This window comes from Microcebus murinus, chromosome 10 (genome assembly GCF_040939455.1).
Source record: "Microcebus murinus isolate Inina chromosome 10, M.murinus_Inina_mat1.0, whole genome shotgun sequence".
Taxonomy (NCBI): domain Eukaryota; kingdom Metazoa; phylum Chordata; class Mammalia; order Primates; family Cheirogaleidae; genus Microcebus; species Microcebus murinus.
Window position 1 is genome coordinate 82,411,746 of NC_134113.1, and position 121,896 is coordinate 82,533,641.

Below are 121,896 nucleotides of genomic sequence, written 5' to 3' on the forward strand. Positions count from 1 at the left end.
CCCTCTGGCTCACCCAGGCAATTCACCTACCTAACTGTAACTCAATCCAGTTCTTCTCTCCCTCCCCATACCTGATTCAGGTCCTTGAAATTTGCCTCAAACTATTACAATGGCCTCTGTCTCTTCCCCCTCCAAGCCTTCCTTCACTCCACTAGGATGTTCATCTGAAACGTAAATATGATGCCATTCTCTGTCCAATTTTTCAGTGGCTGTCTATGACATACAAGATGACGTCTAAAATTCCCTAATATCCTGAAAGGCCTATGTCCTTTCCCCATATTAGGGAATTTTTAGCCTTGTCTTGCATGTCATAGGTAGTAGTATATTTGCTAAAGTAAATCTCAGAGCAGTTTATTTTCCTGGGATTTTAACATAGAGTTGGACCACAGGAAAATGCTAACCTCATTTTCCTTCAATCGTGTGTCTATTTTTGGAATTGTCACAAAACATAAATGATTTAAACTTTACCTTAACCTGATCCACATTTGAATAGTGAGTCCATGGAATACAAGCGGAATCCTCTGTTCCAGCTCCAGATCTTTCTGGAATTTCCCATATGTAAGTGTGAGTTTCACCTAAATTAGTCAAGTGTAAAGTATCTGGTTATATTGAGGTTATGATTGATATATGTATACACACTAAGCCTTGATACCTTGATATCCAGTGACCCAGCAAGTGAGAATGTCAGGATAATTGGTTTTAAAAAATAGTGGTACTTGAAAGTCTTTTCAGGAATTTTGTTTTAAGAAAACTGTCAGACAGTTTTCTTCACGGGCATCCTGGCTCATGCCTGTAATCCTAGCACCCTGGGAGGGTGGAGGATGGAGGGTCACTTGAGCTCAGGAGTTCCAGACCAGCTTGAGCAAGAGCAAGACCCTTTCTCAACCCAAATAGAAAAAATTAGCCAGGTGTGGTGGCATACACCTGTAGTTTCAGCTACTTGGGAGACTGAGGCAGGAGGATCGCTTGAGCCCAGGAGTTTGAGGTTACCATGAGGTGTGATGACACCACTGCACTCCACCGGGGGGTGACAGAGTGAGACTCTGTCTTAATGAAAAAAAGAAAACTGTAAGGCATACTTTCATGTCATTTGTAGGGTCAATTATGAATTACCTAGCTGTGATGCACATGCCATACCACAAGGCCAGGAGGTGGCAAATCCAATATCACAATTTGAAGGAACTTTGCAATTGATCTTGTCTTCGCTTGACATATGTTTTCCTAATACACTTTTTTCTCTTCAAATACCAAGTGATTTTCCCCTTTCGCTAGCACCTTCCCCATAATCTCTGTGTCTGTGTATCTGGACCATTCTGTGTAATTCCCTCAGCTTTACCACGGCCTGCCTTTCCTCCCCCTTTCTCACCCCATCACCCTCCGTGAGCTCATGATTCCTGGCAAAGAGTCAGCAGACTCTTAATCTCAGGTCACTGACTTGCTCCATTTACCTCCTTTCTGGTCTGTCCCATTCTGTCACTCCATGTATTGTTCTGTCACATACAGGACATAACTATACCCTGAACCTTGGAACTTTGAGGACGGCCAGTTGCTCCACCCTTCTGCCTTGCCACAGCCCCTGCCCTCTTCCCACGTGCTCCTGGCTCTTCTCATTCTGATCTCCGTTTCCGGTCACCTCAGAGCTTCCTGTATGATTGCTCACAATAGGGCGTGACATTTGGCCTTGCCCACTCACCAAGCCTGACCACACTCACTGGCCACTCTATGTCTTTCTTGCCATTACACGTTCATGTGGTCAGACTTTAACTAGCCAGAGTCCAACAAACCTTTACTAGGGAATCAAGCATGACATGGGGGATGGGCTCAGGGAATGTGGGAGACTTTTCCCTTTTCCTCTAACCCTCAATCTGAGCTGTTCCTATGTTCTCACCTTTTTCTAAAGCAGAAAATGTGACTGAAAATATGAAGTGTTGATTTACCACCCGAACACATTATTGTCTTGCCACCTCTACATTTCCTTATTTTTGTAAGCTGCAGAATAACATTTCCCTCTCTTTCCCACACCCCTTCCAAACTTGCTCTTCTGCCCATGGTTGATGACCTAAACCCTGGAATCATCCTGCAGTCTGCAGCAGGCTTCGCTCCTTTCCACCCTCTCCTATTCCTTGGTTTCTCTCAGGCCTCTGCCAGCAGGTAGGACCTCAAGCCAGCTGATCTCCCCTGGCTGTGATGCGAGCTGGGAGGTTCCCTGCCCAGGATCCCAGCCTGAGCTGGGAGCACGGCCTTCCCATGGGAGGAGGGTTGCCCCTCAAGCACATGGGCAATGCGATTGAGACCTGGATGTATAGCATCTGGCCTGTCCCCTGGGCCCTGAAGATCTATCCCTGACCTTTGCCACAGAGAAGAGTGCTGGTCTCGAGTCCCCCATGGGGTGCCCACACTGGATCAATGTCTCTCTGTCTTGGGATTTGCTCAGCTCTGCTGGAGTCACCAGGCAAGCAGCACCTGGGAGAGCTGATGGGTGGAGAGCTCACAGTCCAAGCACCCTTCCTTCTGCTGCAGAGCCCCAAACGGAAAGGTCCCATTCTCTGGAGATGCTTCCAGGTGGTGGCAAAATTTTCTCTCTCAGCAGCCCCTGGTAGGGGAGGGGGAAGCAGAGAATGAAGCAACATGGCGCCTGCCCATGGGCTGTGGTCTGTGGGCTGGGAGGTGCCCCGGGGGAACTGGGAGCCTGGTGCCCTGTCCGCAAGAGGCTCACTGCTCACTGGTGGCAGCCATCTCTGGGCTGATGTCAGCAGGTCCCTCCAGCAGCTCAGCAGCCCACCAGCAGTCTGAGATGCAAGAGAGGGGAAATTAACCACTCTACCTTCCCTTGTCTTGTCGCTCACTGATCTCTAAGCCTCTGAGGTGTAGACCATGCTGATGCCTTTCTCATTCCACATCTGCTCCACAGCTTCTTCCCGTGGAGTCTTCTGTAGCTTTAGGCACACTTCCTTCTGACCCTCATCTGATCTATGTTTGTCTGTCTGTTTTGTTTTTTTTTCCACTTTCATCTAAAATCTGTCTTTCTTGCAGAAACACTCTGGCTGGTGGTTTTTCTCATCCACCATCTTTCCCTGATTCCTCCCCAGTACTATTTTAAATGTAGAAATTAACAAGATTATTTTAGCCTCTAATTCAAATGTAAAAAGCCAAGAATAACAAAAGCAATATTGAGGAAAAATGAGGGAGAAGAAGCCCACTACCATATATTAAATTCTATAAAGCCAAAGTAATTGAGGCAGTGTGGTACTGGCAACCAATCTCCCTTCCTTTCCCTTGCAGATGTCTTCTTCACCCCACTCAGAATTTAACACTATGTACTGGGCTCCTATCCTACCCAGACACCCTTCTCCCCATACTCAGGTTCCAGCATCTTACATCAGAGCTTTGCCCTGCTCTCCCGCACTGGGATGTCTCCCTCACCCAAGTCAGGTTCCAATGCCCATACCAGTATGCCCCCCATGCAGATATCCCCCTTGTTCTCTGTGATGGTTAACCTTATGTGTCAACTTGGCTGGGTCATGGTACCCAGAGTTTTGGTCAAACATTATTCTAGATATTGTGGTGGAGGTATTTTTAAGATGAGATCAATATTTAAATCAGTAGACTTTGAGTAAAAACAATTACCTTCCATATTGAAGGTCTTAATAGAAAAAGACTGAACTTCCTCAAAGGAATTCTGCCAGCAGACTGCTTCTGTCCTCAAAGTACAGAATCAATTTTTCTCTGGGTCTTCAGTTTGCAGGATTACTCTGTGTGTGTGTGTGTGTGTATGTACAGTTGACCCTTGAACAACATGGATTTGAACTGCACAACTTCACTTACCTGTGGATTCTTTTCAGTATAAATTACACCGAGTGTGCCCACCTCTCCTGCCTCCCCTTCCACCTCCTTCACCTCCCCCACCTCTGCCACCCCGGAGACAACAAGGCCAACCTCTCCTCTTCCTCCTCAGCCTACTCAGCATGAAGGTGATGAGGATGAAGACCTTTATGATGATCCAATTCCACTTAATGAATAGCAAATATATTTTCTCTTCATTGTGATTTTATTAATCACATTTTCTTTCTCTAGCTTACTTTATTGTAAGAATACCGTATGTTTGATACATATACAAAATATGTGTTAATCAACTGTTTATGTTATCAGTAAGGCTTCTGGTCAACAGTAGGCTATTAGTAGTTAAGTTTGGGGAAGTTAAAAGTTATATGTGGATTTTTGATTGTATGGGGTTGGCACCCCAACCCCTATGCAATTCAAGGGTAAACTATATCTATATCTCTATCTATCTATATATAGATATGTAGACATATATAAGGTATGATAATAATAGGAGATATATATATATATGGTCTGTTTCTCTGGAGAACCCTAACTAATACACCTCCCTTGGATTCTGACACTCCATTGACCTATCCTTCTTTTATGGATAACACTACTTGGCTCTTGGGATCTTACACTGCACTCAGGTGCTTATAGCTCCCTTTACACAACTACCCCTCCCCCATCTGATATATATACCTACTGCCTAGGCACCATCTAATGGCTCAGATTTGAATTATTCAGGAGGAAAAATGGATAGACAAAGGAAAGGAAAAGAAAGAGAAGGGAAGGAAAGGGAGAAGGGGAAAAACATGATAGAACATTGGACAAATTTTGGAATTTAAATATTATAATGAATGACATATATCTAGTAAATACATATTTCTATGATGTTTCATCCTTAGTTCAATTAAATCTAGACTGGATTAATAAATGATATTATACAATATTATAGCCTTGAACCTTAAGTTGATTTTATATTATCTCCTGCTCTAGGATGAATGGAAACAAAGGGTTTATTTTTATTGACTGTACATTTAAAATGTTTTTCAGCTTTTCAACCACACAAAAGGCACAAGATATTTTGGAAGTTATTTTAAAATTTATGACTCATATATCTAATTTTTAAATTTATGACTCAGGACATTTGTAGATCCAGCAAACATCTATCTGAGCAGATTATGTTTGTATTTTTAAATAATGCATTTATTTTCCTTTTAGTTTTTCCCAATGTTACAGCCTGATTGTATATAAAGATGACTCATACAGAATGTAAATGATAGAAGTGGTTTAAGCAGTACTTCAGCTATCATTTCATTCCTTTTTAAAGAGTCCAGAGCTTTGTTAAAAACAAATGCTATTGAAGTAAAGCCTGGTGGGTGATAAAAATATGAAACCTCTGCAATTGGCCCTAATAAAAAATTAAGCAAATATTATAAAAATTTAAATTAAATTAAAAGAAAATCACAGGATTTTTTTTAGCCCTCAGATGTCTATAATTCCTGTTGAAGTTAATTTTCAAATAAAATCATAATTTAACTTATCTTCATGTATATCAAGCTTGAGAAATTCAGAAGATAAGTTTCACCAACATTTTCGATAACAAAACCACTGCAATAAAAGTTAAGAAAGAGATTCTTTCTATTAATAAAGGTATAAAAGATATACTGTGCTATGTTTCTTAGAATAGGTAATATGAGGGGAAAGATATGTAAGTGTCTTTAATATGAATGGAAAACCTGTCTTTTCATAATTCTATATGTTTATTTAAGGCCTGGGAGAAAACTTGCAGTCAGTGTAGCGTACACCTAATAACTTCTAATAAGTTTACCACACTGGAAATGTTCTTGCAGTTATTCAAAATACTAGATATAAATGCAAAATTACAACTTTTCTTCCACCTTCATTCTTAATGGCATTATTTGCCATATTCATTATTGGTTGTTTGGAGAACTCATATTAATGAAAAGATCATATTAACAGTATGGGAGACATTGCTAGGAGAACATCAACAGAACCCTGAATGCACAGGTTCCAGGGATAAATCTTTGGATAAAAATTCCAGAGTTATTAAAACCAAACCTACAGTTTTAAGAGTTTCTAATCTTAAAAAAAAAACAACTGAGAACATAGAAGAAATTCAACAGAAAATAAAAAGTCTTCTTGCCTAATGACTTGGGCCTATGGAATGAACTGTTTTAGGAAACATATATTTCACAATAGGTATGCTAATAATTGTTTACTGAATAAATAATTTATTAGTTATTAGAGAATCTATTAACTACAATCAGGTGAGGGAAGGGGAGAGCGGTACTCTCAAATAATTCAAATTGGTCTTCGAAATTTATGAAGTTAATTGAAACATATTTTCATCTACATCAAAGGAATAAAAGTGAGACTTCCACTTTCAATCAGAGATGCAGAGAGCAGGAAAGAGTGTCACACCCACACCCTTAAAATAAGAAAAAAGCTACATAAGATGCAAATTATAACTTTTCTTGAAGCCATCAGTGAACTGATGCTATTGGGCAGACAGTTAGCTGGGTATATGGAGAGAAAGAGACTCCTGGAAGTAGAAACAAAATTTGAACATTTATTGACTTGGGGCGGAAGCCATCCAAAGCTGTCCAAGTCAGTAAAACAATACGGATAGAATTTTTAATGAGTTACTAAAGATCAAGTGGGGGTTGGCCTGAGAAAGTGAAGCCCGTGAAGGCTGCAGAGATAAGGGGGTTTGCACCTGTTGCAGCTGATTCCCACAGGAGAAATTAGGAATCTCAGGGAAGATTAGGGAGTTCCACTGGTGCTGGCTGAAGGAGGAGAATAGTAACTACTGCTCAAGCTCGGCTCAAGTCCAATCTCTCCTTTCTCCCCTAAGAAACAAAAGTCTTCTTTCCAGTGGGGAAGAGCAGTAAAAGCTATAGTTTGAGGGTACTGGTGCAAACCCCTGCAGCTGGGAAAGGAAGCCAGAAGGAAAGTTCCATGCCTCAGGGAAAGCCAAGCAGGAGCTCCTATGGTGAAATCACATTTACCTGTGTAATCATCGCCTCAATAGGTTGGTTCTTAGTTTCCAGGCAACAAGCACAGTCTCTTCAGGAAGGGTAGAAGGCACACAAATGGAAAGTGACAATGGCCATTGCCAAATTTCTTATCATTAATTCTCAGTAATTTTGTTTTGGTAAGATCTCCAGAAGTATATATGTTGACATTAACCCTTTGCACTCAAATGTCGAGTGTGACTCGACACGGTCAGCAAAAATTATAGAGATTAAAATTACTCTTTGAATGTATCAATAATTTGAAATATAAAAATTCCAAATAAATAAGTTTGTATGAAAAGAAACTCCAGTTTTTTATTCTACTGACGCACTTTGTAAAATCTGGGGTATTTAAAAAATTAAATCCTGAGTAGAATAAAGGAATTGAGAAAAAAGCAAGCGAGTGCAAAGGGTTAAAACAGAAAGACTTGAAGCTCTGGCTCGACTAATGTAACCTTAACATTTGTATCCCCATATTATGCTGAAATTTAAAAAAAGGGAAAAAAATCCAGAAAGATTAGTATGCTCCCAGTGAATGAACATAAACATTTTTATTCTATTATAGTATGTATTACAGTGTATATTATTATATAATATGTCATATGCCTATTTCTCCATCTCATTTGTGAGTTCCCCAAGTGCAAAGATTTAAATGTTTTTATCCCCTATACTTAACAATTTTCAAAAGATATTTTTATTTTCCTACAATATAGATTTATTTTTTCATTTTAAAATAAAGAAAATCTTCAAGACATCTGAAACAATCACTCCCAATCTCATGATTTTAATGCAGCTATGTTTGCATGTTGTTTTCAGTTCTTATTTATAAAATTCATATTTTGTCTGATTGGCATTTTTGGAATTCACTTATTCACTTAAAATTAATTAATAAAGCACCTGCTATATGTCAGGCACTAAGCTAGATGCTGGGAATAAAATAGATGGGTCTGATGGTTAATTTTAGGTGTTAGCTTGACTGGATTAAGGGATACCTAGAGAGCTGGTAAAGCATTACTGCTGGGTGTGTCTATGAGGGTGTTTCCAGAGGAGATTGGTGTGTGAGTTGGATTGAGTAGAGAAGATCCACCCTCAGTGTGGGTGGGCAGCATCCAATCAGCTAGGGGTCTGGATAGAACAAAAAGACAAAAGGAAAGGCAAATTCTCTCTCTCTCTTCTCCTGGTGCTTGGGCACCCTTTCTTTCTTGCCCTTGGACATCAGAACTCCTGGTTCTCTGGCCTTTGAACTCCAGGACTTGCACCAGTACCCACGACCTCCACCACTTTGCCCTCGCTGGGTTCTCAGCCCTTTGGCCTTGGACTGAGAGTTATAGCATCAGTGCATCAGTTTCCCTGGTTCTGAGGCCTTTGGACTTGGACTGAAACACACTACTGATCATCCCGGGGTTCTTGCTTATGGATAGCTTATCTGGGACTCCTCAGCCTCTATACTCACTTGAGCCCATTCCCCTAATAAATACACTCTCATCTATTCATCCATCCATCTATCTACACATCCTATTGGTTCTGTCTCTGGTAGGTAAAAGTGCATCCAAGTCCTACCTTTCTGGAACTTATGACTAGTGGGAGAGACTGATAGTCATCAAATGATCATAAATAAGTGTAAAATTACCATTTTGATAAATGCTATGGATATAATTTGAAAATTTTTACCAGTGAAGAAATCAGACATACTGAAGAAATGCTGATTAAGCATAGATCTAAATGCTGAGCAGAAGTGAATTAAGTGGAAAAAAGTAGTATTTCAGGAGAAAGCAGCACCATTGTGCGAAAACGAATGGGGTACAAATAATGAGACTCCTATCTATATGTTTATTTTTCTTCATCACAGGAAGGCATCCTTCCAGTTTGCCTTTGCTTAATGCTTCTTTTCCAATTCTGATTTCTTTCTCAAAACTATCAGATTTCTTCAGCTGGTGCTTAGTTTCTCCTCTAAGTCCTTCTTTCACAATTTGCCTCTTTGTCCTTTTCTTCCACATTTTCAGAAATTTTCAAATGAAACTTCTTCATTACTAATTTGATCATTTAGCCATTGTCATATTTTAGCCTTATCCAATGTACATTTTAATTATACTCGTACATTATTTTACTTCCTTGAAAACTTTCCTTATCTTACTTTTCTCTCTATGGAATTTTTGCTTTTTTTCCTGCTATAATTTTTAATTCCTGTTTAATAAATGTTGTTGGATTAAGGATGAACACTTATTCTGGATTCTTGGATTCTTCCTTAGATCAGATAATTTGGCATATTTTTTTAATGTTTTTCTTTCACTACACATATCATATTTATAAATATGTTTATTATAATTTATAACATTTTATAATTTAATTTTATTTATATTCTTCTGCACCTGTCATTTTTCATTTTCACATTTCATTTTGCCTGATCATTAATAGTCAATAAGTGTTAAATATATAAATATTTAAGATGTTGCCTTTATTTTCTTTGTAGTCATTTGAAAAATAGCTTCATAATTTTCTCCTCTATAATTTTTATTGAGACAATATCCCAGTAGAGTTTATGGTGAAGCAAAATGGCACAGTAGGTATCTCCAGCTATCATCCCCTCACAGAAACATTGATTTAAAACTATCCACTATCCATGCATGAAATTACCTTCACAAGAGCTAATGAAACATGATCACTCTAGTGAGGCTCTGAAACCTCTTTGGACCACAAAAATGAGTAAAATCACAGTTGGTTGCTAAGGGGATCTATTCTCTGGACCATGATGCTCCTCCTCCCGAGCCATTACAGTAACCCATGTGAAAAATTTTCCCTGGGCTGGGTGTGGTGGCTCATGCCTCTAATCCTAGCACTCTGGGAGGCTGAGACAAGCAGATTGTTTGAGCTCAGGAGTTCGAGACCAGCCTGAGCAAGAGTGAGACCCTGTCTCTACTAAAAAAATAGAAAGAAATTAGCTGGACAACTAAAAATATATAGAAAAAATTAGCCTGGCATGGTGGTTCATGCCTGTAGTTCAAGCTACTAGGGAGGCTGAGGCAGAAGGATTGCTTGAGCCCAGGAGTTCGAGGTTGCTGTGAGTGAGGCTAATGCCATGGCACTCTAGCCTGGGCAACAGAGTGAGACTCTGTCTCAAAAAAAAATTCCCCTGGACTTACAATTTATATACTGGAATATGTTAGCTCCCCTACCATCCTGGGTCCCTCCATAGGAGACTCACTCCTGCATCAGCCCATAGGAATCACTGCAAGGACTAGTGAAGCTGAACCACTAAAGGCCAGCTAGGGACAAAGAGAGAGGGTGGGGCTAATGGCAGCCAGCATGTGGAACTTGGCAGTGGCTGTCCCTCCTTGCCAGAGGAGACATCACACCAAAGAGGCTGTGTATGGGTGTCATGCTGAAAGAAGAATGGTTCACAGATCCTCCAGAGTTGAGGGCCTCGCTGGCTCACCCACTTGGCTTAAGTGCACTCTGTGGATCTCCCACAGGCCCATCCAGGTTGGGCATTGCATTAGCAGTGGAGCCATCAGGAGACTTGTATCTAACCTGGTCTTAGGACACCCTCTAGTGCTCAAATGGAATGCAACAGAATGCTCAGAATTTCTAAACATGCCTAGTGAAATGGAATGTTCACAAAGAAACCTAGACTGTCCTAATTTATCAATATATAGCCAGAGATTCACATCTCCAAGGAATAAGCATAGTCTAGGAAAGATAGCTCCACCTAATGGACAAAACAATGCACCAATCAATGACTGATTCAAAAGACATGGACTTGAACAATCTGGTAGAAAAAGATTTCAAAATAGCTTTTTAAGGAAAACCCAGTGAATTTCAAGAAATCACAGAGAAACAATTTAGAAATTTATCAGAGAAATTTAACAAAGAAATTAAAATCATTAAAGAAATCAAACAGCAATCCTGGAGCTAAAAATTATGACAAACAAAATAAAAAATGCAATAGGAGACAACAACAGCAGAATCTATTAAGCAGAGGAAAAAAATCAGTGAGCTTGAAGACAGACTGTTTGAAAATATATAGTCAGAGGAGTAAACATTTTTTTTAAATGAGAAAATGAAGAAAATTTTTGGGATCTATAGGACACCATCAAAAGAGCAAATATATGTGCCATTGACATTAAAGAGAGACTAGGGAATGACAAAGAGATAGAAACCTTATTCAAAGAAATAATGACAAAAAACTTTCCAACCCTGAAGAAAGATATAAATATCCAGGCACAGAAAGGTCAAAGGTCACCAATTATATCAACCCAAATAAGACAACTGGAAGACACAACCGAACTCTTAAAAGTCAAAGACAAAAAGAGGATCCTGAAACTAGCAAGAGAAAGGAAGCAAATAACACATAAGAGAATTCCAATATGCCTGGCAGTAGACATCTCAGTGGAAACCCTACAGGCCAGGGAAGAGTGCCATGATACAGGAAAAGGGCTGAAGGGGGGGGGGGATGGAAAACCAAGAATAACGTACCCAGCAAGGCTATCCTTCAGAAATAAAAGAAAGATAAAGACATTCCCAGTCAAACAGAAAATGAGGGAATTTATTGCAAACAGACTTGCCTTACAAGAAATGCTAAAGGGAATTTTTTTTTTTTTTTTTTTTGAGACAGAGTCTCACTTTTGTTGCCCTGGCTAGAGTGAGTGCCATGGCATCAGTCTAGCTCACAGCAACCTCAATCTCCTGGGCTCAAGCGATCCTTCTGCCTCAGCCTCCCAAGTAGCTGGGACTACAGGCATGCACCACCATGCCCGGCTAATTTTTTGTATATATATTTTTAGTTGGTCAATTAATTTGTTTCTATTTTTAGTAGAGACGGGGTCTCGCTCAGGCTGGTTTCGAACTCCCAACCTCAAGTGATCCGCCCGCCTCGGCCTCCCAGAATGCTAGGATTACAGGCTTGAGCCACCGCGCCCAGCCTAAAGGGAATTTTTGTAACTGAAAGAAAAGGATATTAATGAATAACATGAATACATCTGAGGTATATAAAACACAGGTAAAAGTAAATATCCAAACAAATTCAGAATATTCTTACATGGTAATCGGGGAATGTAAACCACTTACATAGTTGGTGGGAAGATTAAAAGACAAAACAAATAAAAATAATAACAGCTACAATGATTTGTTAAAGGATAAACAACATAAAAACATATACACTGACAAAAAAGGACCAACGCAACTATTAAACAGCTAAGAGTTAATTGGAATCTCAGAGAGTGCTGCAGTGACACATGTGATGATTGGGAGTTCAGGAAGGCAGTGTGGAGGCACTGGGCCTCTGTAGCCCTATCTCCCCTACCAGGATGAGATCAGCCCAGAGATATGAATTCTTCCCATTGCAGGGAAAAGGTAAGCAGAAGATTCCCACCAGCCCCCATCATCTCCACAAACACCTACAGTTCTTACGACAAGAGAATCCCACAGTCCTCACAAACCCTGAGGCCAGTTTGGAGAGCTGCTGGGAATTCGCACAGCTGCATTGCTCTGCATTAGGAACACAGATGTGCATTTCCCACCCGCTGTGAGCCAAGCTGCTGCAGCATGGCACCATCTTGAGACCAGAGCTACGTCTGGAGGGCACGCTCCTCTGGGGATCAGTAGCCACTGCACCTCTCCAGCACTGTATTCATCTTCATTATGCCAAGCCCACATGTGTGGCTGAATACACCCTTAGCTGTGTGAAGATTAGGCCCAAAACTCTGGTCCTGCATGGCAGGGAAACAATCACTCACTGCTACAGTTCCAGATGGAGGGACAGTCTGCAAGTCCCACCCAGGGAAAACTTGCCCTTGAGTGGGCCAAACCACTGGAGTATGCCCTCCCCCAAGTGAGAGAGGCCCCTGAGCCTCTGAGCAACTGACATATTCCCAGGGCAATAGAGTGGCTATTGTTCCCACACTCATGACCTGAGAAACAGCCCTGCGGCACCTCTGTACCTCTGACACATGCCTCTGGCTTACCCAGTGGCTCTGTATCCCCAGTCAGGGCCTGAGAAACAATCCTAGGAACACCCCCAGGAAAGCCAAGCATCCAAAAGCCCACATCCCTAGCCTGAGAAACAGCCCCCACAGACTGCTCTCAGCAGCTATGCTCCTGAGCTGGCCAAGCAGCCTTGCACCTGTGTCCTAGACCTGAGAAACAGCCCCATGGGCTACCACCCATGGTAGGCATGGCCCCAGGCTGGCCAAGAAGCTGTGCACCCACGTCCCAGGCCCGAGAAACAGCCACATGGGCTGCCTTATTTGGGACCCCCTCTACTGAATAGCCCTATACTTGTTTCCCAGGCCTACAAAACAACCCTGTCAGCCACACCCTGCAGAAACACCCCAGGCCAGCCAAACAGGTATGCAGCTGTGGCATGGGCCTAAGAAATAGCACTGAGCCCATCCCTAGGAAACAGCCCCCCCAAGCCAGCGGAGCAGCTGTATACCTACTTCCTAGACCTGAGAAGTAGCCTTGTGGGCCACCCCCTGCACACATACCCCGAGACCAGCCTCACAGCGTCACACTCACATCTTGGGCCTGAGAAGCAGCCCTGTGGGCTGCCCCTGGCAGACAAGCTGCCAGACCAGCTAAGCAGCTGTACCCCTATTTCCTCAGTCACAGGAACAGCTCCATAGATGACCCTAGCAGCCATGCACCCAGGCCAGCTGAGAAACTGTCTGACTGAGGCCTGGGCCTGAGAAACACCCCTGTGGTCTGTCCCAAGCAAACACAACCCTAGGCCAACTGAGCAACTATGCAGCTATGTCCCAAGTCTGAGAAACAACCCCAAGAGTCACCCCAAGCAGACATGCCTCCAGACCAGCTGAGCAGCCATGCACCCACATACCAAGTCTGAGAAGCAGCCCTATAATTGGCACCTGACAGAAAGCATGGATGGGTGGAAAGAATGGGAGCAGAGTGAATGAAAGGACAGGCGAAAACACCTACCTGAAGCTGCTTATTTGCTGTGTGCAAAGGTGAGCTGAAATATTTGAATATTTGTTTTCATTCACTCTATTTCTTGTGATGCTTATAAAGATGTGAAACATCTTTTTGTGTACCAACACTAAACAAACAAAAAAGATGTAATAATATGATAGCTGATACATTATCTGGCGTAGGTTTTACTTCTCCCAGAGAATAGGCAGACAGAATGAAGTCAAATCTTTTAAACGAGTATTGCTCTCTCAAGTCAAAGTCAGTTTTTCTTAACCCATTTCCATAGGTCCAATGGAAACTCAGTGCAATGTGCAATATCTTTTCTGACAATCACAGCTTGGAAATATTTGAATATCTTCAGCAGTTTTTAATGGGAAATTGGAAGAAGATGCATTAGCATTGCTAGTCAAACACAATTTCAGATTATAAATTTAAAATTCTGTGAAATATATGATTTAACATGAATAACAGATATCATAATAGCATAAATCCTCCATCAGGCTAGATTTCAGGCCTGAGTAATATGGTCCAAATTGGTTTTTAAAAAAAAGACATCAAGCTTTTCTCCTTATAAGCTATTAATCTCTCTTGTCCATTTTTTTTTTTTTTAACCTCTACCCATACTCTAGTCACTGGGCTTATTAAAAGTTACAATTAATCTGAGCAAATGCTTTTTCTCTATTACACACTAATGACGCCTTTTGCTTTAAATTTGTATGGATCATATATTCTAATCTTGGCACAAATTCCTAACTTTACCCTAACAATGAGCACTCCCGTTCCTTTTTATTTACAAGTTGTTTTATTATAAATTCATAGGCTTATTCATTGTTCCATTATAAGTAAAGAATGTGGGAATTCTCAATGAAAAGAGCAGGAGCTACTCAAAATAATGTCTTATTGAATCAATATAAGGTTGGTTGGAAACACAGCAACAGAAGTGGTTTTCTTTCCGCCTTAAGTACATGTTTCACTGTCTGCTCCAGCAGAGAGAACAAAATATCCATTGTTATTTAAGGATTCCAAGTTTGCTTCATCTGTGACATTTTTTTCATTTTCTGGTGGCTTGGTATCTTTTCCTTCATATTTTTTCTTCATGGCAAAAATGAATATAACAAATAAAATAAGTGCTGGGAATCTTAAGATTATACTCATTCCAAAATATAATTTTCTGTGAAAAGAGAAATAAAGAGTAGATTATTATTTTAAATTGTGTGGAACTTAACAATGTTTCTCTATAGTATATAGACTTTAAAGGAAAAATAATTGAAATTATACACAGAAATAGCTAGAAGACAGCGATTCTAGTGATCCTTTTCATTGGGACATCAGAATATTTTTATTATTTTGAAAATATTATGAAGCCACAGAAACTAAACTCCAACTGTCTCTTGTCTTCCTTGTGCAGGGAGGAAAATGCACAACTTTAGCCCCTTAAGCCATCTTGTCCCACCTAAGAGGAAGAGGGAGAAACTGAGAAACATGGTTAAAGTTCACAGTCCAGAGGTACAGGCTCACTAAAAGATTGACACCTAATCATAGGACTATAGAATACTACCTCTCCTCCAGCACTCTGCACCACACTACTAAAAGCTTGTTTATAGCAGTTCCTTTTAGCTAATGCATCGTGTCTGGTTGTCAAGAAAAAGCTATAAGTCATACTAAAAGGCAGAAAACACAGTTTGAAGAGAATGATTAAGCCATAAAACCAGGTACAGATATTTCAGGAATGTTAAAATTATAAAATGGGAATTTAAAACAACTATGATTAATATGCTAAGGGCTACAATTGATAAAGTAGATAGCATACAAGAACAGTTGGGCATTGTAAGCATAATAAGATAAAAATTCTAAAAATCAAAGAGAAATGCTAGAGATCAAAAACTGTAACAGAAATGAAGAATGCCTTTGATGGGCTTATAGGTACATAGGACATAGCCAAGGGAAGAAAGAATCTCTAAGTTTCAGGATATCATGACAGAAGCCCTCAAAACTGAAAAGCAAAGAAAAATGCACTGAAAAACAAAACAAAATATCCCAAAACTTTGGGACAACTACACAAGTGTGTGTCATGGAAATACTAGAAAGGGAAGAAAGAGAGAAAGAAACAACAACCAAAAATATTTGAAAAATTATAACTGAAAATTTTCTTTAAATGAATGTCAGACACTAAACCACAGATTTAAGGAGCATAAATGCCAGAAAAATTACACTTAGGTGTGCTATTTTCAAACTACAGAATAACAAAGATAAAGAAAACATCCTAAAAGAAACAAGAAGGAACAATAAAATTTACCTATAAAAGAACAAAAGATTACATCAGACTTTTCTTCAGAAACCATGTAAGCAATAAGAGAGTAGAGTGAAATATTTAAAGTGTTGAGAGAAAAAAACACCAACCTAAAATTCCATACCCTGTGAAATTATCTTTCAAAGTGAAATAGAAATAAAGACATTCTCAGAGAAACAAAAATTGAGGGAATGTTTTGTCAATTGACCTGCCTTGAAAGAAATATTAAAAAGAAGTTCTTTAGAGAGAAAGAAAATGATATTGGTCAGAAACTTGAATATACATTAAAAAAAGGAAGAGCATCAGCAAAGAAATAAGTAAAGGAAAACTAAAAACCTTTTTTATTCTAAGTTTTGATCTAACAGATAACAGTTTGTTCAAAATAATAATGACAACAATGTGATTATATATAATACATATGCTTATACATATGTTTGTATATGCTTATGTATAAGTGAAATGAATGACAGCAATGATATAAGAGATAGGAAGGAAGAATTAGGGTTACTTTGCCATTATAAGGTACCCACACTATGTGTGAAGTGATATAGTGCAATTTGAAAGTGAACTTGGATTATTTGTAAGTGTATATTGCAAACTCTAGGGCAATCACTAAAATTTTTCTTAAAAAAAAGTACAACTAATAAGCCAAGAAAGGAGAGGAAATGTAATCATATAAAATACTCAAATAAAACCACAACAGGGAGAAAAAGAGTAGAAGACAAAAATAGGATCAAAGAACAACCATAAAAAATAGAAAATAGTAACAAATATGCTCAATATTAATCCAACTATATTAGTAGTCACTTCTAATGTCAATGATCAAAGAGTACCAATTAAAAGAACAAGATTAATAAAGGATTGAAAAAGATAGAATCAAACCGTATGTAGTCTATAAAAAACCTATATAAATGAAAAGTAATTGGATTAAGAAAGGTATACCATGCCAATACTAATCGAAAGTAGGAGTGGCTATATTAATTTCAAACAGATTAGACTTCAAAGCAAGGAAAGTTATCAGGGATTTAAAAGGGCCTTACATAATAATAAAGGAGTCCCTTCTCTTATTATTCTTTAAAAAGACATAACAATTCTTAACATGTAAGCACCTAATAATAGAGTGTCAAAATACATAAGGAAAAAATAATGGAACTTCTAAGAGAACTACACTTAAGTCCTCACTTAATATATATTTTTAAATGTTCTTTTTTTTTTTATTATTCAGGATATTAGGGAGGTACAAACATTTTGGTTACATGTAATGCATTTGACTCACCCAAGCCAGAGCTACAAGTGTGTCCCTCCCCCATACGGTGCATTCTGCTTCCATTAGTTGTGAGTTTACCACCCCCCACACCCCCCATCTGACTGGCACCCAATGAGTATCACTACCATGTGAACACCTTAGTTTGGTCAGTTAGTACCAATTTGAGGGTAAGTGTATGTGTTGCATGTTTTCCCATCTTTGTGATACTTCACTTTGAAGGAAGGGCTCAATCTCTATCCAGGATAATATAAGAGCTGCTAGAGCACCATTGTTTTTTGTAGTTGAATAGTATCCCATGGTATGCATACAGTACATTTTATTAATCCAGTCATGTATTAATGGGCACTTGGGTTGTTTCCACATCTTTGCAATTGTGAATTGTGCTGCTTAAACATTTGAGTGCAGATGTCTTTATTATAGAGTGTCTTTTTTGCCTTTGGATAGATGCCTAGTAGTGGGATTGCTGGATCAAATGGTATTTTTATTTTTAGTTCTTTGAGGTATCTCCAAATTACTTTCCACAGGAGTTGTACTAATTTGCAGTCCCATCAGCAGTGTAAGAGTGTTTCAATCTCTACACATTCACGTCAGCATTTTTTGTTTTGGGACTTTTTGATAAGGGCCATTCTCACTGGAGTTAGGTGATATCTCATTGTAGTTTTGATTTGCATTACTCTAATGATTAGAGATGTTGAGCACTTTTTTATATGTTTGCTAGCCACTATTCTGTCTTCTTTTGAAAAGTTTCGGTTAATGTCTTTTGCCCATTTATTGATGGGGTTGTTTGATTTTTTTCTTGTTGATTTTCTTAAGTTCTATATAGATTCTAGTTAGCCCTTTATCAGATGTGTAGAAAGAAAATATTTTCTCCCATTCTGTAGCTTGTCTATTTGCTCTACTGATAGTTTCCTTGACTGTGAAGAAGCTTTTTAATTTGATTAGGTCCCATTTGTTCGTTTGTTTATTTATTTATTGCTGGTGTGATTGCTTTGGATGTCTTCTTCATAAATTATTTGCATAGGCAGATGTCTAAAAGAGTCTTCCTGATATTTTCTTCCAGAATTCTTAAGGTTTCATGCCTTAGGTTTAAGTCTGTTATCCATGGTGAGCTGATTTTTGTGAGAGGTGAGAGGTAGGGATCTAGTTTCAATCTTCTGCATGTAGATATCCAGTTTTGCCATCACCACTTATTGAATAGAAATTCTTTTGCCCAATGTATATTTTTGTCTGCTTTGTCAAAGATTAGATGACAATATGAGGTTGGTTTTATATCTGGGATCTCCATCCTATTCCAAAGGTCTATGTCTCTGTTCTTATGTTAGTACAATGCCATTTTGGTTGCTATAGCCTTGTAGTAAAGTTTGAAGTCTGACAGACTGATGCCTGTCAATTTGTTCTTTTTGCTTAAGATTGCTTTGGCTATATGAGGTCTTCTCTGGTTCCAGACAAAGCATAGAAATATTTTTTCTAAATCTGTAAATATTGATGGTGGTATTTTGATAGGGATTGCATTAATTCTGTAGATCACTTTAGGTAGTATAGACATTTTAACACTATTGATTCTACCAATCCATGAGCATGGTAGGAATTTCCATCTGTTTATCCTTTCTGTAATTTCTTTTCTCAGTGTTTCGTAGTTCTCCCTATATATGTCTCTTCCCACCTTTGTTAGATATATTCCTAAGTATTTAATTTTCCTTGATGCTATTGGGAAAGGTGTTGCATCTTTGATTTGATTTTTAGTGTGTCTGTTATTGGCGTACATAAATGTCACTGATTTGTGTGCATTAATTTTGTATCCTGAGACTTTACTGAATTCATTTATCAATTCCAGGGGGCTCTTGGTTGAATCCTTGGGATTTTCTCAATATAATAGCATATCATCAGCAAAGAGTGAGAGTTTGACCTCTTTTGCTCCCATTCAGACACCCTTAATTCCCCTCTCTTATCTGATTGCTCTGGCAAGGACTTCCAGCACTATGTTGAATAGAGATGGGAATAGTGGGCAACCTTGACTGGTTCCTGTTCTAAGTAGGAATGCTTTCAATTTTTTCCCATGCAATATGATATTGGCTGTGGTTTTTATTATATGTGGCCTTCATAATTTTAAGGAATGTCCCATTATACCTATTTTGTTAAATGTTTTTATAATACAAGTGTGCTGGATTTTGTCAAATGCTTATTCTGTGTGTATTGAGAGAATCATATGGTCTTTGTTCTTGTTTTTATTTATATGGTGAATTGCATTTATAGATTTGAGTATGGTGAACCAACCTTGCATTTCTGGGATAAAGCCCACCTGGTCATGATGAATTATTTTTTTGATGTGCTGTTGGATTTGGATTGCTACAATTTTGTTGAGGATTTTTGCATCTATATTTATGAGGGATATTAGTCTGTAGTTTTGTTTTGTTTTGTTTTTTTCCTGGCTTTGGTAGCAAGGTGATATTGGCTTTGTAAAATGAGTTGGGGAGGATACTATCCTTCTCAATGTTTTGGAATAATTTCTGCAGTACACATATGCATTCTTTTTGTAGGTTTGGTAAAATTCAGGTGTGAACCCATCTGGTTTGGTTTTTTTTGGAAGATTTTTTTATTGCTGCTCCAATTTCTACACTCAGTATTCTTCTGTTCAGGAATTCTATTTCTTCCTGATTGAGCTTAGGGAGGCTGTGTGTTTCCAAGAATTTGTCCATTTTCTCTCCATTTTGTAGTTTTGGAGCTACATTCTAGTATTTTATAAAAATACTAGATTTTTATAGTATTCAAAGATAATGCTTTGTCTATAGTGACCTCTCCTTTTTAATTTATGATTGAGTTCATTAAAGTCCTTTCCTTTCTAGTTCTCATCAATCTAGCAAGAGGGCTATTAATTTTGTTCATCTTTTACAAACCCAACTTTTGCTTTTATTGATCTTCTGCATAGTTCCTTTGTTCTCAATTTCATTTAGTTCTTCTCTGATCTTAGTTATTTCTTTTCTTCTGCTAGGATTAGAATTAGTTGCTCTTCCTTTTCCAGTTCCTTGAGATAGTTTATTAGTTTGTTGATTGGTGAGTTTTCTGTCTTTTGGATGTGAGCATTTAATGCTATTAGTTTTCCTCTCAGGAAAGCTTTTGTTGTATCCCACAGACTTTTATAACTTGTGTCCCTGTTATTGTTTGGTACAAAGATTCTTTTGATTTCCATCTGGATCTCCTCTTTGACCCACTAGCTGTTCAGCAATAGATTGTTTAATTTCCGTGATTTTGTAAAGTGGTGAGTGTTTCTGTTGGAATTGATCTCTAATTTTATACCACTATGGTCTGAGAAGATACATGGCATAATTTCTATTTTTTTAAATTTGTTGAGGTCTTATTTGTGCCTAGGCTGTAATTGATTTTGGAGAAAGTTCCATGAGCTGATAAGAAGAATGTATATTCGGTTTTATTTGGGTGCAATGTTCTGTAGATAGTCTGCCACACCCATTTGTTCTAGAGCTCTGTTTAAGTCCATTGTTTCTATGCTTATTTTCTGTTTAGAGGATCTGTCCAATTCAGTCAGTGGGGTGTTGAAATCCCCAGCTACTATGGCATTACTGTTTATCATGCTATTTAGATCAAAGAAGGTTTGCTTTATGTATCTGGGTGCTGCTGTGCTGGGTGCATAGATATTAAGAATTGTAGGCCGGGCGCTGTGGCTCACGCCTGTAATCCTAGCTCTTGGGAGGCCGAGGCGGGCGGATTGCTCAAGGTCAGGAGTTCAAAACCAGCCTGAGCAAGAGCTGGTTTTGAACTACTATAAATAGAAAGAAATTAATTGGCCAACTGATATATATATAAAAAATTAGCTGGGCATGGTGGCGCATGCCTGTAGTCCCAGCTACTCGGGAGGCTGAGGCAGAAGGATCACTCAAGCCCAGGAGTTTGAGGTTGCTGTGAGCTAGGCTGACGCCACGGCACTCACTCTAGCCTGGACAACAAAGTGAGACTCTGTCTCAAAAAAAAAAAAAAAAAAAAAAAAAAAAAGAATTGTTAAGTCTTCTTTTTAGAGTTTTCCTTTCACCATTATATAGTGATCATCTTTGTCATTTTATTACCGTTTTAAAGTTCATGTTGTCTGAAATAAGAATCACTACTCCACTCTCTTTTGGCTTCCATTAGCCTGGAAGTTTGCTTTCCAACCTTTGACCTTGAGTCTGAAAGCATCTTTGTGGGCTAGGTGCATTTCCTGGAGACAGCAGATACTTGACTTATAATTTTTTATCCATTCAGCCAGTCTGTCTCTTCAGAGGACAATTCAAGCCATTCACAGTTATTGAGAGAATTGATATTTGGGGTATATTTTGGTTCATATTATTCAGTAAATTCTTATTGTTTTGTGTTACTTCTAGAGCCATTGTGGATCCAGGTTCTGGACTTTTGATTTTACTTTGGTGAGTGTATATTACACTCTTCAGTGTAATAGTGCATGTCTGAGTACTTCCTGTAGTGCAGGTCTGGTCTTCCCAAATTCTATTAGTGATTGTCTAGGACAGTCTTTATTTCTCCCTCAAAGGTAAAGTTTAGTTTTGCTGGGTAAAGAATTCTAGTTTGGCCATTATTCTGTTTTAGAAGATTGAGGATGGGTCCCCAATCCCTTCTAGCTTGTAGGGTTTCAGTTGAGAATTCTGAAGTTCGTCTGATAGGTTTTTCCATTTCAGATTATCTGCTATTTTCATTTTACAGCTTGAAGGATTGCCTCTTTCATGTTTACTTTAGTCAGTCTAATAATTATGTGACGTGCTGATTGCCTTTTCATGTTGAGTCTCTCAGGAGTTCTGTGTGCTTCTTGTATCTGGATATCTATATTTCTGGCCAGGCCTGGCATATTTTTCTGCAGTATTCTAAGAAATAGATTTTTCAGCCCTTGTGTATTTTCTTCTCTCTTTGGGATACCTATAATTCTTATATTTAGTTTCTTTACATAATCCCACATTTCTAATATGTTTTGTTCTTGTTTCTCGTTTCTGTGTTTTTTTTTTTCCTTTATCTGATTTGTTTAGCATATAGGCATTATCTTTAAGCTCTGAGATTCTTTCTTTTGCATGATCCATTCTATTCTTAAGGCTTTCCACTGTGCTTCGAAGTTCCTTGAAATCCTCTTTCATTTCCAGAATTTGTGTTTGGTTCTTTTGTAATATTTTGATTTCTTTAGAGAATTTTTCATTCATTTCCTGTATTGTTCCTATGGCTTCTTTGTGTTGGGTTTCTATTTTCTCTTCAATTCCATTGAGTTTTCTTACAATCCATATTCAGAATTCTTCCTCCATCATTTTAATCATTTTATTTAAATTAGCATCTGTTTTTTCAGGGTCTAATGATTTCTTTTAGTGGTGACTTTCTCTCTGATCTTTCATGTTTCCTGTGTTCTTTCACTGGTTCTTTCTCATCAGGCTACTTGGTCAAGAACTGGTAGTACTAGTACTGGGTTGTGCTCCTAACTTCAAGCCCTAAGGGACGTTCCCTGATAGTGGTAGGAAGAGGCACACTGGCCTTATATTGACTTACAGGTATTTTAACAAGTTGGGTTACCTCTGACCTGCTATCTTCACCTCTTACCAATGGAGATTAGTGAATTTGGTCCCTCAGCTTAAGTTCCCAGGTGGTGGATTGCACTTGCATGTATGACTCTGCTGCCCTCTAATAGCTTGAGATTGAGGAGAGCACTGTGCTAAGATATGGGGTTACCTCCTCTGTCATTGGTTGTAGATTGCATGGAGGAACCAGTTATTGAGATAGTCTGATGCCTCTATGTTAGTCTCTGGTCTCCCGGATGTGCAATACAAATGCCCCGATCTTTAGGAAGAGTCTTGCCAGTCCCAAGGGTTACTTGGACTGTATTTCCCCTTAAAATAAGGGCAAGACAGATCTCAGCTGATGCCTGCAGGCGTGTGTGTGTGTGTGTATGTGTGTGCGTGCTTCAGTGTTGCTTGACCTGCAGCTAGGGGGAGCCACTAATATGTTATTCAGGGCTCTTTCATCATGCTTGGGAGGCTGCTCCTGCTGGGAGGGGTCAATTGGTGAAATTGTTAAGGTCTCTGACCAGGATTTTTCTTTCCATCTACAGACCCCACTTTTGCAGCCACCTGGATGTGGAGAGCAAGCCCTAGTGTTATGTTCTTATTAGATGGCCTAAGCTGGTCCTGTGAGATGAATCAATGGGCTGTCAATTATAGTACATTATGCAGGTCTCAGAGATTCACACCAGTTGCACAGGGAAAGTAGCTTTTCTCACTTCTCCCCACCTTCAAGGCAGAGCCTGCCATGTCCAGAGCAAAAGTCACTGGGCTAGAGGAGGGATGTAGCCAGACCACCAAGCGCACCAGTATCTGGACATCCCACTGATGGGTGCATCCCACTGCTGGGGAACTAGAGTTGGGGGTAAGCACTCAAGTTTGCCCACTGACACAGGCCCTGCTAGCCAAATCAAAAGGTTGCAGATGTCCTGCAGATTCACGCCAGCTGCACAGAGCAAATGGCTTATCTTGCTTCTCCCACCTCCAAGGGCAGAGTCACCGCACCTGGCACAAGAGTCCCCAAACTGGTGGAGGGGTGCTGCCCAAAACCATAGTACATGGCAGCATCCAGGTTATGAATCCCCAAAATGGTGGCTTCCCACCTGCTGAGAGTTAGCACAGGGGGTGACTGCTCAAGGGTTGGCAGATGCCAGTTCAGCTGGCTGGATCAACAGGACACCCGCTGTCTCTTGTGTGTCACAGTCCTACAATCTCACACCTGTCCTACAAAAATTCTTGCTCTTTCTGCCCTGCCCTGAGCCGGCTCAATCTTCAGCAGTTTCCAGGGGCAGAGCCCCCTTTTCAGTGTTCACCACCTTTGTTCTGGCCCCGCTAACCGCCAGAGTCCAGGTGCCTGTCTCCAAATCCCTCCTCTCCCAGTAGGGGGACGTGATCACTCAGACCAGTCCCTCCCCCACCCAGTGGAGTCCTAGCATAGAGCACCAGAGAGTTCAAGATGTTTCCCGCTATTGTCCCCTCTCCACACAGCCTGCTGTCTGGTGCCACAACTCTGCCACTGACTTCCAGCATGTCCCTGTCTGAGTGGGTGTGGAGGTCAGTGGGGGAGCTGAGTGTCCTCCTGTGGGTCATATCCCACTGCGCTCATTGGCAGGGGGGCGGGGGCCATCCCATGTTCTATTCTCTACTGTTTATCTCACCTTCTCCAGACTTTGTGATTGTATCTCCCATGTGACTTTTCCCTACCCTGCATTGCATGTCCCAAATAGTGAAAACTTTATGAAAGAAAGGATGATGAGCTAAGCCTGAAGCATGTCTTGGAAGTCAGAAGCCTAACACCTGTCTTAATTGACTAGAATCAAGGAATTGACAGGGCTGCATTCCTTTCTGGAAGCTCTAGGAAAAGAGTCTGTTTCCTTGCCTTCTCCCATTTCTTAAGGCCACCTACATCCCATGGCTCCTGGCCACTTTCTGTCATCTTCCAGGCCAGGGTCACTAGGCTGAGTCCTTCTCATGTCACATCACTCTGACTCCTCTTTTGCCTCCCTATTCCATTTTTTAGGATCCTTGTGGTTACACTGGGCCCAACCAAATAATATTCCTATCTTAAGGCCAGCTGATTAGCAACTTTATTCCATCTGCAGCCTTATCATAATGCATTTACAGGTCCCAGGGATTAAGACATAGACATGTTTAGGGAGCTGTTTTTCTGCATATTGCAGACATCAATCCACAGATTTCAGAAGCTCACTGATTTTTAAGAAGGATACATCAAAAGAAATCCATACTTAGACACTTCATAGTGAAACTGCTGAATTCCAAACAGAAAGGGAAGATATTTAAAAAATCTAGACAGACAGAGAAGACAGATTATTTTAAAGGAACAAGAGAAACAGGTAACAGCTAACTCAATACAGCAAAACAGAAATTAGAAGACAATAGAATATCTTCAATGTGCCAAGAGAAAGCAATTGTCAATTTAGAATTCTCTACCTTGTAAATATGTCTTTTAAGAATAAGATTGAAATAAAGATATTTACAGAAAAATTAAAATTGACAATTTGCAACTAAAAGACCGCACTAAAATACATTTTAAAAATCTACTTTAATCAGAAGCAAAGTAACACTAGATGAAATCCAAGATGCAAGAATGAATAAAGATCAAAGAAGTGGTAAATATGTGGGGAAATAAGATTCTTTAAACCTTAATAATAATGTCCTGTAGGGTTGGGCATAACTTAAAGTACATAAGAATAACATATGTGTTTGTGTGTGTGAGTGAATGTGTATCACAGTGTCATACAGGTCTTCTTGGTGGTATAGCAAAAGTTTAGATATCATAATATTTGTTGAACAAGAGGAATTGGTTAGTAAGTTAATTTAACATTAGAAAATTTAAACATTTGGCTGGGTGCAGTGGCTCACACCTGTAATCCTAGCACTCTGGGAAGCCGAGGCAGGAGGATCATTTGAGTTTAGGAGTTTGAGACTAGCCTGAGCAAGAGCAAGACCCTGCTTCTACTAAAAAAAAAAGAAAGAAATTAGCTGGACAACTAAAAATATATATAAAAAATTAGCCGGGCATGGTGGTGTATGCCTGTAGTCCCAGCTACTGGGGAGGCTGAGGCAGAAGGATTGCTTGAGCCCAGGAGTTTGAGGTTGCTGTGAGCTAGGCTGATGCCATGGCACTCCAGCCTGGGCAACAAAGTGACACTCTGTCTCAAAAATAAATAAATAAATAACATTTAAAAATTCCATTTTAGTTTTGCTTAAACTTTCACCAAAGGAAAAGGAACTAGTATGGTTAAAAATGGTTTTAAGGTTCTATTCTTATCGAAATCAATATAAAGCCTTGCGAAATGTCTTATGTAAGTACTGGGACTTGGTGGCAATTGTTTTGAAGAAATTTTAAGAAGCACATCTCACCACGTGTCCTGGACATGAATGACGATTCAAATTAAAACTGGACCATTTCTTAAAGTCAGTAAGTTAAATTTATTAAGTTTCTGATTGGTTTTTCTTTCCATGCTTTTAGAAAATATCTCCCCAGTGGGAGATTTGAATTTTAAGAAAACTTTATGGAAATGTCTAGGAGGTAGTAAATGCTGCTACAGTAAGAAAATTATAGAAGAAGCTGGATCACTATTTATTGGGGATGTTAGTGAATTTACACATCAAATAGAAGAAAGTATTTTTAGCAAATTTGATCCAGGGAATTTTCTCCAGAGATCCATCTTGAACTAAAAAACTTACCCCACGTTCACATAAATGATAGCATGCTCCATGGACACTAGTCATGCTTTTATTTCACATAACAATATATTTTGTAGAGAGTTTCCATGTCAGTACATAAACAGGTTTTTCCTTCCCTTTTTAAGATCTCAGAATATTAATTTGTCTGCATGTACCATTATTTATTTAATTGGTCCCCTACTGAGAGACATTTAGGTTGTTTCCAATATTTTATCATTATAAACAGTGCTGTAATACGTGTGTATAACCTTATGTGTGTGTCATTTTATATACTTGAAAGCATAGCTATCAGTAGCTATAAATTCCTACAAGTACTGCTGCTGGCTCAGAGTTACATACTTTTGGCAACACAGTACATGATCAACATTTTTGATCGCTGATAATCTGGGTGAGTTTTAATTATAATCCTGTTATTATTAAAGAATTTGAGCACCTTTTTGTATCTTTCATAGGCACTAGTGATTCTTTTTCATTGGAAAATGTTTGCTGATTTATTTTTTTAATAGATCTTATTTTTTTAAGAGCAATTTTAGCTTTACAGAAAAACTGTGCAAAGTATGGAAGATTCCCATATACTCCTTGCCCCACCCATGCAGTTTCTCCTATTATTAATATCTTGCATAAGTGTGGTACATTTGTTATTAATACAATTGATGGACTAATATTAATATATTATTAAGTCCATATTCTACATGAGAGTTCACTTTTTATGTTGTACCGTCCTATAGATTTCACAAATGCATAATGTCATGCATCCACTATTATAATATCATACAGAATAGTTCCACTGTGCTAAAAATGCCTTGTGGTCCACCTATCCATCCTTCCCTCTTCCCCACTGAGCCCTTGGAAACCATTGATCTTTTTCTTTTCTTTATAGTTTTGCCTTTTCCAGAAGATTGTAGTTGGAATCAGACAATCTGAAGCTTTTTTAGACTGCTTTCTTTCACTTTGCAATACACATTTGAGTTTCCTTCTTGTCTTCTTGTAGGTTGATAGTTCTTTTTGTCGCTGAATAATATTCCATTGTATGAGTGTGCCCTAGTTTGCTTATCCTTTCACCTATCGAAGAACATTTTGGTTGCTTCCAGTGTTTCACATTCGAGTACAGCTTTATGGGTGGACATGTTTCCAACTAATTTAGGTAAATACCTAGAAGCACGATTAGTTAATCAAGTGATAAACCTTTGTTTCGCTTTGTAAGAAACTTCCAGATTGTTTTCCAACATGGCTGTACCATTTTACATTCCCGCCAATGAAATGAGAATTCCTGCTGTTTCATGTCCTTGTCAGGTTATAGAAGCACTTTTTTTCCATTTTATTTCCTCATTGACTCATGACCAGGGCCCAAGATGATCATTTTATGTCTTCCTAGAGAAGCCAGAGGCAATTGAATATGTGTGTGTGTGTGTGTTTTAGTATGAGGAGATTTTTGGAAACAAAACAGATCTGAGTACAAATCCTAGCTATTTTTCTTTTAGCTGTATGATTTTTATTTATTACCCTTGAACCTTAGTTTCTTCAAAATTAAAGGAAAAGAAGAAAATATCCATGTCCTATAATTTCTGGGTATTAAAATGACATAACCAGATTTCCAGATATAATACTGAATAGAAAATAAAAATTCATTAAATGGTGGCTGTCATTATTAATGTTACTATTACGTTGAAAATTATATCTGTTAGAAATTAATATAGTCAAAGGGGAAAATCAATTAATAAAACATATTTATGACAACTTACCCAAATAATGTCGAGTTATATATCCTACAAGACCCTCGTTTCCCACAGCTGTTCACGGACCACTTCATACATGTTCTATCAACCAGAACCCCAAAATATATTGGAGCTAGAATTCCTCCTACAACATGAGATTAGAAGATGTCAATCCAAGGAACATTTTTTCCTTAGAAAAATATAACTAGGTGGCATTTCATATGGATACATTTTGGATTAAGCAAAAGTTAATGATTTTGGAGAACTCTTCTGTTTGGCCTAAATCTACTCCCAAATCAAGATTATTAGGAACCTCAAAGACTTAAATTATATGGTAATATTATAGACATTTTTTATCTACTCTCCAAACACACATGGTGAAGAAAGAACATTATGTGCCTATACACTCTGTTCTACTTATAATTAACAATTAACATTAGCTTGACTGGTAAAAAGGAGAACATTGTTAGTAAAACATAGAAGTTATGTTGGTTCATATGTAATTTTTCTTAGGCAAGAGGAGCTCAAATAGTGAAAGTAGAATTATAACTTTATGGGGAAAGGAAAAAAGCTCTCAGCTCAACTGCTGTAAAGGCAGGAGTTTTTCCAAAACTATTTTAAGTGAGTGCTTATACCAGGACTCCCTTCCCAGAGAAGGGTAGGCCCATCTTCAGAGAGGGCTCAGCTCTTGGCAGGTTGTATTTCCTTCTGGGTTCAGAGGCCTACTTCCCCTTCTTTGTGTCATCAGAGCCCACAACCCAGAATTTTCTTTCCATTGATTTTGTACATTTTGAATACCTCCTGAAATCGCCTAGGTTGCCCAAGTTGGGGTTTTGGGTGCTAAATTTTGTTTCTATTAGTATTCTGATCACATTGATGCATATGTTTTCAGTGGTCTGTCCCTAAGCCAATTTTTATTTGTAGCAATTTTTATTTTGCAGAATGCTAGGCTTTTCAGAGACATATATATTGTTTATAGTACAAGTGTCCATCTGCTCTTACTCCTATTTTAATAAACTAAGATTGACTTCTAGTTCTAAGCATAGGTAAGTTGATCAAAAATTTGAGGGGCATGCTAGTAGAGATCTATCCTTCACATGGTAGAACAAAAGTATTCATGATTTTACTTTGTGCTTTTTTGTATTTTGATGAATGATTTTCAGATTTTATTTTGCCATGTAAAAAATAATGGGGATTCATATATTACAGTTGTACCAATTCCATTTACTTTTAATCAGTCTCAATTTTCTGAGAGTGGGAAATTTTTAGAATGACAAGGGACTGGTGTCTAATGCCAATGTATCTGAGGAAAACTGGTACTGAGGAAATGGGTGAGAAATTTGCAGTTTTCAAAAAACATCACAGCTACCCTTGAAAAATAAAAATATATGCCAAAAATTTATTTTCTTCACGTAATGCCACTATTTGAACACAATGAATTAAATCTGTAAGTAACAAACTTGGTCTTAATTACCAGAATTTTAAAATTCTAATAACCTATATAAATAAACCTAAATAAATTTCAGTTTAATATACTATATAAGCCTTCCACAATTTACACATATATTGTATTCAAGATAATCATTATGAATTGGAATTTTGATGCTCAGTATGTAGTTTTTCCATAGAAGCATTTAAGTTCCATTGTGCCTAATAGGATGCTCACAATTAGGATGGCAACATTTATTTTTTATATTTTATGTTGCTAAAAGAATTTCATTCATTCTCATAGTCTCATTTCAACTCTCAGAAGGAGTACTAACTACCCAGATTCTATTTTTAGCTTCTGAAGCCTAGGTTCTAGGAGTGAGGTGTCTTCATTGAATATGGAGGTAGGAATCTGTCAGGATGTGCAGAGGCTGGAAGATTAGAGATACACAAAAGAAAATGCCGGGAAGAGAGCTGGTGGGATCCTGCAGCACCTCATTTTCTTCTCTCTCTTATTCCTTTCATAGTTCTTTTTTGCCTTTGAGGATCGGTGACCTTCACCCCAAATATACTTCTTGGACAACCTCTCCATTGTAATTTGTCCATAGAATTATACCTCCTCTCTTTGCTTGCAAGAGTCCCAGGGATTGACCTCTCCCACTTCCCTTCCCTTCTGCTGTCTGTGGTTGCCTCTGGGCCATCTCTAGGTCAATGATGCCTTTTTCCTATTTCCCATGAATAAGCATAGAATGTTTATAGTTCTTACAAGGGGGTTAGGTTAGAAGTTGTTTCACAATGACAGGCATCTGTACGATAAAAATGGCAAATGGCAACAAGGGAGAAAGAGTAATTTCCTAAATTCTTTACTCATCACCTTTGAATATTTAGAAATAGTCCTTTAGCCTCTGGAGTCTACAGTCCTACTATTTGCCAACATAAATCACAATTTCCTGAGCTTGCTTTTATTTAGAACACTCTCTTAATCCAAGATGCCCAGTTCTAGAGTCTGAGTTCTCATTCTCTTCTGCTTTTATAACTACTGATAAAGGTTATCTGCCCAGCCTTCCAGAACTAGGCAGTGGGAAGTGGCAGTTAATGTCAGCTTCTGTTATTTTGCCCCCTCAGCCTCCTTAAATAATGCCTCAGTTTAGATGAAAGGCCCTCCAGTCTGAGTGTGTGCAAGAAATAGTCCTATTTGTTGAAAGTGGAAAAACTTGGAGGACCACTTATCTTTCTGTTAGAAAGAGTATAATACAAATATGAGGATTCCTTGGTCTTAGATGGACTTTAACTAGAATTAACAATCAAACTCTCCTTCAGGTCACTCAGTTTTTGTTTGTCTCTTACCATTTTCATTTACCACAAAATAGAAGTTGATTCTTACTTATTCCTTTTTTAACTTTTCCTATAATTGAAAATTAGTTACATTTAAGCTTTGACAAGATTATTTATATCTTAAATTTATAATCTATGTATTTGCCATACCTAGTGTTCGTATTATCAGTGTATGGAAACCCAAGGCAAGTGATTTCAATTCAGGTTGCACATTCCTGAAATAAGATAAAGGCAAAGAAATATTAAACATTTTAAAAATATCAAACTGCATTCCTTATTAAAACATCTCTCAGTATTATTGGTCTTCATGATAGAATGAAAACCCTAAGATAAATGGTTCACATTATATGAAGTTGTATCTTTAATTGTTTTAAAAATGCAAACATTTTAATGACCAGTAGAGGGCACAACCCTACACTTGAGGGCAATGAGGCTGTGCCTGCTATTCAAGGAGGTGGTTTCTTCCATAAAGAGATTGTCAGGAGGAAATTACAGGAAGGAGAAGTTAACTTATCTACTGAGTACTCTTTCTGTCTCTCTGTCTCTCTCTTTCTATGTTTCTCTCTGTTTCCTCTCTGTGTCTCTGTCTCTCTCTCTGTCTCTCTCTATTTCTCTCTCTGTCTCTCTCTGTCTCTGTCTCTCTCTCCGTCTCTCTCTCTGTCTCTCTCTCTGTCTCTCTCTATCTCTCTCTCTGTCTCTCTCTCTCTGTCTCTCTCTGTCTCTCTCTCTCTGTCTCTCTCTATCTCTCTCTGTCTCTCTCTCTGTCTTTCTCTGTTTCTCTCTCTGTCTCTCTCTGTCTCTGTCTCTCTCTGTCTCTCTCTCTATCTCTCTCTGTCTCTCTCTGTCTCTCTCTATCTCTCTCTCTGCCTCTCTCTGTCTCTCTGTCTCTCTCTAATACCTGATTTCTCAAGGGAGATTTTGGAAAGGGAGAGATTGGAATTCATTTCTGGTTGAATTCTCTGACAAGTGCCTGATGTACCATTTTTCAGATTTTTTCAAAGGGTGTACTTGGTTTACATACTAGACACACAAGAGGCAAACTGACATTTGTTAGCAACTTGTATTTTCACCCAGGGAGAGGGTTAGCATACAGGAGAATCGGGAGGACTTGCAGACAGGGATAATAGTTCCCTAAAAGCGGGCTTGAAATCTTCACCAATACAGTGGCAATGATAGATGTGTGTGATATAGTGACATACACACACAATAACAATCACACACGCTCACTCCTACATGCACATCCACATACACTCGCACTGCCCAGTACATGCTTATACTCATGCACACACCCACACACCACTGTCATGCAAGACATTTAGCACTGCAGCGTGACTCCTCCTTCACATGCCATATTGAGCAGTTTTGTATTTTGATGGATCTCTACCGGGAAGAATGCATCACAGAAAGCACCTCCCAGATGCTAACTATGTTATTTTCATTTAATTATTCAAGAAAATTTTCTTAACACAACAGATCCCGTGTAAATTGATCCTCTGTTGTTAGAACGAGAATTAGCCATCAGGACCTGCTGTTTCTTGAGCTGACGACCAGTTGGACCTAACAGTAAAACCCTGTTAATGGACAGCATAGATGGGGAATGCGTCCTGTTTGCAAAAGATTGACAAAAAGCTCTCATTTACTTCCTAGCTGATATAAATCATTGAAATGTAAATTTTTAAAAAGTGATAAAACACTGCTCTCATTTGGGCCATTTAGGATTAATGTTTTGTGAGTCATAAACTTATGTCATGTCTCACATCCCTGTCACCAGCAGAATGACAAGATTCTGAGATCATCTCTGGATGCCGAGGCTCTCACACCACATGGTTTAGTATATCCCTTAATCCTACTCTTTCCCCATCACTCACATCCGTCCATTGTGCTCCCAGGAACTCATGTCTGTTACCAGCAAAATCCTCACATCCTACATTCTTCACACTTCTTTCACTTTCTTGTTCTAAACAAAGCCTGGCTGTCTCCCAATGACTCTCCCTGCAACTCTTTCAAAGGAGGGCTGTTTTTTCCCCCACATGCCATGTATCACTGGGCCTGAAATGCAGGTGTCCTTCTTGATGGCTTTTACCACGTCCAGACCCATGTCTCTCCTCTGAAAGACCTCCAGCTCCCATGAAGAGGTGCATCACCCTAGCATACCCCTCTCCAACCTCTGTGTGGAAGGTCTCTATAGACTGGCACCCCTCCCCACATCATTCCTTGACGATTGTAGTTCTAGGCCCTCTTGTCATTTTTTTCCAAAACAATTTCTGCCATTTTTCCTAGGTTTTTTTTTTTTTTTTTTTTTTTTTTTGAGACAGAGTCTCACTTTGTTGCCCAGGCTAGAGTGAGTGCTGTGGCGTCAGCCTAGCTCACAGCAACCTCAGACTCCTGGGCTCAAGCAATCCTGCTGCCTCACCCTCCTGAGTAGCTGGGACTACAGGAATGCGCCACCATGCCCGGCTAATTTTTTCTATATATTTTTCAGTTGTCCAACTAATTTCTATTTTTAGTAGAGACGGTGTCTCACGCTTGTTCAGGCTGGTCTCGAACTCCTGACCTCAAGCAATTCTCCCGCCTTGTTGCTCAGGCTAGAGTGAGTGCTGTGGTCAGCATAGCTCACAGCAACCTCAGACTCCTGGGCTCAAGTGATCCTGCTGCCTCAGCCTCCCAAGTAGCTGGGACTACAGGCATGCACCATGCCTGGCTAATTTTTTCTATATATATTAGTTGGCCAATTAATTTCTATTTTATAATAGAGACGGGGTCTCACTCTTGCTCAGGCTGGTTTTGAACTCCTGACCTTGAGCAATCCGCCTGCCTCGGCCTCCCAGAGTGTTAGGATTACAGGCGTGAGCCACCGCGCCCAGCTTTCCTAGTTATTTTAATATCTGTGTAGACCACCCTCCCATTGCTCTGGTCTTCCAGTTTCTTGACCTCTTCTCTCCAAGGTCTTACCGCCTCCACCCCACAGACCAATCAGGACACACTTTCCTGATTCTCCATTGTGAGCACCCCTGTCCTCATAACCACCTTCTGACCATTAAATGTACTCCCACGAACACACCTGCACCTGAGGCTGCATCAAGTCTCAGCCCCACAGGGCTCTTCAGGTCTGTGACTCCCCTGACCTCTTCACAGGCCATCTCCAGTTTAACCCCTTCGCTTCCTTTCTCACTCTGACCTCTCAATGTAATCACTCTGCACCCACCCTTGACTGTTTTGTTCCTCTCATTCTTTATCGTACTAGACAAGCGAAAATCCTTTCATCCAACCCTCTGCCTTTTCTGCACCTATATCCAAAGATCTGCATTGCTGAAAGGAATCATTCGAACATGCCAACTGGGCTCACTTTACATTCATAAGCACAAATATTTGGTGGCCTCCAGCGCAATCCTACTATATTTTACTAGTCCATTTTCCCAGTAAGTACATTCCTCCAGTCTTCAAGATTACTAGTTCACATTTCCTCATCTTATCTCAAGCCTCTTTCTTTCCTTCTCCTCACTCTCAGCTGATCACCTTGCTTTCTATTTAACAAACAATAGCAATCAGAAAAGAATTCTAATGCTCTTGCACCACTAAAGCTACACAGTTACCTGCTTTTTACCCACATAGACCACCTTCCCTTCTACTACAGAGGAAGAAGCTCTGTGTACTTGTTTGGTGTACTCATTCACTTGTTCCCTTTCCTCTGAAATTGCTCCCCCTCTTTCCTGCATTATTAACCTCCTTCATCTCTACCTGATAATTCTTACCAGTATGCAAGCATGCTATTATATTCAGCATTGCACATAAACAGAACTCTTGATGTCACAACCCCGCTAGTTACTACATCTTTTCTCTGCTTCTTATAACAATACTTCTGAAAAGAGTTTTCCATACTGGCTGTTCGCACTTCCCCTTCTTGCATTTGCTCTTCATACTTTTCAAAACAGCCTTCCCTCTCTCCACCTTCTTCATGCTCTACTTTTATTAGGCTAATAGTGACGAACACGTAATGAAATCCAATGGTCACTTTCTAGTCCCTAACCTCTGTGAACTCTCGGTAGGCTCTGACACAACTGCTTACTCCCTTTTTCTTCATATAGTCTTCATTTGGCTCCTGGGACACCACCCTTTCCTAGTTTCTCTCATAACTCATGGGACGGCTCTCTCAGTGTCCTTCACTGATTTCTCCTTCTATCCTTGATCTCTGAAGTGAGAATGCCTGGGTGTTGGTCCCAGGATCTTGTTTCTATCTATGTATTCGGTGCCTACAAGATCTCATAGCACCATGGATTTAAATACCATATGTGTTTTTCTAACTCCAAAATTTATGTCTTGGGCTCTGATGTTTCTCCTGAATGTTGGATTGTATGTGTGGCACTGTCACTAGATATCTAATATATAGGCAACTCAGATTTATAGAGATAGAACAAATTCTTGCTTCTCTACTTCCTCCAACCTATTCTTCTTAATCTTTCCCATTTTGTTCAATAGTACCACTATCCTTGCAGAGCCCAGTCCAGAACCTTGAGATCTTTCTTAAATTCTCTTTCTCACATGCCACATTCAACCCATCAGCAAACCTTACTGGCTTTGCCTTAAAAAAAAAGAAAACAAATCAAAGACTGAGACTTAAATTACTTCCCACTTTACCATCACCATCCTCAATCAAGCCCATGTCTTGAACTGATCATAGTCTTCTATTTTCCCTGATTCCATTATTGTTCCCCAAAGCATTTTCCACACACAGCCAGAGTGATCTTCTAGTTAGGTGCGTCATTGTGCAGTTATAATGCTGAAATTCTTTGGAGCTTCTCAACACCTTTGGAATAAACTGCAAAGTCCTTCTCCTGACCAATGTGATCTGGGCCGTGCTCACTCTCTTGCTGTGCTTCTTACCTCTCTCTTCCTTATGCACTTTTCCTGACCTGGTACAGCCAGGTGTGCTCCACGCCAGGGCCTTAACCCTTGCACTGCCTTGTCTGGTTTGCTCCTCTCCATTCCCCTTTAACATTGCTTAAACTTTTACACTTCGTCTCTTCATTCGTTTCTCTTACCAAATGACTTCCAATGTAAGATGTCTAAACTGGTATCTCTTACCTATCCTCCCATGTTTTCTATTTTCTTACTCTAATTTAATTTTCCTTTTGGCGCTTAAAACTTACACTAGTTTACATATTTACTTGCTCATTTGTTTGTTGTTTCTTCTCCTACACACATCACCCATCTACTCCTCCATCCCCCACTCCCACTGGAAACTAATGAAGCTTTGTCACTTTTGTTTATAGTTGCATCTTCAGTGTGTAGAACTGTGTATGACACACGTAACAAATATATATAGAATGAGTGAATGTCATCACACTTGCTTAGTCCAGTTTTAACAATAGCCTTATGATGTAAGCATCAGAAAATCATGAATAGACTGAAGTTTATATTTTTACTCTCTTCAGCTTCACAAAAAAGTTTTATTTCAATGAAATCAAAGGTTGTGAGAGGTTAATAAATGTTTTTGACAAATGGTAATATTGATTTATCCCATTTTCTTAATAAGATAAAATTTAACTACATCAATGATGGAACAGAGTTTTTCAAAACCCTCTTGCATGAGTGACTTTAAATGAAGAAGCTAAAACCCGTTGAGATTTAAACCAGTGCGGAGTTTTGAGGTGATTTTTCTATAAGTTCATGAATCTGTAATTTAAATATAGAAGCCTTCTTCTTTTGAGTAGAAATATTTTATATTAAAGTGGAGCCATATCTGTGGGATAAATTAGTATAAATAACTTGACAAGATTTGGGGTCAGGGGAGAATTTAAATGACTGCAGACTCAGTTAACAGGTCTATATTCATTTTAACAAAAGTTATAAACACATTTTTCCCCCTTCCATGTCATGCTGTTGGCCGATGGTGAACTTATGATCGACTAGGTAGGTTTTTAAAGTATAATTAGGCGCTAACCCAGGTCACCATACTTACACATGGATACTTTTAAGATCTACACACAAGTCTTTACATGTTTTCAGTTTTGGGTGACTGACTGATTAACTTGGCCAATAGGGCTTATATTATCTGCTTTCTCCCTACCTTTCTAATCCTTTGTCCTGTGCAACTGTACCATTCCTCCCCCTCTCACCCGGGATGTTCCAATCAACTTGCTTCTTTTCTTTCTCGAACACACTAGCTCTTGCCTTCCTTGAGGCCTGAGCACCTAGACCCTCTCCCTAAAATCCCCTCATTTGCCTAGCTTTTTCTTTAGACCCTTAGATCCAATGTTACTTCTTTTGAGAGGTATTCTCTGGGTCTGAGTCCCCTCTTCTCTCACACCTCTCAGCCCCATACTTCCATCCCAAACTAAACTTTGCTTTTTTTTAGAGACAGAGTTTGCTCTGTCACCCAGGCTGGAGTGTAACAGTGTGATTGCAGCTCACTGTAGCCTCAAGCTCCTGGGCTCAAGCGATCCTCCTGCCTCAGCCTCCTGAGTGGCTGGGATTATAGGCATGTGCATCCATGTCTGGGCAATTTTTAGTATTATTATTTTGTAGAAATGGGGTCTTGCTTTCTGGCCTAGGCTGGTCTCAAACTCCTGGCCTCAAGTGATCCTCTCACCTAGGCTTTCTGCAGTGCTTGGACTATTTGCATGAGCCACTGTGGGCAGGTGTTTTTTTTTTATCCCCTTTATCAGCAGTCTTTTTCCTCTTTAGTACTAAGAACAACTTGCAATTTTGGGTTTAATTTTAAGTTCATTAGTCTCATGTCTGTTTTCCCTACCGTTTTCTAAGCTGTAGAAGCTGTATGACAACAGATATCTTATCAGTTTTATTCACCATGAAATATTCTTCATCAAGCATAGTATCTTGTCTAAATATCTGTCTAGTGAGTAAAGAAAGGAATGAATCCTTTTCATATATATTTTTTTTGTTTACTAGGATAGGATGGAAGACTAGATCAAAAGCCATGCTGTGAATGGATTAAAAGCTTTGGAATTCCATTATAGACTGAAGTTTACATCTATATCTGATTCTCAAATGTTTTCTTTCAGTGGAATCAATAGATAATTTACCCTGACAGGCCCAACAGAATGCAAGGCAACTCAAAATTAAAAGTTATTTTAAAGCATACAGAGATTATTTTATAATCGAGGCAATTGTCAATCAGTTTGTGTGTTAAGATCCTTGGTAAAAGGAGGAAGTATATCATCTAGATTTCATAATGGAAGAATCAGAGGCAAAATTATTATTAATAATTGTCATTATCATTATAATCCTACAAAAATGTATTCTTAGATAGTTAAAATATTAAAAAAATGTGAATCAGAGTTCCAAATATGTTATGGAAAAATATGTATACCATCAGGTGTGTTTATAATCTAACATATATGAAAATGTTTTAAAAGGTCATACTTACTTAACAGTCAGCAAGATGTATGTGGTACCTCCAAGTGCTGAGAAAAAAGAATTAAAGACTTGCACTGCCATATAAATGTAAAATTTCTTTTTACAAGCATTCTCTCTTGGGCATTCACCCAAATGGGCTGAGTAATTTCTGTTCTGGAAACCAGTTTCTTGTACACAACTACAATTATGAAACACCTAAAAAATAGTTTTTGAAATATTACAGAACACATTTACAAAACACAGCAAGGCTATAAATACATTCCATTATATTTAAACAAGTTTCATTCATTCAAACTAAAATATTTACAGCTTAAAAGAATTTTACAAATGTGCTTGCTTAATAGCTGAAAGGCAAAATAGTTTCCTGGATTCTTTTCTAGACAGGAAAAGGCCATTCACTACTAACATTTAATTCTTTCTCAATTTTAAAATTAGGAATGAATTGAAGAAATTAGTATCTGAAATTTCATATATAATTTTCTCATTAACATATGTTCTTTTTAATATTTCTCTTCCACCTGTTTTTACTTTCTGTAACACATTTATTATTCTCGTTGACAATGCCTATTAAATGAGAGGGACATGTCCTGGGGAAGGATTATTCAAAGAATTCAGAAAATACAGCTACTTGGGAGGAGCCAAAATCTGGAACTAAAGCCACTCTTGAGACTAGGTCAGAGTTCAGGGGAAATAAAGCCAGGCAGGGGAGCTGGAGTTCTATTTTAGCAGGTAAAAACAACATCCAGGAGCATAATGCCAGATAATCAAATAGATGATGTTATTACCAGTGAGGTTCAACACAACAGAATGCCTTCACTAATGAGTAGAGCACAGAAGGGGAAAACATAAGAACAAATGATTTTAGAAACTTAATCAAGTAGGAAATTTATGTAGGTAGGTAGCTTTAATAAATACTGTTCTGATTCTAGGATAAACTAAATTTTTTTTTATCTCAGCATATTATGGGGGTACAAATGTTGAGGTTACATATATTGCCCATGACCCCTCCCCCCTCAAGTCAGAGCTTCAAGTGTGACCATCCCCCAAATGTTGCACATCTCACTCATTATGTTTGCATATACCCCTTCCTACCACTCCCTTCCCACATGCCTGACACCCAATAAATGTTATTCCTATATGTCCACTTAGGTGTTGATCCATCAATACCAATTTGCTGGTGAGTACATGTGGTGCTTGGTTTTCCATTCTTGAGATACTTCACTCAGTAGAATGGGCTCCAGCTCCATCCAGGAAAATACAAGAGGTGCTATATCATCATTGTTTCTTGAAGATGAATAGTATGCCATGGTATACATATACCACATTTTATTAATCCACTCATGTATTGATGGGCACTTGGGCTGTGATTCTAGGATAAACTAAAATTTAAGGAAAGTTCACCTTGAACCTGTTAGTGCTAAAGACTAATTACTCAAAGAGGAATTGTAGAAGAGTTTGAATCCATACTTGTATGGTTCTACCAAGCTTAACTTTTTAGTTTTTTTTTTTTGTTTGTTTTACCTTTTTTTAAGTAGGCATAATTTGGAGGAATTCTTTATGGTGCAAACATATGGCCAATAAAACCAAACTTTGGCACAAAGAAAATTATTTTAAGAAGAGATGGTTTATTACTAAAGATTTAGTAAAAGAACTTTGCAATAGCCCCCAAATGGAATTGCCAGTATTAAGAAGGTGAAGTCTCCATGGCAGACAGAGCTCTCCTTCGGATTTTACTTTTATGCCTCTTTCAGACCTTCACTAGGGGGCAAAGTGGGACATAGATTAAATGGGCACATTCAATGAAAGGCACTATAACCATGAATGTGAGATACAGGCTTTTAAGTATGACCTTTGGGCCATACTTGTACTAGGTTATTAAAGTTGTGGCCTATCTTCAAAGAACGTAGGGTGTTTTATTCTTCAAAGTTCTCCATGCCTTTCCATAACACAATTTGTAGGACAATGGGCAAGGGAAAGATGGAAAATGAAAACCAAACATAGAAGGGTGTGGCAGACAACAATAATCATAGATGATTATATCACTTTTAATGTTGATAATAGGAAAGGTGCCTGAGAAGTAATTTTTGATTTATTTTTTTATGAAATGTTGAGTGGATTGGAGGTATGGGGCACACCACACCTGACCCCAACTATTGGGAATGATCCAGGAAATTGGGGAGAACCCATAGTCCACATGAAAAGAATTGTGGGATATGTTGGCAATAAATGAGCAGGATATTAAATTATCCTGGGTAGAAGTGCCTGCTTTGGGGAAATCAAAACTGGAAATCAAGAATTGGGCAGTCAAGTGATCATGATGCCCTGATTTATTTCTTAAAAAGTCAAAAGAGTAGTGAGCCCAGAGCTAAACTCATCAGGATACAAAATTGCATATAGATTGTTCTCCTAGTGAGGTAGGTAGTACTGACAAAGGACTAACTCAGGACCTTCTCCTAACTTACGAAGAGTAAATAATTCCAACTTAACAGAAATCATATGCTTCAGTCAAAAGGAGGTGCTTCTTAGAGAAACTAACTGCTTTCAAATTTGTCATATTCTTACAATCTCAAGGGGATAAAATAGGGGTAATCTCAAATTAGAATTCAAGTAACAGAAAAATCCTTAATTGTACCCTAAGCAGGATTTTGTAGGAAGCTTTGCTTATACAACATTACAGGCATCATAATGACACAGTACCGAAATCTTTTTCTTTTATCTTTTTACTGGAGACCTTAGTTACTGAAAGATTTGATAAATAACTGTTAAATCTAATCTGTGATTTTGATTAAAGAGAAGACAGAAAGTAAAAACTAATACTCACCATAGACTTTTTACTGCCTGTTGAAGACTTACATCCTGCTAGACAAGGCGATATGTAAGTTATTCCATTGTTCCCACAGACTGGTTCCCATTGACTTTTATCACAATTGCAGTCTGAGTTGCAATAAGAAAGTGGTACATCTATATGAGATGTCACTGAATTATTTCTGAAAATATATGACAGACACACATCAGAAAGACAAGATGAAGAAGAAGAGGATGAAGATGGGAAGTAAAGGAGGAGAAGGGAAGAGAAAAGGGGAAAAGAGAAGAGACATAAAAGAAAGGGTTTTCCTTTCATTAGATAGAGAAATTTGATTGGATCATACCAAAATGACAAAGTTTTTTTTTTTTTTAATGCTTATTCACTTTTCACCCTCTATCTTTACCAAGACATAACTTATAACCAGAAAAAAGTAAAACTTAAAAAGAAACCAAAGAAGTTAGGTCAGACTTAAATAAGAAGTATCCATAATTCTACCAAGAAATTTCACATTAGATAAATCACTTCATTTTTCTGAGACTCAGCTTCTCTTTGGTAATATAATGGCATTAGACTGAGGGTCCTCCCAGCTCACTGTAAATTCCTGTTAATCTATGAATCTTATTTAACTTGGTTGAATTTGAAAATCTGTATTTTAACTACATAAGAAAAGAATTTGATATGGTCAAAGCAGAACCTCTGGTGATTGAAAAATCAAGAATAATAGAATCAGCTGAAAATTGGCTAGAAAAGCTCTGTACATTTTAAAAATGAATCTACAGGCCGGGCGCTGTGGCTCACGCCTGTAATCCTAGCTCTTGGGAGGCCGAGGCGGGCGGATTGCTCAAGGTCAGGAGTTCGAAACCAGCCTGAGCAAGAGCGAGACCCCGTCTCTACTATAAATAGAAAGAAATTAATTGGCCAACTGATATATATTTAAAAAATTAGCCGGGCATGGTGGCGCATGCCTGTAGTCCCAGCTACTCGGGAGGCTGAGGCAGAAGGATCACTCAAGCCCAGGAGTTTGAGGTTGCTGTGAGCTAGGCTGACGCCACGGCACTCACTCTAGCCTGGACAACAAAGTGAGACTCTGTCTCAAAAAAAAAAAAAAAAAAAAAAAATGAATCTACAATATGCTTTATAATGATTTACTTTATAATATTGTTATAAATTATAACATATAATTTTATAAAATGGCTAAAATTATCAAATATGGTATTTGGGTAATTCATTTTCTACTTACAGATTTTTTAAATTATTCTTTTTGGTAAAATCTGATAATAATTGAAGGCTGATGAGTCTTTTTTGAATGAGCAAGTAATTTAAAAGAAGAAAAAAGAAATATATTTATAATTCAGAAACTACATTATTAATAATTTCATTAAAAAGCTTCTAACACCTTATTCTGCCTGAGGACATACTACTGGGAGTATTAGGAGTGGTTAAGCAGAATGGTTAATAAGTGCTATGGTCTGAATGTTTGTCCTCCCCAAAATTTGTAGGTTGAAGTCCAACCTCCAATGTGGTGATATTAAGAGAGGTGTTCAGGTCATGAGGCTGGAGCCTCATGGATGGGATTAATGACCTCTTGCCCCTTTCACCATATCAGGACACAGCAAGAAGATACCATCTGTGAACTAGGAAATGGGCCCTCACCAGACACTAAATCTGCCAATACCTTGGGCTTAGATGTTCCAGCCTCCAGAACTGTGAGAAATAAAGTTCTCTATCTTTATGAGCTATCCAATCTATGGAATTTTGTTATAGCAGCCCAAATGGACTAAGATAATGACCCAGTCCAGACATTATAATCAGTCACTATAGTGTTTATATTCTACTACATTTTAGCAATGCAACTGCTCTTTCTGAAATCATTTTTGCCATTCGTAACTCATAGATAATAGCATCAACCTCATAGCAGCTTTATGGAAAAAAAATTTTGTCAGTTCTCAAACATTTTGTTTTCAGGAGTTCTTCAAACACTTAAAAAGTATTGAGGATTTCAAAGGTTTGTTATATCTACTGAGTTATATCTATTGATATGTACTCTATTGGAAATTAATACTAAGAAATATTTAACACAAAAATACATAATCACACATATCATGAGCCATTAGATTGATGGCATCATCACATATTTTATAGCCTTAGAAAATATCGCAATATCTTTATGAGATAATGACAATAAAAAAGGCAAATAATGTCTTAGCATTATTCTAAAAATAGTTTAGAATTTGTGGACTCATAATAAAGTCTTAGGGACCCCTAGAGATACTCAGACCACATTCTGAGACCTCTGTAAGTCCATACATTAAAAATTTAACCCAGTGACTAGCATTTCATAGATGTTGAAAATATTGATTCTGTTATTTGCTATCATTAAATTGCAAGTTTCATGATGGAACTGACGTATCTTACAAATATTCACCTTTAAGGAGGCATGCAATAAAATTTTATTGAATAAAAAAATCCCATAGAACTGTCTATTCAAAAGAGCTTCTATCTTTTGAATAGACAGTACAGTTGCTATACTTGTTTTGGGGAAATTGGCCTTAGGTTAGAGCCTGCCTAGACAATCAGGAAGCCTTAGGAACTAATGTCATGGTATGGGATCAGTCTGGAATCATTATATGACTGCAAAGAAGTTACAATTTCTCCAGATCTCATATAATAAAGGAAGGTATATAAGAAGGTTGAATTGCATGATCTCTAAGGTTGTTTTTTTTTAATACCTCTAAAATTCAATGTTCTGGCTACAATGTGTTTTCATTTGCTAGAGTAGGTGATGGTATATGGGAAAGATCAACAACAGTTCAGTATTAGGAGCACATGGGGAAATAATTCAAGATAAGCTTGCCAATCCTCCAAGGATAGGATGATGTTTAGATAAGGAAATGTGGGAAGATTCGATACGTTAAAATCAGTATCTCATAGGATCCAGAGTTTGAAAGCTTGGCAGTAACAGTAAGTGGCACTAAAGAGCATGGTTATTGATCATTGTTTGTGGCTTGAATATGAACCTTTCTAAGCTTAGATTGTTGTGTATATTCAGATTATTAGATGTCTGCATAGAAATCCTGCCCTTGATTTGGGGTAGAGACTGAGGTACTAAAAATACTTTGCATTACGTGATAATAATGGAAAAGTAGATTCTCTATGGCCTAATATGTAATTATATATAGGCTATTTCTTAATGCTTCTTCCAATGAGGACAACACCAGAAGAAATAATAGTTTGCAGAAAAGGGGAATTTAGTACAAAAGTGTTCTTTTATAAAGATAGTCGGTAAACACCAAAATGAACTGTAGATAAAGGTTGTTCAGTCACTTTTGGAGAATGTCATTTATCTTACTCTTATGACCTATTCAAAATGGTAGTGGTTAAACCTGAGTTTCAGTGTCAAAAACACCAAATATGAGTCAGAATCTTAATGTTGCTAGCATTATTATCTGTGTATTTCTCTAATCCTACTTTACCATCATAAAATAGAGACAAAACTATCCACCACTCATTGTAAGTACCCCACAAGTGATAGTTACTATTCTTACAACCTATATTGCTTTTTTTAAGGCAAGAAATAAAAGAAGAATTTTTTGAGGTCTTTAAGAAATGGACATTTTGCAAATTTGTCAGTTGAAATTTCTCCCGATTAAAAGAAAGTTTAAAGTTGTTTTCTGCCCTATTTTACTTATACAGAGTCTTTTAATTGTCTGGTTAACATATTACAATTGATTGTAATTGATATAGTGATATATACAAACCCATCATAGGTCAAGGTTAGGCCAGCAACAGATTTGCTTTCACAGATTGTAGTAAAATGTATTAGGTAAAGGATAAAAGACATGGTAGAAGTAAAACACGAAAATTTGGCAATTCCAACTAAGGTTAATTTGAATTTTCTAATGATATATCCTCCTGCAAACATTCCAGCTCCAACAGTGGGTATGGTTATGGTTCCTAAAAATAAAAGAAGAGAAAAAGGTTGTCATTATGTACATATAGTTTTCTCATATAGCTTTATATATGAAACACAGTATATATCAACCAAATTCATCCAATCTTATTACTTCTTAAATAGAAAGGTGACAAACCAGGATGGAGGTATAGGACCAGTATACTATATGAGAGGGACAAAAATAATTTCTTCTTGCTAATGATGAGGATTTGGCTTCCCCAATAGCAAAAGGTAGTGACTGAGAGTATTTGTGTGTTCCAACAGATGTCTATGAGGCACTTTTTTTCTTCCTAGAAAAGAGCAACAAGAAAACACCATCTTTCTGTCTATGATATTTTGATCCTATCATCTAAAATCCTTTACATCTCTCAGAATAGAGTTCCAAAGCTCAATAACACACTCCAAATTTTCCCAGGGCTTTAGAATTGAATACTTGAATTAGTATCTCTTCATTATTCACCAAAACACATATATACCCTGACATAATGAACAGATCTATATACAGTATTAAAAAATGGTTGATCCCTCTTATAAATGTTCCATCTCATTGTCCTATAAGAGTTATTAAATGTGAAAACTTTTCCTAAAAAATTCAGACTAAGTTATTAGGAGTCAAAACTAATCTTTAGAATTTAAACTTTATCTTAAGTTCAACAAGGATATCATATACACAATATACACATACAATATTTCCAGACAAAGCCTGGCCCAATATTTCAGTACATTCATTTTCTAATTATTATTTTCTTGTTTACTTATTATCTAGTTACATACTACTTGATAAATTTTTTAATTCATCAAATACTTACTGAATTTCTACAATGTTTCTGAATATTGGCATTGTGGGAAGAATGATCTAAGAAAACTTTTCCTTAATAAGCAGGTCTCAATATACAATTGAAAATAATATTATTGCAAAATATACTCTCTAAAATATGATATTTGTTTTGAATTATGAATATTCTGATAATTTATTTAAATTGACTCTCCTTTTGGAAACAGACATCATATATTTTATAAGTAGCTAAGTCTTGATTTCAAAGTTGATGAATTATGAGATTACAATAATTATATTATGAAAGGATTTGTCTGAGAATCTCAGCACTAAATTATAAGATCCAATCATGCATATACTATATCTAAATGTTTCATTCACATGCAACTTTTTCTTTAGGAACTCATTCACATGCAACTTCAAATGCAGAACAATGATTCTATCCCAATATTGGCAAATTTGATAAAGTTTGAGAAAGAATAAAAGGAAATTATACTAAAGTATGAAATCGCCTTCACAATACAAGATCACTTGGAACACAATTATCAGTAGCATTTCATTTATCAAGCAAATAAGTAAAAACATGTCTTACCCAACAAAAAGCTAGCCTGAGAGGCTGTGTTACCATACTGTTGCTCCACGTATTTGAAGATGTAAGTAAAAGAACCAATAAAGCTGCTTAACTGTAACAATGTCAAAACCAGGAATATAACATATAGGGGATTGGTGAGGATGCTTTTCAAAGACTGAAAAAAACCTATAAAATTATAAAAATTAATAAAATATTACAATGCAACTTAAATATATATCAATATCTGAATCTCATAAGTGTGTTAAAATTACAGAAATACATAACACGGAAATTGAGTACCTTGCAATCCCACTTTTAACAGTTTTTTAATGTCTTCTTTCAATATTTTCCATATATATCTTAATATTTATTTGTTTAGTTCATTTTACCCCCAAATAAGATCATACATAAATGCTGCTTTGTAACATGTTTTGTACACTTAATATTTGGTTATCCTTGGCACTTTACCAAACTATTACATACATATTAAATCACTTATTCATTAATTCAACAAATATTTGGTTTTTAACTGAGTATCAGGAAACATGCTAAGTGTTCAAGAAACAAAATTGAGTAAGACACGTGATGTCCCTTATTTATTAGCACTTAATAATATAATTATTATAGCAATAATAGAATTATTAAGCACAAATTTAAGAAAAATAGCATAATCCAAAACTCACAGAAATAAGAACATTTAGGTTCAAAAAAGTTAAATATCAATTTAGTATGATGTCTCAGACCTCTTGTTTATTGATACAAGGCTTTTCTACCATAAAATACTACATCAGTAAATCTGGTAGTATAATATTATACATCACCTGTTTTAAGTTGCAAGAAGGAGAGATAAGAGGACATAATGATGTCATGTCTAAAGTGACAATATGACAGTTATTACAACTAACTATTGTACAGCAACCTATGCCTACAATAATTTTTATTCTGACTGTATATTCTAAATTATTTTATCCATTCCTAATAAGCATGTAACTAAGGTTCTCTTTACTATCCAGGTCTCTACCCTACAAACACAGTTGAATAATATAGATAATGTTTACAATTGTCCTAGTTTTGCACCTTCATTATCCTCTCTATTCTTTTGGGATTCACAGTCAACCCTGGCCCTTATAAATTTAGACAATCCACTAATTTTTGTAGAGTAGAAGCATAGCATATACAAAATAAAAATATCTTGGTATGCTGTTTTTAGTATACATGTTAAATTTCAGAAACTTTTAACTCAGTGGTGTGTTGGTAAATATTTAACCGACTTAGGGGAAACAAACCCTGTTTTGTAATATTTCCCAAATTCCATGGTAATAAATGGTGATACATTATCCTGTTATGGACAATTTCAAGCTACCAGTGTAGATGAAATTTAACAATTCTCTCTTATAAGCCAATGAAAAGGGCTCCAGCCCATGATTGCTCTTGGGTTAGCATGATGGAGAGTAGAAAATAATAAAGTAGATAAGTGAAAGAACTGATGAAAGAAAACTTGGGTTACACTTGAGATCTTAAAATCTTATATCAATGAAAACTTGAAAATTTTACCAAGAGTTTAGGGGTTACACTGCTTTGGCTTTTACTATTTCATCATTTCTTTACAATCTGTAAACTGCTTGTCAACATCTCACTGTTTCAAAATGAAAAAGGAGAACATTACAACTGATACCACAGAAACATAAAAGATCATCAGAGTCTATTATAAATAACCATATGCTCACAAACTAGAGGAAATGGATGAATTTCTAGAAACACAAGTCCTCCTGAAATTGAATCAGGAAGAAATAGAACTCCTGAACAGACCTATAATAAGTAGAAAGATTGAATAAGTACTAACAAAACCTCTCAACAAAAAAAATCCCAGGACCAGATGGATTCACAACCAAATTCTACTAAACATATAAAGAAGAACTAATACAAATCCTCCTTAAATTTTTCCAGAAATTTTTTTTTATTTCAGCATATTATGGGGGTACAAATGTTTAAGTTACATGTGTTGCCATCCCCTCCCTTCCCCCCCAGAATCAGAGCTTCAAGTGTGTCCATCCCCCAGATGGTGCACATTGCACTCATTATGAACAAATATACCCATCCCCTCCTCCCCCCTCACATCTGCCGGATGCCTGATAAATGTTATTCCTATATGTCCACTTAGGTGTTGATCAGTGAAACCAATTTGCTGGTGAGTACATGTGGTGCTTATTTTTCCATTCTTGGGAAATTTCACTTAGTAGAATGGGTTCCAGCTCTACCCAGGAAAATACAAGAGGTGCTATATCACCATTGTTTTTCATAGCTGAATAGTACTCCATGGTATACATATACCACATTTTATTAATCCACTCATGTATTGATGGGGGCTTGGGTTGTTACCACATCTTTGTAATTGTGAATTGTGCTGCTATAAACATTGGAGTGCAGATGTCTTTTTTATAGAGTGTCTTTTGTTCTTTTGGGTAGATGCCCAGTAATGAGATTGCTAGATCAAATGGTAGATCTACTTGTATTTCTTTAAGGTATCTCCATGTTGCTTTCCACAGAGGTTGCACTAGTTTGCAGTCCCACCAGCAGTGTAGGAGTGTTCCTATCATTCTGCATTCACGCCAATATTTATTGCTTGGGGACTTTTTGATAAAGGCCATTCTCACTGGAGATAAGTGATATTTCATGGTAGTTTTGATTTGCATTCCCCTGATGATTAGAAATGTTGACCATTTCTTCATATGTTTGTTGGCCATTATTCTGTCTTCTTTTGAAAAGTTTCTGTTCATGTTCTTTGCCCACTTTTTGATAGGGTTGTTTGATTCTTGATATTTTCGTGCTGATTTTCCTGAGTTCTAAATAGATTCTAGTTATCAGCCCTTTATCAGATGTGTAGCTTGCAAAAATTTTCTCCCATTCTGTGGGTTGTCTGTTTGCTCTCTTGACAGTTTCTTTGGCTGTGCAGAAGCTTTTTAATTTGATAAGGTCCCATTTATTTATTTTTGTTGTTGCTGTGATTGCCTTTGGGGTCTTCTTCATAAATTCTTTGCCTAGGCCAATGTCTAGAAGAGTATTTCCAACATTTTCCCCTAGAATTATAATAGTTTCACACCTTACATTTAAGTCTGTTACCCAGCGTGAGTTGATTTTTATGAGAGGTGAAAGGTGTGGATCCTGTTTTAGTCTTCTACATGTGGCTATCCAGTTTTCCCAGCACCATTTATTGAATAAGGATTCTTTTCCCCAGTGTTTGTTTTTGTATGCTTTGTCAAAGATTAAATGGCTATATGAGGATTGTTTTATATCTGGGTTCTCTGTTCTGTTCCACTGGTCAGTGTCCCTATTCTTGTGCTACTCCTAAGCTGTTTAATTACTATAGCCTTGTAGTATAGTTTGAAATCTGGTAAATTGATATCTCCCATTTTTTTTTATTGCCTAGGATTGCTTTTACTATACGGGGTCTTCTCTGGTTCCATATGAAGTATAAAATTATTTTTTCTATATCTGTTAAAAATTATGTTGATATTTTAACAGGGATTGCATTAAATCTGTAGATGACCTTGGGTAGTATAGACAGCTTAACAATGCTGATTCTGCCAATCCATGAGCATGGTATGGTTTTCCACCTGTTTATGTCCTCTGCTATTTCCTTCCTCTGTTCCAGAAAATTGAGTAAGGGAGAATTATCATAGAATGAGAATACCAACTCATTCTATGAGGTCAGTATTACCTTGATACCAAAACTAGACAAGGATGTAACAACAACAACAACAACAAAAACTACAGACCAGTATCCCTGATGAATATAGACACAAAAATCCTTAAAAAATACTGGCAAATAAAATCCAAAAGCATACCAAAAAGATGATACACCATGATCAAGTGGGTTTTATACCAGGTATGTAAAGATAGTTGAACATAAACAAATCAATAAATGTGATATATCACATAAACAGAATTAAGGACAAAAACCATACGATCATCTCATTAGACACAGAAAAAGCATTTGGTAAAATTCAGCATCTCTTTAATGGTAAAATTCTCATCAAACTAGGCATTTAAGGAACATACCTCAAAATAATAAAGGCTATATACAACAAACCCACAGCCCACATCATATTCAATGGGGAACAGTTGCAATCATTCCCCTTAAGAACTAGAACACTCTTATTCAACATAGTACTTGAAATACTTGCCAGAGCAATCAGACAAGACAAAAGATAACAGGAATCCAAGTTGGAAAAAAGTAGGTCAATTTTTCTCTGTTCACTGATGACATTAACTTATGTATAGAAAATCCTAAAGACACCACCAAAAAATGCTTATACTTGATAAACAAATTCAGAAAATTTCAGGATATAAAATCAATGTACAAAAGACAGTAGCATTTCTACGTGCTAATAACAATCTAGCTAATACTAAAATCAAGAGGGCAATCTCATTTATAACAGTTGCAAAATAAAATAAAACAAAATGCCTAAGAATGTATTTAACCAAGGAAGTGATAGATCTCTACAAGGAAAACTACAACACACTGATGAAAAAAATTGCAGGTGACACGAACAAATGAAAAAATATCCCATGCTCATGGATCAGAAAAAATTAATATCATTAAAATGACCATACTCCCTAAAGAAATTTACAGATTCAATGCAATCCATATCAAAATACCAGTGTCATTTTTTTCACAGAATTAGAAAAAAAAAACTCTAAAGTTTATTTGGAATCAAAAAACTTGAATAGCCAAAGCAATCTTGAGCAAAACAAACAAGCTAGAGGCATCACATTGTCTGACTTTAAATTATACTACAAGCCTATAGTAGCCCAAATAGCATGGTACTGGTATAAAAACAGACACATAGATGAATGGAACAGAATAGAGAACCCAGAAATAAAGCCACATAGTAATAGCCAACTTATCTTTGACAGAGTCAACAAGAACATACACTTGGGAAAGGACATACTTTTCAATAAATGATAAATTGGCAATCCAGTTTTCCTCTATTCAGGAGAATAAAACTGGACCCCTATCTCTTACCATATACAAAAATCAACTCAATATGGATTAAAGACTTGAATTCAAAATGTAAAACTGTAAAAATACTAGAGAAAAACCTAAGAAAAACTCTTTTGAACATTGGACTAGGCAAATATTTCATGACTAAGACAAAAAAATCACATGCAACAGAAACAAAAATAAACAAATGGGATTTTATTAAACTACACAGCTTCTGTACAGCTAAAGAAATAATCAACAGAGTAAACAGGCAACACAAATAAGGGGAATAAATATTTGCAAACTATATATCTGGCAGGGCACTAATATCCTGAATTTATGAGGCACTCAAATAATTCAACAACAACAACAAAACCCATAATTAACCCCATTATAAAGTGGGCTAAGGACATGAGTAGACATTTTTCAAAAGAAGACTTCTTAGTGATCAACAAGTATATGAAAAAATGTTCAGCATCACTAATCATCAGAGAAATGCAAATTAAAACCAAAGTGAGATATCACCTTACACCAATCAAAATGGCTATTATTAAAAAAAAACTAAAAATAACATATGCTGGTGAGGATGTGGAATACAGGAAACTCATAAACTATTGGTGGGATTGTAAATTAGTGGGAGATTTATCAACGAACTTAAAATAGAACTACCACATCATGCAGCAATGCCAGTGCTGGGTATGTTCTCAAAGGAAAAGAAATCAATATATAAAAAAGATAGCTGTACTCAAATGTTTTTTTGCAGCACTATGACAATAGCAAAGATATGGAGTCAACGTAAGTGTCCATCAACAGAGGATTGGATAAAGAAAATGTGGTAATATGCACAATGGAATGCTATTCAGCTATAAAAAAATGGAATCATATGTTTTGTTACCAATGTGAATGGAACTAGAAGCCATTATCGTAAGTGAAACAACTCAGACACAGAAAGACAAATACTGCAAGTTCTCACTTATAAATGGGAGTAATAGTGTATACACATGGAGGCAGAGTATGGAATGATGGACGATGGATATTCAAGCGATGGACATGGGAGAGGTCTGGTAACGGGTGGTTGCTTGGTGGGTACAATGTGTGTTGCTTCAGTGTATGCACTGAAGGCCCTGACTTTACCATAATGCAGTATATCAATGCAGCAAAAATGCAGTTATATTCCACGAATATATACAAATAAAAATTAAATGGGGGGACACCCCACTGTTTCAACTGTCTTGCTCTGTTTGCTGCTAGATCATTCCCCTGGTTATTGCTTCTCAATGGTTCTTCATTAGCCCCCAGGGCTTATATTAGAAAAAGAAGGCACTATCAAATGGTGAAGGATCCTAATTCACATTATTGACTCCAATTATCTTAATTACTACTGCTCCATTTCATTCTTGAGTATTTAGATAAGACATATTATATATGTATATGTGTATATATAAGTATAGATATATATTTTTAAATTACCAAGAAAAATAATCTTAATTTATTATTTATTAGGTAAACTTTAATTAAAGTAAGCTATAATTAAAGTTTAACTAGAGAGAAACCTCTCCTGACATCTTACTTCATATTCTCTCTCTCCACCTGAGAATTTTTAAGTTTAATCTTACCATAGTACTTAAAACACTTTACTTCAATTGTCTATATACTTCTCAGTACCACCTGCTAAGTAGTAAATTCTTGAAAAACAGAGGCAATGTCCTATCACCAGGACAAAGTATGGTGGCTATTGTCATTTGATGAATAAATGAATGAATGAAATATTACAATCTTTTTAACCCTCATAGTTTACACTATATAATATTGAAATGAATATAAATTCTTTGGCTCATAAAGAATAGATGTTTTTAGCCTTTGGTTGGGTTCTCCCTGCTAAAGAGCACAAACCTTATCCTCTTCAGTTTGTTATGTTCTCAGGAAATATTTACTAATTTTAACAGGAGTTTTAGAGAAATAATTTGGCTAAATTTAGTGCAGAAGAAAGCTAACTCCAGACAGTTTGGGTAGTAATATTTATGATTAATATTTTGGAGTACCTATTCTTCCTTTTCATTAAAATTAAGAATTTCAAGTTGACTATGAATATAAAATACTTACCAGTCACATTATCAGAGACATTGTTTTTATGTTTGAGCAAACTAGCAGTTTTATTCCTTTCTTCATTTGTTTTGAGCACATGTGAAGATGTTGAAACTTTCCTTTCTTTCTGTTGTGCATATGGATTTTGGGGCAAAAAAAAGAATGGTATGGAAGAAATAATGGAAAATAATCCAGACACAAGGAAACCAAGCCACCACGCACCAACCCAACGAGAGTCCTTAGGAGTAATTCTGATAGTGCCTAGAATAAATAATTAGAAGAAGCCAATTAATAATCATTTTGAAAACAGTAATTTTGGGGAAATAATGATAATGATTGCTGTCCTCCATAGCTAAAGAAAGTAAACTATATTTCATCTATTCTAGTACATTATTTTTTCTTTTCATATTTTTTCATCTCTGAATCCAGGATAAGTCTAACATTTAATGACATCTTGCAATTGCTATTGTCTAGGAATCCATCATGGCATTTTTGTCATTGCCTGAGCTTGTGTGAACTTGGTAGCTTTTCTGATTACATGATTGGACAACTGTCATCATTGGGCATTTAAGCTGGAAGACCATTTAAGAACTATTTATGAAAGGAATACAAATTTTCATTGTTGTCTGAAAATGTCTATGGTACTATCTAATGAAGTCAAGAAAGCATCATTTGTTAAATAAATAAGTGGATAAAATATTACAACCCTTCTCATAATATTGAAATGAATATACATTCTTTGGGTCCTAAAGAATGGATGTTTTTAGCCTTTGGTTTAAACAAAAGTAGTTTTCAAGAAATCCTCAGAGTCAATAAATGGGCTCCTCCACAACTAGAAACCTGCATCCCCAGCTCTCTATACAGCATGAAAAAAAAAATACCCACAATGAAAATTTGAGTTTAAAAGTAACCCAGAAGAGATGAACTCTTAATGTCAGGGATAATTTAACCATTTTATTACAAATACATTTTCCTTTAAAGCATGCATAAGAAAATATGTAAATGCTATATCTCAAGCATAAATGAGCTATTTTAGTAGATATAAAATAAACAGTCATAATAAGAAAGCATACATGAAATATTAGCAAGATAGCAGAATAGGAAGCACTGGACTATTTCCACCCCCACAAACACACTGATGAAATAGCAATATACAGATTTACTCCACCTGTGAGAAATCCAGAAACTAGTTGAGAGGCTCCTATACTTCAGGCAAGTGAAAAACCAGACACATTGAAACCAGTAAGAAAATTGGAAACACCCTCTTGCCATAATCCCCTACTCAGTATAGTGCCATACAATTGGGAAGAACTAGCAGTTTGGACTAGTGTGTGGATACTTGCCACAGCTCTTCTGCCTAGCTCAACACAGAGTAAGTGGGTGAAAGAGAAAAACAAAACACAAACAAACAAACAAACAAAAAAACAACTCCCAGCTTATCCCTGGCGAGGGAAAGAGTTGGACTGCACATCCAACATTGCAACTTTTCCAGGTGCTACCCAAGGGACATGCTTCTATCTCACCTATCTCAAAGTGCTGACAGGACCCAGAATATGGTAGACCTCTAGAGGCTACAGAAAACAAGTGTGGCAATTTGAACGTGTATGTGGGCACTCGACACAGCTTCTGCTGTCCCCCCCCCCAACTTAGTGCAGAATTGGCAGGCAACAAAACAAAACAAAACAAAAAACCTGAGCTATCAGCCTTTCTGTATGGGTAGGGAAAGACTTTGTATTTTCTGAGTTTTACTCAAGGAGCTGGCTTTCATCTTGCCTGTTTGGGGCCAAGTATATGTCAGACCCTGGAGGCCACAAAGAACAAAAAGGTAGTTTAAACTAGCAATGAGCACTTGTCATATCTCCTCTTTACCCCAGGTCTATGCTGAGTTAGGAGGTAAAAAACCTCAGCTCCCAGATTCTTCCTGGGGAGAGAAAGAGTTGGATGGCATGCCAAAGTTCAAACCTTTCTGGAAGTTGACCAGGAGACTGGCTCCTGTCTCAAATGTCTAAAAGTGCCAATAAGATCCTGTATACTCTAGATGCCTGGGGGCTCCTAGGATAAAGACAGTAGTTTGAATAATCATGAGGATTTTAGAGGCCCATAGAAGCTCTGGCTGGGTTGATTGATAAATGTTTTCTACTGTTCAGGGCCAGTCCATGAAGATTTGGAGAGGTGGCATTTTTTCCTAATGTATAAAAAGTTATGAAAGATGAAGAAGCAGGGAAATAATATCCAAAGAAAGGAATAATACAAAACTCCAGAAACAGACCCTAATGAAATGGAGATATATAAATTATCTGATAGAGAATTTAAAGTAACCATCATGAAAATGGTCAATAAGCACAGAAGAACAATTTATAAGCACAAAGAGAATTTCAACAAAAGAGATAGAAAATTTCAAATAGAATTAAGCAAAAATCTTAGAGCTGAAGAATGGATAGCTTAAGAATACTGAATTAAAATATTCAATACAGGAATTCAATAACAGACTGGAATAAGCAGAAGAAAGAAATCAGCAAACTTGAAGATAGATCTTCAAGCAAACTTGAAATTATCCAGTCAGAGGAAGAAAAAGATAAAAGAATGAAAGAAAATGAAGAAAACTTAAGTACTTAGGGGATACTATCAACAGTATAGTCAAGGTGCTGAAAGAAAAAAAAAACACCTTTTCAATTAAGAATACTATACTGTTAGAACTGTCCTCTAAAAAAAAGGAAAGAAAGATAAAGACTTTCCAAGACAAACAAAAGCTGAGGGAATTCATCATCTCTAGATCTGTCTTACAAGAAAAACTACAGAGAATTCTTCAACTTGAAACAAAATGATCCTAAATAGCAATATCACGGCATAAAAAGTATAAAACTCATTGATAAAGGTAAATACATAGACAAATACAGAATAATAAATTACCCTATTGGTTATGGGTAAATGATTTAATTCTAATATAAAAATTAAAAGACAAAAGCATTAAAATAAGTATATCTAAAAAATATTAATGGCTATACAATATAAAGAGATGTATATTGTAACTTCATTAAGATTAATTATTCATGGAGGGGGTAGTAAGTAAAAACTTTTTGTACACAAAGAGTCAAAGACTCTCAATATAAAAAATCAACAAATCACAAAGGAGGACAGCAAGAGAGGAAAAGAGGGACAAAGTTACTACAGGATAAACAGAAAACAGACAATTAACAAAATGGCAACAGTTAATCCTTCCCTGTCAATAATACTCTAAATGTAAATGGATTAAACTCTCTAACCAAAATACATACAGTAGCTGAATGGATAAAACAGAATACATGCTGTCTATAAGAATCATTTTCGGTCTAAAGACACACATAGGCTGAAAATGAAGGGTTGGATAAAAGATATTTGGATTTGCTTAGACAGATTATTCTGGGAACAATAAGAGTAAGAATGGATAAGACTAGAGGGAAAGAGTTCAGGTGAAAGGTTATACAGTAATTTAGTGAATAATTGAATTAAGGTAAAGATATTCATCAAGAAAGGGAATATAGGGAATAAAGTGTGCTTAAAATGATGAGCCCAGATTTTGACACATTGTGTTTTAAGTGCTTGTAAGACATATAAGAACGAAAAATACAAGTACTAGAAATAACAATTAAAACAAATTAGAGAAAAGTGTTCATTAGGATTAGTAAATTTAGACAGAAATTGATTGTGTTTCATCAGTGGTAGAAGCCAGATCATAGTGGATTGAGAAAAGGATGGGAGGTGAGAAGGTGAGACATCTAATTTAAATGATTTTCTTCTAGGTGCTTGGCTCTGAAGAGAAATAGAAAAAACAGAAAGTCAGCCAGAAATTTGTTTGGGGATATAAAAAATTGTATGTATGTAAAAAGATGAGAGAAACTTCAGTGTGTTTGCCTATAAGAACGAGAAGGGTGGAGATATAAGGGTTTAAGATGCAGGATAGATCAGGCCAAGGATTAATGGTACTAGATGTTGGAAGAGGCAGGAAGACGGAGTCCAAACCCCAGGTGTGTCTATTAACATTGGCTGAAGATGAATACCTTTTCCACTGAGCTGGAAAAAAGAAAGATGGATACGGTACAGGAATATTTGTAGGAAGGAAGGCCTGACATTGAGATAGTTTTAATAACATGTCCTTTATTTCTTGTATGAATTAAGAAAGAAAGCATGCTTGTAGAGTGAGGAGGAAGCTCATCATGTCATTTATGTATCCTCTCTTTTATTCACTTGTGCAACAAGGACTTACTGATTGTCGTCATATGCCAAGCCCTCTGTGAGGACCAGGAAAAATGACCATGACCAAGTGGAGTCGTAGCACAGTGGAATCTCTCAAACCATTCCAGCCATAAATCAGTGCAGCAGCCACAGGAGGCTTTAGCAAAGTAAACTTTAAGTTCTGCACTTCCGCATTCAAACCACCATCAACTGAAAAATGAAATTTGCCTGACTGGGAAGTCAGTTATGGGAGAAGGGCATTTTAAGTTTGGTTATTTTGGATTAAATAATCTAAATTAAGTTTGTTAAAAATCCTCTCATTTGCTACTTAGTTGTAAAAACGTGATATAAATTGGAGATGAATTTTATTGTTTATCCTTATTATTAATTCATTTTTTCCTACTTGTAACTTTTGAAAAATAGTAAGCAAAAGACTATTGAAAGAGTTACTTTGGTTATTTGGAAAAATGGTACCCTCTACTTGAAAGACACTGTCATGGTAACTTGTTCTGATTATACTTACTCATATCTACATAGCCAATGTCCACGTACAGTTTAGAAAACAGAGATGTCATTGTAAAGCCAAGGAGTGGACCAATCATTCCTATTCCACCCAAAAAACCTGAAAATATTACAGAACAATTTTTATCAGATGCCAAGAATACATGGGTCTTATTCAACATGCTTTTTGTAGTAATATTACACAATACATTTCTCCAAATAATTTTTCCATTAAGTAAAAGAATGAGTTTAGTAACATTATTATTTCAAGGGTAAACCCAGGAAAAGTAATGATGCAATGCAATATTTTCTGTATATTACCTATATAGACAGAAGAATGTCCTTCCTTAGCAAAATCATCAATGTAAGACATCCCCAATGGTCCTATGGGAGTTTCCCCTATTCCACGAAGCATATTACCCAATAAAACATATATCCACATGTATGACCCAGTTTCCTTTCCACAACCTACACAGACAAGAGAGTGTTTTATTTTAAACATTAATTTTAGCATTCTTATTAGAAATTCAACTACTTTAAACCCTTAATTATTCCATTTAATTTTTGTTTTCTTAATTACAATTTATTCACATTCACTTTGCAAAGTTTGAAAATACAGAGAAGCACACATCAAAACCAAACGAGTAAAAATTATCTGTAATCACACTACACACACGTCACTTCAAGTGTTGTTAAATGTCTTCCACATTTTTAGTGCACAAAAATATGTATAATCTTCATTAAGTACGTTATTTACTTATTCATAAATTTACATTTACTTATTTATAAATGTCCAGTTCATATTATAACTTGCTTATACAGTTAACACCATATTATGAAAATTTCCCTATGTTGTTAAGATTTCATTTATGTCAAAATTTTAATGACTCTATAGTAGCGCATTGAATAGCAGCTTCATAATTCATTTAATCAATCTCTTAATTTTAAATTGCAAAATATTTCTAATTTTTTATTTTATTTTGTTAAACAGGGATGTCATGGTTATAACTGTAAATAAGTCTTTGTGGATAATCCTGATTGTTTCCTTAAAATAATCAATAAAAGTAGAATTGTTAAGTAGGTATGTTTTTGTTCTTTAATATATATTGAAAATTAGTCTCCAGAAAGAGTTGCAAATTTACACACTCCTAGAAATACATAAAATGTAATATCTTTTTTCCTCCATGTAATTTTTCATTTTAATCTTTTTTAATAGGTAGAAAATTTTTATTGTTATAATTTGTAATTATAATTTATGATTTGTATTATAATAGGTAAAAAAGTTTCAGTTGGTATAATTCACATTTTTCACAAAGCAAATTTTACATTATTTGCATATTTATGCCACTTTCTGCTTTTCTATTTTAAATTCATATGCTATTTCTACTGAAATCACTCTCTTTTCTTATCTACTCCTAAAAGCTCTTTATATAAAACACAGTTATTCCTAAGTATACACTGGGAATTTTTTCCAGAACCACCCATGTGTATCCAAATTCAGCCAAACTCAAGTCCTGCAGTTGGCTATGTGGAACTCATGTATAGGAAAAGTAAACCCTCAGCACACACAGGTTTGGGATCCTGTGAATATTGTATTTTCAATTTGTGTTTAGTTGAAAAAAATCCGCATATACGTGGACTTGTGCAGTACAAACTTGTGCTGTTCAAGGGTGGACTGTATATATTAAAACTATGATTTTGTCTGTATGTAAGGACCAAATGTTTTTTCTATTGGCTTTTAAATCAATTTTTCCAATGAATATCACAATAATTTTTATAGATGTAATTAAATTTATAAATTTTAGAATACTTTCTATTGTCACTATTCATTCTTACCTTTTCCCACTATCTCAGGTGAGGTTCTATTGAATGATAAAGTTTGATTAGTTAAACAAGTTGGTAAGCTTGATGTTGAATTTTCTGATGGATCAGTATAAGTTTCTTTAGAATACCTGTAACTATAAGAACATCATTGGATTTAACATTTTGCTTATCTACTGAATATTTTCAACTTTTCCCAGAAATACAGAGAGGTTTTCCCTTTTATTTGCACCACTTCTTTTCTCCAAATCCAGAATCCTCTTTGTCAATTTCCCAGCCTGCATTTTAGTAGATGTGGTGGGAAAAAGTGAAATGGGAGTGTCTACTAAGAAAGATCATTCAATACTCCCCTGGCAAGGTGCATCACCACCTTGCTGTAATCCTGGGAGATGGAGCTAGAATAGGGACAAATGCTGAAATCCAAAATTACTGAGATATCCTGTGAGCTTCAAAGGCAGCCTACTATATGCCAGACATTATGCTCAGTTTCAAAAAGCTAGAAATAAAACACAGTTGTTGTACCTAAGGAATTTCACACTCCCTAAGATAAACATATATGATAAAAGATATAATAAGTTTAATACATAGGGTACCAAGTGGTCACAAAGGAAAAACAGATGATTGGAGGGGGGAGGGGAGTAGATCAGAGAAGACTTTACAATGAGAGTAAAATGTAAAATGAATCTTGAAGATGGATAGGAGTTTAACAAGTAGACAAAGGAAGAAAAGTACTCAAGGCTGTAGAAACAGCAGGTACAAAGGTATGATATATTAGGGCACATTTAGAGCCATGGTCCCCAAACTTTTTGACACCAGGGACCAGTTTCATGGAAGACAATTTTTTCCAGAGACTGGGGAGGGAGAATGGTTTTACAGCCACTCCCCAGTGCTAATTAGCATCAATGCCCCCACTCCACCTCAGATCATCAGGCATTAGATTTTCATAAGGAGCGTGCAACCTAGATTCCTCCATGTGCAGTTTACAGTAGGGTTCATGCTCGTATGAGAATCTAATGCCACCGCTGATCTGACAGGAGGCGGAGCTCAGGCGGTGATGCAAGCGATGGGGAGCGGCTGTAAATACAGATGAAGCTTAGCTCCCTCACCCGCCACTCACCTCCTTTCACCCGATCTGGTTCCTAAGGGGCCATGGACCAGTATCAGGGGTTGGGGATCACAGATTTAGAGAATTTCAGGCCTAGACTGTGGCCCTCAATTGAGTGAAGCAATGAAAGATGAAGTTGTGACAGTTGCATTTATGACATATTCTCCATATAAATCATGAAGAATAAGAAATTAATAAGAGTAAAGAGAGAACTTAGAGGATACAGGCATTATAGTGTCAGAAGCAAAAGCAAACTATGGACATGAAGAAGAGGACACAAAGATAGGAAATGAATCCAGAGAATATAATATGTGAAAATAAGAAGGAGCAGTACCACAAATAAGAAAAGTTCTTATAAGGGTCAAATGTAAGAGGAAAAAAAAATAGAATTAATATTGCAACAAAAAGGCTTGATTGCTGGATTTTGGCAATAAGTAAGTAATTGGTGTCTCTGGCAGGATCTACTCATTGCCCCTCAGTATCCTTTCTTCTCTCCTTCCATAGTAATTGAAGGTGGGATTTTTATCTGGGAACATGACAACCTGGAATAGAGTCTATTTTTCAAATGTCTTTTTATTTATGTGTAAAATGTAACTAACTTCTGGTCAATGTGAAGTCAGTTAGAAGTGTTATGCTTCTGAAAATGTTTTTTTAGGCCTTAGCCTGTGTGCACTCTTTGTTTCTTCTTGTTCTTCTTCTCTTCTTTTACCTCTCCTGTTACCTGGAAATACATTGCCATAATTTGGACCATGAGGCCAAGACCATGCAAGTCAGAGCAATATGATGATAAGAAGCAGTATCGTATAATCCCTGGCTACATTAACTTTTATGTGAAAAATAAGCTTCTGTCTTACATAAGTGATTGCCATTTTAAATTTTCTCTCATTATCATCTGACTCTAATTATAAATACACTGTGACATTAGGAAGAACATCCTCAGTGAAATGGTGGTGGGAAAACCTATGCCAATGCATTAAGTGGTGAAATCTTATTGAGTAGAATCAAAATCTTATAGGCAAAGACATGAAGTATATTATGTTATACTAAAAAGTCATAAAGAGCTTATTTATTCCATATGAAACTGTACACCTTATCTAGTGTTATTCTTATTTCAAAGTCTGTGAAAACCATGATGAATAAAGCAATGAATTATTATGTAGAAAATATACTTCATTTCCACACATAGTGGGTATTCTTCTCAAAAGGTAACTGCCTATTTAAAAGAAAAAAAATGAAATTCCACTATTTATTTAGGAGCTAATGATAATTAATGACACAGAGCTATTTAATACTTACTGTCCCATGAAGAAATGTGGTAAAGCAATCAAAATACCTCCAATTCCCATAACTAAAGAGCCAATTCCAATTATCTTTGGTCTGTGTAGTTTGGATCCAAAGTAACTTACAAATACAATGACAAGCAAGTTTCCTAGAAAGAGCATAAAATTATGTTGATATGACTTACTCCAATTTTGTGTCTAGTAAATTTGAAAGCCCCACAATGAATGTAAATAGAGCCTAAAACATAGCACCTTCCCTCAAAGATCAATAATCTAATTGAGAAAGAGAAATCATGGGCATTAAGCCACTCATGGAAAGGTTGAATATCATGGTAGGTACATAATAGAGATTAAAACAAAAATGGTACCTGCCCTTAAGAAACTTACTAGTGAGAGAAATTGATAGATAGAGGTCTATTAGACCACAGAAAGGGAGAGCTTAAATTAATTAGGGGCTTTGGGAAAGTTTCCTAGAGGAGAGGCCACTTGGGATTTAATGGTGAGCATAAATTATTTAGATTAAAAAGAGAAAGAAGAGCATCCAAGTGGAGGGAGTCATGACCCATCCTGATCCATCCAGAGCCTCATGTATAACAATGACAGATAGCAATGAGGAATTACTGAACAATGATGGAAAAAAATAGCATGAAAAGTACCAAATGAACAAGCAGATAAAGTAACACACGAAACATTTAAATAAAGATTAAACTAAAAGCAGTAGAAAATTTTTTAAAAATCCAATTAGTATCTTTAGAGATGCAATGGCATGTTGCATCCATAAAGCCAGAACTGGCAGACTAAAAATAATAAGAGAACAATAAAGTCTTGTTCTAAATTTAAAATATTATAGAAAAATGTACAAATTAGAACTTAATATAAAATGGAACATGGCATCTGAAGGAAAAAAGGTAGAAATTTAGAAGAAAAAAGTTTAAAGGGAAAAATACCCCCCCCCAAATTTAATATCCATCTCATATATGTTTCAGAAGGAAAGAAATAAAAAATAGGGAAGGAAACAAATAAGAAACAGAAAATAAATTCCCAAGATAGTTGCTACCTCTCTCCAGCAGAAGTATACGTAGAAAAAGATAGTCTTAGACATAAACTGGTATATTTTCTGAGATTCAGAGATAAAGAGGAGATGCATATTAGTGCATGAAAATCATACTTATAATAATTTCTTATACACAACATTGAATATTATAAAATAGCAGATAAATGTTTTAATGTCCTGAAAAAAAAAAGATTTTTCAATTTTGAATTCCATGCCCAAATTATCACTTGAATATTATAGTAAAATAAATACATTTTCCAACAAGCAAGGGCTTAGAAAATATGCCATGTGTTCAATTCTTTCTTGAAAAAATGACTACAGTCATCCCTCAGTGTCCATGAGAGATTGGTTCCAGGCTGCCCAGCAGATGCCAAGATCTGCAGATGCTCAAGTCCCTTATACATAACAAAATGGTGCAGCATTTGCATATAACCTACACATACCCTCTTGTATATTTTAAATCATCTCTAGCTTACTTATAATACCTAATACAATGTAAATGCTATGTAAATATCAGTTGTTATACTGTGTCACTTTTTATTTGTATTATTTTTATTGTTGTATTGCCATTTTTTATTTTTATATTTTTCAAATATTTTCCATCTGTGGTGGTTGAATCCACAAATATGGAACCCATGGATAGAAAGGGCTGACTGTACTTGAAGATATACCACAGGAAAACTAAAGATGAGCCTTGAAGTGACAAGATTCGAGAATCATAGGTAAGCAAAGAAATTAGTCAAACTTGTAATGATGTTCAAATAATTGTTTTAAACAGTTGCAAAATTTCACAAAAATATTGAGAATCAATTTCTTAATAAAAAGAGGAATATAGTGAATTAAAATTTAAAACTAATAACATTCTATTTCTAAAATTCTAGATGCCTGAGAGGTGGTAGAGTGAAGGACATGTACTGTATAATGTTTTGAATCACAAAAATTGAGAATTCATAAGGAAAAGACAAAGAGGTCTTCATTTAAACAATTACTTTTTAAAATACTTATGAGTTAAGAATATTATAAATAAAATTAAAAGAGAAACAGCAAACTTACAGAAGTAATTTTGCAGTCTATACAATAAACATAATTTTGGGGTCCCTCAAATAATTAAAAAATGAAAAGAAAAAGAAAAAATGTGCATAGACAATGAGCTACCAATTCATAAAATAAGAAAAATAATTTTCAATAATTATATAAAACTTCACTATCATTGAGGAAATCCAAATGAAAATGAACACAACAAAACAATATCTTTAATGTTCTAAAAACGCAAAAAAGACTTTTATCCCCGAATCCTGTATCCAGATAAAACAATAGAAATCTAATGTAGCTTGCTCCAAAGTGGTTCCTCCCTCCTCAAATTATAAGAATCATAGTCCTCCATTAAACTTTTCTTAACACTAGCATCTCCATAGAAGGGAGGTAAAGCCTCACAATTAGTTTGCAAGCAATGATTTTGTGTCAGATCAAGGTTTTTCAACATCCTCGCTATCAACATTTTGGGCTGGATAATTCTTTGCTGTTGGGTCAGTCCTGTGCATTGTAGAATGTTTAGTAGCATTCCTGGTTTCCAACTCTAGATACCAGTATCATCGCTTTCCATCCTCTGCCCAGTTATGATAACCAAAAATGCCTTCAGATGTTACCAAATTGCCCCCAAGAGACAAACTTACCCCAGTTGAGAACCAGTGGTGTAAAGCATGTGTGAACAGTTGTGATTTTTTTTTAACGTCTGCAAGTCTGCTTATTAATATAGAAAAAGAAATTAAATTACCAATTTCAAAGCCTCCATCAACTAAACCAGCATAAGAAGAGGATAGTTCAAATCTCCTTTCAATTTGAGTGAGGGAACTTTTCATAAGGACTCCACCTAGTCCCTTAGCAATATAGGAGAGTGACAGGGCTGCCAAGAACATCTAAAAAAAAAGAAAAGAAAAGCAGAAGGAAAAGGGAAAAATGGTTAATCAAATGACTAAATTGTGTTTATAGGCTTATGGAAATAAAATGACTTTTCTTCTTTACTTAAAGACATTATTTTTATCATAAAAAGCATATCCATTTTTTTCTCTATACCAATTGGTATTTCTCAGCCCTTTTAAAATTATTATATTAATTATTATACTAATTTTATTATACTAATAAAACATCATTTTCTAACTGGGTTATAACATCAGATTATAAGAGCAGTACATTTTAGTTTGTTATTTTAAAATTAATGTCATTAACTGATTTCTAGGAAGCTAGACACAGTTCTCTGGTGGCCATGATGGTGAGCTATTCTTTATTCTCAAGTGAACAGCATATGCTGTGAGGGGGATGGAAGTATATTCTCAAAGATAGCATTTCCAGGAAGCCAACTGGAAAATAAACTCTGAGGAGGCAAAGGGAAATTCTATGATAAACAAAAATGACTGGCATTTGGTCCATGATGCAGTGGTTATAGATTTTCAATTTCATTTTAACAAAATACATTGATTCATTCTTTCTCTTACAGCTCACCTCCACATCCATTAGCAAATTTCTTTTTGTTCTACTATTAAAATCTTACCCTATTATGGGCTGAATGTTTTGCACCTCCTAGATTTATATGTTGAAACCCTAATTTCCAATGTGATGGTATTTTGATATGGGGCCTTTGGGAAGTAATTAGGTCCATGAGGGTAAAGCCCTCATGATAAGATTGGTGCCCTTGTATGAAGAGAAATGGAATCTCTCTCTCTCTCTCTCTCTCTCTCTCTCTCTCTCTCTCTCTCTCTCTCTCTCTCTCCATGTGAGGACAAAGCAAGAAGATGACTATCTGCAGACAAGAAGAGGCTCCTCACCAGAACCCAACCATGCTGGCACCTTCATCTCAGACTTCCCAGGCTCTAGAAATGTGAGAAATAAATTCCTTTCATTTAAGTCACCAAGTCTATGCTGGTCTATCAGTCTGAATTGACTAGGACACCACTTCTCATTGCCTTCTACACTCCCAGTGTTCTCCACCGTCATATGTAGCCTCAGTTATTGCAATAGCCTCCTGATAACATCTTTCTATTTCTATTCCAGTCTGCTTAAGAGCCTCCTCTCAACATAGTAACTAAAGATATCCTTTCAAAATGAAAATCAGATCATGCTGCCACTCTGTGTCTTCCTATGTGCCTTATAGTAACATCAAATTTTTCCAATGACCTGCAGGGCCCTAAATAATCTGTCCTATCTTCCAAAGCTGTTTACCCACCAACATTCCTTTTTACCTTTCTAATCTCATCTCCTGTTACTCTGGCCCTACTCATTACTATTCAGCTACATCAGACCCTCTTGCTATACTTTGTACACTCCAGGTTTATTATAGGGCCTCAGGTTCTTTGTTCTTGCTTTTTGATTTGCAGGAAAAGCTCTCCCCCATAGTCATATTCCTATCACCCAGTCCTTCACATACTTAAGGTTTTCGTTCAATGTAACTTTGACAGTGAGTCTTTATTTGACCATTGTATTTAAAATCACACCACTTTCTGCTCACATTATACTTTATTTCTTTATATGTTTATTGTATATTGCCTTTACTAGAATATAAACTTCATTGGGGCAGAGGTTTTTTCACTGCTGCATCCCCAGTTCTTAAGAACAATGCCTAGTATAAAGATGCTCAAGAAATATTCATTGAACTTTTATCCGACAAGAACCTTCCATGTGTCTTTGAACTAGGCTATGGTTTGGAGACAGAGATAAAAGCCCACCCACACACAAATTCTTTGATAGCTATCAAGATGTGGCTATATTCCTTTCTGCATAAGGAACTGTCAAATGATATATACTATCAGTGAAGGTAAAAGGAATTGAGAAGAGCTGTTACATGATAAAATTTTAGAGATATCTAAAATTTTTTTTAGATAAAATATAGGAAGTCATCTAAGAATAAAGCTAAAAGAATAAATATAAAAGGTAGAGGGGTGTCAAAATTAGTTTTATTAAGTTGGTGGTAGGAAGAACAGACCCATACAAGAAAGATATTAAATTGGTCCACGACAGTTAGACAAAAATTATGAAGATTTTGTTCAAGGAGAGTCAGTTCTGACATCTTGTAGAAGTATATACATCTCAGGATTCTCTCCATTCTCTCTAACCAGAGCCCCTCCCACTCCATACTGTGCAATGCATTTGGGAGGAAATATCTACATCTAAATCTAAAAACCTCAAATTTTAAAAAAACAACACCTAATGCTTTGACATTTAGGGCAGCTTCCCAAGGACTGGTTTCTGTCTTGTCTATATCCAAATACTGATAAAAATTGGGCAGCAGGTTGAGTTTCTCTCAGAAAAAAGATAATCAAATGAGTCATAATTTGTATGCCAAAGAAAGACGCTAGATGGAGCTCTAATACCACAATTTACTACAGCACATGCAAGGCCACAGTACTGCAGGCACCAACCAGGGGAGGGTCCCGAGTAGAAACCAGCAAAATTTCTTAAATAGAAAATTACACACACAAGCCCAAAGGGGACAGAAAGGAATGCATACTCAAAAAACCTTGAGAGGGCTCCAGAATCTCTAGCCAGAGTGAGTAGAGAAAGTCCTCCCTCTATAAAACCAGACCACAAAGAGAGAGATGGGAGAGATGACCAATTCTTCAAGTGCTGAAATCCCAACAATCAAAAATAAAAAAGATATATAAAGAACAGGGAACCATGGCACATTTAAAGGAATAAATTAAATCCCCAGAAACTGACCCCAAAGAAATGGAGATACAGTAATTGACAAAGAATTCAAAATTACTATCAAGTATGCTGAATGAATTAAGAGGGCACAAATAGATAACTAAATGAAATCAGGGCTGAGTGCAGTGGCTCACACCTGTAACCTTAGCACTTTGAGGTCAAGAATTATAGACCAGCCTAAGCAAGGGCGAGATTCCTTCTCTATGGAAAATATAAAAAGTAACCAGGTACAGTAGTATGTGCCTGTAGTCCTAGCTCTTCAGGAGGCTGAGCCAGGAAGATCACCAGAGCCCAGGAGTTTGAGGTTGTGGTGAGCTATGATGACTCCATCACACTCTAGCCTGGGCAACAGAATGAGACCCTGTTTCAAAAAAAAAAGGCAAAAAATAGGACATAATGAATAAACAAAATGAGAATATCAATGAAGATGTAGAAACTGATGAACCAAACAGAAATTCTAAAATTGTAGAATTTAATAACTAAATTGTAAAATCTACTAGAAAGACTCAATAGCAGACTTGATAAAACAGAAGAATCAGTGAAATAAAAGACAAAACTTTTAAAATTACTGAGGCAGAGGAGCAAAATGGAAAAGAAAATATATGAAGAACAGTGAAAAGCCTAAAGGAATTATGGGACATCATCAAGCAGAAAAATATGTGCATTATGGGAGTATCAGAGGAGAAGTAAAAGAGAAAGGTGTAATAACTTATTTGAATAAATAATGGTTCCAAATTTCTCAAATCTCAGGAGAGAAATGAATGTAAAAATTTTTAAAAACTCAAAAAACCCCGGATAGGATAAACCTAAAGAGATCTACACCAACATACATTATAATGAAACATTCAAAAGTCACAGAAAGGAGAGAAGCCCAAAAGCATCAATAGAAAAGCTACTTGCCAAATACGAGAAAGCTCCTCATAGATCATCAGTAGATTTCTCAAAAGAAATCTTACAAACTAGAAGGGAATGAGATTATATATTCAAAGTACTGAAAGAAAAAACTATAAACTAAAAATGCTATATTCAACAAAACTATCCTTCAAATTATTAGAAATCAAGATTTTCCCAGATAAACAAACACTGCTAGACCTGCCCTGCAAGAAATGCTGAAGGGAATCCTACAAGCTGAAGCAAAAGGATGATAAATCAAGACATAGAATCACACAAAAATATAAAATTCTCTGGTGAGAATAAATATATAGACAAATATACAATCTGGCAGTATTGTAATATAGGTGAGTAAATCACTCATAAATCTAGTATAAAATTTTAAAAAGCATAAAAAGTAATTATAAAGCTCTGTTAATGAATATACAAAGTGAGGTAATTTGTGTCATTAATAATATATAGAGAAGTTGGGAAAATGGCGGAGTAGGGGTGCCCTCCTGGCTCTCTGCTCCCAGAGCGAAAAGTGAAGAAAGCGGATAGCCACACTCGAGTGATCTGCACTTCCATGGGACCAGCTTCACAAGCCTGCAGACATCCAACAGGAAATGGAGGGATAAGACCATTTACAGCCTAAAGCAAAGGTGAACCGATCATTCTTCCGCAAAACTCGGGGATTCGGAGGCACACATCAGGGAGGGAGCGAGGCGTGGTTTAAGCCGCTGCCGGCGGGCAGTGGCGCCAGCCCTACCCGGTGCTGAGAAACACCCCCTCCCACACCGAGCTCCACTTCCACGTAGGCCGGGACGTGCCTGAAGTTGGTGAGAAGTGGCAGCGCGGGACTAAGCCGTGTGGAGAGGAGACTAGAGCAGGGAACGCGCTGAGTCGCCAGAGCACACAGCGGCCGCAGTTTAAGGCGGGGGAGGGTCCGCGCGCAGCAACCACTCTCGGCGCAGCAGGAACCAGAGCCCGCTCGGGCATCTCCCTGCAGAACACTCCCAGGTCAAGGTTAAGGGGAGTTTACACAGAAGGAGGCTTCAACTTTGGATATAGAGGAGGTTCGGGATAGCACTGAGAGGTCAGAGTGCGCAAAGTTAGACTCCTCGATCCATTAGGACCCCCCTCCCTCTGCCCCTCCAGCACCGCTCCCGCCCCCACATTCTGGGGCTGACTTGGACTCGGGGTTTGGAGAGGAGGCGCAGAGAAAGCGCTGGTATGCACCACTGCTCCACCAATTTGATATTGGACCGTCACTTGCTGCACAAGTGGCACTGACTCTGTGCTCAGAGAGTGGACCCTGCCTGGACGGGGCAGTGATACAGGAGAGATTGCCCTTGGTGGATTTAAGGCAGAGAAACATTGCCTTCCACACTCTCCTGCGACCCGGAGCCCAACCTTGGGCTCCAAAGTCTCTGTCCCAGCCTTGGGGGCGGAACTGAGATAGGAACTGTACTCATTCCTACCGCTTACCTCCACCGGAGTAATTAAGGAGACAAAAAACAGGGATTGGTGGGTCACATTGCCTGCCTGCCTGCCCACTTCTGGTCAGTCTCTCCCTGCACAGGTCTCCCACGCACTGTGCCAGGAGTGTGGAGCCCGCCTGGGCAGAACTGGGCATTGTAGGAGGCTGCCTTTAGTGGTTATAAGGCAGAGATATTTTACGACCCCCACATCTGGGGATTTGGGGATAGGCCTTTGGCTCCAAAGTTTGTATCCCCGCCTTGGGGGCGGAGTCGAGATAGAAACTGCTCCCATTCCTGCCGCTTATCTCCACCTGTGGAATTAAAGAGACAGAAGACGGGGCCTGGTGGGTCTGGCTTCAGGACAATCTCTCACTGCACAGGTCTCCCTTGCTCTGTGTCCAGAGTGCAGAGCCCGCCTGGGCAGGGCCTAGACTCAAAGGAGGCTGCCCTTAGTGGCTATAAGGCAGAGAGACTTTACGTCCACCACCGTCCCGTGTCTTGTGGCTGAGCCTTTGGCTCCAAAGTCTCTGTCCCCACCTTGGGGGCGGAGCTGAGATAGGAACTGTTCTCATTCCTGCCACTTATCTCCACCTGTGTAATTTTTTTTTTTTGAGACAGAGTCTCGCTTTGTTGCCTAGGCTAGAGTGAGTGCCATGGCGTCAGCCTAGCTCACAGCAACCTCAAACTCCTGGGCTCAAGCGATCCTTCTGTCTCAGCCTCCCAAGTAGCTGGGACTACAGGCATGAGCCACCATGCCCGGCTAATTTTTTCTATATATATTAGTTGGCCAATTAGTTTCTTTCTATTTATAGTAGAGACGGGGTCTCGCTCTTGCTCAGGCTGGTTTCCACCTGTGTAATTAAGGAGACAGAAGACAGGGATTAGTGGGTCCCATTGCCTGCCTGCTTGCTTTTGGTCAGTCTCTCCCTGCACAGGTCTCCTGTGCTCTGTGTCCAGAGTGCGGAGCCCACCTGGGCAGGGCTGAGCCTCGTCGGAGACTACCCTTAGTGGCTATAAGGCAGACAGACTTTACGTCCACCATGCTCCAGTGTCTTGTGGCTGAACCCTTGGCTCCAAAGTCTCTGTCCCCGACCTGGGGGCAGAGCTGAGATAGGAACTGTTCATTCCTACCACTTATCTCCACCTGTGTAATTAAAGAGACAGAAGATGGGGATCGTGGGTCTGGCTACGGGCCTGCCGGCTTCAGGCCAGTCTCTATCTGCAGAGGTCACCTGTGCTCAGTGTCCAGGCCCTAAAGTTTGCCTGGGCAGGGCCTAGCCTAGTAGGAGGCTGCCTTTGATGAATACAAGACAGAGAGACGTTACAACCCATACATTCTGGTGACTTGGGGCTGGGCCTTTGGCTCCAAAGTTTCTAGACCTGCTTTGGGGGTGGAGCTGAGATAGGAACTGCTCCCGTTCCTGCCACCTATTTCCACCTGTGTAATTAAGGAGGCAGAAGACAGGAGGCTGCCAGAGAAGCCCGGAGACCAGCGGGAAGGGTAGGGGAATTGGCTGTATCCCCACCACTACATCTCGGATTGCTGGCTCGCCAGTGGGTAGAGAGACCTGCAGACACCAGCCCAGCGACTGCTGCTGCCAGTGAGCAACACCACCTACCGGCTAAGAAACTAAACAAGACGTGTGAATACCCAAACGAAAACCTAAAGGAAAGAAACAACAACTGAGTGAAATGGGAAGAAATCAGCGAACAAACTCCAGAAATATGAAGAAACAAACGGAAAACACACCCCCAAAGAGGAGCACCAGCCCCTTAGAAACAGACAACAACCAAAACCTGGCAACCAAAATGACAGAAGAGGAATTTCGAATATGGATCATAAGAACACTCACCCACCTGCAAGAACAACTCAATAACCAACACAAAGAAACCACAAAAAGCCTCCAGGATATGGAACAAAGGTTCACTAAAGAGATCGACACAGTAAAGAAAACTTTAACCAAATTCCTGGAGATGAAGAATCAACTCAGGGAATTAAAAAATACTATGGAAAGTCTCAAGAATGGGGTAGATCAAACAGAAGAAAGAATCTCAGAGATTGAAGATAACACCTTCCAATTAAATAAATCAGTCACAGAGATAGAGCAGAGAAACAAGAGAAAGAGCAAAGCCTACAAGAGCTGTGGGATTATGTGAAGAAACCTAATGTGAGGGTCATAGGGTTACCAGAAGGGGAAGAAGACAACACTCAAGGGTTGGACAAGCTTTTTGAAGATATAATAGAGGAAAATTTCCCAGGCCTTGCTCAAAATCTTGACATACAAGTTCAAGAAGCCTAGAGGACCCCTGGGAGATTCAATGCAAACAGGAAGACATCACGTCATGCAGTCATCAGACTGACCAAAATATCAACTAAAGAGGCCCTTCTAAGAGCTGTAAGATGAAAGAAGCAAGTAACTTACAAGGGAAAGCCAATTCGAATAACACCAGACTTCTCTAATGAGACTTTACAAGCAAGGAGAGACTGAGGCCCCATTCTCACTCTTCTGAAACAAAACAATGGCCAGCCTAGAATCTTATTCCCTGCAAAACTAAGCTTTGTATATGAAGGAGAAATAAAGACATTCTCAGACAAGCAAAGCCTCAGAGAATTCACCAAGATCAGCCCTACAAGAAGTACTCAAAACAGTGTTACACACGGAACACCATAATAGAAACTCACGAATATAAAAATAACCAAAACCCAAAGATTAAAGGCCAGATATCACTATGGCTCAAGAGAGAAATCAAAGCAACAACATCCAATCCAACAGAATGAACAGTAATCTACCTTACTATCAGTTCTCTCAATAAACGTGAATGGCTTAAACTCTCCACTCAAGAGACATAGGCTGGCTGAAAGAATAAGAAAATACAGGCCAAGTATATGCTGTCTTCATGAAACACATCTAACCTGCAAGGATGCATATAGACTAAAAGTAAAAGGGTAGAGATCAGTATTCCAGGCAAGTGGAAGCCAAAAGAAGGCTGGCGTGGCAGTTCTTATTTCAGATGATTTAGTTTTTAAACCAATAAAAGTAGTGAAAGACAAAGAGGGTCATTATATAATGGTGAAGGGCACAGTTCAACAAGAAGAGATAACAATTTTAAATATATATGCACCCAACTTAGGTGCACCCAGATTCATAAAGCAATCCTTACTGGATCTAAACAAATTGATTAATAGCAATACCATAATCACCAGAGATTTCAACACCCCACTGGCGGCATGAGACAGATCCTCCAAACAGAAAATTAACAAAGAAATAATGGACTTAAACAAAATTATAGAACAATTGGGACTGACTGACATTTACAGAACATTCTACCAAAAATCCACTGAATATACGTTCTTCTCATCAACTCACAGGACATTCTCTAAGATTGACCATATCCTAGGACACAAAGTAAACCTCAAGAAATTTAAAAAAATAGAAATCATACCATGTATCTTCTCAGATCACAGTGGAATAAAACTAGAAATCAACCCTAACAGAAACTCACATTTCTACACAAAAACATGGAAATTAAACAACCTCCTACTAAATGATTACTTCATAAATGAAGAAATCAAGACGGAAATAAAAAAATTCTATGAAGAAAATGACAATGGAGAGACAAGTTATCATATCCTCTGGGACACAGCTAAAGCAGTTCTGAGAGGAAAGTTTATCTCCATAAATGCCTATAACCCAAAGTCTAAAAGATCACAAATAGACAATCTAATGAAAAGACTCAAAGAGCTGGAAAAAGAAGAACAGACCAGCCCCAAACCCAGCAGAAGGAGTGAAATCAACAAGATCAAATCAGAACTAAATGAAATTGAAAACAGGGAAGCTATTCAGGAGATTGACAAAACAAAAAGTTGGTTCTTTGAAAAAATAAACAAAATTGACATGCCACTGGCTAAGCTAATGAAAAGCAGAAAAGAGAAATCTCTAATAAGCTCCATCAGGAACAAAAAAGGAGATATCACAACTGATCCCAAAGAGATACAAGATATAATTTATGAGTACTACAAAAATATTTATTCACACAAACTGAAAAATGTGGAGGTAATGGACAAATTTCTAGAAACACACAGCCTCCCTAGGCTCAAACAAGAAGAAATAGATTCCCTGAACAGACCAATCTCAACAGCTTAAATAGAAACAGCAATTAAAAATCTCCCTAAATAGAAAAGTCCTGGTCCAGATGGCTTCACACCTGAATTTTAACACACTTACAAAGAAGAACTAGTACCTATCTTGCAGAAACTATTCCACAACATCGAGAAGAACGGAAACCTCCCTGACACCTTTTATGAAGCGAATATTACTCTGATACCAAAACCAGGAAAGGATGCAACAAAAAAAGAAAACTACACACCAATATCCCTAATGAATATAAATGCAAAAATTTTCAACAAAATCTTAGCTAACCGAATCCAGACACTTATCAAAAAAATAATCCACCACGACCAAGTGGGCTTCATCCTAGCGATGCAGGGATGGTTCAACATACGTAAATCTATAAATGCAATTCACCACATAAACAGAAGCAAAAACAAAGACCACATGATTCTTTCAATAGATGCAGAAAAAGCTTTTGACAAAATTCAACACCCTTTCATGATACGAACACTTAAGAAAATAGGCATAGAAGGGACATACCTAAAAATGATACAAGCCATATATGGCAGACCCATAGCCAACATCATACTGAATGGGGAAAAATTGAAATCATTCCCACTTAGAACTGAAACCAGACAAGGCTGCCCACTATCTCCACTTCTGTTCAACATAGTGCTGGAAGTCCTGGCTACAGCAATCAGACAGGTAAACGGAATTAAAGGTATTCAAATAGGGGCCGAAGAGATCAAACTTTCACTGTTTGCTGATGATATGATATTATATTTAGAAAACCCCAAAGATTCAACCAAGAAACGCCTGGATAAATGAATGAATTTATTAAATGAATTTAGTAAAGTCTCAGGATACAAAATCAATACACAGAAATCAGAGGCATTCGCATATGCCAACAACAATCAAATTGAGAACCAAATTAAAGACTCAATACCCTTCACAATAGCAACAAAGAAATTAAAGTACCTAGAAATATACTTAACCAAGGAGGTAAAAGACCTCTACAGGGAGAACTATGAAACACTGAGGAAGGAAATAGCAGAGGATGTAAACAGGTGGAAATCCATTCCATGCTCGTGGATCAGCAGACTCAACATCATTAAAATGTCTATGCTACCCAAACTGATCTACAGATTCAATGCAATACCTATTAAAATCCCATCAGCATTCTTCACAGATATAGAAAAAATAATTTTACCCTTTGTATGGAACCAAGAAAGACCCCGAATATCAAGAGCAATTCTAGGCAACAAAAAAAAAAAAAATGGGAGGTATTAATATGCCAGATATCAAACTATACTACAAAGCTGTAGTAATTAAAACAATCTGGTATTGGCACAAAAATAGGAATATTGACCAGTGGAACAGATGAGAGAATCCTGATATAAAACCATCCTCATATAGCCATCTAATCTTTGACAAAGCAGACAAAAACATATGCTGGAGAAAAGCATCCCTTTTAAATAAATGGTGCTGGGAAAACTGGATAGCCACTTGTAGAAGGCTAAAGCAGGACCCACACCTTTCACCTTTCACAAAAACCAACTCACGCTGGATAACAGACTTAAACCTAAGGTATGAAACTATTAGAATTCTAGAGGAAAATGTTGGAAACACTCTTCTAGACATTGGCCTAGGCAAAGAGTTTATGAAGAAGTCCCCAAAGGCAATCAAAGTAGCAACAAAAATAAATAAATGGGACATGATGAAACTAAAAAGCTTCTGCACAGCCAAAGAAACAGTCATGAAAGTAAACAGACAACCTACAGAATGGGAGAAAATTTTTGCATCCTACATATCCGATATAGGGCTGATAACTAGAATATACTTAGAACTCACGAAAATCAGTAAGAAAAAATCAAATAACCCTATTAAAAAGTGGGCAAAGGACTTGAACAGAAACTTTTCTAAAGAAGACAGAAGAATGTCAAACAAACATATGAAAAAATGCTCAACATCTCTAATCATCAGGGAAATGCAAATCAAAACTACAATGAGATATCACTTAACCCCAGTGAGAATGGCCTTTATCAAAAAGTCTCCAAATAACAAATGCTGGCATGGATGCGGAGAGAGAGGAACACTCCTACACTGCTGGTAGGACTGCAAACTAGTTCAACCTCTGTGGAAAGCAATATGGAGATACCTTAAAGCGATACAAGTGAATCTACCATTTGATCCAGCAATCCCATTGCTGGGCATCTACCCAAATGATCCAATGACACTCTACAAAAAAGACACCTGCACTCGAATGTTTATAGCAGCACAATTCATAATTGCAAGGCTGTGGAAACAGCCCAAGTGCCCATCAATCCAAGAATGGATTAATAAAATGTGGTATATGTATACCATGGAGTACTATTCAGCTCTAAGAAACAATGGTGATATAGCACATCTTATATTTTCCTGGTTAGAGCTGGAACCCATACTATGGATGGTCATGCTGGAAACTCAGACTTGTAGGGGGAGGGGGGGAAAGGGCATTTATTGAAACCTTAAAATCTGTACCCCCATAATATGCCAAAATAAAAAAAATAATAATAATATATAGCGAGAGGGGTTAGAAATGTAAAGAAGTAGAGTTTTTATATGCAATTGAAGTTATCAGCTTAAAATAGATTATTATACTTTTAAGATATTTATGTAATGGCAATGGTAACCACAAAGACATTATCAAGTGAACACAAAAGAAAATGAGAAGGAAATCAAATAATGTCATTGCAAAAAAGAAAAAAAAATCAGTGGAACCTACAGGAAGATACCAGGAGAGAAGGAGAGGGACAAAAAGTTATAAGACAGAAAGAAAATAGTTAACAAAATGGCCATAGTAAGTCCTTGTCAGTAATAACTTTAAATTTAAATGGATTAAACCCACCAATTGAAGACATAGATTGGTTTAATGAATTAAAAAAAGATGCACCTACAAAAGACTCAATTTATATCTAAGGACATATATATGCTAGAAATCAAAAATGAGAAAAAAGGCCGGGCGCGGTGGCTCACGCCTGTAATCCTAGCTCTTGGGAGGCCGAGGCGGGCGGATTGCTCAAGGTCAGGAGTTCAAAACCAGCCTGAGCAAGAGCGAGACCCCGTCTCTACTATAAATAGAAAGAAATTAATTGGCCAACTGATATATATATAAAAATAATTAGCCGGGCATGGTTGCTCATGCCTGTAGTCCCAGCTACTCGGGAGGCTGAGGCAGAAGGATCGCTCGAGCCCAGGAGATTGAGGTTGCTGTGAGCTAGGCTGACGCCACGGCACTCACTCTAGCCTGGACAACAAAGTGAGACTCTGTCTCAAAAAAAAAAAAAAAAAAAAAAAGCGAAAAAAGTATTCCATGCAAACGGGAGCCTAAAGACAGCAGAAGTGGCCTTTATTATATCATACAAAATAGATTTTAAGACAAAAACTGCACTAAGAGAAAAAAAGAACATTAGATAAAGATAAAATGGTCAATTTGTCATGAAGATATAATATTAATAATTATAAATATATATGTACCCACCATAGAGCTCCCAAATAAATGAAGCAAACATTGATAGATAGAACCAAAGAGGAAAACAGATAGTAACAAAATAATAATAATAGGAGACTCCAATATTCTACTTTTATTTATACATAGAATAACCAGAGAGAATATCACTAAGGAAACAAAGGGCTTGAAAAGCACTATAGATGAATTGGACCTAACAGACAAATAGAAAACACTATCAAAAAAAGAGCAGAATATATATTTTCTCAAGCAGAAATAGAACATTCTTCAAGCCGACCACATGTTAGCCCACAAGACAAATCTTAACAAATTTTAAAATATTGAAATCATGCCAAATTTCTTTTATGACCACAATGGAATGGAATGAATCTAGCAATTAATAATGGAAGGAAAACAGGGAAAAATACAGATATGTGAATTAAACAATGCACTCTTAAATAACACATGAATCAAAGAAGAAATCACAAGGGAAGTTAGAAAATATCTGCAAACAAATGAAGACAAGAAAACAACATACAGAAACTTATAGGATGCCGTGAAAGCAGTACTAAAAGGGAAGTTTATATTGGTAGGTGATTATATTTAAAAAAGGAGAAAAATCTCAAATGACAATCTACTGCTCAAGGAATTAGGAAAAGAAAAACAAACCAAACCCAAAGGTAGGAAAAGGAAGGAAATAATAAAGATTAGAGATAAATGAAACAGAAAATAGAAAAAAAATCAATGTACCCAACGGTTGGTTTCTGGAATAGAAGAACAAAATTGACAAACTCTTAGCTAAACTAAAAAAAGAGTGAAAGAAGACTTAAATAGCTAAAATTAGAAATAAAAGAGGAGAGATTATATTGGATGCCTCAGAAATAAAAAAGTATTATAAGAGATTACTATCAGCAATTATATGCCAACAAGTTATATAACCTAGAAGAAATGTATAAATTCCTAGAAACATAAAACCTACCAAAACTTAATCATAACTCAATAAAAAAATCTGAACAAAGGTATAACTAGTGAGGACATGGAACAAGAGAGGAGGGAGGAAATCATAACATTTTCATGGAAGGATATGGATAAATTTGGCTAATATGTGAAAAACCAATATACAAACAGACTCCAGATATTCAACATAGAAGACAAACAATCAAACAAACAAACAAAAAGAAACAAAATTTAAAAACTCTCAATAAAGAAAAGCCTAGGATGAGATGACTTTTCTGTGGAGAATTTTACCAAACTCTTAAGGAAGAATTAACACCAATTCTTTTCAGACTATTTCAAAAAATTGAAGAGAATGGAACACTCCCAAACTCATTCTATGTGGCCAGCATTACTGACACCAAAATGAAATAAAGGCACACAAAAAAGAAAACTACAGACAAATAGTCTTGATGAATATTGATGGAAAAATTCTAAACAAAATACTACCAGACTAAATCCAACAGCATGTTAAAAAGATATTATACCATGACCATGTGGGATTTATACCTGGGATACAAGGATGGTTGACCATATAAAAATAAGTCTGTATAATACATCACACTAGCAAAATAAAGGACAAATGCCATGATTGTCTTAATCAATGCAGAAAAACATTTGACAAGATGCCTGTTCTCACAACTAATATTCAACATAGTGTGGGAAATTCTAGCCAGAACAATTACACAGGAAAAAGAAATAAAGGCATTCAAATAGAAAAGAAGTAAAATGATCTCCCTTTGCAGATGATGTGCTATTATAATGTAGAGATTCCACAAAAGTCTTTTAGAATTAATAAACAAATTCAGCGAAGTTGCAGGATATAAATCAGCACTTAAAAATAAGTTGTGTTTCTATGTAATAATAATGAACATTCCAAAAAGAAAATTAAGAAAATCTCATTTACTACAGGGTGAAAAAGGATAAAATACTTAGGAATAAACTTAACCAAGGAAGTGAAATACGTGTACACTGAAAACTATAAAACATTGATGAAAGAAATAAAACACAAATAAATGGGAAAACATTCCATGCTCATGGATTGGAAGACTTAATATTGTTAAAACATTCATACTATCAAAAGCCATCTACAGATTTAATACAATCCCCATCAGAATCCCAATGGCATTTTTTTATAGAAATAGAAATAGAAAAAACCCCAAAAAACCTAAAACTCATATGGAATCCAAAGGCACCCCAAATAGCCAAAACAATCATGAAGAAGAACATAGTTGGATGCTTCATGTTTCCTGATTTCAAAATATATGCAAAAAAGCAGTTATTAAGATGATGTTGCACTGGTATAAATATAGATACATAGACCAATGAAACAGAATAGAGAACAAAGAAATAAACCATTGCATATATGGCCGAATGATTTTTAACAAGGGTGTCAAGACTATACAATGGGGAAAGCATGGTCTCCTTGATGGAGTTGGGAAAACTGGATATCTACATGCAAAAGAATGATGTTGGGCTATTACCTCGTACCACATGCAACAATTAACTCAAAATACCTAAATGTAAAACCTAAAACCATCAAACTCCCAGAAGAAAACACTGAAGGAAAGCTTCAGGGCATTGGAAATGGCAATAATTTTTGGATGCGATGCAAAAGCACAGGCAATAAAGTTTAAAATAGACAAATGAGACTACATTAAATTTTAAAAATTCTGCATATAAAAGAAAGCAACAGGGTTAAAAGGTAACCTATGTAGAAAAGAATTGTGAATCATATATCTGAAAAAGATTTATAGCCATAATATATAACGAACTTCCTATAATGCAACAACAACAAAAACAAACAACCCAATTAAAAATGGGCAAAGGACTTGAATAGATATTTCTCCAAAGAAGATACATCTATGGCCAATAGCTCAACATCACTAATTATCAGGGAAATGCAAATCAAAACCACAATGAGATAACAATGTGCTAACCCATCAAGTTAGCCAGTCTGCAAAGAATAGAAAATAGCAAGTGTTGGTGAAGATGTGGAGAAATTGGGCCCCTCATGCTTGTTGATGGAATGGAAATGTAAAATGGTGCAGCCATTATGCAAAAGAATATGGAGGTTCCTCAAAAAGTCAAAAATAGAATTAACATGTGGGACATTGATCCTTTTTATGGATATATATTCAAAGAATTCAAAACAGGATCTTGAAGAGGTATTTGCACACCCATGGTCATTACACCATTATTTATAATAGCCAACGGGTAGAAGCAATCTAAATGTCCATTGACACACAAATGGATAAAGAAAATGTATTAATAGTATATACATGCAATGGAATATTATGCAGCCTTAAACATAAGGAAATTCTATCATGTGCTACAATCTCAAGGATATTATGCTAAGCTTATTAAGCCAGTCACAAAAGGACAATACTATATGATTCCACTCATGTGAATTCTCTAAAGTAGTCAAAAACATAGAAACAGAAAGCAAAAAGCTATTTACCAAGGGGTGGAGGCAGGGCGAAGGGAAATTAGTGTTTGGTGGATATGGACTTTCAGTGTTAGAAGATTAGGAACTTCTACAGATCTGTTGCACATCATGTGAATATACTTAGCACTATTGAATTTTACACTTAAAAATTGGTTGAAATGGTAAATTTAATGTTGTATGCTATTTACCACCACAACAAAAAGAAAATGCATTTCCCATAGGAAAAAAATAATTTACAAAATAAAATTTGCCATTTTAACTATTTTACATATACAATTAATTGGCATTATTTACATTCAAAATGGTGTGCAACCATCACCGCTATCTATTTCCAAAACTTTATCACCACCTCAAACAGACACTCTGTAACCATTAAACAATAATTCCCCATTCTCCTCTTCCTCCAACTTCTGTTAACCTCTAATCTACTTTCTGTCTTAATGAATTTGCCAATATATAATATAGGTGGGATAATATTATACTTTTTGTGTGTGTGATTTATTTCACTTAGTGTAATAATTTCAAGTTCATCAATATTGTAGCATGTTCAGAACTTTATTCATTGTTATGCCTGAATAGTATTACATTGCATGTATACCACATTTTGTCTATACATTCACCTGTTGTAGAATACTTGGGCTCTTTCCAACTATTGTGAATAATGCTGCAATGAACATCATGTACAAGTATCTGTTTGAGTCCCTGGTTTCAGTTACTTCGCATATACATACCTAGGAGTTGAATTGCTGGGCAATGTGATAATTCTGTTGCTTTTTGAGAAACTGCCAATTTTTTTTCCATAGAAGCTGTGCTATTTTACATGCCCATCAGCAATATATGAGGGTTCCATTTTCGCCACATCTTTATCAACAATTTTTTCTCATTACAAAGTTATTACATAGCCACCCTACCAGGTGTTAAATAGTATCTCATTGAGGTTTTGATTTTCATTTCCCTACTGACTAAGGATGTTGAACATATTTTCATGTGCTCATTTTACTATTTACATATATTTTTGGAGAAATGTCTATTCAAACCTTTCATCCATTTTAAAACTGGATTGTTTGTCTTACTGTTGTTGAGTTGTAGGGGTTTTTTGGATATAATCTGGATGTTAAACCTGTACCAATATATGATTTTCAAATATTTCATCCCATTCTATAGGTTGCCTTTTCACTGTCAGAATAATATTCTTTAATGCACAAAAGTTTTTTTAAATTTGATGAAATCCAATATATCTATTTTTTCATTTATTGCTCATGTTTTTGGTATCATGTATAAGAATATATTACCAAGATCATGTAGATTTACCCTATATTTTCTTCAAAGAGTTTTATGGTGTTAGTTCTTACATTTAGGTCTATGATCTATTTTGATGTAATTGTAAATGGTATAAGGTAGGAGTCCAACTTAATTCTTTTCACATGAAAATATATTCATCCCAACCCTATTTATAGAAGAGAACTATTATTTATTTCCTGGGTGAATGGACTTGCCTCTTATCAAAATTCAATTTGCCATAAATGTATAAGCTTATTTTTGGACTCTCAGGTGTATTCCACTAGTTTATATGTTTATTTTTATGCTGATATCACACAGTTTTAATTACTGTAACTTTCAAGAAAGTCTGAAATAAAAAATGTGAGTCTTCCAACCTTGTCTTTTTTCATTATTATTTTGGCTATTTGGGAGCCCTTAAAATTCCATATGAATTTTCCATGTCTGCAAAAAATATGCTTCTGGGATTTTGATAAGAATTGTGGTGAATCTGTAGAACAATTTGTGTAGTATTGACATTTTAACAACAACAAGTCTTCCAATCCATGAACACTGGATGTTTTTCCATTTATTTAGGTTTTCTTTAATTTCTTTCAGTAATGTTTTATAGTTTACAGTGCACAATTTTTTTACCTCCTTGTTTAAATTTATTCCTAGGCATTTTTTTCTTTGAGATGCTATTATAAAAGAATGCACTCCCTTAATTATTTTTTTTTGAATGTTCATTGCTCATACATAGAAATACAACTGATGCTGTGTGTGATCTTGTACCAGGAAACTTTGCTCAATTTATTTATTACCTCTAGTAGTTTTCTGTGGGATCCTTGGGATTTTCTATATTTAGAATTATGTCATCTGCAAATAGAGAAAGTGTTCCTTCTTTCTTTCTAATTTGAATGCCTTTTATTTCTTTTTCTTGTCTAAATTCTGTGGCTAGAACTTCTAGTATAATCTTGAATAGTATCAGTAAAAGTGGGCATTCTTGTCTTGTTCTTAAACTTAGGAAAAAAAACCTGCAATATTTTAATATTGAATATGATGTCATCTGTAACTATATCATAAATGTCTTTTATAATATTGATAAAAGTCTCTTATAGTCTTAGTTTTTAGAGTGTTTTAATTATGAAACTGTTCAAATTTTGTCAAATGGCTTTTATGCATCAATTGAGATGGTTAGATGTTTTTTTTCTGTGTTCAATTTATGTATTCCACTATATTGATTGAGTTTAGTATACTCAACCATGCTTGCATTTCCAGGACGAATCCTACTTTGTTATGTTGTACAATTTTCTACATATGCTTTTGCATTTGGTTTGTTAGTATTTTTTTGAATATTTTTTAAAATTTAATAAACAGACTTTACTTTTTTAGAATAGTTTTAGATTTACAGAAAAATTGACCATAAAGTACAGAGTTCCCACATACTCCCTCCTCCACACACATAGTTTTCTCTATTAGTTATATCTTGTATTGTCTTGGTATATTTGTTTATATCAATGAACCAATATTGATACATTATTATTAACTGAAGTCTATATTTTACATTAGGAATCATTTAGTGTGTTATACATTCTATGGATTTTGACAGATGTATAATGATATGTGTTTTTCATTACTGTAACATACAGAATAGATTGTTTTCTAAAAATCCTCTGTGCTATGTCTATTTGTCTCTCCTTCAAACCCTTAGCAACCACTGGTCTTTTTTTTCTCTTGATTCAGGCTTGCCATTTCCAGAATGTCATATATTTGGACAATACAGTATGTAGCATTTTAACATTGGCTTTTTTCACTTAAAAACTATGTTTTTTAATGTTTTTCTATATATTTTTATGGCTTGCTTTCCCATTTCTTTTGAATCACTGAAAAATATTCTGTTGCATTAATGAACCAAACTTTCTTTACCCATTCACCTATTGAAGGGCATCTTGCTTGCTCTCAAGTTTTGGTAATTATGAATAAAGTTGCTGTAAACACCTGTGGCACAAATTTTTTGTGCACATAAGTTTTCAGCTTCTCTGGGTAAATACCAAGGACTAGGACTGTTGGATTGTATGGTAAGCCTGTCTTTAGATTCATAATAAACTATCAGACTATTTTCCAATGGTGGTTATACTATTTTGCATTCTCATGAGCAAAATTCAAGAATTCTTGTTCCTTTGCATTCCTGCCAGCATTTGGCATGTTTTGTGTTTGGAATTTTAGTCATTTTAATAAGGATGTAGTGATAGCTCATTATTTTAATTTTTAATTTCTTAATGATGTGTAATGTTGAACATCTTTTCATATACCTATTTGCCATCTGTATACCTTCTTCAGTGAAGTGTCTGTTCAGATCTTTTTCCAATTTTATAATTGGAAGAGCTCTTAAATGTGATGATTTCTTATTCTTGCTCTTTCAAGATTCTCCATGGTTTGTAACAAGAAATCAGTTGCTAATCTTCTGGAAGAGCTCTTAAACATAATGATTTCTTATTCTTGCTCTTTCAATTTATAATAAGAAATCAGTTTATGTCTTATTCGTTTTACTGCTCTTGTTCCTCTGTACCTGTCTCAACTCCAAGGCTTAGCAGAATAACTGTCATATTGCTGTGACTCAATTAATGTTTGTTGAGTAAATCAGTTGAGGTTTAGATGGGTTAACAAAGTTCATCAAAGCTGTACATGTGATAAAGTGGAAGCTTGGAGTTGTTTTCTAAATTCAAGTCCAAAACTCTTGCCAGAATAAATGGGCGGCTGACCTGCAATGATTGCAAGTAAATGCAGATTTTACCTTTTATCTCCATGCCAGTTGTCTCTTTCATTTATAATAAGAAATCAGTTGCTAATCTTCTGGAAGAGCTCTTAAACATAATTATTTCTTATTCTTGCTCTTTCCAGATTCTTTATTTTTCTTTGTCTTTTGATAACTTGATTATAATGTGTCTCAGAATAATCTCTTTGAATTTATTCTATTTGGAGCTCTTTGAGCCTCTAGGATGTTAAGATTAATGTCTTTCATCAAATTTTGGATATTTCAGCCATGAGTTTTTCAAATATTCTTTTTCCCTTTCTCCCTTTCTTATTCTCCTCTGGAACTCCCATAATTTGTATGTTGGTTCACCTGATGGCATTCCATAGGTCCTTAGGCTTTGCTCACATTTCTTCATTATTTTTTCTTTCTTCTTTTCAGAGTAATAATGCCAATTGTCTTACCTTCATATTTGCTAATTCTGTGTTCTGCGTGCTCAAATATGCAGTTGAATCCTTGTCTTAGTCAATTCAAGCTGCTATAACAAATTACTATAGAAGAGGTGGCTTAAATGACAAATATTTATTTCTCAAAGTTCTGAAGGCTGGGAAGTCTGAGATCAGTATGCCAGTATGGTCAAGTCTTGGGAAGGACCCTCTTCCAGGTTATAGAGCTGTCTGGTATTTTCTTATGAAGGCATTAATCTCATCATGTGGGCTCAGTTCTCATGACATATTTACCTCCCAACAGCCTCCAAATACCATCACATTGGGATTAGTATTTCAACATATGATTTCTTTGGGGCAAAACAAATATTAAGTCCATAATATCCTTCTTATACATTTTTATTTCACTTGTTATATTTTTAGCTCCTTTAACTTATAGCTAGCCTTGTGCTGAGCATGGGGATTAGCCTTAGGTGAAAGTTTACAGTCTTCTCAGGTCTTTTGTGAGCATGTGTCTTGTCCTAGGCAAATGCATGGCTTTCTAAATACCTCCATGTGTGTGGAGTGCTAGCTACATGGTAAGATTGATAACTGTCTATGTATATTATCACTGTGAGCTACCTTCCTCCAGTCATCTGCTGCAAGCTCATTCAAATAAAAACAAAACTGATACAAATGTTTACAATCAGCAGGTTTTGAAATGTCACTGGCAGAAAGAGACAACTGGCATGGAGATAAAAGGTAAAATCTGCATTTACTTGCAATCATTGCAGGTCAGCCACTCATTTATTCTGGCAGGAGTTCTGGACTTGAATTTAGAAAACAACTCCAAGCTTCCACTTTATCACATGTACAGCTTTGATAAACTTCGTTAACCCATCTAAACCTCAACTGATTTACTCAACAAACATTAATTGAGTCACAGCAATATGACAGTTATTCTGCTAAGCCTTGGATTTGAGACAGGTACAGAGGAACGAGAGCAGTAAAACGAATAAGACATAATAAATGCCCTAAAAGAACTTATAATCTCCTAGGAGCAATAAAAATAAGGATAGTATAATATGTATTAAGCACTATAATTTCATTGGTTTATAATGTTATGAGTACACAGGAAAATGTGATTAATTCTGTTTTTATTGATGTGGTAACATTTGAGCTAAGTCTTTAGGGAATAATAGAAGCTTAAACATCGGAAAAGAAATAAAACATTTAAAACATAATAGGAAGCACTTGAAAAGCCCTTAAGTAGTGAAAGAACACAGAGTATTTGAAAAGCAGAAACAATATCTGTGTGGGTGGAGCATAAGGATAGAAATAAGCCAGACATTTTGAGGTCAACCTGCATTTTTAAATGTGACATAAAGAGATTACATTTTAGAAATTAAGTATAGTTTATATTAAATGTTTGTGACATAAAGAGATTAAAATTTATAGAGTTAATTTGGCAACCATGAGGAAGATGAACTTATGGCAAAGAAATCTGCTAGAAACTGCATTCAGAAGAAAAAATGAGTAAGATAGAAAGGAGGAAACAAAGTTATAGATTAACTAGGAAGAAGTTTAAAAGGAAAACCAACAGCATGTGGGGATAATGGAAAATGAAGATTCTGATTTTGTTTTCTGGTCTTCAGTTTGGATAACTCTGTGTAATACTTTTATTTAGGGTGCAAAGTATAGGAAAAAGAGAAGACTTTGTATTAAAGACAATAAAATGATATTTTCAGAAGTCAAATTTGAGATGCATAAAAAAACATGTATTCAATATATACAACTAAGGCAACTTTGGCACTTGAGAGAGAGATTATTTGCTTGGAGGTAGTTTTGAGATCTAGAAAAAAATAGTTCTACACTTCATATGGAACCAGAGAAGACCCTATATAGCAAAAGCAATCTTAAGCAAAAAGGACAAATTGGGCAGAAAGGACAAAAGACATCAATTTACCAGACTTCAAGCTCTACTACAAGGATATAGTAACTAAAATAACATGGTACTGGCACAAGAACAGAGACATAGACCAATGGAAAAAAACTGAGAACCCAGATATAAAACCGTCCTCATATAGCCATCTAATCTTTGACAAAGCAGACAAAAACATACACTGGGGAATAGAATTCTTATTTAATAAATGGTGCTGGGAAAATTGGATAGCCACATGTAGAAGACTGAAACAGGATCTGCACCTCTCACTTCTCCCAAAAATCAACTCATGGTGGATAACAGACTTAAGCCTAAGGCATGAAACTATAAGAATTCTAGCAGAAAATGTTGGAAAACCTCTCATAGACATTGGCCTAGGCAAAGAATCTATGAAGAAGACCCCAAACACAATCAAAGCACCAGCAAAAATAAATAAATGGGACCTAATAAAATTAAAAAGCTTCTGCCCAGCCATGGAAACTATCACAAGAGCAAACAGATTATCTACAGAATGGGAGAAAATATCCACATGCTATATATCTGATAAAGGGTGATGACTATAATCTATATAGAACTTAAGAAAATCAGCAAGAAAAAGATCAAACAATCCCATTAAAAAGTGGGCAAAGGACATGAACAGAAAAGCAATATAACATGACAAGGTTAGATAACATGGCAAGGAGGTATTAAGGCTGCACACGGAATTAAGGTTGATAATCAGATGACCTTAAAGAGATTGACCCGGCCTGTTTCGGTGAACCCAATGTAGTTACAAGTCTCCTTTATTTATTTATTTATTTTTTCTGTCTTTTTTTAATTTTAGCATATTATGGGGGTACAAATTTTGAGGTTTCAAATAATGCCCTTTCCCCCCTTTAAATGTGGAAGAAGATGGAAGAAGAGTCAGTGTCCATGTGATATAATGTGAAAAAGACTTGACATATCATTGCTAGCCTTGACTACAGAGGGAGCCATGAGCCAAGGAATTTGGACAGCCTCCAGAAGTTGGAGAAGGCAAGGGAATGTACTGTCCCCAGAATTTCCGGAAACTTTTCAAAGGAAGACAGACTAATGGCCAAAAAGCATATGAAAAAATTCTCAACATCTCTAATCATAAGGGAAATGCAAATTAAAATCACAATGAGATATCACTTATCTTCAGTGAGAAAGGCCTTTATCATAAAGTCCCAAAACAATAAATGTTGGCATGGATGAGGAGAGATAAGAACACTCCTACACTGCTGGTGTGACTGCAAACTAGTACAACCTCTGTGGAAAGTAATATGGAGGTACCTCAAAGAGCTACAAATAGAACCACAATTTGATCCAGCAATAGACATTCTATAATAAAGATATCTGCACTGAAATGTTTATAGCAGCACAAATCACAATTGCAAAGATGTGGAAACAACCCAAGTATCCATTAATACATGAGTGGATTAATAAAATGTGACATATGTATACCATGGAGTTCTACTCAGCCACAAAAAACAACGGTGATATAGCACCTCTTATATCATCCTGGATAGGGCTGGAGGTCATTCTACTAAGTGAGGTAACACAAGAATAGAAAAACAAGCACCACATGTACTCACTATTAAATTGGTATTAACTGATCAACACTTAAATATACATACAGTATTAACATTCATTGGATGTCAGGCAGGTGGGGTGGAGGAGATGGGTATATTCACACCTAATGGATGTGGTGCACACCGTCTGGGAGATGGACACTCTTGAAACTCTGACTCAGGTGGAGCAAAAGTAATATATGTAACCTAAACATTTGTACCCCTGTAGTATGATGAAATAAAAATATATATATAGAAATACATTGACAAGTAAGTGAATGAGTATATAAATAAATGCATATATTAAGATGGTGCAGTCAATAGACCACTGATGAAAGTCTGTCAAGAATCAATACTCTGCACATAATGTCCAAAAGGAAAAAAAGTAAATAAAAAAAGAGCATACAAGATGTTTTTTTTTCTTTTAAGAATGAGAGTGGATATTATGCACTAGGTTTCAAAATGTGTTAAATCCATAGTAAATAAACCAATGTAACACTAACACAGTTACAAAATAAGAGGAGGAGGAAGAGGAGGAGTAAGTAGAGGTGGGGGTGACAACAATGATAGCCACCATGAAACAAGATATTGAGCATGAAAATGTTTATATATCCACACTTTCATATATATATATATATATATATATATATATATATATATATATATATATAGTTTTTGCTCTGTAACCCAGGCTGGGGGGCAGTGGCATGGTCATAGCTCACTACAGCCTCCAACTCCTGGGCTCAAGTGATCCTACTGTCTCAGCCTCCCAAATTTCTGGGATTACAGGTGCCAGCCACTGTGCCTGGCTTTCAGCAGATATATACCAAATGCTAATTATATTTGAGGCAGAGAGCACTGACTCAAACACCTAAGTTTTCGTGGAGATTACTTTACAATATGGAGAGATAGATGATAGATGACATATATATATGCGTGTGCAAATAATGACATATGCATACATATATATATGTCAGAATAATAAAAACATTATTCTGTCTACTGCTTTAGTGGTGGTGCAGACCTATGACCCTTAAAAATGTGAGGGCCCTAATGTCCAGAATTTGTCAATATGTTAGGTAGCATGGCAAAGGTGTATTAAGGTTGCACATGGAATTAAGGTTGATAATCAGATCTCCTTAAAGAGATTGACCGGGCCTGTCCTGGTGAACCCAATGTAATTACAAGTCTCCCTTAAATGTGGAAGAAGAAGGCAGAAGAGTCAGTGTCCATGTGATATAATGTGAAAAAGACTTGACAGACCATTGCTAGCCTTGAATACAGAGGGAGCCCATGTGGCTGAGTTCAGACAGCCTCCAGAAGTTGGAGAAGGCAAGGGAATGTATTGTCCCCAGAATTTCCAGAAAGAAACACAGCTTTGCCAACACCCCGAGTTTAGTCCATTGAGATCCATTGCAGACTTCTGGACTTCAAAACTTTAAGACAATAAACTTATTTTGTTTTAAGCCATTAGGTACACATGGGTATGCACACACATGCCTATACACATGTGTGTTTTGGGGTGTTGATATCAGCTGATGATAAATGTTATGAAAGCTCAAGCTGGTTAAAGAGTTATGGATAAGGAATACTAGCTATATAGGGTGAGGTAATGTTAAAAAAAAAGATCTGAAGGAGATGAAGGCCCAGGATATCTGGAAGAATAACATGACAGAAGAGGAATGAGCAAGTGCAAAATTTGCCAAGTCAGAACTGAGCGTGGCATGTTTGAGGAGTAGCAGAAAGACCATTCACTATGCCTGGGGTAAAAATGAGCCAAATGAAAACTGTGGGTTATGGATACTGTTGGTGGTTGCATTTGGGGGTGGTTATTCTGGAAGGGGAGTGGCAATGAAGGTGGAAAAAGGGAACTTTTACTTTTGCTCTGTCTAATATTTATGTTTTTTGATGATAATGCATTACTTTGTGTTGTTAAAGAGTTTTCATTATAAGAAATATGAACGGAAATGATGTATAAAGGGGAAGTGTGCACTGGCAGGTTCTATGTAGCCTATTGGTTCGGTACACAACTTGAGGGAAAAAGAGTAGAAATGAATCAAATTATGTTTTTTATTTAAATATGTTCATTATCTATATGCACTTTCACGCATTTCCACCTACTGAGTCTGTGTATGCACATCGGTAAGAACATGTGTATTTGTGTGTGTGCGTGCACGTAAACAAGTGTGTGAATCCCATGGTTGTTTGATCCTGACTGATTTGGTCTGAAGGTGAGGAATGAGGAAGCATTTAACATTTAAACAGCCCACTTACAAATCCCTGCTTACCATAACATTATAAGGGTACTAGTATTATGGAAATCCACAGTTACTGTAGCACTATGGAGTGGAGCTGAGAGCATAGGATTTGGAATCAGACTGCCTGAATTCAGACCTTGGCTCTACCCCTTACCAACTTTGAGACCTAGGGGATGCCATTTGCTGTATCTATACCTAGTTGTTGTTTTGTTTTGTTTTTTTCATAAACAGGAACACGTCCTCCTAATCACAGTGCTACCTGAGGAAACCAAGAGGGAGATAATAGGGTTGGGTTGATAGAATTTGGATAAGGAACAAATCTATTAACAGAAGTAAAACACTAGACCAAGATCTGGCATACAGTAAGTGCTCATTAAATGTTAGTTATTATTATTGTTTCTCCAGTCTTCTTTATTGGGCTGAGGGTAATGTGTTTTACATACATTGCTAACTCCCTACCAGCCTTTTCTTCAAGTATGCTGTAAGGGACCACTCTGGAAATTTTATTTGCTTCAGTTTGTTGTCACTTTGCAATGTGTGTACAAGTGAAATCACTGTAACAGTAATTAAAAGCGGAAATAATTCAGCACATTATATTACCCCTAGACAAGAGAATATAATCCAATACATTAACCCACAGTTTTTCCTTGTGACTGCCATTCTGCTTAAATATTATTCAAATATGTCATCAGAACACATTTTGCCAGTAATCTCTGAAAACAAACATACTTCATGTTCCTTGGACAAAGATAAAAGGAACCTTATATAACATCATTGCCAATGAATCTGATCTCTGTGGTCTTTATTCAGCTAGATAAGACTAGAACTTTAACTAAATAAAAAAAAAAAAAACAACTTTAAAATATTGGTAGATGGTGGCTGTGATTGATTTTTTGCTTTCCTCAAGACTTCCCTACCAGGGTTTAAAGGTTTTGACTTGGGTTCCAGGGCTTTCGATTTACAACACAGGTGACTTCAGGCAAATTTTTCAATTTTGCCGACTCTTGGCTTCCTCGTGTAGCGCTGCACTTAGAAGTATTTTTCCAGTTTATGAAAATGCCAATATCACTTAATGTCCCACCGCTTTGTGACAAAATCAAGAGGCAGAATTATTACTTTTATCACTTGCAAATGGAAAAATTAAATGGCTTTCCCAAGTTAACAAGTAGGTCATTGGGCCAGATCTGTCATCACAGACTTCTTTTTCCATCAGACTGTGTCACTTAAGTTATCAGAATAAAAACGCTTTTAAAAAAAGAATATTTAAATAGGTCAAGACCACAAAGTGGTTCACAAGACATTAATCTTCTAGATTTATAGCTTAATTCTAAAAATATTTTTATATATTATTATTATTATTATTATTATACAACATCTTTTATTTTAGTCACATTTGTAAGTATCTCTTGGTCCATCAATAACCAAAGAGAAGATTTCAAAATATTTCTAAAATTTTCCATATGAATAAACTCTTAAGCATCAGAAATTTCACCAAAGAAGTACTACCCAGCCATAAAAAAGAAGAAAATTATGTTTTTTGCAGCAATTTGATGGAACTGGAGACCATTATCCTAAGTGAAGTATCTCAGAAATGGAAAAGCAAGCACCACATGTTCTCACTAATAACTGGAACTAATCGATGGGCACACGTGGGCACATAGGGTTATAGAGGTCATAGGAAATCGAGAAGAGGGGGAGGAAGGAAAGAGTAAACATCGACCTATTGGGTACAATGAACATTATTGGGTGATAGGCACACTAAAAGCCCCTACTTAAACATTATAAAAGGTATCCATGTGACAAAAACATTTGTACTCCCTTAATATTTTGAAATTAAAAAGAAAAGAAGCTCACCAAAGAAATACCTTTCAGATTAAACGATGGATTTAAATAAAGGTATAGATCATTTGTATTTTAACATATGCTTCGATTAAAAATTATAATTTAAAATATAATGTTCTTTTTTCAACAACCAATTGCCTTTCTATAAATAAAAATTCCCCATTTACTTATTTTAGTTTAGAAACATGGAACTCATTCTACCTTGAATCCATCGCAGCGTCTAGTTTTCTTTTTCTCTGAAGATTTTGCCTTTGTTGTCTTATTCAAATCCTGATTTTGGTCCATGATTGAACAACAGATATGTAAATGTTTTTAATTGTTGTAGATGCTTGGTTCAAAATGATCACCTATTCAAGGAAGAGAAAGTATAATTCATTTTACTTTAACAATACACAATTTAGAAATAAGAAAAGCAGCAAGGTCAACATCGATCAATCAATCATTCACTACTATTCATGCAGGGCCTACTATATCTTGACCACTGGTCTAGGTTAATGCCAGGCACAAAAGGAGGAAACACACACACAAAATCCTAGCCTAATAAGATTATAATTTAGTTAGAGAAATAAATTTATGGAAAGGAATTCAAAACAAGTAAATGAGATAATATAGAATCACACAATAGTTTATATGAACAAAAATTTTAAATGACAGAAATTAAAATTTTGATATTTTCTACCTATAATAGATTATAAGATTTATAAAAGCAAATACATTCTTATAGTTTTATAAAGTGCCAAACAGTGCTTACACATAGTACATATTCAAAATAAGTAGAAAAATAATGTAATGAATTGTAATTAGAATGGCCTAAGATGCTTTCAGAAAAGAGGTACCTTTGGAACCAGGCTTAAAAAGCAGGTAGACTTTAGATTTGTTAAAAAGAACAAATGATACTCCAAATACCTCTCAGAGAGACTCTGGCCATGCTTGCCCTTGCCACCATTATGGTCTTACTTTATTTTAATTGCGTTCATCTATCTTTCAAGAGAAAATACATGCATGTAGTTGAAAATGCAAATAAAAAAGACAACTATTCTTCCTCTAACCTTGATTCTCTTATCTAGAAATATGATATACATTTTTAATTAAATACATAAAATTTTCCTTTTTTAATACAGTTGGTAGCATACCATCAACACTGTTCCTTGCCTTTTCACCCTGTTGTATATACTTTATAACAAAGGACCCTCTCATTTTTCTTGTGGTGTCAGGATATTTTGTCATTGATAATACATTTAACTAGTTCTATGTTGATAAGCATTTAGTTTGGATCTAATTGTTTCATATTAGAAAATGTTCTTAATATGTCATATGCTGTTTTGTTTATGTGTGACCATATCTGTAAGAAGAATTCCTAAAAGTGGAGTTTTGGGGTCAAAGTGTAAGAGAAATTATAAATTTAAGAGTTCTTAAGCCCTTATTTTAAAGACTAGAAAAATAAGTCAAACTTTTGCTTTGATTCACTCTTTTATATGAAATAGTGGGCTCTTCAATGAGGTTTAAAAATGCATTCTAGTTCATACATATGTGCATAATACATAATACATAGTTAGACATCTAAAATATTCATATATGCAGACACACATAAGCATAGATCTATGATTTTTAATGGGGCATTAATTATACAATATGCTTAACATATGTCATATGTGCAGTTGATTCTCACTATTTGCAGTAGTTATGATTTATAAAATTTCTGGGGACACTGAATTGGCAAATACTGAGTCATTTTTCCTAGGGGAGATCGAGGATTAGGTGCCTGCCTCACTCTGGTCACAACATTGTCCCCTGTTGATCAGTACATAAGCTTGTTTTATGTATGTTTCTGTTTAAAAGCACTTCATTTAATATATACCGTTGAGTCACTACCATTGAATTAGTAGCACTAATTCCAGTAGCACTGTAGTTGCTTCCTGAGGGAAGCTTATATAGTACATGCGTTTTTCCCATCAGGTACTCTTGCACGTAGGAACACTGGACAGCACTTCAGCACTATGTTCAGGGTCCAATTTAAACAGTAAACTCAGCAACACAAAGCACAAAAAATGCAAAAAATGTGGCACCAAATAGACCATTAAAAGAATGTTTGCTTGCAGTATGTAAGCTGAAACACAAAGGCAGAGCGTCACCTCAGCTGGGAACGTGGAAACCCAAATTTTGTACCACTCTGGGCATTCAAGTAAATGACCATGAAAGCCCAACAACAGTATTGATTTTGGTGTGACAAATACATTTAAGTGAGTGGGCAAATTTGTTAAAGCAGAGTCTGTGGCTAATGAGGATCCACTGTATATTTTATTCATTAATTTATTCAACAACAATTTAATTCTCTATATTATAAACATATAAAGACCATGAATATATGGTGCATTTAATGGATAATGTATAAATGTGAATAATAAATATCCAAGCATATTATCACTTATGTATAAGTGAGTATATATAAACATACACATGAATGCAGAGACCCATACCTATGTACCTCAAAACAAACCTCAATTATTCCATTTTCTGTGTGTGTTTTATACATGCCTGTATCTGAGTATGTTCATTTCTTGGGTAGGATGGAGTGACGAGAAAATCAATAGTTTGGTGGTCAAAAGCAGACCTTTGATAAATTTTGTGCTACTTTTCCCACAAATACCCCCTTCTATTCCTCCCCCCAGAATTTAAATGTTAGGACGTCTTTTTTTGTTGTTCTATCAATTAATCCTATAATTGCAAATCTCTGAATGACTTGCAAAGTGGATAGTCCTCCTTTAGCTTTAGACTTTTTTTTTCTTTCTATTAAACAAATATTCTGCAGAGCTTGAAGGCTATTGTCTCACCACTCATAGCCTTGTTTATTTCAGTTGATTAAATTCTGGTTGTCCTGTCTCCTAGTCTTCTTTGTATCCTGTGTAGACCATATTCATCCTCAGAATCATTCAAATATCCCACAGATGATACAAAATAAGATACATCCTTCCTATTTGATGGTCTTCACAACCTAAACACCATCCTTGTTTTAGCCTTATTTCCCAAGACAACCATAAGATCCTTCAGATGTGTGGAACCACTATCCCAAGAAGAAAGCTCTTTGCTCTCCCATATGTTTCTTTTCAACCTATAATGTCTTTCCTCACCTCTTGGTTGTAATGCTGCTCCAAATCTTACCTCTTCGATATTTTCTCAGTTACCCCCAGTTGAAATAACTTCTCCCACATGGCTGTACCATTGGAGAGTATACCTGCATAGTCATTGCTTTTCTCTGTATTTCCCCTACTTTCCCCAATAACTATTCCACATCTCTCTCCTAGGTCTTGGAATGAATTATCCAGCAAAAAATTAGAAATGTGAGTACTTTGTTCTTTATTTCTCACCTTAAATTACAACAATTATCTGTAAAGTAACCAGGAAGTTGAAATATCAACTTAGGCTTGACTTAATACCATACTTTCTACTTCATCATAGCATTTTAATTAAGCCTTATTTGTAAGCATTTAACATATTTTTTTCTGAGTTGCAAATAACTGAGATAAATATATATATATATACACACAAATATATATGAATTTTGGGACACAATATATTTATAAGAGCACCACAGGTATATGGATGTAGGATTTTAACCCTTCCCTGAATAGAACAGGTAGGATCTTCCCAGGTTGATTGATGTGGAGTGGGGAACAGAATCTTACCAGCCTCTATTATCTGTGTTAAGCTTCTTCTATTCAAGTGGTCATAGCAAATCACTGCAGGCCAAGTGACCCAGTGTCTAGATGTGCCTGTGGAACTGAAGAGAAACAAGGGAAAATAGCATTTACTAATTTCTTAGATATTTGCTGGGGAGACTTCCCCCATCCCCACCTTACTTTGACAATAAAAATCTTATAATTGTCTTATAAAGGGAGACACTGTCCTGAATAAGAGAAGGAAACTAATATTTATTGAACCCTTAGTTCATGTCAAGAACAGTGCTGAAAAGATTTTTTTCTCCTTTAATTAGAGATAAAATCTCCTCCTTTTTCCTTACCCTGAGTCAAGCTCGAGTTGAAACAAGGAGAGTAGAAGTGATTAAGTGACTCTGAGACACATTCTGTTTCTTCATGTTTGTCAAATAACTCCCTCCCTCTGCCCCTCTTATCCAGTTAGATGAAATCAAAGAAATAAGAAGTCTAGTCTAATAATTCTCTGTAGTTGTTGAAAATAATTGTCTTGCAGCATATTTTAAGATAGTAACTAGAGATCTATTTGTTCATCCTTGAAGTTCCATTTGTCTAGGGAGTAATAGGAACAGGATTTCAAACTTTATTTCTAAATTTATAAATGTATGATTTTCTATAATTTATCTTTAAAAGCATATTAACCTAAGGCTTCTTTATCTCCAGAAGGGATTTTTATTAGGTTTTAAGGACTAAGAACATAAGTGTGAAGAATACAGCATAATATTTATAATATTTATCATGACCATCAAAATATTTTTTCCCTGAAATTTGTGAAAATTTCTTACATAGAAGAACTGCTGAAAGTAGAGAATCTCAAAGGTTCTTACCTGAACTTAGAATCCCATAGCAACTGCAACAAGTCCGTCTTTTATCTGTTAAACTCCCTCCTTAAATATTTAGTTGGCTTTTTCTTTTTATCAGTTCAATGATGATTAACCATCTTATTAGGTAATTGTTCTAGGCAAATAGAAAAAACTTACCTAGCTAATTCTGAGAGTTCACTCCAGACTTCTAGATTTTAAAGGTTATTTAATAATTTCTCAGAATTTGCTCATTATCTTATGGTAATGTTTAACACACTTTATTTCTGAGAATGACTTTTACTCATTTATTCAATTAAATTGACTGCACGAGATTTTTTCTTTAAACAGACAAATAGAACAGATTATACAAGGTAGTTAAAATTCTTCCGAATGGAAAGGAATCCAAGACATTTTTTAAGTGTTCCTACAGGATACAATTGCATTCAAAAGATACAACATAGCCTCTTTGCTTGGTAACTGGGTACAGTTCTAATATGTGTATGGATACTGGATGTCCCACATGAAATATTAATAGTAAAGTGCCAATTAACTACCAGATAGATTTTCTAAATAGCAAAAGTCAAGACTGCTTTGCATGGCAGATTTCTTTCATCAAAGCCTGAGGAAAAAATGTCCATATAATTTCCTTTTATTGATTTGGTTTTTAGAGACTCAGTTGAAAGTTGTCTTGAGTAGGAATGAAGTTTAATTAACCAATTCAATAAAGGAAACATTTTTGACTCTGAATCATATCTCAGGCATTGGGCTCTGTTCTAAAAGTGTACTAATGTAAATAAAGTACATACCCTTCTGTCACACGAATATATAAAAATATATGTATCCATATATATGGCAAAATGAGGACACATGTGAAAATATTGTTACCCTTTATCACTCACTGGACAATTGTTGATATAGTTGCAGCAATATATGTTTAGTTTCTGTCTCAGTTATTTGATAGATTGGTTCTATTCCTGGTAAATTCTTAAAAAACCTTGGAATTGTGGGAAGAACCAAAGAGTGTGGAGGGGAAGAAGGATTAAGAAATGTGAGGAACATTGAAATGTAGACTGGGTCAGGAAAATTAGGACAGAGGTTATCAAATATTCTACTGCTGAGTCAGAACTACTGGCAAATCTTTGTCAAAATAACAACACAGCCCCACACCCAGGAGATTCTGACTCTGTAAGGCCAGAGATTATGCTTTCTGAAGTAAGAACTTTTAATCTTTTTCAGATACCACCAGATTTTGAGAACCATTGTAACAGAGGTATGAACATTTTCCATCATTTTTTATGGACTTTCTTTATTCAGAGTGGGAATAGTTTGGGAGTTCTCATGATAATGGTTTTCTCCTCAAATATCCATTCCATTGAAGACATATTAACTTGTTTTCAAACAATATACACATAGAATGAATATAAAATAGTACAAATTAACTGAGAAACCTTTCTAATCCCTGAGCTAAAGCTGTCAGCAGTGAAATTCTGGAATGTTTTCAGAGGTCAAAGAGCATTTTGTGTGCACTTTTTTCTTCCTGATTAAATTAGACTGCTGTTGTGCGACTTATGGAAAGATGAGAGTGGTCAGAGGAAAGACATTGCAACAGTTGTTTCAAGATCAATACTATGCTTACAGCCATGGATCAATAGAATTGCAAAATTTGTGTAAAGCAATCTGTTGATATTTATTCCAGAGATAATCATCACAGTTCTGATGAAATATCGTGGTCATTAAAGTCCAATAAACTTTGATACAAATATGTCTCTGTTTCTTGCCAGCAGTATGAATTTAAGGAGGTTATTTAATCTCTCTTGAGTGTCAATATCCTCATCTATAGAGTGGGAAATCAATATTTGCGGTAAGAATTTAGCATATGTAAAGTGGCTTACACACTTCCTGGTACATTACAGATTCAATACCTAACTAAATTCATTGTATGATATTTGCATTTATAATTTTTTAAAGCAGTTAGTTTTTATTAAATGAGTAAAAATAAACTCTCTCGGATATGTGCCCAGAATTTTTTTGTCCCAGAGTTCTCAGCTGGGTGCCACAGGCACACCTCAAGAAGGATCTTTCAGGCTTAGAGCGAACCTGCCTCTGCCTGCCCACCACACTTCCCTTGCTGGTGGCCAAATGGTAGGTCTAGAAATCTACATGCTTCTGGAAAGAACCCCCATGTCTCCATACTCATCAATGCTTAAAAATCTCACATCATCATGACTAATGTTTTTTTTTAAATTTCAATAGATTTAGGTGTTACAAGTGTAGTTTTTTACATGGATATATTGTATAGTGAAGTCTGGGCTTTTAGTGTCCCCATTACCTGAACTGTACCCATTAGGTAATTTTCATCCCTCACCCAGTCTCCAGTGTCTATAATTCCACTCTGAGTGACCATGCATACCCATAGCTTAGCTCCCACTTATAAGTGAGAATATGCAGTACTTGTCTTTCTTTTTCTGAATTGTTTCACTTAAGATAATGGCCTCCAGTTTCATCCAAGTTACACAAAAGACATTATTTCATTTTTTTGTGTGTGTGTGTGTGACCGAGTGTATATACCACATTTTCTTTATCCACTCCTCAGTTGATGGACACTTTCATCATTCATATTTCATTCCATATTTTTTTTGTTATTATGAATTATACTGTTATAAATATACCAGTACAGGTATCTTTTTGATATAGTGATTTTTTTTTCCTTTGGGTAGTAGTGAGATTGCAGGATCAAATGGTAGATCTACTTTTAGTTCTTTGAGAAATCTCCATACTGTTTTCCATAGAAGTTGTACTAATTACATTCCCACTAGTGTATAAGCACTCTTTTTACAATATCTGTGCCCATATCAATTGCTTTTTGAGTTTTTAATAACAGCCACTCTGTGGTTTAAATTTGCATTTTTCTAATGATAAGTGATATTGAGCATTTTTTCATATGTTTCTTGGCCATTTGCATACCTCTTTTGAAAAGTTCATGTTATTTGTCCACTTTTTAATATGGTTATATTTTTTCTTGCTGAGTAGTTTGATTTCCTTGTAGATTCTGGATACTAATTCTTCATCAAATGCATAGTTTGTGAATATTTTCTCCCATTGTGTAGGTTGTCTATTACTCTGTTGATTATTTTTAGTTTAATCAGTACCAGTTGTTTAATTTTATTACATTGGCTTTTGCAGTCTTAGTCATAAATTCTTTGACTAGGTCAATGTCAAGAAGAGTTTTTCATAGGTTTTCTTCTGGAATATTTATTGTTTCAGCTTTTTAATTTAAGTCTTTAATCCATCTTGAGTTAATTTTTGTATATGGTAAGAAGTAGGGGTCTAGTTTAATTCTTCTGTATATGGCTATCCAATTTCCCCAAAACCATTTATTAAATAAGATATCATTTTCCCCAGTGTATATTTTTGTCTATTTTGTCAAAATAAGTTGTTTGTAGGTTTATGGCTTTATTTCTGGGTTCTCTATATTGCTTCATTGATCTATGTGTCTGTTGTTATATCAGTATCATGCTATTTTAGTTACTATATCCTTTTAGTATAATTTGAAGTCAGGTAATTTGATGCCTCCAATTTTGTTCTTTTTGCTTAGGATTGCTTTGGCTATGCAGGCTCTTTTTTGGTTCCATATGATTTTTAGGATTTTTTTTCTAATTCTGTGAAAAATAACATTGGTATTTTGATAGGAATTGCACTGAATCTGTAGATTACTTTGGGCAGTATGTTCATTTTAACAATATTGATGCTTCCAATCCATGAGCATGGGCTATTTTCCATTTTTTGTGTCATCCATAATTTCATCAGTGTTTTGTAGTTCTTTTTATAGAGTTCTTTCATCTTCTTTGTTAAATATATTCCTAGTGGTTGTTTTTTTTTTTGTTTTTGTTTTTTTTTTTTTTTTTGTAGCTATTGTAAATGGGATTAGGTTCTTGATTTGATTCTCAGCTTGGCTGTTATTGGTGTATAGAAATGCAACTGATTCATGTGTTTTGATTTGGTAACCTGAGAATTTACTAAATTTGTTTATAAAATCTAGAAGTCTTATGAAGGAATTGTTAGGGTTTTCTAGCAACAAGATCATATCCTCAGCTAACAGAGATAATTTGACTTTTTTTTTTCTAATTTGGATGCTCTTTATTGATTTTTCTTGCCTGAGTGAGTGCTCTGGTTAGAACTTCCAGTACTATATTGAATAGAAATGGTGAAAGTGGGCATCCTTGTCTTATTCCAGTTCTTAGGAAGAATGTTTTCAGCTTTTCCCTGTTCAGTATAATGTTGGCTGTGGGTTTGTTATAGATGGCTTTTATTATTTTGGGGTATGTTCCTTCTATGCCTAGTTTGTTGAGGGATTTTATTGTGAACGATGCTGGATTTTATTGAACATGTTTTCTATACCTATTCAAATGATCATATGGTTTTTGATTTTAATTCTATTTATGTGGTGAATTGTGTTTATTGACTTGTGTATGTTGAAACATGCTTGCATCTCTGGGATAACACCTACTTGATCACGGTGTTTTATCTCTTTGATTTGCTGTTGGATTTGATTTGCTAGTATTTTGTTGAGAATTTTTGCATCTGTATTCATCAAGGATATTGGACTGTAGTTTTCTTTTTTGTTGCATCCTTTCCTAGCTTTGACATCAGAGTTATATTGGCTTCATGGAATGAATTAAGGAGCAGCTTCTCAACCTTTTAGAAAAGTTTCAGTAGGATTAGTACCAATTCTTTGCATGTCTGGCAGAATTCAGCTGTGAATCCGCCTGGTCCTGGGCTTTTCTTTGTTGTTGTTTTTGGGAAAATTCAAATTACTAATATAATCTTATTATTCATTATTGGTCTGTTCAGGCTTTCTATTTCTTCCTGATTCAAGCTTGGGATGTCATATGTTTCTAGGAATTTATTTCCTCTAGATTTTCAGATTTGTGGGCATAGAGATGTTCATAGTGGTCTCAGTCTCAGATCATCTTTTTCATTTCTGTAATATCAGTTGTATTGTCTCCTTTTTCGTTCTGATTGAACTTATTTGAAGCTCTTCTCTTCTATTCTCAGTTAATTTCACTAACAGTCTGTCAATTTTGTTTATCTTTTCAGGAATCACCTTTTCATTTTATTGATCCTTTGTAAATTTTTTGGTTTCTATTTTGTTTAATTGTGTGCTGATCCTTGTTATTTCTTTTCTTGTGTTGGCTTTGGATTTAGTTCGTTCTTATTTTTCTAGTTCCTGCAGGCATGCCATTATGTTGTTATAATTTGTGATCTTTCAATCTTTTTGACATAGGCATTTAATGCTATAAACTTCCCTCTTAGCACTGCTTTTGCTGTATCCAAGGATTTGATATCTTGTGTCACTATTCTCATTTGTTTTAAAAAAAATTTGCTTTCCATTTTGATTTCATCATTGGCCATAAGATCATTCAGGAGCAGGTTGTTTAATTGATATGCATTTGTATAGTTTTGAGAGTTCCTTTTAGAATTGATTTCTAGTTTTATTCCACTATGTTCTGAGAAGATACTTTATAATTTTGATTTTTAAAAATTTATTCAGACTTGTTTTTTGGCCTAACATATGATCTATCTTGAAAAATCTTCCATGTTCTGATGAGAAGAATGTGTATTCTGTTATTGTTGGGTAGAATGTTCTGTAAGGGTCTGTTTAGAATCCAGTTTAAGTTTAGTGTTTCTTTGTTAATTTTCTGCCTTGATGATCTGTTTAGTGCTGAAGTCCCCTACTATTATTGTTGTCTATTGTCTATTGTTTTTTCTTAGGTCTAATAGTATTTGTTTTATGAATTAGGGTGCTCCAGTGTTGGGTGCACACACACACACACACAGAGACAGACAGACCGACAGAGAGAGAGAGAGACAGAAAGACACAGAGAGAATTAACATATCTTCTTGTGGAATTGATACCATCATTATATAATGTCCTTATTATCATTATATAATGACTTTATTTGGTTTTTTTCTGTTATTGATTTAAAGTCTGCTTATCTGATATAAATATAGCTACTCCCCCTCATTTTGGGTTTCCATTTGTGTGGAATATTCTTTTTCACCCTTTTACCTTGAGTCTATAAGAGTCTTTATCACTTTGCTATTTCCTTTTCATTTTTCAGTTTTTCACTTCAGAATCCATAGTTTTGAATCTTATATCAAAAAACTCTATCATTTATTCCTCTTCTTGTTGGAATCGTCTACCAACCCTTGAGTCACTCTAACTCATTCCATAACAATTTTAGCTTTTTGTTTAAAGCCAATCTCCCAAAATACTAATACTATGTTAATTATTGGTTATTTCAATGACCATGAAGAGAATTCTCTGGCTTCTTATTTTTTTAACCATTTTTTCTCCAATGATCTTGGCTTCTACAGACTCCTAATGGCGTATCCTAGACTTTGTCACACCAACAACTGCAAACCCTTCTTCATATTAGTTCCAAGGATTGGAGCAGACTAATATATTTCTAGCTCATACTCAGTAGTACCCTGTATCCAACAATGCTTCCACTGACCAGGATATATAATCCATAGATCTCTTTCCAGAGATCTCACTGTTCCTTATCTCTCACATGTCCTCATTTCTCTCCACATCTGGGTTAAATTTTATGGTCATGGCAATCACTCTCTTCTGTGACTTCATGTCATTTTTACTCTCTTGCATCATCTTAATTGCTTGATAAAGCCAAAACCTTGATTAAATTCAACTGTCAAGCTACTCTGCCCATTCACCCTGGGAGCTGAAAGTATCTGAAGAAAAACCCTCAACCATGCTGACTTTAAATTTATGATCATGAAGCTTAAAAATGGTCCTTTTGTTTTGCCTGGAGACCATACTGAGTTTTTCTAATCCTTGCCATTTCACTTTCTGAGTAACTGTTTTGTACTATCGTCTCTAAAAGAGATGAAGGTAAAACTCTAACGTATCTTGTACTATGCCCACCTTCAGCTGATGACCTATTTCACTGACAAAAATGAAGAAGGCTTCCAAAAGTTCCTTCTACTACATCTATGTATGTAAAGCACCTGTATCACATGTTCTACCTGATAAACTCTCCATGTTTAAACTAAGCCCAACCTCCACTTGGGTACCAGATTGCTTCCTCTCCCTGCGTTTGTAAGGATATCAATTTTCCCTTTCTAAAGAAATGTTCCTAGCAGCATATAAGCATGCTGCCACTTTCCCATTTTCCAAAATCCCACTTTTGATCTCATTCCCTTTTCAAATATGGCTGTGCTATTATTTACATTAAAAAAGACTCATCTCTTATTGTTGTTTTCAATTTCTTTCCCCTCATTCTCTCTTGAGCAAACTCCTGTCAGGCTTTTGCCCCCAACTTTCCACTCAAACTACTCTTGCCTAAGTCATAAATTAACTAAAGGCTACATGTAATGGTCCTCATCCAACTCCAACTATTAGCAGCATTTTTTTAGAGCCGATCATTCCCTACCCCTAGCAATATTTTCCAGGACACTATCCTTGGTTGTTTTCCTTCTAACTCACCAAATTCTCCATTTACACCTCATTTACTAAATCCTTTACATATCTTTGGCTCCTTAATTGAAAAGTCTCAGGATGGAAGCTTTTTGTATGTGTGTGATCTCATCTGTTCTCATGTCTTTAAATACCATCTATATATTAACAACTTCAAAGCTTTTATTTCCACCCAACACCTTACTCATGAAATCTAGATTTATCTCTTGCCTCCTCACTATCTCCATGTATATATGTAATAGGCATCTCATAGTTAACATTTTCCCGACTGGTCTCCTCATCTTTCCTTCCCAAATCTCTCCTCCTGGAATAATCCCCATTGCAATACATTGTGATTCTCTCCTTCTAGTTTCATACACACACACACACACACAATTGGAATCATTCTCACTCCACTCTTGCTTATGCTCATATTAGGCTCTAATTTTAAAATATATACAGAATCTTACTACTTCTCTCCACCTCCATAGCGATAGTTGTGGCTGTCACCCTGGTCCTGAATTATTGCAATACCCTCCAACTTGTATCTCATCTTGTCTCCTGATCACTCACCATCCTTCTTCCCCAATCTCACTCCCCAGTTAAATCTCAAACACGGCAGCAGAGTCATCATGTCAAACAAGTCATATCATGTCAGTGCCCTACTCAAGTCCCCCAGTGATTTCCCAAGTCACTCAGCATAAAATCCAAAGAATAACCTTAAGGCACTACAAGATACAGATCCTATATTAAGAATCTTTACTCTTGTTGCTCTGGAATGAACATCACTTTTTCTCATTATTCATCATACTATGAATTTTACTCACATATTTTGTTTATTGTCAGCCTTTCCCTGCCTCAACAAGCATAAATTGACACCACAGAGTTAAGCTCCAGAAAAGCGAGGGTAGGATTTTTGTCTTTTTTGTTCACCATTGTATCCTCAGTGCCTGGTATACCTAGTGGATATTCAATAAATATTTTTTAAATGAATAAATAAATGAAAATTCTATTTTAAAAAACATCTAGCAACCTAGTGATGTTAAAAGCAAAAACTTAAGTTGGAATAATATTTTTAAATGATAAGGAAGCCATCTATAATTGTATATAAGCAGTTATCCAATCATCAATGGGTGTGATAAAAAAGTTGAAAACAGTCAACAATTCGTTTTATTTAGTCAGACATGACACTGATGCATACAACATGATGAAATCCTCTAACAAAATTGTCTTCAAAATCTTCAAATATATTCCTAGCTTTCTTAGAATAAATATATTCAAGTCCTTTCTATATTCCACAAGGATCTGTAGAATCTGTTCCCTGGTTATTCCCATAGTAATATCGGACATTACTTCCCAACAACACAGGCTTTCTTAATATTCCATAAACATTCCAGTTATAGTCCTGCCTCAAAAGTTTTGCACGTATTCTTCCTCCTACTTGGAATACTTTGCCTCCAGATATCTATTTCTCACCTCAATCATTTTTCTGCTCAACTGTTGCTGCCTCGCAGATGCTTTTCCTAACCTATTAAAGACTGTAACATTTGTAATTTTCTAACATCTTGCCCTACTTCATCCCCTCATATCTCTTAAAATTACATGATTTTATAAAATCTGTTTATATGTTCTCTTCTCCCCACTAAAACATAAGCAAGAAAAGGGCAGAGACTTCATCTTTTTTGTTCTGATTCTAGTAAAGTGCTTGGTATGTTGTAGAAACTCAATAAATATTTTAAATGAATGAATTCACTATGCCTTCAAGAATTCATCTCTACTTCTACCTTATCCTTTTGTGTTTTTTTTTTGTTGTTGTTGTTTTTTTGAGACAGAGTCTCGCTTTGTTGCCCAGGCTAGAGTGAGTGTCGTGGCGTCAGCCTAGCTCACAGCAACCTCAAACTCCTGGACTTAAGCATCCTCCTGCCTCAGCCTGTCGAGTAGCTGGGACTACAGGCAGGCACCACCATGCCCAGCTAATTTTTTCTATATATATATTAGTTGGCCAATTAATTTCTTTCTATTTATAGTAGAGACGGGGTCTCGCTCTTGCTCAGGTTGGTTTCGAACTCCTGAGCTCAAGCGATCCTCCCGCCTCGGACTCCCAGAGTGCTAGGATTATAGGCGTGAGCCACTGCGCCCGGCCTCTACCTTATCTTTTTAATGCTGTAACCCAGTGGTCTTCAATCTGTGATATGCGTTCTCTTAAAGAAATGAGAAGAATTTACAAAGGATATGCAAGAATAGATGTGTTGAAAAAGTTAACCAGCTCCATGGAAGAATAATTGTTACATAGTAAACTGCAGATACATGAAGTGTACAATTTAATGATTTAATTTTGACATATGCATTCACTCATGAGAAAAAGTTAATGTAACAGTCACCTCCAAAATTTTTCTTCTGTCACTTTCTACCACCCTCCACCTCAGACTCAACCACTAAACTGCTTTCTATCACTATAGATTATACACAGTATAGGATTTCATATTAAAGTAATCAAACAGTATGTACTTTTTTTTGTTTGACTTCTTTCAGTCAACATAATTACTCTGAGATTCAATCATGTTGTGTATATCAATAGTTCATTCCCTTCAATGCTGATAACCATTTTCCTATAGGAATGTAGCACAATTTATCTACTCATTTGTTATAGACATTTGGATTGTTTCCAGTTTGGGGCTATTACAAATAAAAGTGTTATAAACATTAATTTATAAGTCTTTGTGTGGACATATGCTTTCATTTCTCTTTGATAAATACCTAGTAGTGGAATGCTTGGGTCATATGGGAAGTGTATGCTCAGGTTTTTAATGAATTTCCAAATTGTTTACTAATGCAGTTGTATTATTTTACATTCTCAGCAGCAGTGTATGAAATTTCAGTTCCTTCACATCCTCACCAACAGTTAGTATGAATAGCCTTTTTAATTTTAGCCCATGTGCTTATTTGCTGTTCATATACCTTTTTTGTTGTTGTTGTTGTTGAAACATCTACTCAAATATTTTACCCAGTTTTTTGAGGATGTTTGTCTTATCATTTAGTTGTAAGCATTCTTTATGTGTCTTCAGACAAGATCTTTGTTCGATATATGTTTGTAAATATTTTCAAAAGCAAAAGTTTAAAATTTTGATAAAGTCCAATGTATTAATTTTATCTTTACACTTCATGCTTTTTGTGCTTTATGTAGAGAGTTTTTTGCGGTACAGTTTGCATTGCCAAAATCAAGGTCAGTAAGATTTTCTCATTTTATTCTAAAAGTTTTATATTTTTAGTTAGAACATTTAGGTCTACGTTCCATTTTGAGTTAGTTTTGGTGTAAGATGTAAGGCAAGAGTCAAGTTTCATTTTGCCTATTGCTATTCAATTAATTCAGCAACATTTTGTTGAGAAGATTACTTTCCCTATTGACTTAGAATATTTGTAAAAGATCAATTAAACATAAATGTTTATGTCTATTTCCAGACTCTATTCTGTTGCATTGATTAACATGTCTATATCAATATCATTCTATTTTGATTACTGTAGCTTCATAGTAAGTCTTGGAATCAGATCTTATAAGTATTTCTACTTTGTTCTTCCTTTTCAAAAATATGGCTATTCTAGATCCTTGGCACTTCCATGTAAATTTTTAAAATCTGCTTCTCAATTTCTGAAAAAAAAATTCACTGGGATTTTGGTAGGGTTTGCATTGACTCTATAGATGAATTTTGGTAGAATTGGCATCTTAGTAATATTGAGTCATAAAATCCATGAATATGGCATATCTCTCTTTTCTTTAAGTCTTCTTTATCATGTTGTACCAAAAGAAAGACAATTGCTTTCTTTATTTTCAATTTCAATGTATTTTTCCCCTTGTCTTATTCCAGTATCTAGGACCTCTCATATCTTCTCCAGACTACCAAATCACAAAATAGAAGTAATGAGAGCAGGCATTCTTGCCTTGTTCCTAATCTGAGGAGAGAAAGCTTCCAGTCTTTCAAAATTAAGTACAATGCTAGCTATAGGTCTTTGTAGATGTAGGTTGAGGAAATTCTATTCTATTTTCTGATAATTTTTTGTTCATTTGTTTGCTTTTTGATCATGATGGGATGGCTTAACATTAATTCTATACCAGCAGAAAAAGGGGAAAAACCTCAAACTTATATTATCATCTCAAAAGATGCAGACAAGGCATTCGAAAAAATTCATTCAATCACAAAAACACTTGCAAACTATAAAGGGAAAATAACTTTCTTAAGGTGATAAAGGGTATCCACCCCCAAACTCTACAGAGTTATCATACTTTTTAATATTTTCATTGAGCATCAATGTCTTAATGAATAGAGTTAAAATGGAGGAGTAGATAGTTTGGAGGTCCAATGAAGTAGAAGAAATGGTCTACTGAGGTTAATTGAGGAAATGAGATGAAGGAGAGTTGAAATTTAATTTATTATTTTGGAGCAGTTCCAAAGAAAGACAAATACCCAAAAGTGGTTATATGATAGGATGATTAAAGTGAAATGAAAGAGTAAGTTTTTCCATTCCTCAACAAGGCATAGCAATTCTGCTCAAGTTTGTGTTGAGTTTTTAGAGCAGTGCTGTGCAATAGGACTTTCTGTGAAGATGAAAGCGTTCTATAAATAGCAATCTCAAATGCAGTATCAACTAGCTCCACATAGCTATTGAGCACTTCAAGGTAGCTAGTGTGATTGAGGAACTAAATTTTTAGTTTAATTTTATTCGCTTAGTTTAGATTTAAGTAGTCACTAGTAGCCAGTGGGCACCATATTGCCCAGGATAACTTCAGGCTATCAATATGCACCATGGCTGAGATGAAACCTTTTCTCCATGTCACAAATCTCACTTAAATCATTCCTAACTAATTTAAACTTATTCCAAGTCCTGAGACACAAAATCATTAGGCTGTTAGAAAATAAAGAACATAGACAATACTTTATTACTACTATTTTCTTATATCTTCCCTCTTTTTCTTTTTTCTCTCCTTCATTTTCTCTTCTCAGGGTCAACCACCAAGCATAATGTAAGAAACATTATAATCACTCAATACATTGTAGCTATTATAATAAGTTTTTTTTTTCCAAATTATAATAGCACTGCAATGAACATCTTTATGTGTAAATCTTTGAATACAGCTATGATTATTTCTACAGTAAACCATCTTAGAATTGAAATTACTGATTCAAAGAGGGTAAATTTTTAAAGTTCACTTTTCAAATTGCTTTTCAGAACTATTTTATCAATAACAATCCTTTCATGCAAATTGCAACTCTTAACTCATATCTACCAGTTATATGTATTTTTAAATTTTAAAAATTAGTTGCAAAATGGGATCTCATTTTTGTTTCATTTTGCATTTATTTGATTAAAGACCACATTCATGTTAATTTCACAGGAGTTTATGAGACAGTCTTCTTATATATTTCATAGAATACAGATTTTCTTTCTTTAACTCTTGTTAGTTTTGGGATCAAACTCAGAATAATGTATTTTCATACTCAAATGGCAAAAATATGTGTTCTCTTGAAAAGCATTAATGTAACACTGGTTTTCTTTAATAGAAATTCTAATTAGCTTATAGTTTTCTGATATATTTTGAATACTACAAGTAAAAAATAATTTGTTTTTCTGGAAATTCCAACTTTCCTAGAGAATTCTCAAGTTATTTGCTCTCACATGACATAACAAAGACCAGTCACTTTCCCCCAAATTGTCTTTGACGCAACAGAATACTCCTGTCCTCAACTACTGCTAATCAAGTTATCAAGTTAATCAAGTTAATCAAGTTAATCAAGTTATTCAAGTTAATCAAGTTAATCAAGATAATGGTTGTGATCATATCTTGTTGGATCATCTTGCCTATTTTCCTTAAGCTTCTCTGAATATATTCTGTGTCCTATGGACTTCTTTAAGCCTTTTAATGTCCTCTCAGATACATTGGCTATCTATAGCTGCCTAATAAATTTATAACACAGTATCACTGAAGAAGCTAGGACTGCAGGGAGCTGGTAGGTTTTAGAGTAAAGGAGAAGGCCCAGATGAAAAGGAGCTGATGTTATGTCTACAAATCAGAAAAAAATATAAAGATACAGGTAGAAATTACCTGTATAGTACTGATGATTGTGAAATTGTCCAGCCAGTAGATGGAAGTAGACCCCTATCTGTAGAGATGGATACTATAAGCAGTTCATACATCTAAGTATGCTAAGCCATTTAGAACTTTCCAGAAAAGAAAGCTTCCATTCTTCATCAATCAGGAATCAGCTCTTTCTTGGGGCAATATTTATGCAGCCACTAATCCCTACTCAAAGGAGATTAGAGGCCTAAACTAGTTTAACCCATGCCTAGGCTATTGTAATATTTTTCCATGAAACTTCATGCTAGGTGAAATAAATTTAATAATTAAGGAGTAAATTATCATCTGAGTTGGTTTTACTGTTAATAAATTGTGTTACACAATTCACTATTGCAAGGATGTGGAAACAACCCAAGTGCCCATCAATTCATGACTGGATAATTAAAATTTGGTATATGTTTACAATGGAGTATTATTACTCAGTTCTAAGAAATGACAGCAAGCTAACACCACTTATATTATCCTGGATTGAGCTTAAGCCCATTATCCAAAGTGAGGTGACACAAGATCAGAAAAATGGGCTCCATATGTACTCGCCATCACATTGGTACTGACTGATTTTCAATAAGGTGCTCAAAGGGGGGTGTGTGTTCACCAGAGATTCGGGGGGTGTGGGGATAGACCCACATCTGAGAGATGCGGCAGATAGTGTGGAGGGGAAGGGCATACCTCTAACCTTTGCTAAGTAAAGGCAAAATTATAAAATCTAGCCAAAATGTTATAAAATAAACAAAAAACATTTATCGGGTGTCAGGCAGATGGGGGTGAGGGGATGGGTTTATATATATACATTATAAGTGCATTGTGCATTGTCAGGGGCATGGACATGCTTGAAGCTCTGACTCGAGGTGGGAGGGAAGGCAATGACAATGTATGTAACTTAACATTTGTATCCCCTTATTATGCTGAAATAAATAAAAATAAATAAATAAATTCTGTTACAGAGGTTGCATGGTAAAATGAATTCTGTTCTTGTTTCATCCTCTCTGAAGAATAGTCTTATTTGGCTAGAGTTAGAAAGGTAGGACTGGACTAAAAAGGGCAAATCCACAGCAGCAGAGAAGGGAGGGAGTAGGAAGGCCTACTTGATTTAGAAAAAGAGATGATCCAACCTGTAAGCTCCACAAGTCAGAGAGATATCTATGACATTTGCTTCAAAAGCTAAAAAAAGTTCTGTATCCCTAGGGATTATTCATTAAATATTTGTTGAATAAAATAGTGTGATAAAATAGACATTTGAGTGGTATCTGTTCTCAAGATTTGATATCTCAACAGATTTATTTTTAAAATTATGTAATCTATAGGAGAAAGTTGAAAGGCAGTGTAGAATGGTGGTAGGCAGAATAATGGCCCTTAAAGATATCCATGTCCTAATTTCTGAAACCTGTTATTGTTAACTTATATTGCAAAAGGGATGTTGCTGATGTGACTAAGTTGAGAATCTTAGTTAGGGAGAGTATCCTGGATTATCTGGATGGGTCCTAAATATAATCTAAAGTGTCCTTACAAAAGAGGGGTAGGGGGAGATTTGACTACAGTCAAAAGAGAAGATGATATGATGATAGAAGCAGACACTTGAGCTTTGCACTTTGAACAATGGAGGGAGGAGCAAAAACGTCAAGGAATACAGTGGTCACTAGAGGTTGAAAAAAGCTAAGAAACATATTCTCCTCTCAGATTCTCCAGAAGGAACCATCCTGCTGATGTTTGACTTTAGCTAAATGGAATGGATTTCAGACTTGTGACCTCCAGAATTGTAGGAGAATAAATTTGTGTTATGTTAAGGCACTAAGTTTTAGATACTTTATCCAGCAGCAATAGGAAGATAAGACAGGTAGTAACTGCCTTCTTCATCCCTCATCATCTCTCTTCTTCCACTGGCCTCCACACTCCTACCTTTTCCAGAGTGTTGATAAGGAAATCTTGATTAAAGGGCTCCTGAATATTGTATACACAAAGTCTTCTGAGGTTAGGGCTTGTGAAGTGTTGCTGTATTACCAAGATTCAGGGCTCGTAGGGTGGGGCCCAGGTACCCATGCTTTCAATGAGCTAACATTTCCACTGTTAACAACTGTTCTAAACTCCTTCCTATGATGTTGGCTGTGGATTTGTCTAATATGTTTTTGATCATTTTTAGGTAAGTCCCATCTAGGCTTATTTTGTTAAGCACTCTTATCATAAATGGGTGCTGGATTTTGTCAAATGCTTTTTCTGAGTCTAATAAGAGGATGATATGTTCTTTGCTTTTACTTCTATTTATGTGGTGAATTACATTTATAGATTTGCCTATGTTGAACCATCCCTGCATCTCTGGGATGAAGCCAATTTGGACAAACCCACAGCCAACATTATACTGAATGGAGAAAAATTTAAAGCATTCCCATTTAGAAATGGAACCAGACAAGGTTGACTTCTATCACCACTTCTATTCAACAGAGTGCTGGAAGTCCTAACCAGAGCAAGAAGACAAGAGAAGGAAATCAAGGGTATCCAAATAAAGGAAGAAGACATCAAACTATTGCTCCTTGCTGATGATATAATCTTATATCTAGAAAACCCAAAAGACTCAGCCAAGAGACTACTGGAATTCATAAATAAATTCAGCAAGTCTCAGGTTACAAAATCAATGTAATGTAAACAAATCAGTAGCATATTTAAATGCTAACAACAGTCAAACTGAGAAACAAATCAAACACTCAATAACTTTCACAATAGCAACAAAGAAAATAGAATACCTCAGAATATATTTAACTAAGGAGATGAAAGACCTATGAAGGGTGAGCTATGAAACACTGAGGAAGGAATTAGTAGAGGATGTAAACAGATGGAAAAATATCATTCTTTTGGATCGGCAAATCAACATAGTTAAAATGTCTATACTATGCAAAGTGTTCTACAGATTCAATGCAATCCCTATTAAGATATCAACATCATTTTTTGCAGGTCTAGAAATAAATTTTACACTTTGTATGAAATCAGAGAAGACCCCATATACCTGAAGCAGCCTTGAGCAAAAAGAACAAATGTGAAGGCATCAATTTATCGGACATCATCATCAAACCACTTTGATGGATAGTTGGGAATCACATAACCTGAGTTTTACTATGTGTGTTAATATCCAATGAGCCTCTTTGAAAGCCCATTTGGATGGGAGATTTCAGCTAATGACATGATAATTAGGTTTAAGTTCTAGGTCACCTTCCAGACCCTATTGTACTGTGCTGCTTGGCCTGCAGGCTAGAGAATCCTCTGCATTATTTTGCAGTTGATGCTAAGTTTCTGATTAGCAGATTGGTAGGGCATTCTCTCCTTCTCCAGGTGTGGCAATTGCTTGGTGCACCTGCCTTTGTCCCCAGGAGGGGCCAGAGGTCCCTCACTGTCTACTTAACAATTCTAGCATCAGGGATCCCATCTATAGGAACAATGGGAAGCAGATGGCCAGTGTGTAGTGGTGCATGGCTCTTAGTAAGCAGCTGCAAGGAAGTGGGTCAGAGTGTAACCTGATTAATGTCTATGTATAATTTTGTCTAAAACCCTGAATTGTAACTCTTATTAACCCTGTGAGGACAGTTTTAGGGGAAGAATTCTATGGATTGAATTATGCTCCCCTCAAATTTTATTTTGAAGCCCTAACTCCCAAGATGACTATATTTGGAGATAGAGTCTTTAGGAGGTAAAGTTCAATGAGGTCACTAATATGGGGCCCTGATACAACAGGACTAGTGTCCTTAAAAGAAGAGACACCAGAGAGCTTGCTCTCTCTGTACATGCACAAAGAGTTCGTGTGAACACATAGTGAGATAATGACCACCTGTATGCCAAGAGAAAAGGCCTCAGAATGAGAATGAAACATACCTTGCTGGATTCTTGAACTTGGACTTTCCAGTCTCCAGAACTGTGAGAAATAAATTTCTGTTGTTTAAGTCACCTGGTCTGTGGTATTTTATTATAGCAGCCTGAGCAGACAAATACAGAAAGGGTTGGTTCCCTAATCATTTAACTTTTCTCTTTTCTACACTGTTTTCTCTCAAAGGTACACAGTTGCAGTCCCCACATAACTGTCCTGAACTACATAGATTATGAGAAATATTCAGTATTTTCTTTATGACAAAGATATGTTAATATCTAAGAGCAGGGTCTTTCAGGAAAGACAAAGTAGGTTGTGACAGTTTTCCATATGTTTATGAAAAACATCAGCACTCTGATTGAAGTCAAAATAGGGAATTGTGGCTCCAAATTACCCAGAAAACAACAAGGTTAGTTAGATATCACTAATAAAATAGGAAGTAAAGGTCCTCTAGACAACATTGTCTGTCCTAGGAAGAAAGACTTGGCCATTAGGAAAGTCAGTATCAAAGGAAAGACTGTGATATTAATATTTAACTCACAGCCAAGCCACCCTTAAGGTAGAGACGTAGAGTTCTTCAAAAATGAATTGTATTTTGAAACAACCTTACAAATATATTAGTGATATAAAAGCTGGTGAAAGTCAACTTTATTTCTTTTTTGTTTGTTTGTTTTTGTTTGTTAATTTTTTTCTTATTACTTTCTTTTCTTTTTAATTTTTTATATCCTTTTATTTCTTAGCACACAGATCGTCACTGACACTTTATTTCTATATGTTGAGAAACATAGGCTTAAGCTGATCTGTTACTATATGTAATCTATATACATTAGGGTCATTTTCATCAAACCTGGAACCATGGCCAGTAGTTGAAAGCAGGAGATTGAATGAAACATATCAGCTCTGAAGACCTTACGTCATTCAACTGGGACACGTTTCTTGAGCAGTATTAATATGGTAAGCAATGTGCTCCATGCTGGGCATCTGCACTAGTGAGTAAGATATGGCTTTTGTCCACGGGATGCACGCAGATTAGTTGCAGATAAAATTAATGTCCTTGGGGTGTGCTATACCCTCAGTAATAATCTTGTTCATACATGGAAAAACTATTAATCCTTAAATTTCATTTAACATAGCTTAAGAGTCACTTATTTATTAAGAGTCAATATTTATTGACTTAAGAGTCAATATTTATTGAAATATTTTACCAAACACTAGGGGATTAAGAAAAGCAGATGTCTGGAAGCGGTCTGGTAGTAATAACTTATTTATCTTCATTTTCTGTTCCTCTAAAGTGGTGGTCAGCAGACTATGAACTGAGGACACAATATGGTCCCTTGTTGGCTTTTGTAAATAAAGATTTGTTGGAACACAGTGTTGGGCCTCCAAAACCAATACCCCAAAATATGGTGCTTTGACGTGTTAAACCTGTCTCCCCACCACCACCTGATGTCTCTGGACCCTTTGTCTTTCCTAAAGTACAAGATGAGGTTGTTTTCTGAAGTTTCTTTTTCTTCTTAGAAATCAGACCTTCCAAAGAAGAACACGATTGCCTTTTACTCTCCTTCTGGACTCTCATCATCTATTGCAGTAAAGAAGACTGTGGAATGCAACCATCTGAACAGAATTTTTCACTAGATAATGTCTAACTCTTGAGCTCAAATTCAAAAGAGAATCATTTACAAGTTAATTTCTGTCTCCCAAGGTCCATTCATTATCCCAAATAATTATTTCCATCCTTCAAAAAATTGTCTATATTTCCCAAGTTCTTCTCCCCAATAAAGAGGGTATTTAAGCATTAATCATCTGGTCCTTTCTTTGAGTTTCTATAATATATGTTGTATGACTCCCATGCACACATCATAAATGTTATGCTTTTCTTTTATTAACTGGTTTTTGTTATAAAGGTGTTGGTTATGAATCTTTATGATGGGGAGGAAAGAGTTCACCACCGTTTTGCCCCACAATTCATTTATATATTGTCTTTGGCTGCATTCAGCCTACAATAGCAAAGTCAAGTGTTTGTGATAGATATTGGATGAGCTGCCTAAAATGCGTATTATCTGACATTTTTTTCAAAAAATTTTCTAACTCCTGCTCTGGAAGTTGTTATTTATTTTGAGCTATTGTTCTTATTCCCTATGGTGAGCCTCATCATAAAACCTATAATAGTTATACTAAGTAAAGACCTATACTATTAATTATTTGATTACTAGACCGACACTGAAGCCTGGATCTTTTCTCTCACTGAACTACATCTCACTTTCTTGGGTAGATTTTCTAAGGACTTTCTTTTTCCCAGGTTAATGACATTAAGACATGCCTTAACCATCCTTTGTGATCCCACATAATAACAGGAGTGAAGTCTTTTTCCTATAGATCTTCCAACATTTGCAAAAGCCACATGTGCACATAGCAATACGGGGACAGTTTCCTTACAGAAAAATTAAATTTGAGATATATGTGATTTGGTAAAGATATATAAATAGTATATATATATATTTGGTAGTGATGTGTCCTATTAGCAGCTTAAGATCTGTGCTCAGGAGAAAGTTCTGCATTGGAGAGGTTACTTTTAGGAGTCAGCAATAGATAGATGGTAAAAGATATCTTTGATAATAAAGGAAATTTTTTAGGGAAAGGCACAATGCAAGTATAAACACATGGAAATTCAGAAGGGATGGCAACAAAGAAAAAGCCTGAGAAGTAGTCAGAAATGGAATAAGGAATCCAAGACAGAATGTAGTCATAGAAGCCAAGACAGCAGATTACACACAGTTAAAAAAGAAAGATACTGAGTTCTGAAGATTGAAAAAAATGTAGACTAAAATTCATGTATTTAATGGCCAACTTTGTTATCTGGAAATCATAGTGTATTGTAGAATGAATGTGTGTTGAGCTCAGACAAACAGTATAGTTTGGCTATTTTAGAACATGACAGCATAGCAGTAAGAGTGTGGATCTGAATCCCAGCTCTGCTGAATACCCTCTTTGTGACTTTGTGGAAATTAGTTAACCTCTCTAAATCTCAATGTCCTCATCTGTAATCCAGGGATAATAATACACATATAGATTATTCAGATCATTAAACTGGATGATCTATTTAAAGCAGCTAGCAGAGTACCTGCATATAGTATTTAACAAATAGAAATTATTAATATTGTTCAGTAATATTTTGGGGAACCTGGTTATAATTTTAAAAAGGAGGATTAAACAGTAACTAGAGGATACTCTAGGATTAAGAGAGAGTTGTTTTTCCTTTTCATGTCTTTTTTTGCTTTTGTTGTCTGTAATGTTAATAGATGAAGAGATATGAGCTTACTGCTTAGTGGGAATGCAATATAAAAAACAAAAGGCTGAAAATTATATAAGCACTTTATTTCAGACTCAGAGCTTTAAAATATTTCCTGTGTGCAGAAATTGCTTAAGCTACCCTAAGCCCACACGTTGGAGGAATGGGTGGTATGAAAACACCAGAGTTAACTGGTACTCATTAAAACATCAGGAGCACATCAGCAGCTCCTGATGCCCCTGGGTATCTGAGAAATTCCTAGGGATGATAGCATGTTTTGAGGAGGCCAAAGAATCAGGGAGCCCCTGTCATGAGAGTAACTGGATTCCTTGAGTACAGTGAATTAGGCAGAAGGGTAGGTGTTGTGCAACTATAGGTATGACACTTTGCCAACTGCCAGGCAATCCGGGCCCAGATTTCGAATGCAAAGACTCCATTTGAAAATATACACATTTAAAAATACTCAATAATAAACACTCGTCACAAGCAGAATTGCAGTAAACTATATACTTTCAAAATGGCCAGGGTTATGGCAGGATGTTTGTGTGTGTGTGTGTGTGTGTGTGTGTGTGTGTGTGTGTGTGTGTGTGTGTGTGTGAGTGTGTGTGTGTTTTCATATGAGTTTCAGAAGGAGGCAAAACAGATGCACTTGTTAGTCTCCTGAATACTTTTGTGTCTTGGAATTGGAATCTTTCACTGCTTTAGATTTTGCTTATGAAGCATGGAATATGTTCCAATCGCATTGGCCTTAGGCATGAAATAAATCAATGCCTGAATTTTTAAAGTATGGATTTAATCCAAGCCAGATCTGGCCTAAAGCACTGTATAACCTAAGATTGAGTTGTACTAGTATTGGAGGCTGAATGTTAGAAAATGCAATCTATTAAAGGGTCTTATGTGTAGAACCACATGAGTAATCTCAATAGTAAAATCTAATTAATTATAAATAATATCTAAACAAAGACACTCTTTAAAAAAACCACTCATGTAAAACTTATGAGTAAAAAGTTTGTTACCTTCCACTATGTGACATCTACTTACACAGTACAAAATGTTTAGGGGCAAATTGATTCCTTTGGTTAACATGGCATATTTTAAAATATATTTTTATGGATACAATAGTTGTACATTTTTATGGAGTACATGTGATATTTTAATACATGCATATAATATGTAATGATAAAATCAGGGTATTTAGGATCTCCATCACCTCAAACATTTATCATTTTTGTGTGTGTGTGTTGAGAAGATTTCAGATTTTCTTTTCTAGCTATTTTAAAATATAAAAATAAATTATTTTTAACCATAGTCACCATATTGTGCTATTGAACACTAGAGGTAACTGGTACCCATAAACCAATTTCTCTTCATTCCCTTCTCCTCCAAACAACCCTTCCCAACCTCTGGTAACCATCATAATATTTTCTACCTTCATGAGATAGACTTCTTTAGTTCCCACATATGAGTGAGAACATGCAATATTGGTCTTTTATTGCCTAGCTTATTTCACTGAACATAATGACCTCCAGTTGCATTCATATTGCTGCAAATGACAGAATTGCATTCTTTTTATGGCTGAATGATATTCCATTGTGTATATATGCACAACATTTTCCTTATGCATTCATCTGTTAATGAACACTTAGGGTGATTACATATCTTTTCTATTGTGAATAGTGCTATGATAAACATGAGATTTTGGGTATCCTTTTGATATAGTGTTTTCAGCTGTGGGATTCCTTTATCTCTAGGATTTTATTTTATTTGTTTTATTTATTTTTTAGAGATAGAGCCTTGCTCTTTTGGCCAGGCTGGAGTGCAGTAGAGTGATCATAGCTCACTAAAGCCTCGAATCCTGTGCTCAAGACATTTTCACACCTCAGCCTCCTGAGTATCTGGGACTACAGGCATGCTACCAGGCCTGGCTCATTTTTTAAGGTTTTTTTTTTTATAGAGACTGGGTCTTGCTATGTTGTTCAGGCTGGTCTCTAACTCCTGGCCTTACTCGATCCTCCCACTTCAACCTCCCAAAGTGCTGGGATTACAGGTATGAGCCACTGTGCCTGGACTTCCAAGAACCTATTTTAAAGAAATAAATAAAAATATAGAAAAAGACACATGCATGAAATGTTCTTTGTAGATTTTCTATATAGCAAAAAGAATATATGTAAAATAAGGTAATTTATTAACAATTTCGGTCTTAAATCCTTAATTATGTTAGTAAAAAATCTTGGAATTATAAGTAGAAGAAGAGAAAGGAGGCAAAACCATCTAAAATTTTTAATCTTACACAAAGGGAGTCAATAGACAGTATTTATTATTTGATTCTTGGTCTAAGTAGAGAAAAATAGTATCAATATGTATTTTCATAATTTTTTGATAAGTAATTACAGAATAATTTTCAGGTTGCTAAAGAAGTGACTATAATGTCCATATTATGAACAAAAATAAAAAGTAAAAATATAGTACGTGTAGCATATGTAAAAATAAAAGGAAAACCATAAGGAAACAAACAAACAAAAAAACCCAATGCAAAAGAAGTAAAAACAAACATTGGATGTGACATTTAAACTTCTTTAATAACAGATAAAATTTTAGATAAAGTGAAAATAAAATGCAATTTCTTACTATTAATAAATATGTAACCTTGAAAAATACAAAAAATTTTTTTAAAAAAGAGGACCAAAGACACATCAAGTAAACAACATCAACACAGAAAGCAGAATGGCAATATTAATATTAAAATAAAATTCAAAGAAAAGTTATTAACAACAGTTTTTTAATATTAAATCTATACATCATAATAGCATAATGGTTATGAGACAAAACATTAAATTCTACAAAGAATGTTTTCAATGAAAGCAATTCACAAAAATTGGATCATATTGAAAAATTTTAACATACAACTAATCTCAA

General features: G+C 36.1%; 1 protein-coding gene across 1 annotated transcript; it reads right to left on the bottom strand.

Annotated features, from left to right (window-relative positions):
• Positions 1–14,567: 14,567 nt before the first annotated feature.
• Positions 14,568–98,367, bottom strand: SLCO1B3 (solute carrier organic anion transporter family member 1B3). The gene is made up of 16 exons (XM_020287590.2): positions 98,262–98,367; positions 97,408–97,502; positions 93,926–94,071; positions 65,362–65,503; positions 62,550–62,682; positions 60,164–60,285; positions 58,649–58,795; positions 58,350–58,448; positions 53,633–53,875; positions 46,567–46,731; positions 45,006–45,201; positions 41,263–41,428; positions 38,452–38,636; positions 31,215–31,279; positions 28,329–28,446; positions 14,568–14,955 (listed from the first exon to the last, which is right to left on the bottom strand). The coding sequence occupies exons 3-16, from the start codon at positions 94,007–94,009 to the stop codon at positions 14,742–14,744; spliced, it is 2,079 nt and encodes a 692-aa protein (XP_020143179.2). The 5' UTR covers positions 94,010–94,071; positions 97,408–97,502; positions 98,262–98,367; the 3' UTR covers positions 14,568–14,741.
• Positions 98,368–121,896: the final 23,529 nt, after the last annotated feature.

Bases quoted from the DNA above. Each gene is read 5' to 3' on its own strand.
- SLCO1B3 (XM_020287590.2), bottom strand. From the start codon at position 94,009: ATGGACCAAAATCAGGATTTGAATAAGACAACAAAGGCAAAATCTTCA. The intron at 60,286-62,549 runs GTAAGTATTAAA...ATGTTCTTATAG, and splicing joins CCACATTTCTTCATGGGACA to TTACAGGTATTCTAAAGAAA. The intron at 14,956-28,328 runs GTAAGTTGTCAT...CTCTTTTCACAG, and splicing joins TATAACTCGACATTATTTGG to AAAATTATATTTTGGAATGA.